Source organism: Triticum urartu, chromosome 7A (genome assembly GCF_056163025.1).
Source record: "Triticum urartu cultivar PI428250 chromosome 7A, HENAU_Tu73, whole genome shotgun sequence".
Lineage (NCBI taxonomy): Eukaryota > Viridiplantae > Streptophyta > Magnoliopsida > Poales > Poaceae > Triticum > Triticum urartu.
The window spans coordinates 32,520,798-32,642,693 of NC_141879.1; the positions used below are offsets into that span (position 1 = coordinate 32,520,798).

Here is a 121,896-nt window from a genome sequence, read left to right on the forward strand (position 1 = left end):
CTTCAGGAGGAACCTACAGTAGAACTGTTCAGGGATTTCTTTCACCTAAACCATCACACTGAATTCAAAGACGGACCCAACACATAATTGGGCGGAATGGCGATTCAGAAAAGGAAAGTAGTCAATTTTCCTCATCCCAGTCTCCATACTCACCCCAAAGAGTGGAACCAGACCTGGTTTTATTGCAAGGACACGTCTCCAGCGGATGAAAACCCCCTGCCGGGTTACCGTCCCGAACGTCTGAGCAACACACATCCTCTTCCTCAAAGGATTACCGCCAAAGAAAGGGCCAAATATGCTCATCAACTATCAAAGCTCAGGGCCTTTATAGCAAACGGTTTAACAGGAGTTGATCTTGCGCACTGTTGGATAAGCTGGAGCGTTTTGCCTTTAAGCCGGCGCCCCGGTTTGATGTGTGAATATACAGGGGACTTGAAGGATGCTCAGCGGCATATTGACATTCAGCTTACAGATGACGAAGTCACTGAAGCTGTAAAAAGATGTTGAATGAATCGGAGGATGTCTGTGCCCAAACCGGATTACTCCCTTTCTGCACTACCAACAAGCCGCCAGCTGTAAGAATCATATAAACTGTTTATCTGAAATTGCTTCTGTCCCAATATTCTCTAGAAGTGTGACTATTTTTCTTGACAGGGTGATGACACGTTTTGGAACAAGAAACCCCCGCAAGACAAACCGGTGAAGCCAACCCGTCAAAAGACCAAGGCTGTGAAAAAACCTACCAACAGGAAGAGGACCACTGCATCCTCCGATCCACCAGCTGACGATGATGTGGGTAACCCGGATTTAGAGGTAGAACTTGACTCACTTGGTTCATTTTTCATACGCCTTATTGATGATGATTATTGTCAGGACGACGCTGAAGCCATTCACGCTGATGCTGTAGAGGTAATCGTTCTTTCCTCCGATTCAAACCCTTTGTCGTCACTAAAAATCCGTCAAGCAACCCGAAAAGTTAAATTTTCTCATCCTCTTGCTTATTTGGATCCAAACTTTCTTGTGAAGACACAACAGCACGAGGCTCGCCGCACAACCCGGCATAGCGGCTAGGTAGTTACCTCCGCCGGTTTACTGAACAGTCCGGTTCGGAAACGCCGATCAGAGGTCTCTTATTCCCTTGATACTTCACGCCCGAAAGCGGGTTGTTTTCGTCAACCTCTTAATCCGTTTGACTCAAATTATCAGGGCACTTCTCATTCATCCTCTGGCGAGTCGTCGGCCACCAAACTTCCACCCCTCAAAACAGTTCTTGGGTGAGTTATATACTTGTTTTTACCCTTAACATGCATTTTATATATTATACTGACCTCCAGCCTTCTTACTTTTCTCAGTGCTAAGCCCAGACCAAGCAAGAAGGCTCGGTTGAACACCCCGGCTGATGAAAACATGACTGTTAATCTGGAGAAGACTTCAGATCCTGAAGAGGCCAACATTGTGATATTCTGAATGACCCACAACCTCAAGATCATGACTTCGTTGCTGAGCAGGCTGAAATTGACACCACCGGCCATGCCGACCAGCCAACAAGCCCTATCCGGACTGATAAACCGGACAATCCAAGAAAAGATACTAACAAACTGGCAACTCCAGTACGAACTGCTGAGGAGAAGGATGATGATGTTCTGATTACTGGCATTGGCCATACTGATCCAGGAAATCATGTCGCTTTGTCAAAGCACCGTCGAAGAGGAATTCTCTGCAATTGGCAAAGGCAAATGGAATGCTGATCTATCCACTTACGCCCATCTGAGTGCTCAAGACCTTCATTCCGGCTATCTGAATCGTCTATATACCAGTCGTGACTATGAAGTCGGCTTGGTGAATATGATGAAGGAAAAATATGAGGTAACTTCATACATGCTTCTCTTCTTGTACTGATTTGTAGCTTATCAACTCCAGTAGCCCCCAAGTGACAGTTTAAGATACCAATCTAAACCGGGACTTAGTAGAAAAACTTTATACTTTGGAACAATACATCTGAACTTCACTGAAGTAGCCCCCAAGTGCCGGTTTAACTTTTATAAAGATGAACTGGGACTTTGTAGAAGAAACTCATGTATCAGTAGTTTTTGAGCAAATATCCATTAGCCCCCAACTTGTAGAAAATTTATGATGAAGAGCAAATCTGCATTAGCCCCCAAGTACCGAGGGCATAACGTGTTATGTGCTTGGTACTTCAAGTATGTACTGTCACCTCATCATATAACTGTCTCTATGCATGCCGAGTTGAGCAAGAAAGAGATCCAAACTGCCGACCTGCAGGAGAACCTTAAATTGCAACAAGCTGAAACCTCCAAGGCGAAGGAAGAATTGACCAGCGCTTTGAGCGCTATGGAGAAACTTAAAGAGGGCTTCAACAAAGAGCGGGCGGATTGGGAGACTGAAAAATCCGCTTTGGTGCAAAGGGATGAAAAAGCAGAAGCCGCTCTTAAACCGGTGGTTGATGAACTGACCAACGTGAAACGGCAGGTGCATGCCATGACTGTCGCCGTGTTCGGTAGGTTTTTTAACTTAAGCTTTCCATATATCCATTCATGTATTTGTCAGTTTACTAATCCTTGTGATGATATAGGAACTCATATTAGCCACTTAGGGTCTGATGTTCAGAAGAAATTGAAGGCAGCCTATACTTTGATAGAGCAGCTGTATACCGGCGTGCAGCGGATCATCTACACTGCTTCACACAACAATCCGCCTCCCACCTTGATCAAGGATATCCTACAGAGGTTATCTATGCTTCCTGCCCGAGTAGATGAATTAAAAAAGTCTGCTGCTAGAATGGGCGCTTTGGCCGCACTGACCCGGGCAAAGGCATGGGTACCTGATTTTGATCCAGTTGAAGCGTCCCAAGGTTATCCCAGCTTAAAGGAAGACAGAACAGAATTTAGCGAAGATGACCTCCGGATCATAAACCGGGAAGTACGCCCATTGTCTTGTCAACTGGTTGAAGAAGCAGACCTGTCCTACTATCAAGCCAGCTATGATGACAAGAACAAGTGGATTGCTGCACCGATTCCAGAGGCTCCAAATCTTATCCCGCCAATCTGTAAGCACACTTATGCCCCTGACATTGAACCGTCCACGCTGATAAGTGATGAAGCTGTATTCCAAGACCTAACTGGGATCGACTAGGCAACTATTGATTTCTAGCCACTGGGTAGAGAATAAGGAGCTGAACCGGAGCAAGATGATCCACAACCGTCAGGCCAAGCTGGTGACCAACCATAAACCGGAAGCCGGTTTAATCTTCCACATGCTGCGACATGTATTTGAGAAAACAATGATTCTTTTGGGCACTGAAAAGCCTTGTAATAGGCTTAGCTAAAATACTTGTGTTGATATGCCTTCGCGCATATTTATCTGCAATTGATGCTTTGCTTGATTTGACATACGTAAGAAATGATATCTGTATTCATTTATCCAAGTTGTTCCTGCAGACATGAAGCTTAAAGCGCCCTGACGGTTTACCTCCGGGCGGGTCATGATACCCATATATATATAACCAAAGATGATAACTTAGGTTGTAACATATACTAAATATGGAAATATATAATACCTGCAACCTTTGGCATGACGTTGGCTGACCAACCTTGTAGCGGGAGTTATAACCCAGCTATTGGAGGAGAAACAACTCCTGTTGATATAAGGCCAGTTTATAATATAAACCGTTCCGGGTGATGATAAACGCAGGTTTACTCCATACCGAAATTTTGATTCAAAATCAGACCAGGCTGATAGTCTCCGGATTATGATTTGATCGTGTACTGCCAATTTATAATTGTCAGTCTGTCCTGGTTGACAACGCCGGTTTAAAAAACATCATAAATCTTATAAAAAAGAAAGCAAAACTCAACCAAAGGCAAATAAAACCGTTGTAGTCGAGGCTTTTCACGGGCTGCCAGGCCCCAAATTCGAGGCTTTTCATGGGCTGCCAGGCCACTGAGTTAAACCATTTTTGCAAAGCCTTTTAAGATGGTCCGCAATCCTTAACCAATAATCATTTTAACTTGACAAGTTCAGGGTCTGTATTTTAGAGTAACTTGTCAAAGTTCGAAGGGTCATACCAGGTTTACCTGGGTGGCGTGACTTACTTAAAGAGGCAAGCTAACCCAGGGTTTTAGGTGTATACACCAGGCTTCCAAGCCATGGCTTGATAGCCCAATTACAAGCATTGATTCTAAGTTCATTGCGATAGCAAAGAATCCCCAAGTAACATTTTGAGCAGTGCTCAGTGGGTGCCCATGTTTGAGTTGTTGTTTGACAACGCTCTCTTTGGCCCCAAATTGGCTTTGAGCCGATCAAGAGGTGTGACTATGGTTTGAATATGACCAAGCCCCCAAGTGATGATGTGGCATTGCGCCTATCAAGAGGTGTAGCTATGGTTCGGACACGACCAAGCCCCCAAGTGATGTAATGTAAAGCTTTGAAAAGATAAATCAAGGTATAAACCGGTCGCCGTTTTAGAAATAGAAGCTCCATGTAACCACACATGATGGAAAAAACAACAGATACCCCGCTTTAGCTGAGGTTCGGTTTATTGTATTGATCATAATATATACATTGTCATAATATGTACATAAGCAAAGCCTATAGCTTAAGTATAGTAAGGCCAAAGATGAGCAATCCACGGCCGGTTGGTCTCCTCCTCCGATTTGCGTGAGTCTTTGCGCTCTCGAACATCGATTAGGTAGTACGACCCGTTGTGCAGATTCTTGCTGACCACAAAAGGTCCTTCCCAAGAGGGGATAACTTTAAAGGAAATATGCCCTAGAGACAATAATAAAGTTATTATTTATTTCCTTATTTCATGATAAATGTTTATTATTCATGCTAGAATTGTATTAATCGGAAACATAATTCATGCTAGAGTTTTGGATGAGATCATGGATATGACGAGGAACTCTGGAATGGTTCGGAAGTAAAGATTGATATGTGGATAGTAGTGTTTGATCTCCGGAAAGGTTCCGGAATCCATCGGAAGGGGTTCCGGATGTTTCCCGAAATGTTTGGGCACGAGAACACTTTATCTGGCCAAGGGGGAAAGCCCACGAGGTTTTTGGAAATCGCAAAAGGAAGTTTTGCGGAGTCCAGGGGCCAGACGCCAGGGTCCCTGGCGTCTGGGTCCAGACGCCGGGAACCCTGGCGTCTGGCCCTGGAGTCCGAGAAGGACTCTTGACTTTCGGGTGAAACCGACTTTGTGGAGGCTTTTACTCCAAGTTTCGACCCCAAGGCTCAACATATAAATAGAGGGGTAGGGCTAGCACCCAAGACACATCAAGAAACACCAAGCCGTGTGCCGGCAACCCCGTCTCCTCTAGTTTATCCTCCGTCATAGTTTTCGTAGTGCTTAGGCGAAGCCCTGCGAAGATTGTTCTTCACCAACACCGTCACCACGCCGTCGTGCTGTCGGAACTCATCTACTACTTCGCCCCTCTTGCTGGATCGAGAAGGCGAGGACGTCACCGAGCCGAACGTGTGCAGAACTCGGAGGTGCCGTGCTTTCGGTACTTGGATCGGTCGAATCGTGAAGACGTTTGACTACATCAACCGCGTTGATATAACACTTCCGCTTACGGTCTACGAGGGTACGTAGACAACACTCTCCCCTCTCGTTGCTATGCATCACCATGATCTGGCGTGTGCGTGGGATTTTTTTTTTGAAATTACTACTTTCCCCAACAGTGGCATCCGAGCCTGGTTTTATGCGTAGATGTCATATGCACGAGTAGAACACAAGTGAGTTGTGGGCGATATAAGTCATACTGCTTACCAGCATGTCATACTTTGGTTCGGCGGTATTGTTGGATGAAGCGGCCCGGACCGACATTACGCGTATGCTTACGCGAGACTGGTTCTACCGACGTGCTTTGCACACAGGTGGCTGGCGGGTGTCAGTTTCTCCAACTTTAGTTGAACCGAGTGTGGCTACGCCCGGTCCTTGCGAAGGTTAAAACAGCACCAACTTGACAAACTATCGTTGTGGTTTTGATGCGTAGGTGAGAACGGTTCTTGCTCAGCCCATAGCAGCCACGTAAAACTTGCAACAACAAAGTAGAGGACGTCTAACTTGTTTTTGCAGGGCATGTTGTGATGTGATATGGTCAAGACGTGATGAGATATAAGTTGTTGTATGAGATGATCATGTTCTGTTGAAGTTATCGGCAACTGGCAGAAGCCTTATGGTTGTCTCTTTATTGCATTAGATGCAAGCGCCAAATAATTGCTTTACTTTATCGCTATGCGATAGCAATAGTTGCAAGAGCAATAGTTGGCGAGACGACCATGTGACAACACATTGATATAGATCAAGATGATGGAGATCATGGTGTCATGCCGGTGACGATGGAAATCATGACGATGCTTTGGAGATGGAGATCAAAGGCACAAGATGATGATGGCCATATCATGTCACATATTTTGATTGCATGTGATGTTTATCTTTTATACATCTTATTTTGCTTAGTTCGGCCGTAGCTTTATAAGATGATCTCTCACTAATTATCAAGGTACAAGTGTTCTCCCTGAGTATGCACCGTTGCGAAAGTTGTTCGTGCTGAGACACCACGTGATGATCGGGTGTGATAGGCTCTACGTTCAAATACAACGGGTGCAAAACAGTTGCACACGCAGAATACTCAGGTTAAACTTGACGAGCCTAGCATATAACAGATATGGCCTTGAAACACTGAGACCGAAAGGTCGAGCGTGAATCATATAGTATATATGATCAACATAGTGATGTTCACCATTGAAACTACTCCATCTCACGTGATGATCGGACATGGTTTAGTTGATATGGATCACGTGATCACTTAGAAGATTAGAGGGATGTCTATCTAAGTGGGAGTTTCTTAAGTAATATGATTAATTGAACTTTAATTTATCATGAACTTAGTCCTGGTAGTATTAGCATATCTATGTTGTAGATCAATAGCTCGCGTTGTTGCTTCCCTATGTTATATATATGTTCCTAGAGAAAATTGTGTTGAAAGATGTTAGTAGCAATGATGCGGATTGGATCCGTGATCTGAGGTTTATCCTCATTGCTGCACAGAAGAATTATGTCCTTGATGCACCGCTAGGTGACAGACCTATTGCAGGAGCAGATGCAGACGTTATGAACGTTTGGCTAGCTCAATATGATGACTACTTGATAGTTTAGTGCACCATGCTTAACAGCTTAGAATCGGGACTTCAAAGACATTTTGAATGTCATGGATCATATGAGATGTTCCAGGAGTTGAAGTTAATATTTCAAGCAAATACCCAAGTTGAGAGATATGAAGTCTCCAACAAAGTTCTATAGCTAAAAGATGGAGGAGAATAGCTCAAGCAGTGAGCATGTGCTCAGATTGTCTGGGTACTACAATCGCTTGAATCAAGTGGGAGTTAATCTTCCAGATAAAATAGTGATTGACGGAATTCTCTGGTCACCATCACCAAGTTAGTAGAACTTCGTGATGAACTTGTTGGGGAACGTAGCAGAAATTCAAAATTTTCCTACGTGTCACCAAGATCTATCTATGGAGAGACCAGCAACGAGGGGAAGGAGAGTGCATCTACATACCCTTGTAGATCGCTAAGCGGAAGCGTTCAAGTGAACGGGGTTGATGGAGTCGTACTCGTCGTGATTCAAATCGCCGATGATCCTAGTGTCGAACGGACGGCACCTCCGCGTTCAACACATGTACAGCCCGGTGACGTCTCCCATGTCTTGATCCAGCAAGGAGAGAGGGAGAGGTTGAGGAAGACTCCATCCAGCAGTAGCACAACGGCGTGGTGGTGGTGGAGGAGCGTGGCAATCCTGCAGAGCTTCGCCAAGCACCACGGGAGAGGAGAAGGACTAGGGAGAAGGGGAGGGCTGCACCAGAACATTGGTATGGCTGCCCTCCCACCCCCCACATATATATAGGAGCAAGGGAGAGGGGGGCGCAGCCTTGGCCCTTCCTCCAAGGAAGGGTGCGGCTAGGGAGGAGTCCCTCCTCCCCAAGGCACCTCGGAGGTGCCTTCCCCTTTTAGGACTCTTCCTTTCCTTATCCTTTGGCGCATGGGCCTCTTGGGGCTGGTGCCCTTGGCCCATATAGGCCAAGGTGCACACCCCTACAGCCCATGTGGCCCCCCGGGGCAGGTGGCCCCACCCGGTGGTCCCGGTACAATACCGGTGACCCCGAAACTTGTCCGGTGACCAAAATAGGACTTCCCATATATAAATCTTTACCTCCGGACCATTCCGGAACTCCTCGTGATGTCCGGGATCTCATCCGGGACTCCGAACAACATTCGGTAACCACATACAAACTTCCTTTATAACCCTAGCGTCATCGAACCTTAAGTGTGTAGACCCTACGGGTTCGGGAGACATGCAGACATGACCGAGACGTTCTCTGGTCAATAACCAATAGCGGGATCTGGATACCCATGTTGGCTCCCACATGTTCCACGATGATCTCATCGGATGAACCACGATGTCAAGGACTTAATCAATCCCGTATACAATTCCCTTTGTCTATCGGTACGATACTTGCCCGAGTTTCGATCGTCGGTATCCCGATACCTTGTTCAATCTCGTTACCGGCAAGTCTCTTTACTCGTTCCGTAACACATCATCCCGTGATCAACTCCTTGGTCACATTGTGCACATTATGATGATGCCCTACCGAGTGGGCCCAGAGACACCTCTCCGTCACACGGAGTGACAAATCCCAGTCTCGATTCGTGCCAACCCAACAGACACTTTCGGAGATACCCGTAGTGTACCTTTATAGCCACCCAGTTACGTTGTGACGTTTGGCACACCCAAAGTATTCCTACGGTATCCGGGAGTTGCACAATCTCATGGTCTAAGGAAATGATACTTGACATTAGAAAAGCTTTAGCATACGAACCACACGATCTAGTGCTATGCTTAGGATTGGGTCTTGTTCATCACATCATTCTCCTAATGATGTGATCCTGTTATCAACGACATCCAATGTCCATGGTCAGGAAACCGTAACCATCTATTGATCAACGAGCTAGTCAACTAGAGGCTTACTAGGGACATGGTGTTGTCTATGTATCCACACATGTATCTGAGTTTCCTATCAATACAATTCTAGCATGGATAATAAACGATTATCATGAACAAGGAAATATAATAATAATCAATTTATTATTGCCTCTAGGGCATATTTCCAACAGTCTCCCACTTGCACTAGAGTCAATAATCTAGTTCACATCGATATGTGATTAACACTCAAGGTCACATCCCCATGTGATTAACACCCAAAGAGTTTACTAGAGTCAATAATCTAGTTCACATTGACCATGTGGTTAACACTCGATGAGTTCTGGGTTTGATCATGTTATGCTTGTGGGAGAGGTTATAGTCAACGGGTCTGAACCTTCCAGATCCGTGTGCGCTTTACAAATCTCTATGTCATCTCCTAGATGCAGCTACCACGCTCTATTTGGAGCAATTCCAAATAACTGTCCTACTATACGAATCCAGTTTACTACTCAGAATAATCTGGATTAGTGTCAAAGTTTGCATCGGCGTAACCCTTTACGACGAACTCTTTTACCACCTCCATAATCGAGAAAATTTCTTAGTCCACTAGTTACTAAGGATAACTTTGACCGCTGTCCTGTGATCCATTCTTGGATCACTCTTGTACCCCTTGACTGACTCATGGCAAGGCAAACTTCAGGTGCGGTACACAGCATAGCATACTGTAGAGCCTACGTTTAAGCATAGGGGACGACCTTCGTCCTTTCTCTCTGTTCTGCCGTGGTCGAGCTTTAAGTCTTAACTTCGTACCTTACAAGTCAGGCAAGAACTCCTTCTTTGACTGGTCCATCTTGAACACCTTCAAGATCATGTCAAGGTATGTGCTCATTTGAAAGTACCATTAAGCGTTTTGATCTATCCTTATAGATCTTGATGCTTAATACTCAAGTAGCTTAATCCAGGTTTTCCATTGAAAAACACTTTTCAAATAACCCTATATGCTTTCCAGAAATTCTACGTCATTTCTGATCAACAATATGTCAACAACATATATTCATCAGAAATTCTATAGTGCTCCCACTCACTTCTTTGGAAACACAAGTTTCTCATAAACTTTGTATAAATCCAAAATCTTTGATCATCATCAAAGCATACATTCCAACTCCGAGATGCTTACTCCAGTCCTCAGAAGGATTGTTGGAGCTTTGCATACTTATTAGCATCTTTCAGGATTGACAAAACCTTCCGGTTGTATCACATACAACCTTTCCTCAAAAATCGTCGAGGAAACAATGTTTTGACATCCTATCTGCAAGATTTCATAAAGGATGCAGTAATTGCTAATATAATTCCAATAGACTCTTAGCATCGCTACGAGTGAGAAAGTCTCATCGTAGTCAACTCCTTGAACTTGTCGGAAAACATCTTAACGACAAGTCGAGCTTTCTTAATGGTGACATTTACCATCATTGTCCGTCTTCCTTTTAAAATCCATATGTACCTAATAGCCTTACGACCATCAAGTAGTTCTTCCAAAGTCTACACTTTGTTTTCATACATGGATCCTTCTCTCGGATTATATGGCCTCGAGCCATATATCGGAATCTGGGCCCACCATCGCTTCTCCATAGCTTGTAGGTTCATTGTTGTCTAGCAACATGACTTCCAAGACAGGATCACGTACCACTCTGAAGTAGTACGCATCCTTGTCATCCTACGGGGTTTGGTAGTGACTTGATCTGATGTTTCATGATCACTATCATAAGCTTCCACTTCAATTGGTGTAGGTGCCACAGGAACAACTTCCTGTGCCCTGCCACACACTAGTTGAAGAGACGGTTCAATAACCTCATCAAGTCTCCACCATCCTCCCACTCAATTCTTTCGAGAGAAACTTTTCCTCGAGAAAGGACCCGATTCTAGAAACAATCCCTTATTGCTTTCGAATCTGAGACAGGAGGTATACCCAACTGTTTTGGGTGTCCTATGAAGATGCATTTATCTGCTTTGGGTTTGAGCTTATCAGCCTGAAACTTTTTCACATAAGCATCGCATCCCCAAACTTTTAAGTAATGACAGCTTGGGTTTCTCTAAACCATAGTTCATACGGTGTCATCTCATCGGAATTATGTGGTGCCCTCTTTAAAGTGAATGTGGTTGTCTCTAATGCCTAACCCATAAATTATTGTGGTAATTCGATAAGAGACATCATGGTATGCATTATATCCAATAGGGTGCAGTTATGATGTTCGGACACACCATCACACTATGGTGTTCCAGGCTGTATCAGTTGTGAAACAATTTTCACAATGTCTTAATTCTGTGCCAAACTCGTAATTCAGATATTCATCTCTATGATCATATCATAGATACTTTATCCTCTTGTCACGACGATCTTTCAACTTCACCCTGAAATTACTTGAACCTTTCAATAATTCAGACTCGTGATTCATCAAGTAAATATACTTAACATCTACTCAAATCATCTGTGAAGTAAGAACATAACGATATCCACTACATGCCTCAGCACTCATTGGACTGCACACATCAAAATGCATTACTTCCAACAAGTTGCTTTCTAGTTCCATTTTACTGAAACCGAGGCTTTCAGTCATCTTGCCCATGTGGTATGATTTGCATGTCTCAAGTGATTCAAAATCAAGTGAGTTCAAACGGTCCATTTGCATGGAGTTTCTTCATGCATATACACCAATAGACATGGTTCGCATGTCTCAAACTTTTCAAAAACGAGTGAGCCCAAAGATCCATCAACATGGAGCTTCTTCATGCGTTTTATACCGATATGACTTAAGTGGCAGTGCCACAAGTAGGTGGTACTATCATTACTATCTTATATCTTTTGGCATGAACATGTGTATCACTACGATCGAGATTCAATAAACCATTCATTTTAGGTGTAAGACCATTGAAGGTATTATTCAAATAAACAGAGTAACCATTATTCTCCTTAAATGAATAACCGTATTGCGACAGACGTAATCCAATCATGTCTATGCTCAATGCAAACACCAATCTCGATGGTAGAGGGAGCGTACGATATTTGATCATATCAACATTGGAAACACATCCAACACATATCGTCAGCTCACCTTTAGCTAGTCTCCGTTTATTCCGTAGCTTTTATTTCGAGTTACTAACACTTAGCAACCGAACCGGTATCTAATACCCTGGTGCTACTAGGAGTACTAGTAAAGTACACATTGACACAATGTATATCCAATATACTTTGATCGACCTTACAAGCCTTCTCATCTACCAAGTATCTAGGGTAATTCTGCTCTAGTAGCTGTTCCCCTTATTACAGAAGCACTTAGTCTCGGGTTTGGGTTCAACCTTGGGTTTCTTCATTAGAGCAGCAGCTGATTTGCCGTTTCATGAAGTATCCCTTCTTGCCCTTCTTGAAACTAGTGGTTTCACCAACCATCAACAATTGATGCTCCTTCTTGATTTCTACTTTGGTGTCAAACATCGCGAATATCTCAAGGATCATCATATATGTCCCTGATATATTATAGTTCATCACGAAGCTCTAGCAGCTTGGTGGTAATGACTTCGGAGAAACATCACTATCTCATCGGGAAGATCAACTCCCACTTGATTCGAATGATTGTTGTACTCAGACAATCTGAGCACAAGCTCAACAATTGAGCTTTTCTCCCTTAGTTTGTAGGCTAAGAAAATCGTCGGAGGTCTTATACCTCTTGACGTGGGCACGAGCCTGAAATCCTAATTTCAGCCCTCAAAACATCTCATATGTTTCGCGACGTTTTCAAAACGTCTTCGGTGCCTCAACTCTAAACCGTTTAACTGAACTATCACGTAGTTATCAAAACGTGTATGTCAGATGTTCGCAACATCCACAGACGACGTTCGAGGTTCAGCACACTGAGCGGTGCATTAAGGACATAAGCCTTCTATGAAGCAATGAGGACAATCCTCAGTTTACGGACCTAGTCCGCATAATTGCACCTATCAACTTTCAACTAAATTTTCTCTAGGAACATATCTAAACAGTAGAACTATAGCGTGAGCTACGACATAATTTGCGAAGACCTTTTGACTATGTTCAAGATAATTAAGTTCATCTTATGAACTCCCACTCAGATAGACATCCCTCTAGTCATCTAAGTGATTACATGATGCGAGTCAACTAGGCCGTGTCCGATCATCACGTGAGACGGACTAGTCAACATCGGTGAACATCTTCATGTTGATCGTATCTACCATACGACTCATGCTCGACCTTTCGGTCTTCTGTGTTCCGAGGCCATGTCTGTACACATGCTAGGCTCGTCAAGTCAACCTAAGTGTTTCGCGTGTGTAAATCTGTCTTACACCCGTTGTATGTGAACGTTAGAATCTATCACACCCGATCATCACGTGGTGCTTCGAAACAACGAACTGTCGCAATGGTGCACAGTTAGGGGGAACACTTTCTTGAAATTTTAATGAGGGATCATCTTATTTACTACCGTCGTTCTAAGTAAACAAGATGCATAAACATGATAAACATCACATGCAATCAAATAATAGTGACATGATATGGCCAATATCATATAGCTCCTTTGATCTCCATCTTGGGGCTCCATGATCATCTTGTCACCGGCATGACACCATGATCTCCATCATCGTGTCTTCTTGAAGTTGTCTCGTCAACTATTACTTCTACTACTACAGCTAACGGTTAGCAATAAAGTAAAGTAATTACATGACGTTTATGTTGACACGCAGGTCATAAATAAATTAAAACAACTCCTATGGCTCCTGCCGGTTGTCATACTCATCGACATGCAAGTCGTGATTCCTATTACAAGAACATGATCAATCTCATACATCACATATATCATTCATCACATCCTTTTGGCCATATCACATCACATAGCATACCCTGCAAAAACAAGTTAGACATCCTCTAATTGTTGTTTGCATGTTTTACGTGGCTGCTATGGGTTTCTAGCAAGAACGTTTCTTACCTACGCAAAACCACAACGTGATATGCCAATTGCTATTTACCCTTCATAAGGACCCTTTTTATCGAATCCGATCCGATTAAAGTGGGAGAGACAGACACCCGCCAGCCACCTTATGCAACTAGTGCATGTTAGTCGGTGGAACCGGTCTCATGTAAGCGTACGTGTAAGGTTGGTCCAGGCCGCTTCATCCCACGATGCCGCCGAATCAAGATAAGACTAGTAACGGCAAGCATATTGAACAAAATCAACGCCCACAACTACTTTGTGTTCTACTCGTGCATAGAATCTACGCAATAGACCTAGCTCATGATGCCACTGTTGGGGAACGTAGCAGAAATTCAAAATTTTCCTACGTGTCACCAAGATCTATCTATGGAGAGACCAGCAACGAGGGGAAGGAGAGTGCATCTACATACCCTTGTAGATCGCTAAGCGGAAGCGTTCAAGTGAACGGGGTTGATGGAGTCGTACTCGTCGTGATTCAAATCACCGATGATCCTAGTGCCGAACGGACGGCACCTCCGCGTTCAACACACGTACAGCCCGGTGACGTCTCCCATGCCTTGATCCAGCAAGGAGAGAGGGAGAGGTTGAGGAAGACTCCATCCAGCAGCAGCACAACGGCGTGGTGGTGGTGGAGGAGCGTGGCAATCCTGCAGAGCTTTGCCAAGCACCACGGGATAGGAGAAGGACTAGGGAGAAGGGGAGGGCTGCACCAGAACATTGGTATGGCTGCCCTCCCACCCCCCACATATATATAGGAGCAAGGGAGAGGGGGGGCGCAGCCTTGGCCCTTCCTCCAAGGAAGGGTGCGGCTAGGGAGGAGTCCCTCCTCCCCAAGGCACCTCGGAGGTGCCTTCCCCTTTTAGGACTCTTCCTTTCCTTATCCTTTGGCGCATGGGCCTCTTGGGGCTGGTGCCCTTGGCCCATATAGGCCAAGGTGCACACCCCTACAGCCCATGTGGCCCCCCGGGGCAGGTGGCCCCACCCGGTGGTCCCGGTACAATACCGGTGACCCCGAAACTTGTCCGGTGACCAAAATAGGACTTCCCATATATAAATCTTTACCTCCGGACCATTCCGGAACTCCTCGTGATGTCCGGGATCTCATCCGGGACTCCTAACAACATTCGGTAACCACATACAAACTTCCTTTATAACCCTAGCGTCATCGAACCTTAAGTGTGTAGACCCTACGGGTTCGGGAGAAATGCAGACATGACCGAGACGTTCTCCGGTCAATAACCAACAGCGGGATCTGGATACCCATGTTGGCTCCCACATGTTCCACGATGATCTCATCGGATGAACCACGATGTCAAGGACTTAATCAATCCCGTATACAATTCCCTTTGTCTATCGGTACGATACTTGCCCGAGATTCGATCGTCGGTATCCCGATACCTTGTTCAATCTCGTTACCGGCAAGTCTCTTTACTCGTTCCGTAACACATCATCCCGTGATCAACTCCTTGATCACATTGTGCACATTATGATGATGCCCTACCGAGTGGGCCCAGAGACACCTCTCCGTCACACGAAGTGACAAATCCCAGTCTCGATTCGTGCCAACCCAACAGAAACTTTCGGAGATACCCGTAGTGCACCTTTATAACCACCCGGTTACGTTGTGACGTTTGGCACACCCAAAGTATTCCTACGGTATCCGGGAGTTGCACAATCTCATGGTCTAAGGAAATGATACTTGACATTAGAAAAGCTTTAGCATACGAACTACACGATCTAGTGCTATGCTTAGGATTGGGTCTTGTCCATCACATCATTCTCCTAATGATGTGATCCCGTTATCAACGACATTCAATGTCCATGGTCAGGAAACCGTAACCATCTATTGATCAACGAGCTAGTCAACTAGAGGCTTACTAGGGACATGGTGTTGTCTATGTATCCACACATGTATCTGAGTTTCCTATCAATACAATTCTAGCATGGATAATAAACGATTATCATGAACAAGGAAATATAATGATAATCAATTTATTATTGCCTCTAGGGCATATTTCCAACAGAACTATAATATGCAAGGGATAACGAAAACAATTCCCAAGCTCTTCGTGATGCTGAAATCGACGAAGATAGAAATCAAGAAAAACATCAAGTGTTGATGGTTGACGAGACCACTAGTTTCAAGAAAAGGGCAAAGGGAAGAAGAGGAACTTCAAGAAGAACGGCAAGCAAGTTGCTGCTCAAGTGAAGAAGCTCAAGTCTGGTCCTAAGCCTGAGACTAAGTGCTTCTACTGCAAAGGGACTAGTCACTGGAAGTGGAACACCCAAGTATTTGGCGGATAAGAAAGGATGGAAAAGTAAACAAAGGTATATTTCATATACATCTTATTGATGTGTACTTTACTAGTGTTCATAGCAACCCCTCAGTATTTGGTACTAGTTCAGTTGCTAAGATTAGTAACTTGAATCGGGAGTTGCAGAATGAACAGAGACTAGTTAAGGGTGAGGTGACGATGTGTGTTGGAAGTAGTTACAAGATTGATATGATCATCATCGCACACTCCCTATACTTTCGGGATTGGTGTTGAACCTAAATAAGTGTTATTTGGTGTTTGCGTTGAGCATAAATATGATTTGATCATGTTTATTGCAATATGGTTATTCATTTAAATAAGAGAATAAATTGTTGTTCTGTTTACATGAATAAAAACCTTATATGGTTACACACCCAATGAAAATGGTTCGTTGGATCTCGATCTTAGTGATACACATATTCATAATATTGAAACCAAAAGATGCAAAGTTAATAATGATAGTGCAACTTATTTGTGGCACTGCCGTTTAGGTCATATTGGTGTAAAGCGCATGAAGAAACTCCATGCTAATGGACTTTTGGAATCACTTGATTATGAATCACTTGATGCTTGCGAACCATGCCTCATGGGCAAGATGACTAAGACTCCGTTCTCCAGAACAATGGAGCGAACAACAGATTTGTTGGAAATCATACATACTGATGTATGTGGTCCGATGAATATTAAGGCTCGCGGCAAGTATCATTATTTTTTGACCTTCACAGATGATTTGAGCAGATATGAGTATATCTACTTGATGAAACATAAGTCTGAAACGTTTGAAAAGTTCAAAGAATTTCAGAGTGAAGTGGAGAATCATCGTAACAAGAAAATAAAAGTTTCTACGATATGATCGCAGAGGTAAAATATTTGAGTTACGAGTTTGGCCTTCAGTTAAAACAATGTGAAATAGTTTCACTACTCACGCCACCTGGAACACCACAGTGTAATGGTGTGTACGAACGTCATAACCGTACTTTATTAGATATGGTGCGATCTATGATGTTTCTTACCGATCTACGACTATCGTTTTGGGGTTATGCATTAGAGACAGCTGAATTCACGTTAAAAAAGGGCACCATCTAAATCCGTTGAGACGACACCGTTTGAATTATGGTTTAGCAAGAAACCAAAGTTGTCGTTTCTTAAAAGTTTGGGTTGCGATGCTTATGTGAAAAAAGTTTCAACATGATAAGCTTGAACCCAAATCGGAGAAGTGCGTCTTCATAGGATACCCAAAATGTTGGGTACACCTTCTATCACAGATCCGAAGGCAAGACATTCGTTGCCAAGAATGGATCCTTTCAAGAGAAGGAGTTTCTCTCGAAAGAAGTGAGTGGGAGGAAATTAGAACTTGATAAGATAATTATACCTTCTCCCTTATTGGAAAGTAGTTCATCACAGAAATCTGTTCTTGTGACTACTACACCAATTAGTGAGGAAGCTAATGATGATGATCATGTAACTTCAGATCAAGTTACTACCGAATCTCGTAGGTAAACCAGAGTGAGATCCGCACGAGAGTGGTACGGTAATCCTGTTCTGGAAGTCATGTTACTAGACCATGACGAACTTGCAAACTATGAGGAAGTGATGATGAGCCCGGATTCCACGAAATGGTTTGAGGCCATGAAATCTGAGGTAGGATCCATGTATGAGAACAAAGTATGGACTTTGGTTGACTTGCCCGATGACCGGCAAGCCATAGAAAATAAATGGATCTTCAAGAGGAAGACGGACGCTGATAGTAGTGTTACTATCTACAAAGCTAGACTTGTCGAAAAAGGTTTTTGACAAAGTTCAAGGTGTTGACTACGATGAGATTTTCTCACTCGTATCGATACTTAAAGTCTATCCGAATCATGTTAGCAATTGTTGCATTTTATGAAATCTGGCAAATGGATAACAAAACTGCAATCCTTAATGGATTTCTTAAAGAAGAGTTGTATATGATGCAACCAGAAGGTTTTTTCATTCCTAAAGGTGCTAACAAAATATGTAAGCTCTAGCGATCCATCTATGGACTGGTGCAAGCATCTCGGAGTTGGAATACACGCTTTGATAAGTTGATCAAAGCATATAGTTTTATACAGACTTGCGGTGAAGCCTGTATTTACAAGAAAGTGAGTGGGAGCACTACAACATTTCTGATAAGTATATGTGAATGACATATTGTTGATCGAAAACAATGTAGAATTATTCTGCAAAGCATAAAGGAGTGTTTGAAAGGAGTTTTTCGAAGAAGGACCTCGGTGAAGCTGCTTACATATTGAGCATCAAGATCTATAGAGATAGATCAAAACGCTTGATAAGTTTTTTCAATGAGTACATACCTTGACAAGATTTTGAAGTAGTTCAAAAATGGAACAGTCAAAGAGAGAGTTCTTGCCTATGTTACAAGGTGTGAAATTGAGTAAGACTCAAAACCCGACCACGGCAGAAGATAGAAAGAGAATGAAAGTCATTCCCTATGCCTCAGCCATAGGTTCTATAAAGTATGCCATGCTGTGTACCAGATCTATTGTATACCCTACACTGATTTTGGCAAGGGAGTACAATAGTGATCTATGAGTAGATCACTGGACAGCGGTCAAAATTATCCTTAGTGAAATAAGGATATGTTTCTCGATTATGGAGGTGACAAAAAGGTTCGTCGTAAAGGGTTACCTCGATGCAAGTTTTGATGCTGATCCAGATGACTCTAAGTCTAAATCTGGATACATATTGAAAGTGGGAGCAATTAGCTAGAGTAGCTCCGTGCAGAGCATTGTTGACATAGAAATTTGCAAAATACATACGGATCTGAATGTGGCAGACCCGTTGACTAAACTTCTCTCACAAGAAAAACATGATCACACCTTAGTACTCTTTGGGTGTTAACCACAGAGCGATGTGAACTAGATTATTGACTCTAGTAAACCCTTTGGGTGTTGGTCACATGACGATGTGAACAATGGGTGTTAATCACATGGTGATGTGAACTATTGATGTTAAATCACATGGCGATGTGATCTAGATTATTGACTCTGGTGCAAGTGGGAGACTAAAGGAAATATGCCCTAGAGGCAATAATAAAGTTATTATTTATTTCCTTATTTCATGATAAATGTTTATTATTCATGCTAGAATTGTATTAACTGGAAACATAATACATGTGTGAATACATAGACAAACAGAGTGTCACTAGTATGCCTCTACTTGACTAGCTCGTTAATCAAAGATGGTTATGTTTCCTAACCATGGACAAAGAGTTGTTATTTGATTAACGAGGTCACATCATTAGGAGAATGATGTGATTGACATGACCTATTCCATTAGCTTAGCACCCGATCATTTAGTATGTTGCTATTGCTTTCTTCATGACTTATACATGTTCCTATGACTATGAGATTATGCAACTCCCGTTTGCCGGAGGAACACTTTGTGTGCTACCAAACGTCACAACGTAACTGGGTGATTATAAAGGAGCTCTACAGGTGTCTCCAAAGGTACATGTTGGGTTGGCGTATTTCGAGATTAGGATTTGTCACTCCGATTGTCAGGGAGGTATCTCTGGGCCCTCTCGGTAATGCACATCACATAAGCCTTGCAAGCATTGCAACTAATGAGTTAGTTGTGAGATGATGTATTACGGAACGAGTAAAGAGACTTGCCGGTAACGAGATTGAACTAGGTATTGAGATACCGACGATCGAATCTCGGGCAAGTAACATACCGATGACAAAAGGAACAACGTATGTTGTTATGCGGTCTGACCGATAAAGATCTTCGTAGAATATGTAGGAGCCAATATGGGCATCCAGGTCCCGCTATTGGTTATTGACCAGAGAGGTGTCTCAGTCATGTCTACATAGTTCTCGAACCCGTAGGGTCCGCACGCTTAACATTCGTTGACGATATAGTACTATGAGTTATGTATGTTGGTGACCGAATGTTGTTCGGAGTTTTGGATGAGATCGCGGATATGACGAGGAACTCCGGAATGGTTCGGAAGTAAAGATTGATATGTGGATAGTAGTGTTTGATCTCCGGAAAGGTTCCGGAATCCATCAGGAGGGGTTCCGGATGTTTCCCGAAATGTTTGGGCACGTGAACACTTTATCTGGGCCAAAGGGGAAAGCCCACGAGGTTTTTGGAAAGCACAAAAGGAAGTTTTGCAGGGTCCAGGGGCCAGACGACAAGGTCCCTGGCGTCTGGGTCCAGACGCCGGGAACCCTGGCATCTGGCCCTGGAGTCCGAGAAGGACTCTTGCCTTTCGGGTGAAACCGACTTTGTGGAGGCTTTTACTCCAAGTTTCGACCCCAAGGCTCAACATATAAATAGAGGGGTAGGGCTAGCACCCAAGACACATCAAGAAACACCAAGCTGTGTGCCAGCAACCCCGTCTCCTCTAGTTTATCCTCCGTCATAGTTTTCGTAGTGCTTAGGCGAAGCCCTGAGAAGATTGTTCTTCACCAACACCGTCACCACGCCGTCGTGCTGCCGGAACTCATCTACTACTTCGCCCCTCTTGCTGGATCGAGAAGGCGAGGACGTCACCGAGCCGAACGTGTGTAGAACTCGGAGGTGCCGTGCTTTCGGTACTTGGATCGGTCGGATCGTGAAGACGTTTGACTACATCAACCGCGTTGATATAATGCTTCCGCTTACGGTCTACGAGGGTAAGTAGACAACACTCTCCTCTCTCGTTGCTATGCATCACCATGATCTTGCGTGTGCGTAGGATTTTTTTTTTGAAATTACTACGTTCCCCAACAAACTTGTGCATGTCCGTCTGATCCTGGATGAGCCGAAGCACCAAATCTCCTTCTTGAAAGGTTCTGGTTCTAACCCGGAGGCTATGATAGCGACGCAGATCTTGCTGATAAATCGCCGAATGGGCCGCCGCTATGTCACGCTCCTCATCTAATAGGTCAAGAGCCTCTTGCCGTGCCTTTGTTGTCAGCTTCAGCATATGCCGCTACACGAGGTGAGTCATGATGTATGTCACTAGGAAGAACTGCCTCCGCTCCATAAACCGTGAAGAACGGCGTGTATCCTGTCGATCTATTGGGTGTGGTGTTGATGCTCCATAACACAGAAGGTAGCTCCTCAACCCAACAACCCGGCGTCCGTTGCAAAGGAACCATAAGCCGGGGTTTTATGCCTCTCAAAATCTCTTGATTGGCCCTCTCCGCTTGACCATTGGACTGTGGGTGAGCCACTGATGATACATCAAGCCGGATGTGTTCACGCTGACAGAACTCCTTCATGGCACCCTTTGACAGATTGGTACCATTGTCTGTTATAATGCTGTGTGGAAAACCAAACCGGAAGATCACCATTTTGATGAACTGAACCGCCGTGGCCGCATCACACTTGCTAACTGGCTCTGCCTCCACCCACTTTGTGAACTTGTCAACTGCCACCAAAAGGTGGGTCTTCTTGTCCTTGGACCTTTTGAAAGGCCCAACCATATCCAGCCCCCAAGTCGCAAACGGCCAAGTGATTGGAATCATCCTCAATTCTTGAGCCGGTACATGAGCGCGCCTTGAGAATTTCTGACAGCTATCACATCGTCTGACCAAGTCCTCGGCGTCAGCATGAGCTGTCAACCAATAGAAACCGTGACGAAACGCCTTGGCCACCAAAGATTTTGAACCGGCATGGTGACCACAGTCTCCTTCGTGGATCTCACGCAAGATTTCACAGCCTTCTTCAAGAGACACACAATGTTGAAATGCCCCGGTCACACTGCAATGATGCAACTCTCCATTGATAATGGTCATGGACTTGGACCGCCGGATTATCTGCCTGGCCAGATTCTCATCCTCTGGTAACTCGCCCTGGTTCATATACGTCAGATAAGGAACCGTCCAATCCGGGATAACATGAAGAGCCGCCACCAACTGAGCTTCCGGATCAAGAATAGCCAAATCCTCTTCACCAGGGAGCTTGACGGACGGATTATGCAAAACATCCAGGAAGACATTAGGTGGAACCGGTTTACATTGAGAACCAAGGTGGCTTAAAGTGTCCGCCACTTCGTTCTTCCACCGGTCCACATGATCCACCTGATAACCCTTAAAGTGACCTGCAACAATATCCACCTCACGACGATACGCTGCCATGAGTGGGTCCTTGGAATCCCAAGTGCCAGACACCTGTTGGGCCACCAGGTCCGAGTCACCGAAGCACTTAACTCGACTCAGGTTCATCTCCTTAGTCATCCGAAGACCATGGAGTAAGGCCTCATACTCAGCTGCATTGTTAGTACAAGGGAACATTACACGGAGAACATAACAAAACGTATCACCTCGCGGGGAAGTTAATACGACTCCAGCCCTTGAGCCCTCCAATTGCCTGGACCCATCAAAATGAATAGTCCAATAAGTGTGATCTGGCTTCTCTTCTGGTGCTTGTAGTTCCGTCCAATCATTGATGAAATCCACAAGTGCCTGAGATTTGATGGCCGTTCGGGGTATGTACTTCAACCCGTGAGGCCCGAGCTCGATAGCCCACTTGGCAATCCGGTCGGTTGCCTCCCTGTTCTGAATTATATCTCCCAAAGGAGCAGAGCTGACCACCGTGATGGGATGTCCTTGGAAATATTGCTTGAGCTTCCGGCTTGCCATGAAAACCCCATATACCAGCTTCTGCCAGTGCGGGTACCTCTGCTTGGACTCAATAAGTACCTCGCTGAAATAATAAACCGGACGCTGAACCGGATATTCCTTTCCTGCCTCCTTACGCTCCACCACAATAGCCACACTGACTGCTCGAGCATTAGGCGCCACATATAGCAACAATGGCTCTTTGTCAACTGGGGCAGCAAGAACCGGCGGGTTAGCCAGGTGCCGCTTTAAGTCCTCAAACGCCGCATCTGCGACAGAGCTCCAGATGAAGTTATCTGTTTTCTTCAGCATCTGATACAAAGGAATTGCCTTCTCACCGAGGCGGCTGATAAACCGGCTCAACGCGGCAATCCGGCCTGCCGAGCGTTGAACGTCATTGATACACTTTGGTTCAGCCAAGGAGGTGATGGCCTGGATCTTTTCCGGATTAGCTTCAATGCCCCTGTTATACACCAAAAGCCCAAGAGCTTGCCTGCCGGCACACCAAAAACGCACTTGGCCGGATTAAGCATCATCTTGTAAACCCGCAGGTTATCAAAGTTTTCCTTCAAGTCATCAATCAATGTTTCCTTCTTCCTTGATTTGACCACAATATCGTCCACATAGGCATGAACATTATGGCCGATTTGTTTATGAAGACAATTCTGCACACATCGTCGATAAGTCACCTGGGCACTCTTGAGCCCAAAGGGCATGGACACATAGCAGAAGGCTCCAAAGGGAGTTATGAAGGCCGTCTTCTCCGGGTCCTTAACTGCCATTTTGATCTGATGATAACCAGAATATGCATCCAAAAAACTCAAATGCTCACAACCCGCCGTAGCATCAATAATTTGATCAATACGGGGGAGGACAAAAGGATCTGCTGGACAAGCTTTGTTGAGATCTGTGTAATCCACACACATACGCCAAGTGCCGTTCTTTTTAAGGACCAGCACCGGATTAGCCAACCACTCAGGATGGAATACTCCAACGATGAATCCGGCCGCCAAGAGCCTGGCCACTTCTTCTCCAATAGCCTTGCGTCTTTCTTCATTGAACCGGCGGAGAAACTGCTTGACCGGTTTATACTTAAGATCAACATTAAGAGTGTGCTCAGCGAGTTCTCTCGGTACACCTGGCATGTCAGAAGGCTTCCATGCAAAGATGTCCTGATTCTCACGGATGAACTCGATGAGCGCGCTTTCCTATTTCGGATCCAAGTTAGCGCTGATGCTGAACTGCTTGGACGAATCGCCGGGTACGAAGTCAACAAGCTTAGTCTCATCAGCCGATTTAAACTTCAGGGCCAGATCATGCTCTGTAGTTGGCTTCTTTAATGAAGTCATATCTGCGAGATCACCATTATCTTTGTAAAACTTTAACTCTTCTGTGGCACAAACCGACTCAGAATAAGCCGCATCACCTTCCTCACACTCCAGAGCAATCTTGCGGCTCCCATGGATGGTTATAGTTCACTTGTGACCCGGCATCTTGAGCTGTAGTTAAACATAGCAAGGTCGTGCCATAAATTTAGCATAAGCCGGTCGTCCGAACAGGGCATGATACAGACTTCTGATTTTCACCACTTCAAAGGTCAAAGTTTCTGATCTCGAGTCATGCTCATCTCCGAAAGCCATCTCCAGAGCTATCTTACCAACAGGATACGCCGATTTACCAGGCACCACACCATGGAACACCGTACTGGACGGTTTAAGATTTTTATCTGTTAACCCCATGCAACGGAAGGTTTCATAATAAAGGATACTGATACTGCTTCCTCCATCCATGAGTACCTTGATGAACTTATAACCTCCCACCTAAGGTGCCACCACCAATGCCAGATGACCCGGATTGTCAACCCGGGGTGGATGATCCTCTCTACTCCACACAATCGGCTGCTCAGAGCAGCGCAAATAACGGGGCACTGCCGGTTCAACGGAGTTTACTGCCCTTTTATGAAGCTTCTGGTCATGCTTGTCTAAGCTAGTGGTGAAGACATGATATTGCCCACTGTTTAACTGCTTCGGGTTGCTCTGGTAACCCGATTGCTGCTGCTGCTGCTGATTGCCCTGGTGACTGTAGCCACCCTGGTTGCCCTGATTACCTTGATTATTATTTCCACCCTAATTACCATGGAAGCCTGAACCGGAGCTGCCTCCACCATAACCCGGCCCATGAGATCCGTGGCCTGAACCACCACCCGGCCCGTTATCATACCGGAAAGAATTAGAATTCTTAAACTCTTGCATGATGTAGCAGTCCTTCCAGAGGTGTGTGGACGGCATCTCCTTCGTCCCATGTTTTGGGCAAGGCTGGTTCAACAGGTAAGATAGGCGGTCTGGGTTAGGACTAGGTGCTCCGCCGCGCTGGGGCGGTTTACCCTTACGTCGCTGGCCCTTGTCCTACGTGCTGGTATTAGCCACAAAGTCCAAGCTGTGATCCGCTTTACGTTTGCCGCCGTTCCCATGACCCGCCGGGTTGTGGTGTTGTCCCTTGGCGTTGCCGCTCTTTTTTCCCTTCCATGTCTTATCATCGTCAAACTCGGGATCCTTGGTACTATCAGAGTCGGCATACTTCACTAAAGCAGCCATGAGGGTTCCCATGTCATTGCAATGGCGTTTCAGCCGTCCCAGCTTCAACTTCAGTGGTTCAAACCGACAATTGCCTTCCAAGGTCAGAACTGCGGCATCGGCATTGATGCGGTCTGATGAATGCAAAATCTCCGAAACCCAGCGCACCCACCGGGTTGTTGACTCCCCTTCCTCCTGGACACAGGCAGCTAAGTCCACAATCGACATAGGCTGCTTGCATGTATCCTTAAAATTCTGGATAAACCGGGCTCTCAACTCAGCCCATGATCTGATAGAGTTAGCCGGTAGACTCTTTAACCAAGTGCGAGCCATCCCTTCTAGCATCATGGTGAAGTACTTTGCACACGCCGCATCATCCACATCTAGCATCTCCATGGCCATCTCATAGCTTTCAACCCATATCTTTGGAGATAAATCGGCGGTGTAATTCGGTACCTTGCGCGGGCCCTTGAAATCCTTAGGCAGGTGCACGTTGCGCAATGCTGAGACGAGACACGGCACCCCCAAAGAACTAGAGGTAACTCCTGGCTCTACCGACGTGGTTGGACGAACCGGAGTAAGCTGACGGGCTTCATGTTGCGCTGCTAACTCGGCCTCCCTGCGTGCTCGAGCCCGGTCCACCACCTCCTGAGCATCACCAGCGCCACCTGCCGGGTTGTTGCCACGGGGTGGTTCGCGGTTCCGCGCATTGCTTGACACGGCCATTTCATCCATGCACATGTTGTAACTCCGTCTTGGGCGGGGGGTGGAATGAATTCGATCACGACTGTATGAATAAGCCTCATGTTGAACCAAGGCTGTCTGAAGAAGCTCCTTAACCCGGTGCGTCTCCACCGCTGCCGGTGAATCACCTTCAATCGGGATAGCCTCCAGCTGTGAAGCAGCAGCAACAAGATTGTCCATCGGAGTAGAGTAATGACCCGGTGGTGTTGGGACAGGCTGTGTCACAATGTTGTTCTGACGAGGCGGATCCGTCAAACGGGGCTGAACCACCCCCCTGCTCCAGGCGCCTCCGCCCGGTTTGCTACCGGCGGGTGACTGGTCCCTGCTCCTGGGGTGTTAAAGAGGTTTCTAGCATCATAAACCGGAGGCAGGCGAGATCGGTGTCTCCTCTTCAGGACTTCGTGCGATGCATTCTGATCTAGCATAAGCCGGTAAGCCTGTGCATCCAAAGCGGCCCACTCTGCGGCCATCCTGGTATCCTCAGCAGCTAAATCGGCTTTGGCCTGTGTAATCTGATCCTTTACCTTCACGATCTCTGCATTGTGTGCATCCTGTTCTTCCGGGTTAGCCTCTGCCATCAGCGTGGCCAATGCATCAAACAAATCAGATAAAACCTGAGCTGGCGGTCGCACAGGGCCTTCTGCCCCAGCTGCCGTCGTCGCTGCTGATCCGGAAATCATTGTTGCCGCGGTCGAAGAGTGGAGCGCCGGCTGCGTACCGGCCATGAAGATTGCAACCCGGTTTGGCAGATCAGAGGGGTCCGGAATACTGTCGCCATCGAAACCAATCCGGCCATCTTGTAGCTGATATAACGACTCGGTCTCTCCGGTCGAAGACTCACCGCCGGAATAAACGACGGTTTCACCACCAGATTCCGATTTGTCATCGTATTCCCCTCCATGGATGACTCCCACGAAGGCACGCTTCATGACAGGCTTGACCCGGGTAGATCTGGCACACTGAGTCGTTTCGACGAGGTCGGTGCAGATGTCCGGCTCAGGGCCTGGCTCGCAGATCTTGCCAATGAAAATGTGTATGCCACCAAAGGGGACCCGGTACCCGTACTCGATTGAGCCGGCCTCTGGGCCCCAGCCTGTGTCGTCGATGTAGAGCTTGCCGCGACGACTCTTGGTCATCCGGCCCACAGCGTAACCCTTGAGTCCTTCGAAGTTGCCCTCCAAGAACTTGAAACCATCGTGTGATAGCCCCAGGTGGGCGCCAACTGTCGTGGGTTTGTCACAGCAGATGTCCTCATAAAAGGACTTAGTCGTGGAGCCATCGCTACGGGTTAGCTTAAAGGGGTTAAAGCGGACAAGGGATGCAAGAGAGTTTTATACTAGTTCGGCCCCTTACGGTGAAGGTAAAAGCCTACGTCTAGTTGTGATGGAATTGATGAGGTTTCGATGACCAGGGAGCGAATATGCTTGGCCTGAGTCTCGAGTTGTTGTCTGTCATCCTGAACCGCCGGCGGGTCGTCCCCTTATATACATGGGTTGACGCCCGTTGGTTTACAGAGTCCCGAGGCCGGCTCATAAACGTTTCTGGCTCAGTCTCCGCTCTTTCTACCGTACAATGCAAGTTACATATCAATGCCGGTTTATAGCTACAGGCCTTAAACCGGTTCTGGGCCTTGGGCCTTTACATAGTATCACCATCTGTCTTCATGGGCTTCAAGTATAATGTACTACCGATGAAGTTAACCCGACCTCTCCTGGCCGGTTTACGCCCAGTATAATATCCCCAACACAATCTACTACAAGTTTTACTTATGTTTTTCCCGGGAGGGATTGACAGCCCCTCTTTTACGTCGGGTTGCAAGTATTTGTTCTTTGTGTGCAGGTATCGTTTATGTACTGTTGCGTGATTCTCCTACTGGTTCAATAACCTTGGTCTTATCACTGAGAGAAATACCTACCGTCGCTGTGCTGCATCATCATTTCCTCTTTGGAAAAATACCGACATAGTTCAAGCCGCAATCACCACCGCACCGCTTTCTCCAGGTCCGTCTGCTACTTGAGAACGCCAATTGCATGGGTTGGAGGATGAGCAATGGCTGAGTGGCACCGAAGCGCTCGTCGACACCACAACCGGCATCCAAACGGTCAACTATGTGCGACGAATTTGACAAAATTCATCCAAAATAGCTCCAAACATGAACACGAAATTAAGCATTTACGGTCGACGAAACTACAAACCAATCGCCTGAATGAAACCATAAGATCGATGTGCATCTTTTTTGTGTAGAGCTTATCTCAAATCAAAGTATCGTTGTGTAGATCGGAAGGGAGGAGGAAGAAGAGGATTAGAGAGAAGATTACTAGAGGTAGGAGATGATAACCGTACAGGGTGTATACCAGGCCGCATCCTCTTGTGCAAGAGGACCCACCAAATGTGCTCGAGATGACTCGACTCAGCCTGGCTCATTGTAAACGGCCGATTCGGCCGTTCCTAGCGGATCTGGCTGGGGAGTGCTTTAAGTTTCGTGCGGACCAACATTTGTATGTGACCTATAACCCACCAACAGCCCCAAAACACCCCGCGCGGGCCTGGCTAGACATAATGCATCTGTGGTGAACATCGGCCGAGGCCAGAATATGGCGCAATCATCGACGGAATCAAATCCAGAGCAGCGAGTTTTATGTAAGTTTTCTTTTAAAGGTTGACTAGTTTATGAGGAAGCTCATAAGTTAGCTAGATTTCCTGTTTTGTTTTGTTAGGTGAGGGTCGCCATGTGTGGCTTATGCAACCCCATGACCTATGTTATCCCACAAACTTTTTCTTTCGATGAATAAAGCGTTGATTTAACCTAAAAAAACAAGGCACTCAATTCGTCGACGACACCGATATTCCACTCGTTCGTAGTCAAATTTCTACGCGCCGCGTTGCTAGAACCTACGGTGCAAATAGATACTAGAGCCGTGTGTGTGTGTGGTCTGTACTTGGCCGACATTCAAGTTTCATTGCTGTCCTCAGGAAGTCAGGATGCGCAGGACCTGACCGGCCGCTGTCATTTCGGCCCCAAACGCACAGCTGACTGTGGAGAAGCTGACTTGGCGACGACTTGCTATGCATGCATCCATGGCGGCTTCTCTGTGAACCACGAGCCCGTTGCCAGATACTCTCAGCCGTTCGCCATATATCCGCGTCGCGCAGACCCCGTGGTCTGACCGGGATAGTCAGTCGATGGACCTCGGGCATCACTCCATCCAGCTCAGTGCGGGCCCTGCCTCGCCGGCTGCCGCGACGCAGCCGAGCGACGGTGGCACGATGAGCCCCGAGCTGTACCTTGCCCTGTGCCAGGGGAGGAAGAAGGAAGCCATGGCACTGCTTCGGCAACAGCACGGTGGTGGTGCTGCTGCTGCTAATCAGGTTGCCGGTAATGTCTGCCTAACTGCTAGTTGCTATTATTTTTTCTTTTGCGCATGTAGTTTGCTACTAGCTCGATCTCCGATCATCCTTGTGTACACATAATTGTCACTTATATGTTTTCGTACCTAACTGAGATTTACGAATCTCATGTGAAATTTCATTCAAACTGGGAACAAGCGTTTTCTAGGAAGGGAGCCCAGATGTTTGAATGGTAGCCGAACATGCATACCAGCATTTTATTCAACGGGATTGCTAAGTCTCGGTCTAAGTATATTCATATTTATGGGATCTTATGTCGAGATCCGTGTAATTTTTTTCGTTTTTGTTATCTCTTTCTTACATGTTATGGCACGTCACATAGACTTGAGTAAGTCCTGGTCGACTGAGATCTAACCACACTAATTAGGAAAATATGGTAGAGCCGGAACCCATATTGTGTTTGAATTGTTTCAGCCATACAGCAAGTCAGCGCGGAGGGGAACAACGTTCTTCATTTGGCCGCGGAGCACGGGCACGACAAGCTCATCCACGGTCTCATGAGCTTCGGGGACAGGAGCTTGCTCTCTTCCCGGAACTCGACTCTGGACACACCTCTACATTGCGCGGCGAGGGCAGGGCATGGCAAGGCCGTGTCCCTCCTCGTCCAGCTCTCGTGCGAGGGCGGAGATGACAGCATCTTGTGGTGCAAGAACGAGGCAGGGAACACGGCCCTTCATCTGGCGGCGAGGCTCGGCCATGGCGCATCAGTTGAGGCTATCGTTTCTGTGGCGCCGGGGCTAGCCTCTGAGGTTAACAACACCGGCGTGTCGGTGCTGTACTTGGCGGTGATGAGCAGATCTTTGCCAACCGTCAGATCGATAACGACCAGGTGTGGCAATGCTTCGGCTGCCGGCCTGAGCTCACAGAATGCTCTGCACGCTGCCGTCTTTCAGGGCTCAGGTGAGCTAGCTAGCTAGGGAGCTCCTTCTCGATCCGTGGGCTCTGAAAGTGCATGCATACTTGTTAGAGCATGGTTAATAATATAGCCAGCTGATGGCTACATGATGTTGACAGTTATTTATAGTCAAGATTATAGCCGGTATGTACAATAGTTAGATGTCAAGATGTGTTACTTTATTAATGAATAACCCATGTTTTACTCTCACATAGTGCGAGCACTTGTTGTAGCTGGCTCTTATTCTGTAGCCGGCTGCTCTTCTCTTTCATCCATGTCAGCAGAAATATAATATTTTAAATCTTATAGCCCGCTTACATAAGCTTAGTGTATTGTACTTGCTCTTATACCATCGATCTGAACATTGTCAGAAATGGTGAGGCTACTACTGGAGTGGACGCCATGTGGCCCATCCCTGGCTAGCCAAGCCGACGACACCGGCAGCACTCCGCTTCATTTCGCTTCATCCACCGGCGACCACCTCTCCGTCATAGGCGCCATCCTACGTGCCGTGCCGCCGTGTGTGGTGCGCATGCGGGACTCCGGCGGCCTCTCCGCTCTCCATGTCGCGGCGGGGATGGGCCACGACCGCGTCGCCGAGGCGCTGATCAAGGCCTGCCCCGACGCCGCCGAGCTCCGGGACGACCACGGCGGGACCTTCCTGCACGCCGCGGCCAGGGGAGGCCACCTCAAGGTGGTGCGACTGGCCATCAAGAAACGGACGCTGCGCGGCCTCCTGAACGCGCAGGACGGGGACGGCAACACGTCCCTCCACCTGGCGGTGGCCGCGGGCGCGCCGGCCGTGGCGGAGGCCCTGATGGGGAAGGGCAAAGTGCAGGACGACATCATGAACAACGACGGCCAGACGCCGCTGGACCTCGCCGTGAAATCGACCAACTTCTTTTCCATGGTCAGCCTGGTGGCGACGTTGGCCGCGTTCGGAGCGCGGTCCCGTCCCGAGAGGTGGGACCGCGTGCAGCAGTGGGATGGCCACGATATAACCAAGGCGATAGAGAAGACGTCCGACAGCCTCGCGGTGATCGCCGTCCTTGTCGCCAGCGTCGCCTTCACCGCCGCCAACAACCTGCCCGGGTCGTACGAGCAGAGCGGCGGCGCCGATCCCGAGGGGAAGGAGGTGATCAAAGGCATGGCGGTCCTCCAGCACGAGCCCATCTTCAAGTGCTTCCTCATCCTGGACAGCTTCGCCCTGGTGACCTCCGTGCTCGCGGTGGTCCTGCTCCTCTACGGCAAGGCGTCGCGCTCCGCCGGGTCGTGGAAGAACTTCGCGGCGGCGTTGCACTGCCTGTGGCTGTCCCTGGTGAGCATGGTCCTGGCGTTCTACGCGGCCCTGGCCGCCGTCACGAGCACAGTGGCGGTCCGCAGCATCGCCTACTGGATCACAGAAAATGCGCTTTTCGTGCTGCTAGCCGTGGTCTCGCACTTGGTCAGCCCTCAGGTGCCTCTCCGCACGCTGTCCAAGTACCTGTGGCGATGTGGCGATGGAGGACGGCGCAGCGTCGTCATGCAGCAGTATCCACTCGTCGGTGCGTTCGTGGGGAACCTCATTCTCTTCATGGTCGCAAATTATGTTGTAGTGGTTGTGGGCCTTAGCACGGTCTCAGGGCTTGTGTGACCGTGCGGCAAGGGAGACGATGAAAGCATTTTATGTAACAAGAATATTTTGAATATTCATATGACATATGTACTTTATATAACAGAGATTTCCTTGTTTGGCCCTATTTGAAAAAAAATCTACTCTCGTATTTCCTCCTAAAAATCATTTTCTTCTCTATTTGGTCATCTATCTAAATTTTGTTCTTTATATGACATTTCCATCCATTTTTTCATTTGACGGCATTAACCGGCATGGGAAAAGACCATTGTGCCCTCATGTTCAGAAAAGCCAAAACTGCTTGACCTGCGACCATCCCTTCTACTTCCTCCAAGATGAATCTAAGATTTTAATTGAGCTGATTTAGGATTTTATCTCTGTCTATCTATCTGTCTGCAAGTGTGGCAAAATTTTACTACGCATCTGTCAAAAGATTCAGTTTGACGGAATTTGCATAAATACAGTAAAACCGAAGGCATGTAAACATGAAGACCAACCTGTGGTTCGATGGTTAGAAGGACAGTGGTATCCCCTACCCACCAGAGTTCAAGTCTCAGATTTGACATTGGAGCTCGCATTTTACTGGATTTATTTCAGGCCTTCCGGTGATGTCCACTCAGTGGGAGAAGACGTTCTCGTCAACTACGAAGGCATCTGCGGCGACTTCATCAATTTCAAGATGATGTGTCGGCTTAGTCTCTCGGAGGTGCTTGTCGGGACCATGGAACCCAAGGTATCCAGGTCAAGGGCACAGCGCATGGCAGAGGCCCACTGGAGGGCGCCATGAGCCAAGCCCCTCGTCAGGCCCTCGCCTCCCGAGGCCCCCTCTCCAGAGAGCTGGCGAATGGCCAAGACACAGCGGCCTCCCGAGGCACCTCCCTGCAGCGGGCAAGTCAAGGGTAGTTCAGACTTGGTCGCGCGACCTTGTGCCCACCATGTGGGTGACACGTGCGGCTACGAAGGACGGCACGCACCCTGCCAGCCAGTGTGGATGAAGAGGATTTTCCATTTTGGTGCTAAGGGAGCAAAGCAGCGGTCCAGTTCCCAAAACAACCCCCAAAGGTTGCCCAATCAATGAAAGAAGACCAAGACGATGGGCACGCAGGGCAGAGGTCATTCCCGAACCCACCATCACGTCATGGATGGTAGCTTTGCAGGCGAAGACATGTGGCTGTCCCTGGTGAGCATGGTCCTGTCATTCTACGCGGCCCTGGCCGCCGTCACGAGCACGGCGGCTGTCCGCAACATTGCCTACAACATCATACACAATGCCCTTTTCGTGCTGTTGGCCGTGGTCTCGCACTTTGTCAGCCCTCGGGTGTCGTCCCGCATGCTATCCAAGTACCTGTGGCAATGTGGCTCTAGAGGACGTCGCAGTGTCGTCGTGCAGCAATATCCACTCGTCGGCGCTTTCGTGCGCAACCTGATTCTGTTCAGGGTTGCAAATTATGTTGTAGTGATTGTGCTTGTGGGCATTACCACGGTCTTAGCACTTCGGTGACCCGTGTGGCAAGAAGGGAGATGAAGCATTTTATATAACAAGAACTAGCACGGTAACCTGCGCATTTGCGCGGCTAGATGTTCTATGTGTTTTTGTATCTATATTGTCCTTGAGTTGTTGGAAGCTGTTAGGACGTACAATCACATAAAAAGTTATCGTCAACAAAGTGTGGAACCTCATTTGTGATTGTTCTAATTATGTTATCTTAGCATGAGGGTAAATTAGTGTACTCATTGGACTTTTTTGCTGTATAAATTAAGTTGGTGGTATCTTACTTGGTATGTGACAACAGAAAAGCAAACATTGTGCTGCACGCATGGCATGCCAATCTATATAGTGCTTGGTACCTTTTTTTTAGCTATTCCTTATCATCTTCTTCTAATCCATTGTTTTCAGTATTCTATCTGCACTTTTGAAAACATCTCAACAAACATTAACATGTAACATTAATGTCTAAGTACAACTGCAAGATCATCATTGTTGTTGTTTTGTGCATTATCATGTCTGGACATGCATCCAGAAATGCTAATATAATAGTTACGGTCGCGTATTTCCATTGCTTGTCCTTCCATTTGTTTGGACCCACAACTAACCGATATTGGATATGAATATACAAATTGTTAGTTTTTCCTCTTCCAGTACACATCTTTTGGTGTTCGTCTTCCGTCGACATTCTTTTTTTGGGTAATTACATATGAACAATAGATGATTCATACATAAAATTTTCTTGTCTTTGTCCACCGACCTATATTAATTGTCCAATTGCACATTTGTTTTTGGGTTAACGCAGTGGCATACCTATGTATGCTTCTACTATGCACACCTTGCTTTGACTAATTGACTTTATTGCTTGTCTATCTAAGGCCTATATATAATTGTTGACGTATATTATCAAATAGCGTTAGGCACATTTGCTTACCTATTTAAGACAACATGTATTCGTTTGTATTACTGCCCTGTTTCATAAAAACTGACCGTTTCTTTTCTATTTTTATGTTGGCACATATGTAGTCTCCTTGCAAACGGTTATTTTGTTTTCTTCAAAAAATTCTGTAATTGGTTTTCTTCATCAGTTAAATTAGTTCCTCTATAGGAAAAAAGTGTAGCGTGTGTAGAAATGTTTGTCTTCAGATCCGTTACTCGCTTCTTAAAATACGTTCCACAGAAGTATCACTTTAGGGCATGTACAATGGTGCTATCTTAGAAGTGCCACATAGGATAAATGATGAGGTGGAGGAGAGAGAACTCATAAGAGAAGGCTTGTCTTCTCTTATTTAAGATAAGACAAGAGATGATCTCTTAGCACAATATGTCTCACCACATTTTTAGAAATTGTTAGTTATTGAAGATAAGGCTAAGAGATGATCCATTGTAGACATTTTTCTTTATCATCTCTAAATTACATACAAAACTTAAGATAAGACTATCTTATCAACCATTGTACATGCCCAGTTTCCGCGGAGCGCAGAGGAACAACCACAGCCCACGGAACTGTCGTTTTTTCCTCTTTCTTCTTTGCGTGCACAGTGGACACTGATTTCTTGTCAGATTTTGGCCATCACGATCCTTCTTTAGCTGCTGGGTGAGATGTTTTTTTTCCGAATGTTGGCAGGAGAGCTGCCAAATTCATTGATCGGAAGGAGGTATTACAAGAACACCCCAACGGAGGAATGCACCGCATAAGACGAGTGCCAAAAAAGAAGAGAAAAATGGTTGCTCGGTTTATCAAGGAAAACCGGATGAAAACCTTAAACAGCACCTAGCTAGACTACCCCCGCAAAAAAAAGCACCTAGCTAGACTAGGCCTAAAGCATCACAACATATACAACACGCCAAAAGGCCAACACCCCACAACACGCCCGGCCGGGCACTCGAGCGTCTCGCCGCTACCAGAGTACACACCGAAACCGCCGTATCAATCTGGGCTGGCACAAGCATCTCCACAAATCTCGACGGCACCGAGGAGGAACGCTATGTCCGATAGAGCAAACATATGCCGCCTTGATCCCGCGAGGTTGGTTGACATAACTCGCCTGGCGAAGCTTGCATATGGAGGATGCTTCTGCTGCTCCCACGGAAAAGTCATGCTAGCCGCCGTCGACCACCTCCGCAATCCCTGAGTCTTTCTGACCGAGTCCACCACCAAGACGATGTCCCCAAGAGGAAATACGACACTGAGCAAAGCCGGTAGTGCCGCCATCGTCCGATCTGGAAGGCCGGATCTAGGGTTTCCCCATGGCATGTGGGAAAAGGGTGGGAGGACTACAACATCGATGCCTTCGACAAGGGAACGGTGCCCGTAGGCGCCGTCATCGATGACTTCGGTTGCAACCGAAGTTCGACTCTCGCCGGCAGCCAAGCCCACCCCAACCCATGACTCGACCAGCCAATCCGGCCAACCCCCTCCACAACGGTGAGCACAGCACCACATCTCGGCCCTGCGCAGCACGCAGCAAGGACCCCTCCGCCGCAGGCCCGCAGAAACCCAGATTGGGCCCTGCCGCCTGCGGATCTCACGTCTCCGACAGATCCGGAGCCACCTCACGCACCTCTGCACCAAGCTACCTCGCGCAGATCTACTCCAGGCTCACCTTGTACACGGCGAGAACCGGCCGCTCGACCGCTGGGCCATCGAGGGGCGCACGTAAACCACTGGAGCCGACGGAGCCTGCAAGGCCACCACCAGCAAATCTGCGCTGGGGGTGCCGTCCGCGCGCATCCCTCGCCCTGCACGCAGCCGCACCGCGCTGGGAGCGCAGCCTGCGCACCTCGCGCACGCACTGTCCTGGATCCGCCGGCCGCGACCGCACTGCGCCCTCCTGCGTCCTGTCACGCCCAGCCACGCACCTCAGGCCGCGCCCGTCGTGTCCAACCACGCGCCTCAGGCCGCGCCCGCCGCGCCCGCTGGCCGCTCCGCCCGCGTCCCCTCACCTCGGCTGAGCACCCCGCGCTGCTCAGGCCTCGCAAGAGGGGGAAAAAAGAAGGGCCCCGCCGCCGCCGACGCCGCGCGGGCTTTGCCCGGCAGTGCTTGCCGGCGGCGGCGAGTGGAGGGAAGGCTGGAGAGGAGGGGTTTCCCCGGCAGCTAGGTTTTCGCCCGGGTCGCCCGCGGGAGGACGACACGGGCAGCTGCTATGCTGTATTGCTGGGTGAGATGTTGTCATGACATTTTGAATCTCTCGCTTGCCCAGCCCACAGAAGTACTGCTTTGTCCTTTTCCTCCTTTGCAGCCACAGTGGACTCTGAAATTTTTGTGGGATTTGTGGCATCACGATCTTTCTTTAGGTCCTCTATCAGATGTTGTCATGGCATGCTAAAGGTTCATGGTGGATGAGATGCTGTCATGACATGTTGAATCTCTCGTTTGCCCAGCCGATCGATGTATCGCTTTGTCCTTTTCCTCCTTTGCACCCACAGTGGAGTCTGAATATTTTGTGGGATTTGTGGCATCACGATCCATCTTTAGGTGATCTATCAGATGTTGACATGGCATGCTGAAGGTTCATGGTGGATTTGGATCGTTCCAAAGTAGTACAGGCTAACGACCACAACTCACAGAGGTATTGGTTTCTCCTCTTCCTCCTTTGCACGCACAACGGACACTGAATTTCTTTCGTACTCGATGAGATGCTGTCATGACATGCTGAATCTCTTGCCTATCGGAGGTTCATGGTGGGTGTGGATCCTGCCAGTACGAAGTGCCTGCTACCAAGACATGGAGCGCCACAGATCCACGCTGGGTTGCCGGACGGCTGCCGTATTCGCGGCGTCATCATGCTACCAAGACGCGGAGCGCGGCAGATGCGTGCAGGGTTGTTGGCCGGCCTACTCCAATACGATCAAGACTCTTTAACCTGATTTGCCCACAGAAATCCAACTAACTATTAAATTGCCAATTTTTTTATTAATGGTAAATGATAATTCTGTAATTCTGAAACTAGTAACAGGCCAGTGAAAATTATAAAAATAGAAAGGACGCCAAGAACAACAGCGTCCAGGTTGGACTCTATTGCTAACTGCGTCCAGGTCTGGACGCTAATATAGACGGCGTCCAGTCATGCCATTTGATTAGTATCTAATTAGGCTTGATCGTGTTGTTTTCCTCTGATAGATAGATATTTCATGACCTATAAACCTTAGTACGCCGGCGGTCGTCGCTTCCTACCTTGCTGGGTGGTAAGCAAACTCTAGCAGGGACATCACCAAACATTATTAGATGCAGGAGCAACATCATCTGGCTGGCGGCTTGTCATTAGAATCATTTCCTCGTCATTAGGATAACCCACTGAACCTATGGTTGGCGCATGTGAGTTGTTCCACGGCCTGGTTGAATTTTCTTGATTTGGTCTTCTTTACAATTTATTTTATGGTTGCAAGTGTATATTGTATAGACGACTTGGTTGTTACTCTTTGATAATACAATTGGTAATTGGCTAGTTTATGAGAACAAATAAGTCGGTCTTGAGTCGGCGGGGTCACGCTTTCGCCTCTAAGTGTTGGTGCACCGTTGCCGGTACTTTTGGAAACATGACGTGCCGGTGCCATATCCCGAAGTGAACCTGCCGCACGGATCATACCGCAACCTCGATAGGGTTCCGGTGCCAGCCGTACCAGACTCAAGCCGCGCGCAACTGACGGAGATCCACCACCATCGTGCTCTACTCCCGGCCGACCTCCGTCGCGACCCAGCTTACACGATGCATTCACCGAACTGGGACGCGGTCGACAAGAAGGCCTAGCGGCAGGCGGCGAAGCGCGATCGACGAGAAGGCCTAGCGGTAGGCGGCGGAGCGCGCGATGTTGGCCGAGCGATAAGCGAAGCAGCAGCTGGGAGCCTTCCAGCAGACGTTCCCATGGATGGAGATGCCGATCTATGTCGACCTGACCAAGGTGGAGGAGGACAACGATGACGCCTAGATCTACCGCCCGCCCCTAACTAATGTTCTAATGTTTTCATTTAATAATTTTTAGTTTCAATTAAAATAAACTGGACCTTTGTAGGCTGTTTTATATTAAAAAAAATCAAAATCCAACGCAAATGTGAAATGCGTGTGTCCGTGTTGCTCGCATCTTTGGACTGACGGACAAAAACATGTTCGCCTGACCCATCAAACAAATAAAGAACGAATAAAATCTACGCCAGTTTGGGTTGTTTGGAGTTTCCCTTAGGTTGAACGTTGAACCAAACATTGGACGCTGCTAACAACAGCGTACAAGTATGGACGTGGTTCGTAACAGCGACCAGCCCTGGACGCTACTGATAATGGCGTCCTTCCTATTTTCCAAATTTCCAACTTATCATTACTAGTTTCAGAATTACATCATTATTATTTATTATTAATAAAAAAATCAGATTAAATTGTACGCTTTCAAAAGGGGAGAAAAGTATGAAGTTGTACACGGGCATGTGACCTCCTTTTCTTTAGCTGGAACGCGTAACCAACTGAAAAAAGAAAAATAAGACCAACCCAAGGGATAATCCTGGTTGGCATTATTTTATAGGGGAAACTCCGCAAGCACCGCATGTCAAAGACAGAGGTTGAACTCGGTTGGGCTGGCAGCTACCCCAGCTGCCCAACCAACGGGTCGATGCTCATGCTTGAACGTAACCAACTTGTATAGGTGTATTTAGCCTCTTTTTTTTTGCATGGCACGTATATTTAGACTGGTTGACTGTTTCTAGCAACCCTGAAAAACAAACCCTGCTTTCAGCACATGGCCACGTAAGTGTGTTTGTGATGATAAATCTGGACTGTTCAAACTTCTTAATTCTAGTGCATTAAATCTCCACCTTCCTTTTTTTACTCTCTTAATAATAATATAATAGATATAAATTTAACTATTTATGGAACTTTAACATACGTGTATATGAGAATTCTTTAATTTTGTAATCTAAAAACACGCGTATCTGGTACGAATTTAGCGTATATGCGAACTTTTTTACTTTGATAATCTAAAAACATGCGTATGTGATACAAATTTATTGTACATAGTATGCTTACCAAATTGCTAATACATATTCCCACAAAGAAAAAATTGCTAAGAGATAATAAACTTGTCAATATTAATTGATAAATGACATGAGCGATGATGTCATGTTTTTAACTTTTGGACGGCAATACAAATTGCACCTCGCTCAGGCTGGTGCCTATTACGTGTGCCAATCGGACTACTTTTTTTTTCCTTGTTAATCGAGTTTGGCTCCCGTCGGACTACCACCTTTTTCCCTATTATTCTAATTGTGTTTGGCTCCAGCGTAAACATACATCTGTTTGTACGTGACAGATTGTACCCAATAGTTGTTCTACGTAACTTTCTTCATCTTTTTATCTCAACCGTTATAATTAAAATCAATGGATTTTTTTTAGCATATGTGGATTAACGTGATGGCTTGTTTGTCTTCTATTTTAATTATATAATAGATAGATATTTTGAATATTCATATGACCCATGTACTATTTTATATGAGAGATTTCCTTATTTGGCCCTATTTGAAAAATGTACTCTCGTATTTTGTTGAGTATTATGATATCCCGTCTAACATATTTGATCCTACAAAATAATTTCGTCTCTATTTGGTCCTCTATCTAAATTTTATTTTTATATGATGTTTCCATCCATTTTTCCATTCGACGGCGTTAACTGGCACGGGAAAAGACCATTGTGCCTTCATGTTCAGAAAAGCCAAAAATTGCTTGACCTGCGACCGTCCCTTTCTTCTTCCTACAAGATGAATGTAAGATTTCAGTTGAACTGGTTTAGGATCTGAACTCTGTCTATATGTCTGTCTATCCACGAGTGTTGCAAAAATTTACTCTGCATCTTTCAAAAGATTTTGTTTCACTGACGAAACTTGCACACATACAGTAAACCCAAATGCATGTAAACCTGAAGACAATTCAAAATCAGACACCGACAGCCAGTTCAGATATAAGTGCACCATTGAAGGGTCAAAGATACCAATTGGGGGAGGGGTGGTGAACATAGGCGGCTACCAAAATTAAATCTTTTCCTAGTTGAATTTAGAGAGAAGTGCGGAAATATAAGTTCTCTAGAAATCAACTGCGTGATACAACCCTATATGATACGTCACAATTAACTTTTGAGCTACACAAGACAACACAGAAGCAAGTAGAAACAACAAGTAAAACTAGGGCAAAGAGACAATCGAAGCGGTGGAGACGATGATGTGATCCAAAGTTCACACACTTGGGGATGTGCTAATCTCCGTTGGAGAGGGGGGAACAACGAATGCTCCCACGACATCAAATGTTCCACCTTCTTCTCCGAGAACCACAAGCAACGAATGCTTTGGCTCCCTTCCACTAGGGGTATCTTTGAGAAAGCTCCAAACCCTCACAAACAAGCCCGGGGCACAAGCACACGACTTGGAAGCTCCCTGGAAACCACAACCATCTAGGATTTCCCACAAACCCAAGAGTAAAAAGACTTGCAAGGATCTCATAAGGAATCGATGAACTTGAGTTTTGATTGGATGCAAGTGTAGATCGGGTGCTCCTCTTACTCTCTCTCTCTCTCTCTAAAAATATGGAGTGGATTCAGTGGGTAGAGGGGGAGGAATCGAAGTTGTGTAAGCTTTTGGATCAATGGTGTGAGCAGTGTAGAGTTCATCCCCTTCCAAAGGAGGAACAAGGGGGCTTTTAGAGTCAAACTAGATATCTTCCCGTTATTGTCCTCCTAGTAAAGTGCGTAGATTTCGAGGCAACCTCCGAGGCTGAGCAGTGGCTACTACACAAAGGTCGGATACTACCTCCGTATATCTGATAGATCCTCCGACAAGTCGGATACTGGGTCGGACATTCCGACCCATTGCCCGACCCTGGATCAGGAGCAAAAACAAATAGACCTTGGGTAATCTTTCTCACATGAGTGGTGGATGGTATTTGACTTCATGTTCAACTCTACACAAGATCCATCGTGGATCCTCCCTTAATAGCATGGCATACATACGACTTGAAAACAAGAAATCGTGAAAAAGGACATGATGTCTTCTTTATCCTCTTTGCTTAGGGGTTTGCCGACCAACCAAATGTTTCACTCCAGAGATGTATACACTAAAAGATGCTTGAAACAAGGTTAGTCAACTAATCACTATGGCCATTAACACCAAAACATTCATTAGGGGTGGCTGTCCTTTCAAGCATAGATGCAAGTTCGAACAATAGTTCTTACAAAGAAATAGCTAAGTGTGATGCACCCTACTCGACATCAAGAATGATAAACACCGCATGGTGCACACCTGTACATTGGCGTGTCATGCCGAGCTCAAGTGGCATCATGGGCGGTGGTGGCAAGACAGGCGTTCATTCCCGAGGGGCATGATACGTTGTCACTTCATCAAGCATTCAATGCACATACCTACCTAGTCAGGACAGGTGCTTTCCTTGGTAGCGAAGCCATTTTCATACCCCTTGAACTATAAAAGGAGGACATGGCTACTAAGAAAAGGGGGGGAGGGGGTGACTTTCCCACATAGATTAAACTAGGGGAACTTTTCCATATAGATTAAACGGGAGGAGAACTTCCCCACATAGATTAGACATGATTTACTCCAGGATAGGGTTGGACACTTGGTAGAACGCCCCAAGGAGCAAGACTACTTTCTTCATTCTCGGAGAAGACTTGTAGCTCTATGTCCACCAGATAAACCACATACAAAGCTGGAGTAGGGTATTACGCAACCATGCGGCTTGAACCTTGGTAAATTGGTGTGTCATCTCGTGCATTCTTTTGGAATAGCGCCCCATCTACGAATCGGCAAGGGAAGTTTCCAGTCCTAGGTGTCTCGCGTGTGTTCTGCACACATGCGACAACATTCGGCGCGCCGGGTAGGGGCACTCGCGCGGATCTACACCAGCAAAGTCGTCGGCATCCTCTGCGATGCCATCATTGTCTTCACCAACCTCTTCACCTCCCAACAAGCACTACAAGAAATATGTCAACTTATGACGTTCTGTCAGTGACCCTCGAAGAATTGGTCATAAATTTATGACCATTTTAGACCAATTGGTCAAAAGCTGTTCAGGAGGCTCCAAACCCTAAACCATTGCGACCATTTTGGTCAGAAAGGTCGTAATTTCCTTAGACGAAATGGTCACAAAGCAAACAGTGCTAGTCCGCTGCCTTATTTCTAGTTGTTAATGACCAATATAGATGGTCATAGCCTTGTAGATTGTGGTGGGTTGTGATGACTAGGCGCCATCTCATCAGTTTTGCCTATGTGTCATGTCCATGTGACAGTTTTTGCCCTAGGTTGTGAAGCAACCTATATTTTTATCATTCCCAAAATTCCCAAAAAAATCTCATAAATTCTTTGGGGCATATCTTCATCAAATATGTAAAAATCCTTCCTTGCCTAGTTCAAAACTAATTCAACAATATTCATTTTCCTATTCTGTTCACAACAACACTTTATGAAGGAAGTGATATTTATATATTCTTGATTGCCCTCGGAATTTTTGGGCACTCTTTCCTATCCAAATCATTACCGCATGACAAAATTCATCTCCATTTTCCTGGCAAATCTTGCTCGGCAAATTTTCAAAGTTTTTGTCCACCTAGAAGCATTGTGAAGGAAGTGCCTTTTTTATATCTCTAAATGACATGAAATGTATACAGTTCCTTCATATGACCAAATTATCACCCTCCTCCAAATTGCAGCTCAGTCAAATCATCTATGTGAGCCCAAGTTCAATTTATATTTTATGGCCAAATTGGCACGTTGCAAAGCAAGTGTTATATAGACCCCTCCTATTACCCTCAAACTTTTCGGGCACTCTTCCATACCCAAATCATTGCCACATGGTAATATTCAGCTCAATATTCCTAGTAAATCTTTCTCGGGAAATTTCCAAAGTTTCTACCTCGAGAGAAGCTTTGTGAAGTAAGTACTAGCTAGGCTTACCCAAATGATCTGAAAATTTACCAGCGCACGACCATACCTAAGTAACTTACCTACACCAATTTTGAGCTCATTTCATTCATCCAATCTCTCTTACTAGTTTTCCCAAGTTTCTGTCCATAGAAGAGCATTGTGAAGGAAGTACTACTTTGGCATGTCCAAATGGTATCAATTTTCTACAATGTTTTCCTATGCCCAAATAACCATCCTCCACAAAATTTCAGCTCACTCCATTCATTATTTTGAGCCCAGCTTCAACATTCATATTTTTGTCCAGCGTGGTACTTTGCAAAGTAAGTACCACCTATGATCCTCCTTTTGAGATAAAAATTTGTGAAGACATTCTACTTAGTAGATGATCATCCTCAGCCAAAACTCACTCCCATTGGCCATGTGCATTTCCCGTACCGCTAATCAAACACTTGGCTGCTAATTCATGTTTGAGCATCGATCGGTCTCCTCGTGAGAATCTTATGTTGTAATTTTCTTCCTAGCACCAACCTGGGGAGTGCCCAATCCACTAGACATGCCTAGGCCGCCCAGAACACATGGCAACATTACGGTCACGCGGTGACCACACGACGGGCATGCGAGTTTACGCGCTCTAGAGTTGGGGCCCTCGGCCACCGCCCAAACCTCGATGTATCGCCAACAAACCATGTATTTATAATTAAATAGGTCCTTATGTAACTAGAAATGATTTTTGGAAAAAATAAATAGCAAACTATGAGGCAGCTGCAGTTCAAATTTGACCCGCTTCCAGCTGAATCGGCGGAAATTTGTCTTTTTCACGAGAGGTGGATCAAAATTTTTTACACCCAACCATTTTATCAATTGTGCATTAAATATGGCCTAGTATTTTATAAAAATGATTTGGTCCAATTTTGCAACAATTATTTGGTAGTTCCTTCACAAAGAAACCTCCTTTCGGGCACTCGAAAAATGGAAAATGATTTTTTCGTCCAACAAAAATGAAAACTTCCTTAGACAACATTGTTTGCCATTCCAATATGCACTCTTGTGCACAATATTAGATCATTTGAACAAACTATGTCATGAATGTGGCCATAAGATTGATCATTTGGCTTGAAAGCCATTGATCTCCACACATGATAGCTCGTTTCTGAGAACACTTTTTTTATAATAATTGCCGTATTACAAGTTTGTTATTTTTCCTAGGAACTTGGCCACATATGATGACACAATGCGAAGGTTTTCCAATTTTTTGATTTTTTATGAATTTTTTATGCCCGTTTCAAAATGCGGTCAAAACGGCGGGAATGACCGTTCCTAGCTAGTGGTTGAATCTTGGATTTTTTTTGGTGTTTCTCTGATTAAATAGATACTTATGTACCTAGAAATGATTTTTGAAAAAAATAAATAGCAAACTATGAGGCAGCTGCAGTTCAAATTTGACCTGCTTCCAATTGAATCGGCGGAAATTTGTCTTTTTCACGAGAGGTGGATCAAATCTTTTTACACCCAACCATTTGATCAATTGTGCATTAAATATGGCCTAGTATTTTATAAAAATGATTTGGTCCAATTTTGCAATAATTATTTGGGAGGTCCTTCACAAAAAAACCTCCTTTTGGGCACTCGAAAAATGGAAAATGATTTTTTCGTCCAACGAAAATGAAAACTTCCTTAGACAACATTGCTTGCCATTCCAATATGCACTCTTGTGCACAATATAAGATCATTTGAACAAACTATGCCATGAATGTGGCCATAAAATTGATCATTTGGCTTGAAAGCCATTGATCTCCACACATGATAGCTCGTTTCTGAGAACATTTTTTTATAATAATTGCCATATTACAAGTTTGTTATTTTTCCTAGGAACTTGGCCACATATGATGACACAATGCGAAGGTTTCCCAATTTTTTGATTTTCTTTGAATTTTTTATGCCCGTTTCAAAATGCGGTCAAAACGACGGGAATGACCGTTCCTAGCTAGTGGTTGAATCTTGGAATTTTTTTGGTGTTTCTTTGATTAAATAGATACTTATGTACCTAGAAATGATTTTTGGAAAAAATAAAAAGCAAATTACGATGTAGCTACAGTTCAAATTTGACATGCTTCCTCCTGAATCGGCGGGAATTTGCCTTTTTCACCAGAGGTGGATCAAAATTTTTGACACCCAACCATTTTGTCAATTGTGCATTAAATATGACCTAGTATTTTATAAAATTGATTAGGTCCAATTTTGCAACAAATATATGGTCGGTCCTTCACAAAAAAACTCATTTCAGGCAATCGAAAAATGGAAAATGAATTTTCCGTGCAAAGAAAATTAAAACTCTCTTAGACAACATTGTTTGTCATTTCAAGATGCACCTCGTGTAAATATTTGATAGCTTCTTCACAAAAAAAATTCATTTTGGACACTCAAAACATAAAAAATAAAATGCTGACATGATTTTACACTTCATTTTTATTTGACCACGACCAATTTTATATGGTCATAACATCCAATACTAGATGGTCATAACGTCATACACGCGTGCTGCGTTCTGATTGGGCCATAGCCATCTCACGCGGATCATGCATCAAGCACCGTTGGATGCTCCTGGATCCAACGGTAGTCCTCACCCCCTCACCCTCTCACCCACCTAGCCCTAACACAACCACCCCCACGCCCCCCACGCCCCCACTTCTCCACCTTCTCTCCCGCACCCTTAGCCGCCGCCGTCCCCTTTGGCCAAAACCCTAGCCGCCCCTGCCCCCGCACCATGGCCGGCCTCCACCCCTGCGTCGACGGTGAGGAGCCCGAGTCTCCACGCCTCCCCCCTCAAGTGGCTAGAAACCCACCAGAGGCGAGGAGAGCGCCGCTCCTCCTCTGTCTCTCTCGATTCCCAGCCCACCCACACAACCCGCCGCCGCTGACCTCCATCCTTTCCGCCAACCCCGGCCACCGGCGACCACTCCCCTCCCCTCCTCTCCCACGGCCATGGTCGGACCCTCCTCGCTCGCGCCCTAAACATAGCCGCACCGCACAGCCATGGCGAGATCCAGCAGCGGCCAGATCCAGCACCAGCGGCCAGATCCAGCACTAGGTGGGCGCGCGGAGGAGGAGGAGGAGGAGGATCTTTTGGTGGAGCTCGATGGTGGGAAGGCGCCGGGGGACACCATGGAGCTGACGGTGCGCGCGCTGCTGGTGGGGATCGGCGATGACGACCGTCGAGAGGGGCTGCGCAGGATGCCCAAGAGCGTCGCCAAGGCCTTCCGCGACGGCACCCGAGGTATAACCCGTGGATTGCGCATGCTCGCGTTCGTTCCCTGTTTTGACCATTTGATGGAAGCGTCCAAGTCGAGCACTCCTCGTTCATTAGCGCACTCTGAATGTTTTTCATGACGTGTTTTCTTTGTCAGCGTACGTGTAAAGAACTTAGACTTAGACATGAACGATTGCATTGTCTTTCTTAAGTACTCCTAGTTCGTTAGCGCACTCTGAATGTTGTTCATGCGTATGTGCTTTTGTAAGCGTCCGTGTAAAGAACGAAGCCTCATGTGTTCCATTTACCTACAGTTTTTCCCCATGCTGGTTTTCCGCTTCGGTGTTTGTTTGTGCTCGATCCTGATTTGGGCACGCTTGTTTTTCCTGTCGGGCATCGCGAGTGCGCTGGACGGCGGGAAGGGCCACATCAAGGAGGCGGTGGAGGCCACCAAGGACGGATGACCCGGGGCGTTGCACGCCGCTGCCGGCCACAGGAGGATGCCGGTGTGCGTCTACCTGGTCGAGAAGCTTCGCATGAATGTCAATGCCGGAGACAACAAAGGTGCTCTGTTCGGCCTCCTCCTCTGGTTTCGCAAACTGCAGAACACCAGCATGCCTACAAATTGAAATTGGTGCCTCACAAGCGGCACAATCAGTAGGATGAAACTGACTGCACCGATGCTTTATTTTTGCTGCATCAATCATAGCGCCACATGTGTGTTCTCTTCATTTTAGGAGTAGGAAGCGATGCCCCTTGCTTACTTAGAAGCATCTGATGTCTGTCACCAACTTGATCTAGTTTTATTAGTATGTAGTTTGAACTAGCCTCTGTCAAGTTTTATTAGTATGTACTGGAGTAGTAGTTCGAACCATCTTCAGTGGAGATGGCACCTACATACGTATAAACTAGAAACCAGGAATGACCTATTCCAGAAAATACCGGAAAATGGGCCATTGATCATTTGGCTGATACTATGAGTGTACCGTCTGAGTTGCTGCTATCCATTCCCCATGCATGAATATCTGGCGAGCGAGAGTGACGAGAGAATTACTGATATCTATTTGCCCCATGTATTTTCCATCTGAACAAGTTACTGTTATTCAAATGATTTTGCCTGCAATAACCTAATCCACGTGAACATCAACAATGTCGTAGATGTTGGCTTGGTTATTCCAGACATTTATTTCAGTTGGAATTAGAAACATCTAGTACAGACTGTTCCTGGTGCAGCTGCAGGACTGCACCTTGTTGCATGTTGATTGATTCTTCTTTCGTTTTTGCGAATTTGATGCTTGCTAGTATTTTTTGTGTGTTCCTGCTCGGTTGATGTACAGTTTGTGATAGAGTAGGAAGGATTGTGTACTTGTTAACTGCTTGCCTCATTCAGTTAGTATCATCTTGCACTGTGTCTCTTATTTTGCATTGAGATTGAAATCACACGAGGTAGCTTTTTGCACCATACTCAGGTATACAAATGGTCTTGGTGCGAGGTCTTGAACCATGCTCCCGTATTTGTTTGGTGATTATTTTGGATACATGTTCTTTTTCTACAGAAATATGTTGTGGTTCCTTGCTGAATAAATAAGTAACCAGTATAGATAATCATTTTAAAGTACAACTCTTGGAATTACTGTTTTCCTTGCTGTAAAATTACCTATTTGTTGTTTACTTGTTGCTATCAGTTAATCATACTTTATTCCTTTTATTGAGCTGCTCCGCCACCTCCCCTGGCGTCTTCGCGGGGCGCTCGACGGTAGGCAGGTCATGGGTGTGACGGACCTGCTGCTGCTGATTGTCTTCCTCGACCACTTCCCTGAGCTGCTCCTGCCACCGACCCTCCTCAACTTCGCCCTGCTGTTGCTGCTGGTGAGACAATTTCCTCGATCTATCGCTTCTTCCTCCTGCCAACTACATATGTGATGATTCTGTAACTGCTCTAGTTTGGCTGTAGCTGTAACTACTGTATTTTGGGTGTGATTCGATAAAAGCTATGTGGTTTGGGGTTAAGGAGATCGTGTAGCATTTGAAGCTGTAAAAGCTATGTGGTTTTACTAGTCATCAGTATTATGCTTATCAGCTTTAAAATTCTGAGACATCATGTATTGTTTTCCTTTGCTTATTTATAATTGTGTAGCATTTGAAGCTGTAAAAGCTATGTGGTTTTACTATTCATTGGTATTATGCTTATATTCAGCTTTAAAATTCCGAGACATCATGTATTGTTTTCCTTTGCTTATTTATAATATATATGATTGTCTTTCTTATTTTCATGTGTTCTGCTTGCTGCTTGATCCATTCGCTCGTACCCTTACTGGTTTGGCTTGAGTTATGTTTGTCTTTCTTATTTTCATGTGTTCTACTTGCTGCTTGATCCATTCGCTCGTACCCTTGCTAGTTTGGCTTGAGTTATGATTGCACTGTTTTCTTCCATAGGTTGAGACCAACGAGGCATGGCGGATCAGGCCTCTACCCCCCACCCTGCGGACCACACCATCCTCCCTAAGGGGAAATACCAGGCCAAGTAAGTGCTCTCTTCGTCTCCACGCCCATTTCTAAAAGTTTCTGTATGCTCGTGCTGGGTTTGTGTGAAGCCCTTCTGTTTGAGTGAGATCTGAACTGCTATTGTGATAATGCAGAGTTGGTGTCTATTTCTCCATGGATATTTGAGTTTCTTCTTTTTGTTTATTCTGTGTGGTGTTAGTCCGACGGTTTATTGCAAGATGGCTGTATGGATAACTCAGCTTTGTGTGTTTATGGAATTTCCTAGAGGGTTGATAAAACTGTGAGTCTGTCAGCTTGCTTGGAACCAATTGTTATGTGTTGCTTTGTGTAGTGCTGATGTTGCGCTGATATGAACTTACAACAGTATTTACATTGTAGTGTTTTCTGCATGTTGTCGTATCACTAGTTCCATGCTGCCTACACATTTGAGTCTATTACTTATTTTTGTTTTTATCCTTGATTAGTATTAATTGTTGTATTGTAGACTTAAAATTGTGGTGGTTCCTCTTTTACAGAAGCTCAAGTGTGAAGTGTGAAGCCGTGTAGTGTGAAGCCAAGTGTGGAGGCGTGAAGTCCAACTCAGTAAAGAGTAGCATATTGTAGAATATCTGTGTTGTAAAGATTGTAATAAATTTATTTAGTGATATATTTGATGAAATTTATGTGTTCTTTTTGATTATGTATGTGTGATCTGAAAACTTGTGAAATGGAAACTTGACCAATGGGTCCACATATGAAAGTAATCTGTCAAATTTGTACATTTCTGATATGTGGGACCAATTTGAGAGATGATCATGACAAGTGGGACCCATTTGACTAGTGGGACTAGCTTGAATATATAATGGCTGAAAATAGAAAAGCAATAAATAATAAAAGGCCACGGGCCAACAATAAAAAAGGCTAAAACGTTGGGCTTGGCCCATGAAGCAGACCAGAATTAACAAGGAAAAAAAATCCTAAAAGGCTGAATTAATGGGCTTGGCCCATGTAAAACGCCGAATTGGACCGGGCTGAATCTTGTGCCACGTCAGATTGCCACGCTGGATGCCTACGTGGCCTGGGGAGGTTGCTAGTGACCAAAACGCCACAATAGGCTTATTTTGGTCGTAAACGTCTACGACCTTCTTCAGAGAAGGTCGCTATAGTCAGTTTACGATCGCCAGCTTTTGACCTTCTGTTTTTTGTCACAAAAAGGTCGTAAATAGAAATTTTTGTGACCTTTCAGTGACCAATAGTCAAGGTTACAAGTTGACATATTTCTTGTAGTGAAGGATGGCCAGATTCCGGCTCCCGAAGCCTGCTGCCAACCGCCTGACGCACCGGTTGAGGCATCGCCACGCCCAGCGGCAGAAGGGCACCCTGCCGCCACTCTGGGAGAACCACACACCCGGACAGACCAAGGGTGGGCGATTCAGGCCGCGGGGTGGTAAGATGGGGCACCACCCATGGTGCCCCCAACAACCGTCACGGAGGGCCTTCGTCTGGAAGAAGATTTTATGGTGGTTCACCCCACTTACATTTGGCTCTGCTACCTCAAGCGGAAACCATGCGAACCACTTTGGGAGTCGCCAGATGCAGGACAGGGTTCGCGGCTTGCCCATTCGCCTCCATCATCATGAGATTTTACCTGAACGTCCGCATCGCCCGGGTGCGCGTAGCACTGCCAGCTCACCGGGTGCATACTGTGGCAGAGCTTTAAAAGGAGGCCGGAGGAACTAAAGAACTCCATCATCAAGGTTGACCTTGCCGGAGATGGTTCACATAGTCAGTGTCGACCTTGACTTGGCCATCGCTTGACCAGCAATCACGGGTGTCCACCTGCAGGATCGGGCAGATCCCTCGTCTGACGAATAAGCTAAGTACCATTGTTAAAAAGTTATGTAGCCGTTAAGCCACTCCCTTGTGCAAGTATGTGTCGAGGACACTCACTCCCGGATATGAAGTGTGACCGTCTAGTTAAACTATAAGTTTAAGAATTAGTGTGGTGTTTGTACTTCTGGTTTTCCAAAATACCACCTGATCCATGACTTAGGAAGTCGAACATGCGCCCGGTTTATCCTGCGCGCTGTGAACGATCCAAGTTCAGCCGGATACTCTTTCTGCTCGTAATTTAACATGAAACACCACCTTTTATATTTCGGAGAGTGTTCACGGATCGTAACCCGTTTCACTTAGTAGATTTATGATGTCGAGGCATCACATCTAAGCTCTACACTTTTCTTTTATGCCGAAGGCACCAAGCGCAGGGTGAGGCGAGGTAGAACACCGAGTGATTCCTCGTTGCATCCACCGCCGAAACACACTTCCCGGCTTGGGTGATAAGGACATAACTAACCATTGTAAAGTTCCTCCCTGGAGTGTTCGGGGAGAAAAATCGTTCGAACCTCACGCTTCCACCGCAACCTGAGGATCCGGCGCCAACAGCCCATCTGAGTGATCGATACCCTAGATTCATTCCTAGAGTGTTTGCCTTGGTGCGATTTCAGGAATGAAATGTCATTCGGCTGCATTGTAACTGTTGTCGTACCTCGGGTTTCGGTCTTGGATGGTCGAGGTTGTTCGATATTTACAAGAAGTTAAATCCCCTGGAAGCCCGGGATAATAATTTGACAGAACAATGACGCCACTATGTGAGTAGGAGCATTTGTTCAAGAGTGGTACGGCGACGATGCATGTCGATAAGAGAAAGTGAGTTTCCTTGGTTATGTTTCACCAAAAAAAATCACAAGGGGCCTTCGAAGGGTCGTGGGTAACCGTCAAGGGAATTCTTCGCAAGAATTCCGACAAAACCATGACCAGGAGGAAAGCCGTATGCTGACGCAACGGTTCACGGGGGTTTGATTAATTAGTATATACATCTTGACTCGGCACCCCAGTTTCAATCACACAATTTATCAGGCGGAAGGAACAACAAAACGCATGCTCCAACATGGAAAGAAAGAAACATGGCACGACTATTATGAGCCATGCGAGGTTGATGAAGGGCAATACTTACATCTTCTCCATTGTTAACCAGCTAAGCATAAATTTGAGTCAAAACTAGAGGCTCTTCTGGCGCATCAATTTTTCCCAGTTCATGGAATTCTTATTTCAGAGGATCTGGTTTAATAAAGATTGGGATGAATATGTGAGCTCCATTTCATTAAGAATTGGGATGAGTATCCGAGCTCCATTTCATTCCCGCATACAACAAAGCATACCTTTATAATATGTAATCAGAGAAGTTTTGACTGCTTGAGGCTATACATAATGTAGTAAAAGTACTGTATACTTGGCCATATGTTATAGTTCAAATGCATGGAAGGCTCATGATCTCATCTTGTGAATGCAGAATTCAATTGAAAGGAAGGTTCATGATTTGAACATTGTGTCCTCTTCTTTATAAAGAGTATAAAGAGTTCATCATTGATGCTTGGTAGCTTTACTATGCATGGTCTGAGGGACCAGATAATATTCTAGTAATTGTTACCGTGTTATCTGATCGCCATATCAAGTGAATGCTAAAAATATGAGGGGAGCGGAAGGCTTTGAATGTACAGAAAATTAATGCAAAAACAATTCACTAACCTCAAGTAAAGCTTGCCAAGTACTTGCTTCGTCCTAAAATAAGTGTCTTTTTATTTTGCGGGGTAAAAAATAAGTGTCTTAACCTTAGTATAACTTTGTACTAGAGTTAGTACAAAATTGAGACAATTATTTCGGGACGGAGGGAGTATTTCCCTTTTTTTTTGAGTCAAAAATAATATGAGAAATACATGTCAGCTTTAGTGAAATAAATCAAATGTGTCTATAGTATACTAATTAAGTCTAATGAAATTCACATGTTCATTGTGTTGTTGAAGGTGCCTTATGAAAGGGGAATGAATGATAGATAACACAGTTTATTGGCATCTACGATATTTTTCGGCGTTCAACATCATGAGCGAAGTGGATAAGTGAAAGGGAACAATCACATGAAGATAATATGCGCTGACAAACATCAAGCTAGAAAATCTGGTTATTTTTACTTTATGAAGTGTATAAACTTTTAGTCCAATGTTCGCTTCATTGCACCCTTGTGTCCATTTTTGTATGTATGCCAGAGATTATGTAGTCGACCCAACAACTTGTACTCTTTTTAATAGTTCGTAATTTTCTCACGCTACTTAGTAAAACTGAACAATAGGAAATAAACACGAGCAACTAAAAAATTAAGCTGCAATTTAGCCAACAACAGGCTCATTCGCCGCGCCTTCCGTCTTCTTGTATAGTATCTAATTCCAGATAAGACCGCCTCTAGCGCTGCGGCGATAATTCCGACCCCCCGGAAAAGACCACGATAATTCCACTTGCTCAATCGGCCACTGTTATTCTAGTGCTAAACAGTACGGAGCAGTACTACTCCAGCCGATGCATGTGGCGGTGGTTGGCGCGCGGTTTGAGTTCGCGCCCACCTTCATCATCAGCTCATCGCTCCACGATAAAATAGCAGCAGGGCTGGCTTCCAAACCTCCGAGAAGGACTCCCCAGCGCGCACGTCGGCGAAGGGAAGTGGATCCCGGCGGCAGAGGCGGAGGCGTCCCCTGGTCCCGTCGGCGGCCGCGCCGCCTGGTTGAGCTTGAGCCTGAGCCTGAGCCTGAGCATGGCCGAGACACACCCAGGTCTGTAAACACTCCGCTTTTGAGTATATCCTAGGCAAACACTCTGTTTCCCTCAGTTTATTCTGATGCTATGCTCCTCCTGATGCTAGTCTCCCCAGATCTTTCTCTTGGCCCGTCTTGGATTCGGCTCGTTCAACGCTCCGCCTCTATCGGTGTGGAGACTGGAGACGCACCTTCATCCGGCGCCTCATATCATTTCTCTACTTTTTGCAGCGTATTATTGCAGGGGATCAGATCGAGCAGGAGCTCAGAATAACCGATGTCGATACCACCAGACGCGCCATCTAGAGGTGGTGCTGCGTGCCTGCGTCAAAATATGACTGAGGATGGTGAAGATTACGCCCAGTGAATGGTGGATTCTGTCCATGAGACCAATATCAGGTGCTCGATCAATCATCCATAAAAGACTGCATTCTCATTGTTGAATTCTTGGTGTGTGCTTTTGCTACTCATTTCAGGCCCTCGGACTCGAACAACACGATTTTGCGTGACATTGAGTACAGAAGTAGCGATGGATGTATGGATATCTCGAACCCTGTGTACCGGTTTGATCTAACCTCATACGAATCGGTCTTCCGTAAAGGATTTAAAGGGAGGTTCGAAATGAACACTCCGAACAGCATATACTGCAACTTGGAACTTTACCTGCACCATGGGGTAATGCCTACTATCACCCGAAGACCGGACAATTACATCTTTTTTAGCACTACCCTGAGCAGGTCCTGGTTTCCCAACGTGAGACAAGCCCGTATATATCGCTATGAGATATATGCCCCTGGCGGTATCTGGCTTGCTCAAACATTTCGTGAAGGTGAGACAAGCCCGTGCATATCGCTGTATGAAGATGAGGTAGCCTTCCTTGTCGGCATTGCTCCTCAGTATATTCGATCTGCACAGGCTTTCCGGCTCATACTCCTTATCTAAAAAAGAAGTTCTCGTATAACTTGATTCTATTTCATTGACATTCAATTTGATGCAGTTTCTTCTAATAATAAAAAATATTTACGTGTGTGCCCTGTTGTACTGTAGGAATGGAGGATGTGGAGAACGATTGGAAGATGTTCTATACATAAACAGAAACTTCAATCCTCAGTCACATCCACCAAGGGATATTCCTATCATACATCCGATTATGGAGTACATTGATCATAACAACCAGACAAGGCCTCTAAGAATTCAATATGTGCCTGAAGAGATAGAGAGTATCTGGCCATATAGGCGATCACTAGGAACCACAAATGATGTTCCAATCGAGTATTATGCAGAGGGTGTGGCTCACATCGCCAACTATATCGACTCTGCATTTCGATCTACATATTGGAATGAAGTCTATATCTTCATCAAGGAAAAGTATGTTCTCGTGAACTACGCGCCTGGTTCAACTAATGACAGGATACTCAATGGCCCACACTACATAGGCGTTAGCTTCCCCTTTCTTGCGGGGACTGCTTTTGCCGAGTACGGGATAGACGCTTCTTTCGGTTCTCATAGCAGTGCTGAAGGCTGAAGCAATCATCTTTTCTGGGAACCTCTGCGCACGGATAAACTTCGCACCAAAGACCACTGGTGGTTACATTGTAGAGGGGATCACAGCCATCAGACAGATGTTCCCTTTCTTCAGAGGGACCGTCTTCGAGAAGGGGATAGATGCCGCGTTTGAATCCATCGTGACCGGTGAAGCATATCTATTCAAAGGCTCAAATTATGCTCTTATCAACTACTATAGGAAAGAACTCATAGCTATAACTCCCATAGCAGTTGGGTTTCAGTGTCTGCGTGACTCTGAGTTTGAAGGAGATATCGGTGCTGCCTTTGCCTCGCATGTATGCAAGGAGGCTTACCTGTTCAAAGGTAACAGCTATCCTCCTCCACTTTACCCCTGGAGAGAACAAGGACTACATTATTGACGGCCCGAAGGACATCGTCCGTGGAAACTGGCCCTCGCTCGATGGCGTCCTGCCCTGCAGAAACATAGGGCTCGATGTTATCGGGTTTCCCCATGGTAACCCTTTGCCTGACGCATCTCCCCATGGTAATCCTGTGCCGGATGCATCTCCCCATGGTCACCTTGTGCCGGCCGAGCACGTCCCGGATGAGTCTGTAATAAGATCTATACATGGATGTATGTCTTTTCTTTTCCCCTACTTGTTTAAGTAACTTTGGACATTGTGCAAAATCAGGGTATTTTTTTGCTTCTATTAATGTGTGTGAGAGCGTTATGTTTCCTGTTTGCTGGTATCCACAACTTATTGTAATAAAAGTCTGGTGGCGGGTTTTCTGCTTCCGTTTCAGACATTTATTTCCCGATTTTGCTTTAAACTGCGTAATCTAGAGTAGTCTCCCGCAATTTAGTGTTCCATATATCTATTCCATAAAGGGTAAAACATCCGAGTTATAACGCCTCGGATTTCCGTTAAAGGGCCCTCCTATCTAGCTAACGTTCACTGGGAGAGGGTGGCATTTGTCAATGCTTTGATGGCAATTTTAGTTGGTCTGGGGTGATAGTTTTTCAGAACAACATGACATTTTCTGGAAAGAAGGCTCAAAACTGTCATTCTCCTAGAAAATGTCATGTTTTTCCGAAGAAGCTATCACCCTCGATACGACTAAATTGCCAGGAAAAATGTTGTCATGCTCTCCCCCTGGACACCAACCAGATAGGGTTTATGTTGTAAAGAAATACTCAATTTTACTACTTTTCCATTATAAACAAATCGATCGCATTATCTGCCCCTTGACATTCCTTGTGTCCAAAACCCTCGCAATTTTCAGCCTCGCCGATGCGCTTTGGTCAGTCGCCGTAGTTCAAGACATGTATCACAGCAGCACAATGGGTCCAAACTTCAAATCATCCAACTAGCGTACGTGCAGCATGTTGTATCCATGCGGTGCTCGGTTCAGGCGTTTATCCCTGTGCTTCTAGACTAGTGGGTGTATGGTTACATTGCTTTCGCAACTCCGAGTTTGAAAGAGACATCAGAGCTACCTTTGCATCACATGCTCCCAAGCAGGCCTACCTATTCAAAGACAATAGGTATATTCTCTTTCACTTCACCCTTGGGGAAAACGGCGACTACATCATTAACGGCCCGGAGGAGGTCATCCCTGGAAACTGGCCCTCCCGCAACGGCGTCCTACCCTGCATGAACAGAGGGATCGATGTTACCAAGTTTCCCCACGGTAACCCCGTGCCGGCAGAGATTGTCCGGGATGAGTTGTAAAATGAGATCTATCACCTCAGCAGTGTATCTGTCTCCTCACGGGTAACGTGTAAGCAAGTCTGGACTCTGGATATTGTGCCAAATCACAGAGTTTTCTTGTTCTTTGTAATGTCACTAGTAGAAAACAGGGCTTTAGTCACGGAGCAATATTCACATTAGTCTCGGTTCAGTCACGAATCGGGACTAATGTGAGCATTGGTCCCAATTTGTGCGGCTAAGGCATTAGTCTCGATTCACCTGAGCCCTTTAGTCCCGGTTTAAGACACGAACCGAGACTAAAGGGTGCGATGCCCTTTAGTCCCGGTTTGTGTCTCAAACCGGGACTAAAGGTTCCATTTTCAAACTCTACCCCCCCCCCCCCCGGATCGTCTTTTTTGTTTTGAGAAAATCAAAAGAAAATGATAAAAACTTCAAAAAATAAAATCTGCATGTTTAAAAACTTAAATTTGGACATGTTTTGCAAAAAATATAGGGAAAATGTAAAACGGCTATAACTTTTGCATACGATGCCGGAAAAAAACGTATAATATATCAAAATATTCGGAATGAAAATCCGCATCCGATGAAGACGGCCTACGGCCTGTTTGCAAATTTTTAGAATCCTCAAATTCTAAAAGGAAAAAAAGTTATGCTCAAATTTCAGGGTTTTTTTTGAATTTTTGTTAAATCTGGTCAAACTATGGTCAAACTACTTATTCAAGAAGTATTAGTGTTACTAAATAATTATTCAAGAATATTAGTGTTACTAAATAATTATTTCAGTTTTTTTGAATTTTGGTCAACTATGGTCAAACTACTTATTCAAGAAATATTAGTGTTACTAATTATTGATTTTTAGAACAATAGTTTCAAACTCAAACAGTGAAATGTGTGACTTCATGCTCAAGCTAAATTCCTGAGGGTTAATAGGATTGACATCTTACTATTGTCAGGAAAACAACAAGTGCAGACTTGAAAACGAGGGAGAATAGAACCCGGAAGTTAAGCGTGCTCAGGCTGGAATAGTGAGAGGATGGGTGACCGTTTGGAAAGTTAGATGATTTGGAATGATGAGGGGTGATTAGAGATTAAAGGTTAAATTGAGCAGTGATGAGGGGTGATTAGAGATTAGAGGTTAAAATAATTCAGAAATTTGAAATTCAAAAAAAAAATCAAAAAAAATCATAAAATTTCCTTTAGTACAACCGGGACTAAAGGTGGACCTCCGTGCAGCGGCCATGTGGAGGGCCTTTAGTCCCGGTTCCAGTTAGAACCGGGACTAAAGGGGGAGGCTTTAGTACCGACTTGTTGACACACGAACACGTCACGTGTACCCTCGACGCCGGGGGTGATGCACCGCAGCTCACGTCGAAGGACACCCGACCGACAGCGCGATACGCAAGACAGTCGACGGACGCTTTTGCAGACCCGAAAACCCCACACCCCTGGGAGGGACCCCATTAGGGAGTGCGGCGGCTATGGGCTGCCCTAGGTCGATTCGCTTGCCCCTAGAGCCTCGGGATTCGCAGCTCTCAAACACGAAGAACAGCGAAGAACGAGAGAGAAAAATGGTGGAGAGATAAAACGTAGATGAAAAAGTAGTATATTGATTTGTTCGATTGTGTGTTGTTCAATCGGCCATCACCCCCAACATATATAAGAGGCGGCTGGACTTCCCGTACAAGCAAAGGATTCATCTAGGCTTTCCTTACAAGAAAAATTACATCAATTCACGTCCTAGAGTCCTAATTCTATTCCAACTCGGATTCAGTCTGAATCTGGCCCAAACTCTGTCTTCCTTCTTGCGCGGGCCGCCGGGCTTGCATATGATCTCCGATCGAGACGGCCCAAATATCAAACTTGTGGGCCTCGACGATACGAACAACTCTCATGTTGATCACTTTTTCAAATAAGGCCATCTTGAATACTTTTCGAGGTCATCTTTATCTTCCAGTCGGACTCGGTCTTGCAGTAGACTGGATTATCCGAGTCTCGTAGTGAATTCGTAAGCTATATATTATCTCTGATGATGATGACTCCAAAATCAAAGTTTACCGTCTTGATGATACGCACAACTTCTGTATTGAACACTTCTTCATCCAAGGTCATTTCGATAAACTTTCGAGCACATGTTCAATTTCACTCGGACTTGAGCTCATCCACTCGGATATTAGATACTTTCACTCGGATCGTCCGACTGGACTTTTTCACTCGGAAGACAATCTTTCACTCGGATGACTATATTTCCACTCGGAAGGCACTATCTTATTCAATCGGCAAGTTTTCGTCCCGATGGTAATCTTTTCACTCGGAATATTTTCACCTGGACGACAATTTCACTCGGATGATCATATTTCCACTCGGATGACTATATTTTCACTTGGATAATAATAAGTTCATCCGGTCAGCAAACTTTCACTCGACCGTAAACTTTCACTCGACCGTAAACTTTTCACTCGGATTTCGGACTGAAAACATAGCCCGATCTTGATTTGTCTTTCTAGGCCTCATACGACCTCGGATTGAGACGAATTATATATGAAAATCGATCGGCTCGACGAGACGAAACTTTTCCGTGTTGAAGGTTTTTCGATTCAAGGCCGTCTTGATGACCGAATTACTCACGCAACCTATCAGACAAGTGTCTGGCACCTCGCGCCATATTTCCGTTGAGGTTCGGTCTGCAGTGTATTGCCTCTAACTTTTGCATATGAACTCGGATTGAAATGATTTATATATCAAAATCGATTGCCTCGACGAGACGAAGACAATTCCTTAAGAGTGATTATTCATCCGAGGTCATCTTGAAGACGTGATTGGCCAAAAACCACTCGGAACATTGAATTATGCCACTCGGAGTATAGTTTCGGTCCATAAGATAAAGTCGAATGAATATAACCGAAACATCAAAGTGGTTCCACTCGGAGACGTGAATCTTTTCATGCTGAAAACCCGTTCACTCGAGACCATCTTCATTGCAATCTGTATCTTGCCAAAATCAGGTGTCAACACATGCCCCCCTGTTTTTCGACAAAGCTTGCACGCCGAAAAATAGTCTAAACCTTTGAGGAAGATGGATGAATTTGCCCAATAAAGTCTAAACCCCATCCTCTGAAAGGCCACGGCTTGATAACAGGATGCAACATAGCAGCAGGAGCCAATTGAATATCATCAAATTTTTGACAAGCTTCGCACCCTTTATAATATCCGAAGCAATCATTAATCATAGTCGGCCAATAAAACCCAGCACGTCGCAATAACCATTTCATCTTGGGAGCCGACTGGTGAGTGCCACAAATGCCTTCATGTACCTCTCCCATAGCAACTCTTGCTTGGTCCTCATCCAAACACTTTAGAAGAACATCATCGACTGTTCGGCGATAAAGACCATCATCTCTCATTGTATACTTGAAAGCCATACGCCGAACAGCCCTGTCCACCCTTTCACTCGGATTGCACAAGTAATCAACAATGGGCTTCCTCCAGTCGGGATTGTCACCTGCACTAGATTTTTTGTTAATGACCGAATCAGTGGGTTCTAGTTCGGCCTCTTCTATACTGGTAAGACAAGACATCGGACTTTGAGAAATATGAAACATGCCATGATCAATATGATATCCAGATGTTTGCTGTGCCAACTCATTTGCTCTCCAGTTGTCATGTCTAGATATATGTGCAATGCTAAAACAATCCAAAGTAGAGATTATATCTAGACATTTATCAAGATAAACATTAAGTGATTCGTCCAAACACTGAAGACTTTGGATATTTGCTGCACCACTAGTAACGAATCACCATAAGCCTCAATATGTGTAACACCTATAGCAAGTAACATCTCTAGGCCGAATAACAATGCTTCATATTCGGCTTGATTGTTTGTGCAAAAATATTCTAAGCGGCATGAGGCTTCAAAAACAGCACCATGAGAAGATATATAAACAAGACCAACACCTTGGCCATTGCTACAAACTGAACCATCAAAGTATAATCTCCATGGTACTAATGAAACAAGGTTCATATCAACATCATGCTTGTTATTAATCCGATGTTCAACAATGAAATTAGCAACAATTTGGCCTTTCATGGATTTTAGAGATTCATAAGCCAAATCATATTCAATCAAAGCATAAGCCCACTTGCCAATTCTACCACTAAGAATTGGCCTATGCAACATGTATTTAATGACATCGGTTTGACAAGCTACTACACAAACACTCGGCACTAAATAATGTCTCAGTTTTGTGCAAGCATAATATAAGCATAGGCATAATTTCTCAATAAATGTATACCTTGTCTCTGCGTCCAATAAGCGGCGGCTCAAATAAGTAATGGCATGCTCTTTTTCTTTGGTCTATTGAGTTAGAACAGCACTAATAACTCCTTCCTCTGCTGCAATGTAAAGTCTGAAGGGTTCCCTATGCTTGGGTGCTCTCATCACCAGAGGAGTGCACAAATAATTCTTGATCATATCAAATGCTTCTTGCTGTTTTGCCCCCCAAGTAAAATTAGAATCATTCTTTAACCGAAGGATAGGAGTAAATGCATCAACTTTCCCTGATAGATTAGCTATGAACCTTCTCAAATAATTGACCTTGCCAAGGAACTTTTGCATATATCTCTTGCATGTTGGAGCCTCCACTTTCTGTATAGCCTCTACCTTTTTGGGATCAATCTCTATACCATCTTCATGAATAATGAAACCCAAAAACTTGCCAGCTGACACGCCGAAAGCACACTTCAAAGGATTCATTTTCAGTCCATACTTTTTCATTCTTTCAAAAGCTAAACGCAAATCGGCCAAGTGAGACTCAAAAGTATCCGATTTGACAACAATATAAACTTCAAGTATGACACCGAGTAAATCATGAAAAATCAAATTTATAGCCCTTTGATATGTGGCGCCAGCATTTTTTAATCTAAATGTCATCACTGTCCACTCGAATAAACCAAGGGAAACCAGGACATTGGAAAGCCGTTTTGTACATGTCCTCTTCGGCCATAAAAATTTGATTGTATCCGGCATTACCATCTAGAAAGCTAATAACCTTATGTCCAGAAGCATCATTAATAAGCATATCGGCTATTGGCATAGGATACTCATCTTTGGGTGTAGCCCTATTCAAATCTCTGAAATCAATGCACACCCTCAACTTGCCAGATCCTTTCTTCTCTACTGGGACAATGTTAGAAATCCACTCGGCATACCTGCAAGGTCGAATGAAATTAGCTTCAAGCAGTCGACCGATCTCTTCCTTGATCCGATCATATGTTTTCGGATTAAATTTTCTGGCCGACTGTTTATAAGGTCTAAAACCGGCCTTTATAGGCAACCGATGTTCCACTAGCTCTCGACTTAACCCTGGCATCTCATGATATTCCCATGCAAAGCAACAAACATATTCTTTCAATAGCTCGATTAACTTAGCCTTACAATCGGCTTTCATATTTTTGTTTATAAATGTCGGTCGAGTGACTGAACCATCTCCAATATCTACCTCTTCTAACGGATCGGCTGATGTAAAACCTTGTCCAAGTTTATCCATGTCATCCAACTCCTCTATAGACTCATACATATCGTTCTCATTGGACCGATACTTTACAAGGCGTTTTTGTAACCACTCGGAATTAGGATCCATTTAAACATATCATACCTTGGAGCCGATTGCATTCACTCGGCTTTAAAGAGACGGGCACAAAACCATTCTTGGTCGCGCTGAGAAAATCAAATTCTGATAAGTCACGTCCCGTCAAGCAAGTAGCATTGGGATGTTGCCAATCCACCGATGCATCGGCCAAAACAACACATGCCGAGTTATCCGCATGAATAACTTCCACTTCATCATCAACCCACTGAATCAAAAACTGGTGCATAGTGGATGGCACGCACTGGTTTGCATGAACCCAATCGCGGCCTAGTATGACGTTGTAGTTACCTTGCACCTCAGCGACAAAGAATGCAGTAGCCAAAGTTTTGCTTCCGACTGTAAGCTCCACATACATCACACCTTTGGCTTCAGTTTTCTCTTTGCCTTCAAATCCGTTGAGCACCATATTGGTCTTGATCAATTCTTCGTCAGGCAAACCCAATTTCTTGAAGACCGAATAGGGCATAAGATTTACCACAGCACCACCATCATCAAGCATCCGAGTGAGCGGCGACCCATTGATATGACCTCTGAGATATAATGGTTTAAGATGCGTTACTGGTTCTTTTGGCTTCTCGAATATTGCGTTTTTAGGGCCAAAATCCAGCTGAGCCACCTCCCCTTCTTCATCTACAACACGAAACTCAACAGGTAAGTAATACACCATATTGATATCCATACCTTCATGAACCGGCATAGACTCATAGTCCAACATATCAGCCTCCTCCTCAAGTGCATCCACCGATTCAAAAATTTGTCCGGGTGAAGAGGAAGCAATAGGAAACGTAGACGATGCAATGATTGCATCGTCCGCTTTTGGTAGTGTAGGTGCTGCTGTGATAGGTGTAGAAGCCACAACATCTTGTATTTGTTTGGGCCTCCACACTTGTTTTGTAGGTACCATAGGCCGAGTGTCATCGAACAACTTATCCCTTTGCTTCTCGGCCTCTTGTTCTGCCATCTCTTGACTCCTTAACCTCTGTAGTTTCCTCTTTTGTGTCTTTGTTAGCCCTGGAGGACACCACTTTGGCTGAGTGTATTTAGGATCTCTCGTTTTTACTCGGCTGGTGCTTGCTTCATGGTCATTAGCCGAGTGCTTTGGCGCGATAGAAAGTATCGGCTCAGTCGGATTGCTATGCACAATCAGCTGCTGTATGGCGAATGTTTCGGTGCCCAAGATAAGTGAGTCGGCATCCATTTTCTCCTTGCCTTTTCCCGACTCAACTGCTGCAACACTTGGTGATTTAACACGCCATTCTTTTCGACTTTCCAGATGCATGAAATTTCCACTCGGGCGCACCTTTTTACTCTGATGGAATCCACTCGGATGGAATTCAGTCGGATGGAATGTACTCGGCCACATTTTTTCACTCAGATAGCTTCCTCCTGGGTGCATTCTTACACTCGGATAATTTCCATCCGGTCGCATGTTTTGACCAGCCAACCGATAGTTACCGATGTTCAGTCGACCATTATATGAGTATTCAAGTCGGTCCCAAACAGTTTGCCTTTGCTCTTCTGGAAACAACGCCTTTGGTCCACTCAGTTTCATATACTGACTGAACATATTATCTGATGGTGACCTTGGTCGCTTCAAGTATGATGGCCGGTTAGAGCTGGGACCAGCCGACTGATTAGCATATTTGGATAGCAACATATCAAAAGTTGGCTTGATCCGCTTGCGTTGCACTTTAGCTTCATTCCTCTTCCACTTGCCAACTTCTGGACTCTTGGGTTTGACAAATTTAACTCAAGTATTTTCTTGCACTTGCGGTTGCCCCCCGAGTGTAGGATTCTTGATGGTGATTTTGATTACTTCCTTGCCATCGGGCTGCTTATCAAGCACAACATGTCTCCCCAAGACCGTGCTACCTTCCTTGTCTTTCCTGGGCTCACCAATAATGATATTAGCTTTATTAGCAGATTCGGCTACCTCAGGCCGAATGAGTAGCTTCTTCCCCTCCAAATCCATGGTATTCATTGGAAAAGGTTGTTTATCAACTTGCATCTCAGAAAAGTTCAATCGTCCGTCATTAATGGCCGATTGTATCTGTCGTCAAAAAACATTGCAATCGTTAGTAGCATGAGAAAAAGAATTATGATACTTGCAATAAGCACGCCGTTTTAGCTCTTCAAACGGCGGTAAAGTATGAGATATTCTAATAATCTTAGCCTGCAGCAAAGCATCAAATATTCTATCACACTTAGCAATGTTAAAAGTAAACTTCATCTCTTCATCACGATTCTTATGAATCGGTTTCAGATCATTGCAAGTAAAGGGTTTGGCCTTAGATGGCCAAACAAATTCAGTAGCAAAAACATCACCCTCATCGTCCGAGTGATCACTATCATATTCCACCATATTCATCTTTGGACGATCGGCTTTGTATCTATGTACTTCTTTGAGATATTTGCTTTGGCTTTCCTGAGCCAAAGCCATTTGTAAGACTTGGTTGATATTTAAGAACTCATAACCTTCTAGCTTTTCTCTAATGGGAGTTCTCAAACCACTCAGCACTAGGTCTGCCAAGTCTCTCTCGGTTATCACCAAACTAAAACACCGGTTTTTTGTTTCTCTGAATCTCTTGACGTAATCGGAGACCGATTCATCATGCTTCTGTTTAACCGATGTTAGATGTGATAACTTGAGTTCATTGTCGCCGCTATAAAAGTGATCATGAAATTTATGCTCTAGCTGCGACCAAACCCGAATGGAACCATGTGGTAAAGAAGAAAACCATGAAAATGCAGTATCAGTTAAAGATAAAGGAAACAAACGCACTTTCAACTCATTTAGTGAGCCTGCTTCACCTAGTTGTGCTAAGTATTGACTAACATGCTCCCATGTGGTTTTTGTGCCCTCTCCATTGAACTTAACAAAATCTGGAATCTTATATCCCGGAGGGCACTGGATGGCATCAAAGTACTCGGGGTACGGCTTTTGGTAAATCTGATTCCGAGGTAACTCAACTCCAAAATTCTCTCTAAGCATCTTAGCCATCTCCTCTCTAAGATTAGCTAGACCATCATCCGTAGTGGACGATGATGCTTGTGGCAGTGACATAGGAAGAGTATGGTTACTAGCTGTAGGTAGGAATTGTGGCATGTATGTCGACCCATAATTTGGTAGTGGTCGAGTGGTTGTAGCTGTAGGTAGAGTTTGGTTCGGCGTTGCCACCGAACCTGTCATGCTCATAATAGGATTAATGGGTGTAGCCACAATCTGATTTGTTTGGGTAGGATAATAAGTCATCGGCACGGGAGGCGTCGATGTAATAGGTAAAGCCAGATTAGGGTTTTACACACTAGAAGCTACACCATTATTACCACTAGCCGATTGAGATATATTCTTCTGAGCATTAGTATTTTCTATGAAAGTTTGATAGACTAGATTGTTACCATCAGCAATACGACTCTCAATCTCAGCCCACTGCTCAGGAGAAAAAGTAATACTCACAGAGGGTTTAACCTGCTCGGCTTGAAGAGGAGGGAACTTGATTTCTTCAATTGGAGTGATGTTGCCTTGGCGATCTTTCTTGAATTTTGCAAGGAACTCCTGCAGGTCCTTCTCCTCGCGCGCCTTCCTGTATTCCTCATAGACTTGGCGATGATCGGCCGATATCTCATCAAGACTAGGCTTAATGATGTTATCGGCGTCTACCTCAGATGGCTTGGGAAGATCGGACATGGTGGATGTTGACGATTGATCTTCGATCTCTAGCGGAGTCGCCAAAAAGTGTATTGACACACGAACACGTCACGTGTACCCTCGACGTCGGGGGTGATGCACCGCAGCTCACGTCTAAGGAGACCCGACCGACAGCGCGATACGCATGCAAGACAGTCGACGGGCGCTTTTGCAGCCCCGAAAACCCCACACCCCCGGGAGGGACCCCGTCAGGGAGTGCGGCGGCTATGGGCTGCCCTAGGTTGATTCGCTCGCCCCTAGAGCCTCAGGATTCACAGCTCTCAAATACGAAGAACAGCGAAGAACGAGAGAGAAAAACGGTGGAGAGATAAAACGTAGATGAAAAAGTAGTATATTGATTTGTTCGATTGTGTGTTGTTCAATCGGCCATCACCCCCAACATATATAAGAGGCGGCTGGACTTCCCATACAAGCAAAGGATTCATCTAGGCTTTCCTTACAAGAAAAATTACATCAATTCACGTCCTAGAGTCCTAATTCTATTCCAACTCGGATTCAGTCTGAATCTGGCCCAAACTCTGTCTTCCTTCTTGCGCGGGCCGCCGGGCTTGCATATGATCTCCGATCGAGACGGCCCAAATATCAAACTTGTGGGCCTCGACGATACGAACAACTCTCATGTTGATCACTTTTTCAAATAAGGCCATCTTGAATACTTTTCGAGGTCATCTTTATCTTCCAGTCGGACTCGGTCTTGCAGTAGACTGGATTATCCGAGTCTCGTAGTGAATTCGTAAGCTATATATTATCTCTGATGATGATGACTCCAAAATCAAAGTTTACCGTCTTGATGATACGCACAACTTCTGTATTGAACACTTCTTCATCCAAGGTCATTTCGATAAACTTTCGAGCACATGTTCAATTTCACTCGGACTTGAGCTCATCCACTCGGATATTAGATACTTTCACTCGGATCGTCCGACTGGACTTTTTCACTCGGAAGACAATCTTTCACTCGGATGACTATATTTCCACTCGGAAGGCACTATCTTATTCAATCGGCAAGTTTTCGTCCCGATGGTAATCTTTTCACTCGGAATATTTTCACCTGGACGACAATTTCACTCGGATGATCATATTTCCACTCGGATTACTATATTTCCACTTGGATAATAATAAGTTCATCCAGTCAGCAAACTTTCTAAACTTTCACTCGGATGGTAAACTTTTCACTCGGATTTCCGACTGAAAACATAGCCCGATCTTGATTTGTCTCTCCAGGCCTCATACGACCTCAGATTGAGACGAATTATATATGAAAATCGATCGGCTCGACGAGACGAAACTTTTCCGTGTTGAAGGTTTTTCGATTCAAGGCCGTCTTGATGGCCGAATTACTCGCGCAACCTATCAGACAAGTGTCTGGCACCTCGCGCCATATTTCCGTTGAGGTTCGGTCTGCAGTGTATTGCCTCTAACTTTTGCATATGAACTCGGATTGAGATGATTTATATATCAAAATCGATTGCCTCGACGAGACGAAGACAATTCCTTAAGAGTGCTTATTCATCCAAGGTCATCTTGAAGACGTGATTGGCCAAAAACCACTTGGAACATTGAATTATGCCACTCGGAGTATAGTTTCGGTCCGTAAGATAAAGTCGAATGAATATAACCGAAACATCAAAGTGGTTCCACTCGGCGACGTGAATCTTTTCATGCTGAAAACCCGTTCACTCGAGACCATCTTCATTGCAATCTGTATCTTGCTAAAATCAGGTGTCAACACGACCCTTTAGTCCCGGTTCCAGAACCGGGACTAAAGGCCCTTTTTATACTAGTGTGTGTGGGCCTGTATGCTTTATGTTCTTTGTAATGTGTGGGCTAGTATATTGTAATTAAAGTATGGGTCAATTTGTTCCGAATGGCCTGATGACTGGATTTCTGCTTCTCACTCTGGCACTATGTTCCCAGTCTTGCTTTCTTAATACGGGGTAGTGAATTAGGCAACATTTGATATCTTAGTTTTTTTAATTATATACATTGATTCTTTTAGAAACCGTGGTTTCAAGTGCTGGAAAGGGAAGGTGGTGGGTAGTCCTATGGTCTAGTCTGGCTTTGGTCTGGATGTGAAACTATTCCCAAGTTTAGAAACACATGGGTCGGGTGGGGAACTAAACCAGGCTTCGGCTGCAGGTACGGTCCTTCTCCGGACGAGCCTATTCACGACGCGCGTACGTGCGTCTCGTGGGTTTGTCTACAAAAACCTGAGTCTCATGGGTAAATGCAAAGCTCTTTTTTTTGGCTCAAATACATAAATGCAAAGTTATTTTTTTCACCTTCTTAGGACAGACTACCTCAGTAGCAAAATATAAGACGTTAGTCAAGTCCAAGTGGGGCCGTTATGACAGATGGGGCCTACATGTTAGTCTATGCCCAACCCCGTAAAAGAAAACCTCCTGTTACTGTCCATTGCATCTCTCATTTGGTTTGACAGTAGCCGGAGTTTTGAACAAAAAAATGAGCAAGATGAAATTTATTGACAATACCCGGAGTTCTCAATAATTCGTTGTTGAGATGTTAGGGCATATATCTCTAACGCCGGCCTCTAAAACGGACATTGTGTTTGTCCACGGACTAGTCCGCGGACAGTGAGACGAGAGTCGGCCATCCAACCTTACCCCCTAAATGTCTGCCTCTGTTTTTATCAAATACGCGAGCCCAAAAATCGCATATGAAATCTTCGATGAGTGGAATATTTAAATGCGACTGTACTTCTAATTTAAATATTACAACCCAACTAAAATTTCAAATTATATAATTCAATCTTGAATTCAACCACACATGTTATAGTTGTCCCTGGACCGAGGGTAACGGTGGATGAAAAACGAACAGATGCAGAATGACTTCAAATGGTAAAACTGCATCCAGACAGCACGGTCCAGATGTTTGCGGCTAATTCGAGAGTCTGCTTTGAAGATGCCCTCCCCTCCCCCCCTCTCCCCTCGTGTTAACGGCCATAGTGCAGTACAGTAATAGTAGTAGTAGTATAATAACAATGGGAATCACTTGCAGATACGAGAAGCTATAAACAAGAGGAAACGCGCAGCAGTGACGCGGCCCTGACTGTAAAGCGTGATCCAATTCGAAACTAATCATGCGGGCCAACCCCAACCAACGCAGACCATTCAAAAAACGGCAGCTAGCACACTCGTTGCCGCGGTGGCATGCAACCTATCACCTAACCAAACCAAACCAAACCAACTATGCGTCCATGTATACTATGATGGCTAATACCTTCATCACAACCTAATTAAACCGGTCAGGATAACACTAATTTTCCCCGCCTCTATCTATAAACAATCGCCGCACGACGGCACTATCTACATATTTTACCAGGGAGTCGAATTTGATTATTCGTCAAATCATCCATACTTTTGAATAATTGATCTACATTTTCAAGGCACGAGCACGGCGCACGCAAGCATGAATGAACGAATGGTGCACTTTTTATTGGCACAAAAATATCCTCTGCGCAAGTGGGCGCATGCATATATGCGTGTTGTTGTCCTGGAATTAAGATCGGATCAAAGCTGTGATCTTATTTCTAATCCCGCGGTCAAACGGCTTAAACAAGGCAGGATTCAATAATCACCATTATTGAATCTCTCGAACGGGTGCTGTGCGTGGTGGGATAATGACATGTTCTTCTTCTTCTTGTGAATGGACAATGACATGTTTTCTTCTACTGTGCTATATATTTGTGTGCATTTTTTTCTCCTTTTCTGAGTTTGAACACAGAGATATTTATGGGCCTCGTGTATCTCAAGCTATTCACAGAAGAGAGAGAGAGAGAGAGGAAAAACTGACCGCGTGGAGATGAAAAATCCACCAGTCTCTGCAGCTCCTGTACAATTTTGATTTTGGTATAATTATTTTTTTACTCTTGCATGGTTTGAAAAACAAAAGTGCGGCCTTTCTTTATGCATTTCTTTACTCGGTTATGGTTAAATTTCTACGGAAAATGATAATTCATTTATACACAATACAAACTCAAAATTTTCATCCACTCAAACTCATTGCATGAGCAAACACGATCCAAAAACGGTGAAGTGGGAATGCAATTGCAGGTGTGGAGGGAGGCTAAGGCAAAGGCATCTTGTGTCTCTCCCCCAGAGGTTTATACGCCGCTCTTAAGTGAGAGGCGTCATTCTAATTAATAATGCGTTGATAACAGGACAAACAACTACACGACCTTTCTTCATATTCAAACCAGGGAGTATATTCTTCTTAGAAATTTCCCGCCATAAAAGGAATTCTTAGAAAACCGGAGGTCGGAAATCCTGCTTTATAGACGGGGTTGTTTGGTTCGTAGGTTTTACATACAATAAAGTCGCCGTGATTCTCCACGACAACTCATTTCCACTATATGAAGTCAAAATTTCCGTCCACTCGAATTCCTTGGACGGTGCAAACACAACCCTAGAACAATGATGAAGCGGGAATGCCGTTGCAAACTTGGCTTCTTTTCTTTCCTTTGTTATTATTATGTTTTTGGAATCCTACGAATGATTACCGTTTCTCCAAGGCAAGGATATATGCCAAATCTAGGTAAATCTAATCCGATCTTATTGCTAACCTAGCTAGAAAGTTACTGGCCACTTGAGAATAAATAAATAAACAAACAACGGAGCTTTCCTTCCTTGAAAGCCCGAGAGTAGAAAATATCGCTGGCGGGCCATTCATTCACGCGTAGGCGTCGTCGTGGGCCGAAAGGAACCGCGGGGAGCCCCGTTATGCGAAACCAGAGCTCCTCAGGGGCCAGGGTGTAAAAGGGCGGCCGCCACGTCGGACCCACCGACGGGATAAATAACGGGAGGAAGAGGGGCACGCCGGGACGGAACAGGCAGAGAGAGAGAGAGAGAGAGAGAGGGGCAGAGGAGAAAAATCAATCCACCTCCCACCACCGAGCAGAGAGGAGAGCCGCGCTGCCGCGGTGTTGACCCCTCCCCCCACGCTGGATCCCCCCACGGCGGCGGGCGCGTCCTTCGGCGGCGGCGGCGCGTTGTTATGCCGAGAGGCGCCCAGGTCCGTGCCGTGCCCCGTTCTGTGATTCGCTCCTCTGTTCTCGTCCCCTCGCGCGATTCCGGCCGATTCAGGCGCGGGGGCACGGTAGCGGCGGCGCGTGAGGGGTTTGGGCGATTGCCGGGGTGCGGAATTCGGGTTTAGCCGGTGGGATTCGCGCGGGTCGCGGTCTGAGATCCGGGGGGAGGGTTTGGTCGGATCGGCGCGAGATTCGCCGGCCTGGGATTTTGGCACTGCTGGTAGAATCCCGGGGAGGTTGGCGGGGGCAATCGGTGCGTGTTTGGCCGGTGAATTACGCGGGAGAAGAATCGTGGGGTCTGGTGGTGATCCTGGGCGTTCACCACTACCGTCCGGCCCGTCTACTTTGATGAGTTCTGCGGCGGTTCGGCTGGTTTAAGGTTCCGTCACAGTAGTTCCCCATGTACCGCACGGTAATACTTGCGTGAGTTTGGGGGTAGGAAGTCGGAACGGATGATGGAAACACACGGTTCTGGGGTCGCTTTGTTATATAGCCTAAATTCCTGACTAGTCGCATCATGGTTTGATCCATGTACGCCGTTGGCAAGATGAATCAGGGGAAGGATCGATTAGACCAAACTGTTGAGGCAGCCCAGCATACCATTGTTTCTCTGAATACATGTTGTTTATCATGGAAGTATCCCATTGGGATGACTTCTTTTCTTACACTTGATGATATGCATGCGCCTCATGTTGTGTCAGTCTGCTAAGTTTGGCTCTCATGTATTTAGTTACCCCTTTGTCACATGTTTTCAGCTATTGGTCTCTTGCTTACGAACAACTCATGTATTCTTGCAGGTTTCAACACCATTCGCCTCTGGGTTTCTAGCATTCTCAGAAAGGATATGGAGCGCACCCTCTATGCAAGTTCCCCTGTATCCCACGTCTCGCTGCTTGAGCAAGTTCTTGGCTGGAGATTTTGTCTTTACGGAGACTTCCTTGTCATCTCCTTCGTCAATTGCACCTGAAGAACACACCTGGCTTAGCGACTACCGTGCCTGGTCCCATGCTACTGGACATTAGGGCCGACTAGTGATTGCGGTGCACATCTATTCGAGCATGGTGCGTCTCTTCTCTGGCAACATTTTCGTAATTTTTGCCGTGGCACTGGTCAGCCAGCAAAAGTTACCATCAGAACTTCTTTGGACACTTGGGATCTAACCCGTAGATCCTCCTTGTCGGTTACAAGCTCTAGGTATGCTCTTATCTGAGAAGCCAGTAGCACAATAATTTTCATGGCACTTCTGTTTTTATTGTCACTGTCTCATGCATCTAGCGCTCTCAGCAGGTTCTGGTTTTCTTTGCTTCTGTCAGCTCTCTTCTCCCCTATCACTGCGAGTTTTCAGTTTGTCCGGCTTGATCTTTGGTGTGTATAGTGTGCACTGTTCTTCATCAGGCTTCACTTCTGATGGCGTAACGTGAGGTATGCTTGAAAGTTTCGAATTTAAGCGGGACAATGCATGACTCAGCCATGAAGCATAATTAGGAATGTGAACATGAGCATTTCTTCCAACGGTCTAATCCACTTTGTTTAATTTCAGGGCAAAGGTGTTCAAGTTTATTTGTCACAAAGTATGGGTATTGCTTACAGACGTTTGAAAAAAGCCTGCAGTGACTTTGGTGATCTACTCTCCAAAGACATTCCGGCAATACGCGTATGAGTCTTGTTTGTGTTTATAGGACTGTTCAAAAATAAGGACAGCTTTGCATTCTAGCTAATAAAATGGAGAGGTGAATTGACTCTTTACCTCTTTTGTAAGATGATAATGAGCTTCCAACACTGTACATATTTGTTTAACTTTTCTTATATTTGCAATACAGGTATAACATTATTACGGAAGTGGGTGACGGTACGTTTGGTAGTGTTTGGCGTGCAATCAATAAGGAAAGTGGTGAAGTGGTATGTCACTCTGCTTGCCCAATATTTGCATCTTATGCATTACTCTTTGCAGTGGCAACCTTTGTTTATGTTGTTATGCCGGACGTTAGCAAGCTTGGGGCTGTTTATTGTATTTCTACTAAATAATGTGAAACACCTCCTTTCCAGTTTGTATTGTTACACTCTGATACATCTTCACGACTAGCCGATATTCTTATGTTGCCACTGCCATACCTGGATTTTCTTTCACCTTATTGACATATATGCACATGCCTGTTCTTCGCAGGTTGCAATCAAGAAAATGAAGAAAAAATATTTTTCTTGGGAGGAGTGCATCAATCTCCGTGAAGTGAAGGTATTTTATGTTATGTTACATAACATATCATGGAGCCATATTGCATCATGGCTTCCTTCACTTCATTTGATTAAATGTATGTTTCAACTTCAACAGTCCCTCCGAAGGATGAACCATCCAAACATTGTGAAGCTCAAGGAGGTCATAAGAGAGAATGACATGCTGTTCTTTGTTTTTGAATACATGGTACAGACTATTGATATTTTGTTTTGTTTTGTTTTTATAGTCAGTATAAGTTGACTAATGTTTTATGTGCTCTATGTGGGGTTGTTAGGAATGCAATCTATATCAGCTGATGAAGAGCAAGGGAAAGCCTTTTTCTGAGACTGAAATCCGGAACTGGTGCTTTCAAGTATTTCAAGCTCTTAGTCACATGCATCAACGTGGATACTTTCATCGGGACCTTAAGCCTGGTATGGCATATTCCCTGGACTCTGGAATTGTTAATAATGTTTATTGTAATTGGGGAACTATGTTTATTTATATGGTCTAGTGTTTTAGAGCCTATACCGATACTTGAAGAAGTATATGAAAGAGCGTTACCAGTATCAAAACATCCCTCGTGTTGTGTGTGGTTGAAAAAGAACAGTTTGAGAACATCTTTTGTTTTTCATCTTGTCATAAGCTGTGGTTTCATGCAATTTTTAGTTTGAACAACTCAAGAATCAAGTCTAGTAGCCGTGGATGGATAACCATCCAGTCGGCCATTGACCGACAAGGCTAACACTGCTAAAAAACAATTTGAGTGGTTTTATTGATCTTCTTTTTATTGATTATGCCTTCCCATGCTCTTGACAGAAAGTGTGCAGTAATGACAGATAAAATTAGGCATAATAGGGACACTTGAAAGACTAGTTGTATATGACTCTAACATGTCAGTAAAAAAGGAGTCAACAATCCTTGTTAGCCTTATTAAATGCTACTGTGTTCCGTTTGGAGATTTCAGATTGACCTTATTTATTGGCATTAGTAAATTGACCTTATTTATTGGCATTAGTAAACAAGAACCATCATCTTTTGCTCTTTTGACCTGTTGTTATTTCAGAAAATCTGCTAGTTACTAAGGAACTCATCAAGGTAGCTGATTTTGGGCTTGCTCGTGAGATTATTTCTGAACCACCATACACAGAATATGTGTCAACTCGCTGGTAGGCTACTTCAGTCTTAAACAGCTTAAATCATACTCCCTCCATCCCAAAATAAGTGTCTCAACCTTAGTACAATTTTGTACTGAAGTTAGTACAAAGTTGAGAGTTGAGACACTTATTTTGGGACGGAGGGAATAGTACATACACAGCACTAAAGCAAGGATACTAATGTTTACTGCCAAATTAGGTATCGTGCCCCAGAGGTTCTACTTCAAGCTTCTGTTTACAGCTCAGCAGTTGGTGAGTAGAGAATATTTGTTCCTTTACAAGAAAGCAAATTGCTACAATTTGCAATGTGCTGATTCCCTGTTGCTTTTCTAGACATGTGGGCTATGGGCGCCATTATTGCCGAGCTTTTTTCACACCGACCTCTTTTCCCTGGCTCAAGGTACACATGATCCTTTTTCTGCTGAACCTCATTTGGTTCCCCTATTCTCTTGGTTGCTGTGCCCAATTTAATTGAATTTTTTTAGTTTGGTCCTAATGGTTGCTGGGAGCTAAATATTAGCCAAAGATGCTGTTGATTATATATGAAATAACCATCATCGGCCATTTTAACAAGTAAAACCATTTTTTTAGTCTAGAAAGCACCCCATAATGTGAAAAAAATGATGTGGTGATTCTGTTGTGGTATGTTCTTCCAAGTAATTGCTCAAGTGGGGGCATTTTTGTAACTTTATTCTTTGTCCCTCAGTGAAGCGGACGAGATATACAAAATCTGTAGCATTCTTGGCACACCAAATCAGCATACTTGGGCTGGAGGACTGCAGCTGGCAGCATCTATCCATTTTCAGTTTCCTCAGGTAGGATCTTTTGATACCCTTACTCTCCAGTTCTGAGATTATTAGGAGCCATTGATGGCTAAATGCTGTTTCATATTCTCAACAGTCTGGAAGCATAAGTCTTTCAGAAGTGGTTCCCACAGCAAGTGAAGATGCGCTGAACCTTATTTCGGTAAGTATCCTATCAGCAGTTCCAGTCTTCCCTAAAAGTAGTGGTGAAGTGATCATGTTCGGATAAATGATTAGCCTCAACTTTTACATTTGCTGCAGTGGCTTTGCTCATGGGACCCCCGTAAAAGGCCAACCGCAGTGGAGGTTTTGCAGCATCCCTTCTTTCAGGTCATAATATTTCCAATGTCTTTGCATGCCACATTAGATTATGCATTGATTTGGTTCGTGAACCTGACCAGAATTGTTTATGTCACAGCCATGCTTCTATATCCCCCCTTCACTTCGTTTCAGATCGACCGGATATGCAACAACACCACCATCAGGTTTGTCGATTTTCTCACATGCACATCTGTATCATTTTCATTAGAATACCATTGTTGAAGCAATTCAAATAATGGATTCTGCAGTTGGGGCTAAAGGGGCTATGGACCAGAAGAATGCTAGGAGATACCCTGTGGGGACTTTAACCAACGGGAGACCGGCAGTCAATAACTCGTACCTGGGCACTAATAACGTCCCAGCAAGAGCAGCTGGCGTGCAAAGGAAGCTAGAGCTTGATCATCAGGTGAAACCAGAGGGCAACCATAAGCTGACGAAGGAGAACGCGATGAACCAGCCTTGGTCCCGACTACCACCAGCACCAGTGAGGAACAACGGTGAGTATTATTGTTAGTTCCTAAATCATGTAGTGCCGTACTTGGAATGGCGCCTCCGTTTTGTTTGAAGTCCCGGATTTTGCGCGTCTCTAATGCACATGAATTCCGTTGTGCAGGGAACTACCTCGCTGCAAAGGAGCAGATCCCTCGCGGCGGCGCGCCTGACATAGTCGAGAAGCTGTCCCAGCTGTCGATGGCCTCCACCACCAACCGGGCGCCGATCATGTCTTCGGACAGGTTTGCTGACCTGAAGGGCACTACCAGAGCCCACCAACCGGAGCCCGTGAGGCGGCCCGTGCCTCTGGGACCCAGGGACACGTGGCACGCCCGGAACGACCCCTTCCGGCGCACCTACGAGATGCCCGGCGAGAGGGCTCTCCTCCAGAGGAAGCTCGTCAGCTGAGGACCATCCCACCAATGCCCGCCTGCCTGCCTGCCGTCCATCTGCCCCCTTCGCATCATCGACGCCACCACCACCACCGACCACAATAATCCAGCGGCCTCCTTCCCTGGCGGCCGCTGCCAAGTTTGTGTCTCCCTTTATCGTTCCGTGTTGTGATGAAAATAAAAGCCAGTCTCCCCCGGTCCTCGCGTCGCTTGGAGGCGGCGGGGAGAGTGAAGAGTAGTGCTGCGTTTCCTTTGGGCTTTCGAGTGTCGGAAACGTGGATGATGATACATGCTTTGTGATTTGTGTCCCAAACCAACGATTGCTCGCGTTTGTGACGTTGTGCAGCCACCGATGTGTCGTGGTTAAACTTATTGATGATTTCTTTGCTTGCTCGCAACCTCGCATGGTTAGACATGTCCAGCATCTGCCTGAGTGGTGATGTTTCTTCTGTTACGCGGTTGCTGCTTCGTGTCCGTATTTTATTTGCTCATCATGTGGGTATTACTCTATCTGCCAGACAGACGCTGCTTCCAGTTGCGAGTACCGACGAGGGCGACGGCGACGCGAGGGGTGATGGATTGATTTCTGTGGGCGTTATGTCATGTGTGTAATGTTTGACTACGTAGCAGCAGCAGCAGTACGTAGGCCTTTTGGGACCGAGGCGACGTCCGCCGCTGCCAAACCTACATCTATCCTTTCGCCGCTCGCTCGCTCGCTCGCCTGCATTCACCAGATGGCCTCAGCCCCAAAAGCTGCCCGCTGCGTTGCTTCAGCGCCATGCTCCCCCCTCGTCACGTGCATCTTCTTCTTCTTGACCAGGAGAAACGTCGTCGTCCCGTGTGCATTGTTTACGGCACCAGTACCACGTCCATGCTCCACGCTACGTGATGGCCCATTTTTCTTTCTTTTCCAGCTTTCAACTCATAGAGATTTGGCATTTTCATGGTTTGCCGCTTTACCACATGGTCGCAACTAGAACAAAAATCTTCATGCATCAAACCAAGCAGCCTCATGGTACATACAAACTCTTTAGACCAAAGACGAGTCTTGTCCAGTCCAGTACACTTTTACAGATCTAGATTTTAACCCCTAAGATGGGAGTCGGTAGATAAACACTGGAGTTTGTAATGCCAAGCCACGCTGGATGCTTTGTTATCCAAACAACCTTTTTACCTCGTAAGATCGAGGTTGTTTATGCAACGAAAACCAAAGAATCTCTCCAGGTGAAACATGATGCAAATGGAGCTTCAAAAGAGAAAAGAAAAAAGGGAACCCTGTTCCGCGCAATTCTACTTGCTCCTCTAGCTTCCTTTCTCTAAGCATTCCAGCTGTATATATAGAGAATTTTCTTTCCCCTGATAAGCTACTTTGAATCAAAAAAATACACCTTTATGCAAATAGAAATGATGAATCAGGGCTACTGCAAGCTTCACAACACAAGACATAGACCGCGTCCCAGGAGATCTTGTCCAAGTAAGCAACATCGGATTCATTCAACACCGACAAATAGGCAGTTATACATTCCACAAGATGATCTACCACAACAACAACACACACAAACTTGTCCGAGAGTGAGCGTACAACGCAACGTGGAATCTTGAAAACAGCTACAGGTTCCTCTTATCTCCGCCAACAACAACTACGCGCAAGTGTTTTGCTCTTAAACCGAGTTCATAGCACGAATACAATGGACACGAAGAACCAGGAGAGGCCACAGCGCAGGTACGTGCACGCCCTGCACCTGCCGCTCGCACCCGTCAATCACCTGCAGCAGGAGAGGAAACACAATGAGCAAGTTCAAAAGATATGAAGAGGAAAGGCGATGAGCAAATTCAAAATATTTGAGCCGCTCAAGGTAGACGACCCACATCGAGGCATTGGGATGGAGATCGAGAGCTGGGTCGTCGAGAAGGAGGTGCCGTTGGAGCGCTCGTCGTCCATCTCCGACCACGAGTCCCGCCTCCCCGGCCACTCGTCGAAGAAGGGCCTCAGCGGCTGGTTCTCCTGCTTAACATTTCCCATGAGCCCTGCCCCTCCACCTCCACCACCACCACCGCCACCGCCACCGAAGGAGCGGCGGTCCTGCTCCTGGGAGTGGGACAGCGAGGCGATGGTTACCTGCCCAAGCTCCTGCGACGGCTCAAAGTGGGAATACGAGAAGCCGCCTTGCATGAGGCCGGAATCTCTAGGTTTCGACAGTTGGTACGGGGGCAGGCTGGATCCCATTGAGTGCCACGAGCTGTCCGTTGGGGAATCGATGGTGAAGCCCCTATTGTTGTTTCCTGATGCTCCAGAGAAGAAGCTCAGTTCACCCACGTCAGATTTAGCTCCAAGGGAGTATCTGCATCATCATGAAATATACATTAAAACTGTTAGTTTCTACAAGAAAAGAAAAAGGTGAACCAACCAAAAAATTTAGATAGGTCCAGCTCTAGCATTAGGATCCTTGTGGCATGAAATGAGATACAATAAACATGTGCTGGTGATAAGATCACAAGACAGTTCCAAGTCCGCAGTGGTTTATGGGGTGGACCACAACTTGAATGCAGAGCATCTTAGTCCGCAGCAAGGCAAGGTACTGATAACAAGCTGGTACACACTACACACAGTGATTTATCTAATTTGAAAAGGAGAGCCAGTGAAAGTTTTTAGATGCATAAGCAAAATGCTCTCAAACTCTGAAACAAGGGCAAATCATTCAAAAAGATTTCTCATACAGCATATACAAAGGCAGAAGAGCATTGCTTGCCTATTATAGGGAAAAACTACATTTGAAAGTAGACATTCAGTTGAGCTACGAAATGGTGTGCAAAAGACCACAAAGCAAATTACTCAAAAAGGAAGGAGCTAGACTTTAGAGATTATGTACCAAAAAAGTATAGTACATGGTACAGGCAACAGGCTGCTCCAGATTTATAATTAATTACATCATAAATGCATCAGTTAGGGTACAAGAGGCCAGGGAAAGTTGCTCTTACAATAATAACACTACAAAAAACAACAATATAGCACGGGCTACAAGTACAAGCATCACACAGATAATATGATTGCAGCCTCAAGAACAAGCCATAAAGTGTAACCGTGAGTACAAAAGGTCTCAGCTGTGGTAATGCTGATATCTGCACTAGCAGCGTAGAAAGAAACAAGGAAGATCATGGCGCTATTAATTATGAGACTTGGCTCTTAACGTACAACAAAAACAAGCATGGCAATCAATATCATGAGCAGCTGTAATACAATGAAAATAAGCATCGTTGAATCATGAGCCCAAATACTACAGGATGCAACCAAATATATCATGAGCAGGTCTATTGCAGCAAACATAGGATCAACTGATCAATGCTGGCAAGCCTATTTCAAATAAGCATCCACCATCAAGAATGAGGGTCAAAATGGGAGCATAACCATACTTGTTGCCGTATGACGAGGCGTCGACGTGCATCTGCGACGAGCCAGCCCCGCCGAGGGACAGGCCATGGGTCTTAGCCCCCGCCGGGAGGGAGGGGAGAGGCTCGGCGTCGCGGGTGGCGGACGTGACGGCGGACAACGGGGGCTGCTGCGACTGGTGCGCAGGGGAAGCAGACTTGGATTCCACAGGCTTTCTTGAACGGTTGCGGCCACGGTGCATGTGGCGCTCGCAGTACTTGGAGTCGGGGTGCGCCTCCTTGGAGCACCTCCACTTCTTGCCGTCGGTGCGGCGGCACCGCCACGGCTCCGGGTCGAGCTTCTTGCCATAGTAGGCGTAGTAACTCACTGCAACAGCAACAACACCCATTCATGAATCAGCACATTCAATCCACACAACCATCACCATGCACTCATCTATCAACAACCAGTTGATTCCAATCAATAGGTAGAGTAGATCAGCACCACATTAACATCTCACCAACCATACAGAGATGCTTTCCCTTGGTCACAGGTGTGAGCAAAGAATCAAACAGCTGGCTTGCTTGACCAAACATACACATATATAAGCAAAGATCCATGTAAGTTGCAGCCACAGACATGTTTACTATCCATAAACATAATCAGCAGAGACAGAGCAAATCGATCCCATTATTAAGCATAAAGAACGCTCATTTCATTTCGCCCGAGAAAGAGGAACGCTTTTTTAAGTGCCCAACAGGGGGGAGGGGAGGTCAGGCATCCAATCCGCTTCCGCGAGATTCTCGACAGCGGGCGATTAATAACTAAAGCGGAAGGGAAAGCGGGGGGAAGGAGGGGTCGCTTACTGGAGGGGTGGTGGTGGTGGTAGAAGGGCGAGGCGGCGGGGTTGGCGAAGGAGAAGGTGGCTCCGGCGCCGGCGGGGTGGGGGCGGATGGGGAGCAGGAGATCGGGCGGCACGGGCACGCCCGCCATGAGGTACTTGTAAATCAGCGCCTGCTGCTCCAGCTCGGCCCACTGCGCCGGCGTGAACACCGGCCCCGCCCCCCGCTGCATCTGCATCTGCATCTGCTGCTGCTGCTGCTGCTGGCCGTACCCGCCCAGCCCCATCCCCATCGCCGCCGACGAGCTCAGCATCTCGCGGCAAGAAACCAGCTTAAAGCCTCCGCCTTGGAGCAAGATAACAACAACAGGCCCGGCTCCTCCTCTCGGCGCAAGGCGGGCGAGAACGCGCGGCGGTCAGGTGGGGGTTGGGGGGTTCTTGGTGGCGGCCATCAATGGAGGGGGGAGGGAGGGAGGGGGGAGTCGGTGGGAGGGGAAGCAGAGGCAGAGCGGAGCAGAGGGGGGGAGGGTAGGGGGGATCTATTTGGTGGCTCCGACTCCCTCATCGCCTGCCTGTCTGTCTTTACTTGTACTGCCTGCACTGCACCACCCCAGGGGCAAAACTGCCAATTTTTTTTACTTTTGTATGTTTCACCTTTTCTTTTCTTTTCTTTTTTTTCCCTTCTTCCCCTGCCATCCATCCTGCATCATGAAATCCAGCCCAGCCACCACCACCCCTGCTCCTCTGGGTGATATGTGTCACCCCATTTGCTTCTTTTTTCTCAAGGTTAGGTGACATGTCACCCTTGCTTGTCATTGTGAAGATGTTATGTGTGCCTTTTGGGGTAAGAGCATGTGAGGTGCTTTTGATGATGAGATATTTTTTTTCGAGAATACGACAAAAGTGTACCACAACTTTATAGTAGGAAGAGTCCGATGCCGAACACATCCACCACTCCAGAACAACACACAGGGCTACTACTCGGCAGTCGGTCTAACTCCTCTCCTACTAGCTATCGCCCATACGTTCATCTCCTGGCAGATATAGGCTCTACAAGGTCACATTCACTCGCATTGCCCGATCTCCCAAAGACTTTGTCATTCTGTTGTTTCCACATGCTCCAACATATTAGCATGATGAAGGAGTCGAAACCCGTGTGGTTCTCCTTCGGAATCTGTTTACGCAAAGTGGACCACCATGCCTCTAGTTGATCATGGTCTATCGGCAAGATATTGAGCCCAATCCCCGCTCTATGGAAACAAAAGAACCACATTTGACGGGCATGCACACATTGCAATAGAATGTGATCCACCGTATCCTCCTCCTGGTCAAAAAGGTAACACGGCAAGCTTTGATCTTGCAGACCATGCCTAAACCTCCTGTCTGATGAATGGTGAGATACTGAAGTGTGTGGTTTTAGAGAGCGGTCGTGGCACAGTTAAACGGAAAAGGCTAGGGTTCGTTTCGTTGTCACTTGAAGCAAAGCTCTTTCTTGATTGGTTGTCACATTGGACATACACAAATCTTCTCGAGCCATGGTAAACAACATTTAAAAAAAATAGTTTGGATTACTTATCACATGTGTAACGCGGCATGGTCCCATTTTCGTGTAAAAGAAATCCTTTACATGCAAGACAACCTATTTGTTCCGTGCGTACTACTCCCTCCGTTCCTAAATATAAGTCTTTTTAGACATTTCAAATGGAATACAACAAACGGATGTACTTCCTCTGTCCGGAAATACTTGTCGTAAAAATGGATACAAATGGATGTATCTAGAACTAAAATACATATAGGTACATCCATTCTTCGGACAAATATTTCCGGACGGAGGGAGTATGTAGACATATTTTAGAGTGTAGATTCATTCATTTTGCTCCGTATGCAGTCACTTGTTGAAATTTCTAGAAAGACTTATATTTGGGAACGGAGGTAGTACTTTTTATTTGGATACTAATGGTGGCTAAGTACGGTTGAGATTTACTTGGATTGATTTTAACTTTTATGAATTCAATAAATATACTATGAAAAAAAACCATCACATACAGGAAGTTCAACATATAATATGCAAGGTCTCCTGAGAACCATTTCAAGCATCATTTTGGCAGCTTAAACTATTTTTTCTCTAATGTGCATGTCACCTTAGACTATTCAGCTTGTGTAGCAGACACACTTAATTAAGAACAAAGAACAAACATGATTAGATCGTCATAACTTGTTGAGTCCACGGAGCACGATATGATCCAGCCGCAGGCAGCCTTGAAAGCATCCATCAGGGCCAATAATAATAATAATAATCTGTGTGTACAATACACAAGTACAGAGGCCACTTATTTTATCACGTACTGCTGTGCTACTGAGGAAGGGATGCTTGTAGAGCACAGATTTGGTCGATGCCACATATAGAAAACACCAGAGATCTAATCGGGTCGATTTTTATCTTCTATCAAACACACAAGGAAAATATACCGTTGGATATTTATCATAGGTGACCCAATGTGTGATGATGGGATGAATGACCAGGCATGAGCACATAGCACGTCCAGCATAGCATATAGTGCAACGTCTACGGAAAACCGTTTCAATTAACATTTCGGTCTCGCAAACGAGTCAGATGGTATAACAGACACGCTTGATCAAGAACATCCTCAAAAGCTCGAGCGCACGCACAATGAAGGCCTCTCTGATTCGCGTGATTTTGAAAGAAGGTCAAACAAACAAGATGAGAATACCCAGCTTGTCAAATCCCGTAGGATCTGATCGTACGAGCAAAAGCGAGACCCCCCCGCCCCCACCCCGGGCAGCTTCTTAAAATGCCGCGATTCAAACGACCAACACACAAGTCGATCTTCCTCTGAGCATTGCGGATCTCCCAAACATTCATACGGGGCACAATATATGATTGATGATCCAGGCAGGCAGCCAAGTCCCACGCCTTTGAAATCATCGAGCAGGGCCAAATATAATCTGTGTGTACAATACACAAGTGCAGAGGCTACATTATTGTTGTATCACGTACTGTACTAGTAGACAGGAAGGGATACTTGTAGTTGTACAGCAGAGGCCAATCTGCACAAGAGACCCAGACCCCTCCCTCGCTTTGACCTCACCTGGCCCGTACCCCGCCTTCGCATTTGCTTCTTGCCTGCGGCACTACCACACACACACACACGCGCAGGTCTAGTAGAGGCCTAGAGCAGCTACAAAGATCTCTCATGTAGACTTGAAGCATAAAAAATTGCTGCTGTGCTATGCCAATCCACCCCATCCCCTGGCTGGCTGGGGAGGGGAGGAGAAAGATGAACATGAGAGCTGGAGAGGGCAAGGGACAGGAGATGCAGAGGCATTCAAGGTTCTGAGGCATTTGTACGGTTGCTATTACTGCTGGCTACCATGACCATCCTAACCTATCACATTTGAATATTTGAGTGGTAGAACTAACTGCATACCCTTGCTGGAGCAAACCAAACCCTAGGTATTACTTCTCCTAAATGGCCCTTTCCCGGACTTAATTGCTTCACCGGTCCCTCCAAAAACTTATTTCGAAATCTGGCGCCGTATAGACGCCGATACGTTTGGCGTTTCTAATGCACACGGTGACGCCAGACGATTTGGCGCCGACACATGTATTAGACACGCCAGACGGTTTGGTGTCTATATCAGGGGCCAGATTTTGAAGCAAGTTCTTGGTTCTTGGAGGGGCCAATGAAGCAATTAAGTTTAGGAAAGGGCCATTTAGGAAAAATAATAGCACTAGAAAGCATAGCTCACCCTCCTCCAGGTCTGGTCTATCCTATCACATTCTATGGGGGGGGTAGGGCATGCCCCTACCAGCAGCATAGTACCACCATGCAAGCGAGGCAGGAGAAAGAAAGAAAATTTAGCCTAGGCGCCTAGCAGGAGAAACATGCATGCACACATAGCTGATGGCCCCCTGTCCGGCTTGCAACAGCAGCTGAGGAGACCACAGCGCCATTAATGGGGACAAAAGGACACACACACACACACAAGGCTGGATTGAATTTTACATGTGGGGGGCACAGCACAGCACATATGATATGATACACACCCTACATCACCACTAGCAGTACGAATGCTGCCGCGGTTTTGGGACCAGCCGGTCAAAACGAGGCAGCAATGAGGTGAGGGCAAGAAGAAGACACCAAAGCCTGCAAACCTGATTTATGGAAGGGGCTGGGGGAGTAGTTAATGGTGGTCCGCTCAGATCCATCATCCATGGCTTTGGGCTTCTTGGCTCCCACCTCCCGGCTCCGGCCCAAGCCGGGCAGACAAACCCCCGGCGACAATCGCCGAGATCGTCGGAGGAGCTTGAGTGGTGACCTGACAGCATCGGCGTGCCGACACCTGAAAAAGAAGAAGGAAAATCCCCATTGCATTTCGAGTGAACCACTCTACAGGAGCTTGAGTGGTGACCTGACAGCATCGGCGTGCCGACACCTGAAAATGAAGAAGGAAAAATCCACATTGCATTTCCAGTGAACCACTCTACAGGAGAATCGGCCGAGGACTCGCAACCCTTCCCATATTGAAGGGGACACAGTTAGACAGACAAGACCTTAGAAAGCAATAAGATGGAAAAAATAAAGTTGATACAGGAATGGGAGCTATTTTCTGGTACACTGAAATGTGGCTTCAATACCTAGACAGAATAGTGACAGCACAGAGAGTGAAGCTATTTTTCAATTTCTAATAACTGGATGATGGTACAACTTTATACAGATCATACAAAACCAGACCTGGTTGCTCCACGACAGGCAGGCAGGTGTGAACTGTATCAACAGAACCCTTCACTTGAAAAAAAATGGTACCCGTATGAATACGACATCTCTACACTCAGCAGTGCTGCAAAAAATGTGGAAGACTGGAGGGAGCTACTGGCCCAGCCACTATTAACACAGGCAGATGAACCATCTTTTGAGATCGCTAAATCGTATTGCATATGGTGCAAATGAGCAGCAGCTTATCCGAATTCCAACACGACGGCACTGCACAGTCCACTACCCACACAAGAGTATATGTGAATGGTGTTCACTTGGAAGGCGTCCATAAAGAGAGGGCCAAGTCAGAAAAGGATCTTCTTCAAAACCAGGAGGATTATCAGGATGAAGATAAGAATGACGAGGACAGTGGCACACATCACCATGCCCCCTTTCTTCTGCGTCCTCTCAGCCTGCATAACAGAGATCAGACCAACATATTAGACTGCCAGCTTCAGGGACTGACGCTAGCTCATATTTTTCTTCCTTTGCAGAAGCTCTTTGATAATATAAGGTGTTGCAGGTGAAACACCAGGGACTGATGTGGGTTTCTTTAAATTATGTCGGCTGGCAGTTAAATATGAATGCGCGCGCGCGCCCACACACACACACACACACAGAGTAAAAGCAAGTACTTGAGGTAAATTTGGGGATTATTTTTAAATCTACAGTCTCTGGCCGAAAAACTTGATTGTTTTTACTTTTTACTGGATGCCTTTACATACTAATGGTCTGGGGGATGCAACTTTAAACACGTGGCTAAATTTTCATATATTTTAAAATGACTAAAGTACCAGCCCTTTTTATAGACTGATTAGATTTACTGGTCAAAGGTCTAACCTCTTCTCCTCAGTGATAAAAAATTGTTGTTCAGAGTGTGGCAAAATTATGGTTTGTCCAGCCCAATGAAACGAAATAACTATTATCAAAGCGGCAAATGGGGGTGACGACGAAACCTTTTGCAACTGTTTATAGCCCTCTTCGACTGAGGCCGCAACATTCTGTACATTGTAGTCTATCCGATCAACAATTGTTCCCTGTTCAAATGAAGAAATGAATAGTCAGAAGTCTGAACTAGTTAACGTAACTTACCATCAATGACCCAATTAAGTTAGAATTTTCATACCTGATCAATCACAAGAACTGAAAGATCCTTCATGATCTGTGCAAGCTCATTGACTGATTGGGCAACCTTCAAACAAAAAGCAGATAATGGAAGTGAATTTCAGGGCATCAGTAACCTATTTTTCCTTTACACAAATCATATGCATACTGAACAAATAAAACTCACCTGTTCGATTTCTCTCTCCCTTTCTCTAGTGAATGCTTCGCTTTTCTTAAGTTTTGACATCTGAACCTCAGTGAAACCCTGAAAATAAAATCCAAGAATTACATCATTGATATCTTATTTTAATGAGTTTCCCGGACTTCTCATCAGCTACTTCTCATAATCAGTTTAGCTACTCCCTAAGTAAATAGACTCAGAAGATTTTAGGGGAAACCATGGTCATTAGCCTCTTCTATAAAGTATACTCGTTACATCCAAAGTTCAAACCTGTATGACTAATGACCTAAATCAATGCAACTAATTGTGTGGTTGTTGTTTCGCCTTCTGTGTTCTCAATTTTCTGTTTACTTTATTACTTATGGATCTGAAGTGAAGCATTCCAGTGAAAACCATGAGTTTGTTCCAATAAAACTTACAGTTACACAACAGAGAGCGAGTGAGCAGCACACAGAAAACAATGTCAAATTCATACAGCTGACATACTCCTATAAATAAGCCTATAATAAAGCTGCCAGTGCTCAGATGCAAACAACTTCACGAAAAAGAGTCTATGGTAAGTAAAGACAACGAGAAAGCGTACCACATCCTCAAATTCATCATCTTCAAGTTCAAATGTCGACTTAGACCCATTCATATTCATTTCTAAATCAACACCATCTTGCCCCTGAAATCGCATTTAATTAACCAAGATTCTTTATTAGAGTGAGATAAGTAGCACAAGCGTCTGAATTTCTGAAAACATCTTAAGGCAGAGTGGCAAACCTCTTTCTGTTGGCGAAGCTGCTTCAAATAAGTTGACTGCTTTTTCCTGAACTCCATCGAAAGAGTTTGCAGGTCTGTAGCAAGGGAACGCTGCAGATAACAGTGAAGGGCATTTGGTCCATCAGCACAAACATTCATAGCAGTTACAGCTCTTGTGTCTGTTAATACATAAAGCAGCAGGGGCGAGCCATCACCTGGACATTCTTTCTGACATTCGAATCTTCTGAGGAGTCTTTCATGGACAGCTTCTGCAGCTTCTTTTCTGACCTCTTCAGCAGGTCTGTTATCTCGTGCGTGAGAATCTCAATTGCTCGCTGATCATCTCTGCCATCGCCGAAGGACGGCATCAAGGCCTTGGCGTGCGCCTTAGCCAGCTCGGCCATCTTCGTCTTTGCCCGCTGCATGTTCGCAGATATCTCTTCGGAGACGTCCACCCAGGCCGGTGGCAGCCCAACCATCGCCGCGCCTCTACTGCACAACAAGATTTGCATGTCAGTACCATACCGTTGATCTGATCACTTGTCAGAAGTCCAAGAAAGTGCTTTTCATATGACAAGCTCTACGGCATAGCTACTAAGGAACGAGGAAGCATTGAACCTAGTAGATCTCAACTTCTCCTCTCAAGCGATCAAGAAAATGAGCCCGAAAGATCCCGCCCGGACTTTCTTAGCAGGAGCTTAAGCTTTTCAAGACAATGCTATTCCACCCTGCTGTCTGTGTCAGGTAGCTTCCTACCGTAGTGCTCCAATCAAGATACCAATTAACATTTCCCAGTACTGGTGCCCGCGGTCATGCACCTTGGCTCGAATTAGCTAACGCACAAGGGTAGCTTGGATCAGACTAACTGATGGGCAGGTCAATTAGCTGATGCACATGTTCGAAATAACTAGCTAATGTACTACAAGGGTAAAACATGGGCCAGGAGACTAGGTGATGGACAAGTCTGGTGGTGTGCAATCCAGCATTTCCAGCGATCTCCCGCTGCCCCGTAGTGCAATTTGGCAACCCCGCGGCGTGATTAGCTAGCTACGCTCTCTACTAAACTGATCTGGTCTCTAGGGGGGTGAGGCGGGCCGAGATGCGAGGGGGAGGGGAGGGGGGGCGGGTGACCTGGAGGAGGCGGAGGGGTCGTCGGTGCTGAGGGGCGCGTAGTTGCGGTCGGGACGCAGCAGCGAGGCCATCTCGACCACCGCCGGCCCGCCGCCGGGGGAGGAGGAGGCGGAGGGCGCCCCGGCCGGCGCGCGGACGTGGCGCAGCGCGTCGCGGTACTTGCGGAAGAGCGGCGTCCGGTTCCGCGTGGCCATGGCCGGCGGGGAGCGGCGGGCGAGATCTCGTCGGACGGCGAGGCGCCGCGGAGGAGGGAGAGAGAGGGATCGGGTGGGGGGCAGTTGGTGCGAGCCGACCGTGCGGAGTTGGGAGACACTTCGCCACCAAGGAAGGTGGGGAGGGGGAGGCCAGCTGCCGCTGACCGGGCCGGGCCGGGCCGGAAGGTGGGATGAAGGTGTTTGTTTGTACTCCCTCATGGCCGCCCTCTTCATTTTATTCTTCCAAAAAAAAAGGCTGACACATTTCCTAAAAAAACTAAGGTTGCTACAAACACTCGAATGTCATATATCTCCGGTGCAAACTAAGCATATCTTATATGATTATTATGTTCCGTGTCGCCATGGACAACGGGCCAGGAGAGGTGGGCAAGGGATCGGATAAGGCGCGTGCCGAGGTCTCGACGACAATGAGGAACATATGGAGATGTAATTGGGATGGGCAGTTGGTGCGAGCCGGGAGGAGCCAGAGACACTTCTCCACCAAGGAAGGAGGTGAGCTACAGCCGTTTACCGGGCCGAGACGGGCTGGGATCGGGAAAGGTGAGACAAGGAGTCTCCTCCCTTGGGCTAGGCTGACGTAAGAATGACCGGCCCGTACTCTTTACTATTCTTTAATTTTCCAAGAAAAAAATGCCAGACACGCACCATGTACAATACAATGCAAGTGCTCGTAGAAGTAAACATGTTTTTTCTTAAATATCGTTGCTGTTTTTTATGGAAAGAAGTGTCTAAGTAAGCATTTGTATTATCTTTTTTTCAATGGAGCATTTGTAAAAAAAGGCATTGATTCTTAAGAAAAAATCGGTTAGCTCTCACAAACATCTCCCTAAGCATTAAAAGTTCTATTGGCGCAATACACTTGTCATAGGCTATAGCCATATCTTCTCCAATTTCTCACGCACATACATAAACAAAGCAGAACTTTATTCATTGTTACATTCATAAAACTACTGAAAAAATAGACTATAAATAAACTAATCACAATGAGAACGGCTGTGGCGCGGACCAAGATAACATAAAAGTAGCTCATTATAATTAAGGGATTTTCTATTTCTGTGCCCCTCATTGTGTATCCTCCTCGGTTTTACCCAAGCACACTTCTTTTGCTCACTTTTTCCCTCCACCCCGCCACCTGATACGTCCATTTTGCATCATGTTTTCTACTGTTATTTATTGTGTTTTGGATCATTATTTTACTTTATGATACTATTCTTATGCCTTTTCTTTCTTATTTTGCAAGTTTCACATAAAGCGGGTGATTGCCGGCAGCTGGAATTCTGGACCGAAAAAGGCTACAACAGAGATAGCTATTCTGCAACACTCCAAATGACCTGAAAATTTACGGAGAATTTCCCAACTCTTTTTCCTCCAAATTTCTGTGAAATCGATCCATTCCTTCCCGCGCGTGCGCTAGGATTACATCAGATCGGGTCTCACCTCCACCCCTTTGTGCTATCAAGATTGTAGATGCCACATTTTTCGTAAGAACCAGTGAGGGGACAACCCTTTCCATTTTCTTTCGGATCTCGTGGAGGCCTAGCGGATCCTCCTCTCTGATATCTCGGGGTTGCGGGTACACACTCGCTCTCTCTCTCTCTCTCTAGTTTGGGACATTGGCTCGGGACTCTTGTGGTGACGATGACACATCGGCGACTGATCGCCTGACGGTCGCCGCAGAGGAGAGTGGAGCGTAACTTTCGGTGGTCATTGATTGATTAATCACATAAGCAATAGCGTTGAAAAGTTGTCGCTCGTTTTCATGTCAACTAAGAATCTGTCCAGGCTAATGCTAACAAACTTCAGACCCGGGAAAAATTAGAATAAATATAATTTATTTTAAATTTTATATTTATGTATAACTTATTTTTCTCACACGATAGTGTTGACAAGTATAGCTTACTTAGTTCGTGTACTTTACCATGTAAGTCTGTTGCTAAATTAGTAATATAGTATTTTGGTTATATAATTGTAATTTATATCATTGCATACTTTTGTGTTGTGCTTAATTCAAATGGTATATTGTAACATTTTTTTTAAAATGTTTTTGACACTTGCATATAGCATAATTTGTTTTTGTTGTTGCGCTTTCTCTCCCGCGCGCGCGTGTGTTATTTTAATACCTTCAATATCATAGTAGAAATCTGTGAAGTGTACAAAAATATCATAATATTAGTTTCTAGTGAATGACAAGATAAACACATTTGTAGAAACTTCTAGAGTTTACTTTAAACAATTAGCATTGATCAAATGTACACTAATCACCTTTTCTGTCTTTAGGATCAAGGTCTAGAGGGGGCGGGACGGGGGGTGAATAGATATATGAAATTCTACCTCAAATTTTATGTTGATGGGTTTTAGGGTAAATCTAGTTGAGTCATTGTCAACACTTACACAAGCAAGAAGAAACAAATTGCACAATTGTGGAAGCATAACTTATGAAAGTAAGAGTTGAGTAAGAATATGAAAACATAGTTGTCAGACGATGTTTTATTGAGGTTCAGATAGTCGGTGTTATCCTTCTCTTTGTTGATGTAGGTTCAGACCACAAAAGTCTTGACGGTGTCACTCACAAAAAGAGCCCACTTAGAGCATGCCCACATATTTTTTTTGTGTGGAATGCATGCCCACCTATTCCACCATGTCTTGGTGAAAGGATCGGTATGGTCGACTAGGGGGGAAGGGGGTGAATAGGCGACTAACAATTTTTAACTCCTTTTAACAAATTAGTCTTAATAAGAAAGTAGGTTGTCTAGATAGGCAACTAGGTGGACAACCTATATGACAAACACAACAACAACAACATATGCAAACAAAAGATATAAACACAATATAAGCTTGCACAAAGTAAAGGTAAGATGTAACCTCAAGTGGAGTCGATGGAGCCGAGAATGTGTTACCAAAGTTCCCTCCTTTTGGCTAAGGTACGTTTCCATTAAAACGCTGTGGAGGCACAATGCTCCTCAAGAAGCCACTAGGACCGCCATATTCTCCTCACGCCTTCACACAATGCAAGATGTCGCGATTCCAGTAGCGGTGCACTTGAAGGTGGCGACCGAACCTTTTACAAATAAGGTTGAAGCTCTCTCCACAACTTAATTGGATACTCCCAACACCACCACAAATTTTCACTATAATGAAATGTGGCGCCGAGTTGACCAGGGCCGAGGCGTTGAAGGTCTCGTTTGTGATCATCTTCCCAATAGCTAACCACCCGGGCAATTTGAGAAAATTCCTGCACTTCCTCCACTCCAACCACATAATCTAGTTCTTCATCCTCTAGATCAAGGTGTTGTAGCATATCCTCGAGATCTAGTTCCTCCTTTCCCCTGCCTGACGTGGATCCTTCCGATGCTATCTCTCTGTCGATCTCCGGGCAATCCGGCAATCAGATCGATCGGCAAAACTCACGATGGCGAAGATCGCCGGCTAGAGAACAAAACCCTAAAACTTTAGGGTACAAATAGCTATGTGCAACAAATATCTTCTCCGACCTCCGTTTCTAAATATAAGTCTTTTTAGAGTACTTTCTAAATATAAGTCTTTTTAAAGATGTCACTACGGACTACATATAGACATATTTTAAAGTATAGATTCACTCACTTTGCTTTGTATGTAGTTTATCTTGGAATCTCTAAAAAGACTTATATTTAGGAATGGAGTTGGAATGTCTAAAAAACCTTATATTAAGGATAGGAGGGAGTACATCAATTTTTGTTTCCAGCAGCTTGAACATATTATATATAAAAAAAACAGAAAGGCCCGGGAACCTCAAGACTGCCACGAGCCAAACACACAACAACCCTCCGCGGGCCATGAAACTCCCTGCAGCAGGCCAAAAGGCCTATCCATAAGTGAACAAGAATTACAGAAGAAAACAACGCGGATCTCAAAGCCATGATCCAGCGGTTGTGCAAGTCAACTGAGAAATACCAAATTCCAAGTCCACTCAGAATTAGCAATTCCATAAACAAATGTGTATTCCTGTAGCATATAGATTGCAAAACAAGAAAACCGAATACAGACTTGTGTATGTACTGTCTATATCAAATGTACTACAACTGCAAGGTAGAAAATGAACCGCGGTCTATACACAATAAACCCTGATAACTGCCCAGTCACCTCCTAGTGAACCATCCTGATCAGAGTCGTATGCACAAAATGATCTGAATTACCAACCCACGAAAGCAAACTGCAGAAAATAAGGAGCGCTGTAGGAATCCTCCGGTGACAACAGTATCTGCTTTTTGCCTATCTCCCAAGCAGACGACGTGTTCGAGTGTTTGCCCCCTTGACCCTGTAGTTAAGTTCGTCAAAGTCCTTCTCTGCATGACCCAGATCCTTTGTTTGCCTGAAACCGAAGAGCATGTCACACTCAGTCTGTTTGTAAAGGTTGCACCTTGAAGAATGAAGCAACGGTGCTAAAATAAAACTACGGAAATGTTCCATCAGATATTCAGATATCAACAATGTCGGATGGTAAATTGTTTCTGGATTTTGGAGCTACTACAGTATTTCCATGGGCGGGCATGGACAAAAATGTGTAATGGATATTTATTAGTATAAAGTGCTATGGATTAGTGATTAACAGCACGTATTCTGTGTAAGTTGAGCAATCTGGGTTGAAGTGTTTATTAGGCTATGAGCAGCAAGTAAGAACTAAGAGTGAAGTGTCACATGAATTTACCCCTCAATCTCAGTTCCCATGTCAATGGCCATTCCTTTCAACTCGGTCAGTATGTCGCTAAGATCAGATAGGCCATCATCCTGCTTTGCCTTCTCCACCTGACGAAAAAAACCACATGATCAGAAACTACACAATATTGAAATAAAATCTGGTATTTTCCAGATGTGATCCTGAGATGAAAATTTCGAGGTATTCATTCATAGCAATTCTATGTACCTCGACTTTCTCAAGCTCTGATGTGGGTTCGGATAGGAATTGTCGCGCATTGGATCGACGCGGACGATCTGACAGCCCCAGTTTGTGCCTCTGCTCCATATGGCTGCCCTTGCGTATGAAGGAATCATCTGCATCCATGTTGTTGCATCCATTGAGTTACAAAACAGAACGCATATCATCATATATACAGTCCATATTTTATCATTACAGTCAGACACATGTGTTTCTTTAAGAATACATACATTTCTGAAAGAATGTTTAAGATTGCACTGGAAATTACCTCTGGTCAGCATAGGGCCCCTGATCGCTCCATTCTTCTTTGGCTTCCACTTCTTGGAGAACAAACCCCCAAGATCCCCTAGTAGCTTTTCTCCCTGGAAAAAGTTTGCAGAACAAAAAGGCACTGTCACAAACTTGTCCATGTAAGCAAGGAGCAATTCGCCACTGTAAATTTGGCTTAACATCGCAATCTAGATGTTCCTCAGCATATAGTTCCAGATTGAACGTTTCCCTAATATATGATGGCTTTTAAGGGTGAGTTTGTGGGGAACTAATATTTGCAGCCATGCCATAAACTGTACTACCAAAGCTTGAAACATTTGATCTGAGTTCAGAAGAACAAAATTAGGCTACTAGTAAGCAGTAAGGAACAACAACAGGAACTAACTTAATTGGCAAGTTTGTCAAGGAAAAACAACTAGCAAGTAGTATCCTCCTGAATTCACTGTTCTTCTTGTTCCTTACCCTGGATAGATCCTGGTCGATGTCGAGGGCCATGGCGTGGGTGCGCCGGATCTGCTGGCCCTGCTGGTGCACCTGGAGGAGGGTCTTTGAGGCGGTGTCCCGCATCTCCTCGGCGACCCGGAGGCAGCCGTCGACCCGGCGCGTGGTCTCCTCGGCCTTGTAGGCCGCGTACCCCTCCAGCTCCTGCACCGACTGCGCCTCCACGCCCCCGGAGTCCCGGAAGTCGCTCCCGTACCGCCTCCTGGCCGCCGCCGCGGACGAGGAGGAGGAGGAGGACGCGAACCCGGACGGCGCCGGGTCGGTGGCGAAGAGGGAGTTCCGCTCGTCGGCGGGGGTCGGGACGGAGGAGGCCCGCCGCTGGACCATGCCGCCGTCGTCGTCGGAGTCGGAGTCGAAGGGGTTCCGGGCGGCGGCGGGCTTCTTCTTGGCGTTGTTGGAGGCGAAGAAGGACGACCTGGCGGCGCTCATGGCGGAAGGAGCCCCTGGCGCGGAGCAGCGGGGCGAGATCTCCGGTGTGCTGCTAGGAATTCAGTAAAATTGTGCGGCGGCAGCAAAATTCAGAAGAAATGCTCGCTGGATGGAACGGATCGCAGCTGGGTGGATTAGATGGAGCGAGCGCCGGCTGGAATGGCGGGGAAGGCTAGCCTGGGGATTGGGCAAGGAGAAGGCAAACTGAGAGCGGCGGCTATAAAACAGGAGTAGTAGCATGAAGCAGGCAGGAGCAGACCGAGACCGGGGAGCGGGGAGGGGAAGGGGAAGGGGACCCGGTCGTGTCGTCGATTGCCCCCGTCCGGCTCAACTTGCTCGCGCACGCGGTTGTGCTACGGCTGGCTGGGTCAAGCGCGGACCTGGGGTGGTGATGGTAATGGTATGAAGGAGACGTGACAATGTTTTTTTTTTGTGAACTTTTCGAGCTATTTATCTTGAATCATGGTAGAGTACAACGAATGCTAAAAATAATAAAATATACATTCAGATTCGTAGACCACCTAACGACGACTACAAACACTGAACCGATGACGATGAGCTTAGATCGGGAGGGTCCAACCCGAAGACACAAAAAACAAAGACAAACAATGACCAGATTCCGGGTAGATCCACCAAAGACAACCGCCGGCTGAACCCTGCAAGATCCGCCAGAGACAACGCATACATATAAAATGCTTGCGTGCGCTCCTTACCACTGTGTGCGCCTTCGAGAGACCGAGCCGGCGCATCTTATCGAGATTGATGAAGTCGCCACAGACATCTTTATAGTCGACGGAGACGTCTCCTCTCACTTAACGCACATCGCCGAAAGGTCTGAAATAAATCAGAAAAATGCAGGCAGACTTGAACACTGCTGGACTGGGATATATCCGTCCATCTAGCCATTCAACCAGATATTGATTTGCAGGAAGGAGACGTGACATGAGCGTGTTATAAAATCAAATCAGTTAATTTGGTTGCGGTGCGGGCGTGACTTGTTGGAATTGCTTGTGGGTGGGCACACGGCACGCCTGTGCGTGCGTGTGTGTCACGGCCTCCCTCACGGGGCGGAAGCAGCCGCGAAGCCGGACGTGCCCACGCTCCGAAGGCATCCACCGTACGCGCAGCGCTCGTCGCCTTCTAGTAGAAAACCAAACAAAAGGTGACGACGGCCAGCGAAACGCTCACGCGCTTCCAAACTGGTAAGATCGGTTTACTTTTTAGCCCGTCAACGGCAGCCCAGCTGGCTTGACCCTGCAGACAATGACACTTTTTTTTTGAAGGGGCAGACAATGACACTTGGAACAGCCGATCCGGATCCACTTTTTTTCTTACCAATTTTTCAAAGCTGCTATCGAAGCACAGTGTGTACTCCCTCCTTTCACGAACAAGTGCACATCTAGCTTTTCTTCTAATTCAAACTTTTAAAACTTTGATCAACTTTTCAGGGAAAAATAGTAACATTTATGACACTGAATTAGTATGAGTAGATCCGTTTTGAACTGTACTTTCATAATATATCAATTTTGTGTCATATATGTTATAATTTTTTCTATATAGTTGGTCAATATTTTATAACTTTGACCTAGGACAAAAGCTAGATGTACACTTATTCATGGATGAAGGGAGTACGCTACTGATCATGGGCAGCCCGGCCTGACTATCCTGCCTGAAAAAACCCGGTCCGGGCCAGCCTTGAGGCGAGCGTACCTATGTCTCGCTTATAGCGAGAGACATAGGCCAGACTCGCCTGATGGACCGGCCCAGGCGCGCGGGAGGCCACAGACCGCAGCCTCTTTTGCCCACATTTTTGTTTTCTTTTTCTTTTTTAGTTTTGCTTATACTTTCAAATGTTCTAAAAGAATAAATTACAAAAATCTTGCATAAAATATTTAAAAGATGTTAATCAAATTTTTGAAAAATGTTAAATGTATATAAAAATGATTGTCATGTATAGGGAAAATATTTACAAAAAATATACACCTGCGATGAAATAATGTTGATCATGTATTAAAAAAATAGTAAATATGTATAAAAATATTCCCGGTGTATAAGAGAAATGCACAACGTATGTTAACTAATAGTTGACATCACAAAACATATATTTTGAAAAGTCAATTATGTATTTAGAAAATGTTAAACATTGCACATAAAAATATCCTCATGTATGCAAAAAAATGAACTTTTTGTGTGAAAAAAAAGTTTACTGCCATTAAAAAATGTTCACCATGTATTAAAAAAGTTGAAAATGTATTTAAAATATATTGACCTTGTATTTATAAAATATTAAAATTTTATTAAAAAAATAAATAGATAGTATATACCAAAAAATAGCAATGTGTATGAAAAAAACAGACATGGATTTTTTTTCAGAATATGTTTTTGATGTATACAAAATTGTTGAAGGCGTATTGAACAAAGTTGACATGTGTTGAACAGGAAAACCAATGAAAATCGACAAAGAAACGAAGAAACCCAATAAAAATAAGAAAACAAGAATATTAATGAAAAATTATGGAAACTATGAAAACCAAGAAGGAAACAAGGAAAGGCGATGAAAACAAGAATGAAACAAAGAAAAACGAAGAAAGAAAAGCAAAAAAAGTGAAAACTAAGAAAGAAACAAAGAAATGAAGAAAAAAAGACAGGAAAGAAAACTAGCAAAACCATGAAAGAACAAAGAAAAGCGGTCAATAAAGAAAAAACAGGAAAAAAACATGAAGAAAGAAACAGAAAAAGGCAAAAGAAAACTAAAAGACGGAAAAGAAGAAACCCAGAAAAAGTAATGAGCAAGCGAATCCATCAAAAACAGTGGAAAAAAGAGACAAATATGAGTTGTCTGAGTAGATAGACATGAAGGAAACCCTTTAGGCAAGTGTACCATATATCTCGCTATATGCAAGATATGATTGTTGTGTTACACATGTGCGTTTGGAAAAACAAAATTCGTCCCGGGCTTGTGGACTCTAGGCTTCTTTTTGGGTCGGGCTCAAGCTTGAGAAAAGGGGTCATTTTTGGGCTCCGAGGCACGATTGAGCTTGTAGTATGGGTTTGAGCTTTTGTCAAACCCGTCTCGACATATGATCTGGTTTGTCTACAACCGCACCTGGCTAATGTGACCATTTGTATTACCACAGACATGAACCGACAATCCCAATTGTCCATGCAGACAACCACACGTTTCATGTCCAACACCTAAAATCCATACAAGGGCATGCACATAGAACATGCGACCAATAAGCAGACAAGAAATTCAACACAAGCCAAAAACATCCATGACAAATGAAATTCAATAATTCATACATAGGCAATCATCGTTGTTATGCTCACTGACCTCCTTCTATTTGTTGATGAACCACTTCTTGTGTTCGTTGTCCAGGAGTTTAGTGTCGGCCAATATGATCCTCGACTTCTCCATGATTCTCGCTAGCATCACTTTCTCCTTTCCGAGGTTCAATTCTCTCACATGTCTTTGCTTCATCAAGCTTCTTTTTTTGCCATTTCTCCATCTTCTCCATGTCTACCATTTTCCTCTCAATGATCCTCGTCTCCCGGTTGAACTCAATCCTCGTCTCCCGGTTGAACTCAATCCTCGTCCTGCACATTTAAGAAGAGCTTCTCCTCTCTTCCTCCTCCTATGTTTTGATACCCCCCCCCCTCGTTGCAAAAGATGTTCATCCATGTGGCAGACATTTTTCTTGTCGTGCCATCATGCATGGCCCTATCCTTCTCCCACCTCTTCCCCCTCTAGTATCTATTTTTCATTGGCTTGAGCCCATGTCCGCCCGCCCCTCCACCTGTCTCATCATCCTCATTCGATCCAACATAATTTGTCAGAGCTTGTGACACTATTCTTCTTCTTCTTGGCGGGGTTACTGAGATCTTCAAAGTGTATTGACCACTTCGTTTTCCCATAGTGAATGGCTTCTTCTCAATTTGACGGTATGAAGTGGTGGCCAGTCCCATCTAGCAAGCAAAACTCACATGTCAACATAATGCAAGTAGCTAAGCAAGAAAGAAGGATCATGAGCAATGTAAAGCAAACACAACTTACATGGCTAGTAACTCCAATACCACTTTGTTGCATATTCACCACCTGTGCATAGAAACCGCAGAACTTGTTCATAGTCTATTGGATGGCGGGCCACCTATATTGAAAAGAACCCTCATCACGGATGGAACGGATTGCATGTGGATCCACGTAGTGCTTGTGTTCATGGTACCATCCATGAATTATCTCCCCCCCCCCCACAATATTTCAAGCCCTTTTGTTTGGTTCCACATATAGGATTCATGCTTGTGGCCAACCAAGCTTTATACAATAAAACATCTTCATGGGTTGAGTATGCATTTCCTCCTGCCTTCACCTTCTTTTTTTAGTGCCCAATGATTGCCTAACATCCAACAAAGACGAATTTTGAACACTCACCTCATAATTTGGAGGATCTTGACTGTCATTTATCATATCCATCGTCAATGAGTCCTAAACATGCATCACAATGAAATTACCATCCTAAAATTGTTCCGTTAATGCATATAGGGCAAAAAAAAAAAACTACGGATTTGGTTGAGTAATATCCTCGAACAGTTGGTGGTCATGTCTGGCGCCGGAGCTTCTCGATGTTATTGTGGCCGTTGGAGTTGTGGTGACTCATACGTCATGTGCGGGAGGCATCCTGGTCCTTTGTGAAGCCATGCAGGATATCGAGTCGTTGCGAAGCTGGAACGCCATAGGGCGGGGGCATGGTGGAAGACGTCAGAGTGGACGTAGCGAACTCCAAGTCAAGGATGTCTTTCGCCAACATCTTTCTTGGCCTTCTTGCAAGAGCACTGCTGGGTACGCTGCTCGTTTCCAGAAATCTTCCCTAATCCGGAGGTCTCTCATAAAGGAGCATGTCAAGGTTGCCTTGGGAGGCAAGCCCCAAAGCGGGTTGCACAACGGCTAAACGTCAATAGCCATCATCGCCGAATTGGCGAAATCACTAGCCACTCGGAAACTCTAGTCTATCTATCATCCAACGCTTGATTGTTTTGTTATCAGATACTCACACATAGGACATGCCGCATATACATATTTTGGGAGGACATCCATACACGTTGTAGCACTTTTATTGCTACGTCAATATGGTTTTATCCATATGTGTTTGTAAAATTTGCACATGATACAATTTTGTGTAACGTATAGATCTCTCCATCTCAACAGTTGTAATCTTTTAATCCGGGAGAAAACCCAAGATCTAACCTCCATGGGTGGATCTAGCGATGACAACGCTTGTGTGTCGTTCCTTTATTGGAGGCATCATTTTCTAAATGCTTATCCCACATTCCGGGTGCTGTGATCGGTGATGGTTGTTGTTGTATGCTTGAGTTCGATTCGACTTGACTTGACTTTTAGAGGTTTCAATTTTGTATCTTTGTGTGTGCGTGCGATGATAGGCTGTGTGCATTTCAGTCGTGCAAAGGCCGAGCGCGTGCTTATAGTGCTTGTATGCTCTTGAAGCGACATTATGAGTCAATAAAATCCACCCACCATAAAAAAAAGATGAACGGGTGGCTTGTTTGCATGAAGATAGATAGATATTAGGGTTTTTATCATTTATGCCACCGGTTATGTCGCACTACTCAATTTTGCCACTAGGAATTTCAACTCCTCAAAAATGTCATTGCTTCATTAGACACATACTCAAAAATGCCACCGGACATCATTATTGTGATCTCAAATCTCTTTTGCCATGTTATAATGACATAAATACCTATGAACCAACATGCCAGCTCTCCCTCTATCTCGCTACAATAAAGTGTGGGGCCCATTTGTTCCCAACAACGTTCTTATTTTCCTGTAAAATTATCCGCTTGGTTACTCTTGATAAGTGGGGCCACACTTATCATTGTGAGATGGATAGAATAGACATGTGGGTCTAGGCTTATTTTTGTCATATAACATGGTCAGCGGATTTGACGTGAAAATAACAATGTCTAATGGCATTTTTGAGTAAACATCTAAAGGAACGGTGACATTTTTGAGATATCTAATGGCATTTTTGAGCAAGCATCTCATGAATCGATGGCATTTTTGAGTAGTTATAATTTCTAATGGCAAAACTGAGTAGTGGGACGCAACTAGTGGCATAAATGATAAAAACCCTAGATATTATTTTCCATGATTAATAAAGCTTTGTGGCTCACTCAACATTCAACAACAACAAAACTAAATAGTGAACGCTATCGGGGGAACACGAAAGAGAGAATACAGTTTCAACGAGAAAAGCATAGCGGCAATCTTTTGAAACAAAATAGCTTGCTGTGGCAGGCGGCCTCGTCCCCAGCATATGAGCCTACGTTGTCAAGGACAAGGAGAACTCCACCAGCCTGTTCACGTCCGGCATGGCCGCCTCCACCGCCTCCAGCGCGCCGAAGCGGTCCGCCCACGCGGCCAGGAGCGGCATCTCCACGGGGTCGATGGTCTTGACGCCATTGATCACGTCCACGGAGCGCGCCCACGCGAGGAGGCCGCCGAGCACCGTGTCCACGTACCCGGGGGCGTCGCCTCCAAAGAAGGGCTTCCCTCCGGCGACTTCCCACAGGGCTCCGTCCAGGGTCTTCAGGGCGGCGGCCACCTTTTTCTTCCCCTCCGCTTTCTCCTCCTCCGTCTTGCTCCATGACGCCTGGTACATGGCCTTCAGCAGCTGCGCTTGCACAGAAGGGAAGTGAGACAATTGTCTACAAGAGCTCAATGCCACAAGGTAAACACGACGGACCAAATGAAATGGAGGATGAACATGATACCGTGTCGTCGACGAAGGCTGCCCAGAAGCGGGCGACGGCGCGCTCGTAGGGGCCGGCCGGGAGGAGGGCGGGGCGGCCGTCGCCGGCGAAAGCCTCGTCGAGGTACTGCATGATGACCGTCGACTCGCAGACGGGCTTGCCGGCGTGGATCAGCACCGGCACCATCTTGTGGACGGGGTTAGAGCGGAGGAGCAGCTCGCTCTTGTTGTCGAAGTCCTCCTCTTGGTACTCGTAGCTGCTGATGCCCTTGATGCTGAGAGCGAGGCGCACTCGCAGCACGGCCGGGCTCGCCCACATGCCCAACAGCTTCAGGTCGTCTCCTCCTGCTCCGGCCGCCATTGCTGCTGCTGCTGCTGGTGTGGTGTCTATGAGCTGCTCAAGGTGGTCTCAGCTTTGCACGTAGTAGATGGCTTGTGTTTTGGTTCCTCAGTTGTAGGAGGCATATATACACGAGCGTACATAGCAGAGACTCTTCCGTTGGAACTTACTCTGCAAGGCAAAATGTTTGGTGGGTTAATTCTACTTTCTACTCCTCTGTCTCATAATATAAAAGCATTTTTTACACTTGTGTAATGTCAAAAACGCTCTTATATTATGGGACGGAAAGAGAATTGTCTGCTTTACCGACTTGGACTAGTAATCAGGAGCGCACAGATGTCCATCGCACTAGCTATATTTAACATTCAGAAAAATATTTCTGTTGACCCAAACAGATCTTGGCCTCTACTATGATTCAAAGCTAGCAACGCCATATACAGCATGCCAAAGTTGACTCAGTATTGATTACTACTAGTCAGTACAACATTCCCGGTCAGGCTTGATCGTACGAACCGCGTCGACGCTGACGTTACCGACCAGGATTTAATGCGCGCGGAGGCTTGGTTCCAATTTGCGTGAATACACAGCAACATAGATGAGGCTTGGTTCCAATTTGCGGAGTAGGCAATTTTGATAAAGTGATATAGAATTAAATGAAGAAAAAAGAGTTGAGTATTATATCATGCACTTTATCCATATATAAGTTGCATGAAGTTCAATTTTGGGTTAGTCGATTTTCTGGCCATTGAAGTCTACTTTACGATCCATATAACTTTCTTTTTCTGGGCTGCTGGTCTGTATGTTGTTTTGGGCTATTTTTCTACAGTTTTGCTAGAACTCATATACTCCTTTTATAGCCACTGAATGTGATGCTATAAGATGCGTGTGTGCTGACGTGGGTTGTATCCGATCTTGTTTTCCAGGTGAATGAGACCAAATTACGTCTCATCTAGATGAGTTGTAAGTACTCCCATTTTTCTACCGACCACATACTTCGGTCAATCAATTCTTTAACAGGCCGAAGCGCATTCCGACACAACCTTCTTCTTTCTTTTTTCTTTTTTTCTGTCTATACATGTTTTTCTTTTTTTCTTTTCTTTATTACTTGCTTTTTATTATCTCTGTTGTAGGTGTATTTGGGACGTTGGTTGTGTAAATATATACATACAAATACTATATAATAATATGTGCCAAAATTTCATTATTATATGACTATTCTTTGCATATTACAAAAGGTGCAATTTCAGTGCAAAGTTGTGTGCAACTTTTTTATTTTTAAAATTTTCTTTTTTCCTTAAAGGGAAATACCAACACCTTGTATGTTGGTCTAACACATCTCCACACACACACACACACACACACACACACACACACACACACACACAAACTCGGCCGACTTAACTTGTGCAGAAAATGTGTGGCATAATACTGTTAATGCTAGCTTTGGCATAAGAGGGAAGTTCTAGTATTGTCAATCGTCCGGTGCTACCCTGCTAGCAATATTGAGAACTAACTAAATTTCAGCCCATTTACATAAATTTGTTTATACAAATCTCCGAAAACATTCATTGTGCTATGAATTCATATGGTAAAGAAAACTGCAGTGTTTGTTTCTCGAGCTCAACAAATTAAACTCGCACGGATCTCAACGTCAAGATTGATGGTTCCCCGTGGCACATCATGTCTACAAAAAATGATGGATGGACCATACAACTCGCGCGGATGTCAGTCGGCTGAGAATTAGCAAATCCATAAATCTATACCTACTAATAAAGCAAAGTGCGTTTCTCCAATTTTTTCATCCGTTCACCATCGAATAGTTTTTTTCTATTCGAGGTGGTACTAAATTTTTGTCCGCTCTCTATTAGAAAAGGAAAAACGCCCGAATTTCGTACATGGGCCGCCAGCAGTGTGGCCCAGCAAAGCCAACCCGTTTATTTTCGTGCCCACGTAGGTAGCAAAACTCTATTTATTGCAGTGAGCGTCAAATAGCCGCAAATTCGCACATGGCCACCAAGCTGGGCTGACCCGTTTTCTTTTTCTTTGTTCTGAGTTATGTTTCTATTTTTCTTTTTTCTTTTATCCCTTTTTCTTTCCTGTTTCTTTTGCCTTTTTTCCTTTGAATTTTATTTTTCTTTCTCCCTTTTTCGTATATTATTTTTCAGAAAAAGTTCATAATATCAGAAAAATTCAATTTTTAAAAAATGTTCAGAATTTTGAAATATATTCCATTTTGAAAAATGTTCAAGACATTAAATCTTTGTTCTCATTCCAAAATAGTCGCAAATTCGCATAGCACGCCCAAGTTGGCTTGAACCATTTTCTTCTTTCTGTTCTGTCTTATGTTTCTATTTTTCTTTTTTTGTTTCTTTCTCCTTTTCTTTCCTGTTTCTTTTGTCTTTTTTCCTTTCGAGTTTATTTTTATTTCTCCCTTTTTTAGTAAATTCAATTTTTTTAAAGTTCATAATATCAGAAAAATCATATTTTTTAGAAAATGCACAAAATTCTAAAATATATTATGTTTTGCAAAACGTTCAGAACATTAGATCTTTGTTCTCCTTCCAATATTGGTTCAGATTTTAAAAAAATCCATTTTTTTCTTTGTGTTTTCCAAAGTTATTTGAGATTTTCCAAACAGTAGCATTTTAAAAATGTTCCAAATATGAAAAATATTCATGTTTTAGAGAAATATTCGCAAATTCAGAATAATGTCTGAGTTTAAAGAAACTTATTTTTTAAAATTGTTCTGAGTGTTCAGTGTTTCCTTTTTAAAAAAACAATCACAAATTCAAAAAATATTCATGTTATTATAAAAGGTTCATGTTTTCAAATAAAATTGTGAATTTCAAACGTTTCAAATTTTGTTGTGTATTTCTGAAAAAATGTAAAGAATGAAAAGAAATGGTTTGGGATTTTCAAAATTATTCATGTTTTCAAGAATATTCATCAATTTGTGTATTTTTTAAAGTAAATTTTTTTACCAATCTGACATTGGAGTATGATCTTAAATCTTTGAGTTGGCCATTGGTTGGTAGGACTCGTGTCTTCAAGTGGCTAGCAGCACGTAATCGGGTCTTTGAGGTCAAGATTTCAATCCTTCAACTCATTATTTTTGGGATTTTTTCGCGCCTTATAAACACAGGTCGTCTTGGAGCCTACCAATGTGTTGGCCCATACACGAACGGTTCCATGCGCTATTTTACGCAACTAGCTTCATATAGTAGCCCCCGTGCAGTTGGCCTAAGAAAAAAATTGCTTCATTGCAAAAGCAATATTGGGCCTTAGACGCACTCCCCTACTGGGTCGTCCGAGGGAGAATTTTTTTCTTGGGCCAATAAAAAAGAATATGTTGGTTTGGCTCGAATAAAAAAATTGTGGGCACATTAGTGCTAAAATAATCAAAAAAAAATAAACCCTAGTAAAGAAGGGACAATGATGTCTGGTTATGCGCTAAATATGCTAATAAAACGGGATTTATGCGCTACAATTAGTAATCCATCCGGGCAATCGTAAGAGAGAGTGGTCAAAACAACCGCGCCTTGAAGGTCACCGCATAGCTACCACATGAGGAGGCAGACACAACCCCGAAACAGAGGCGGACCCAGAGGAAAAAAAGGCACGAGTTGCATGGTTGCCGCCACGCCAACTAACCCCACCAATATCAAGATCTCATGGGACAAACATGACCCGCGAGAAGACCACAACTCCTCTCTATCACACCACTATGGAGATCGTTTTTGGTGGACAAATCAATTATCTCTCCCATTGCTTCTCGCAAAGAAATAGCTCTCCCGTTGCAACGCACGGGCATATGTGATGGACGGAGTATACATCATGTCATCTATACGGATTTTAACTCTCATTTTTTTTGTTCCACCAAGCCTTTCTCCCTTTCCGTATCAGAGACAAGAAAAATGAGTAAGTACAAATTTTAAGCCAGCACAAACCTTCGAAATTTGAAGCTAAGTCTACGTTCAGAATCAGTGTGCTAAGGTTGGTCCATGATAAACCTCATCACGGTACAAAAACACCAATCAACCAGCAATCATCACAATAGGAAACGGGTCATTTCCTGAATTTCTTCCGGCCAATCGCTCAAGTAAAGTTGGTAGTGCATCCAGAATTCCAGATCATCATAACAACAATGGCGGCAAATTGCCACTCGTCTCAACAGCAGCTAAGCAAATTCTAATATAAGATTTCCTTTCTTGAATCGTAAACTACATCCTAGTTGCTGCTGCTCGATCTCAAGAGGAAGGACGTGACGTAGCAAAATTTCCATGGCGGGTTCATTCGTTCGATTCGAAGCAAGGCAATATCGTCGTCGTTGTTGTTGTTGCAGGCGCAGGGGATGATGATGATGATGATCAGTAGTAGTTCAGTACAAGCTCACCCCGAAGGACTCGCTGACGATGATGGCGACCCCCATGGAGATGGCGACGAGGGAGGCCGCCCAGGTGAGCTTCTCCGTGATCCGGGGCACCCTCTCCTTGAGCGCCTCGGTGCAGGTGCCGATGAGCACGGTGTAGCTGGCCATGGACAGCACGGTGCCCACGAGGAACATGCCGAGGAAGGCGCCCCCCGCGGCGCGCGACGGCATGGCCAGCGCCGGCAGGATGATCATGAGCGCGTCCGGCTGCAGCCCGTGCACGATCCCCGTCGCGAACGTCGCGAAGCTGATCTCCTTCTTCTTGCCGCCGGCGCCCAGCAGCGCCTTCTCCAGCGCGTTGCTGTTGTTGCCGCCGTGCTGGTGCGCGCTGGTGCCGCCCTCCAGCGCGGCGGCCACGCAGGGCGCCGCCTGCGTCGCCTCCCGGATGCCGATGGCGCCGATGACGAGCAGGGTGAGGCCGACGACGCGGGTGCCCCAGGTGCGGAGCACCTCGATGTGGAGCCGGTCCTTGAGGCCGAGGAAGAGCAGGCCGAACATGACCTGGCCGGCGTCGTGGCCGCAGCCCCAGAGCGCGCCCACCGCCGCGCTCTCCACCGGCGACCGCCCGATGGAGAGCGGCGCCAGCGCGGCCAGGTGGTCCGGGCCCGAGAGCGTGTGCAGGCAGCCGGCCAGGAACCCCGTCCACGCGCTGCCCAGCAGCTCCGACTTGAAGATGCTCCGGCCCGCCGTGACGGCCGCCGAGTGGGAGTGGTTGTGCAGCGCCGAGGCCAGCGCCGGCGGCACCATGGACGACGGCCCGACTGCCGCCACCACCAGCGCCGCCACCAAGGCGACTGCCGCGGCCGAGGCGACCTGTGGATTATTCCCGGCAAGAACGTAAATTTCGCCGCCTTATCATCCGTTCCACCTCTGGCTCATCGTTCGTTTGTGGCCGAGAATTCAGGTTCAGGCAATGAAGGAAACAGAGCAGAGCACTGGCGCACTGACCTTCTGGAAGAAGCGGGTGACTCCGGTGGCCGGAGCCTGCGCAGAGGCGTCGGCGGCCTCGTCATCTGGTTCCGGTGGCGCGGGATTGACGGCGTCGGCGCGGGAGAAGGCGGAGGCCGCGGCGAGGAGGGACGGGGGCGGCCTGGGGAGGAGCGGCGCCAGAGGATGCAGCCTGAGTCCGTGGAGGGGCGCGAAGGACCTTGGCGCGGCGGTGGCGGGGAGGAGGTGGTGGTGGCCGCCGGCGCGGGGCCTGGAGGCGGAGGAGGAGGCGGGCGCGCGGGTGAGGTGGAGCGGCGAAGAGATAAGCCTGTCCATTGCGGGTGCTCGTGCTGGGGTTTCGGTGTGGCTCAACGGAAGACAGATAATAATAAGTTTCAAAATCAAAAATGAAATAGGAATTGAACACATATTTGGGAGGCTTCGGACGGGCCGGGTTGAGCGGCTATGTCGGCTGAGATGGGCCTTTTTGGCAGTGAGAAACTAATTTTCAGTTTCTTCTTTGTGGACCAAGAAATTAGTTCTAACAAAAAGTCCATATACCCCCAAAAAAGGTTCATAAAATTCTAAAAAAATTCCACATATACCCCTAAAAAATTCCATATTACCCTAAAAGAGTCAGTATGAGTTTGTGCAATGTAACCTTTCAAAAACTTTTAAAGTGCATGCTAACCAGTTGAAAAATACTTTATCGGAGATTATTTCACATGAGCAATCTGCATTTGTATCTGATAGGCTCTGTTATTGCTGCTTATGAGTTCCCGCATTTCATGAAGATGTCAAGAAGTAAAGACCTACGAACTCTCTTATCTAGAAAAGATCGGTTGTCCTTTCTGTTGTCCCAGCTAGCGGGCTCCGACGGGAAATATTCTCCCTCCCCCTAACGGTTTTGCCCACTAGATGTTGTAGGGTGCAATCAATCTAGTTGTTGCATCAAAACACATAGGGGCCATTCGGTTATCACCCAAAGGAGAAAAAGTGAACTAGTTGTGAATTGAAATACTAAAATATCGGAATCAAAAGAAAAAGGTTGCGACAATCCAAATGTGTGTCTACTTTGGCGGTCAATGCCAAATGTTTGGCATGCAAACTCTCGTCTGCCATCCAAACAAACCCATACACTATCTGATATCCCCAGCACAAGCAAAAAGAGCTTCATAATTGCAAAAGCTTTATATGTCAGTGGTGACCACCATGAAGCACCCAGGTGAAGTACAAATATATCAGATGCCACTTCCATACATAGATGGAGAATCATACCGATAATATTGATGTGATTGACATACTTCCAAAGAAGTACACAAGTGCAGAAGTCATAAAATAACTGAATGTTCCAACAACATAACTAGAGATGTGGGTTTAGATATAAAATTTGACAAACAACATCCGCTAAGGGTGGTCCGCAAGCACGGCTCCAATAAAAATGATCTAGAGAACACAAAAACAATAAGATATGGTCCATTTGGTTGTTGCAGTGGAATGGGATATTGTCCTTCGCTCATCATCAATGCAACAAGTCTCATGGGGATGTTGATCCATGAAGCGATCACATTGTGGATATTCTGCAACGCGGACATATCGAAAGGTACGTTCTAAAAAGAACATGGGAACCAAAGGGGAAAAGGCATCAAACATTTAAATGGCAACACATATAGTAATTTACCATGAAAAAAAGTATTGATGAAAGTGATAAATGAGGGGTTAATTAACGAGAAATACATGTAAAGAAAGACAAGTAAAAAAGGAATATGGGACATGTACATTGTCCGTTGAGTATTCATACTCCTGCACCGCAACACCAAACGAAACATTTTGTATTGATAAACGAGCCAAAGAAAATGAGAAACAACCATGAAAAGAAAAATGAATAGGGGCTAACCAACATGAGGTCGAGGATTGCGTGTGATACGTCTATTTTGCATCATGCTTTTATATCGATATTTATTGCAATATGGGCTGTTATTACACATTATGTCACAATACTTATGTCTATTCTCTCTTATTTTACAAGGTTTACATAAAGAGGGAGAATGCCGGCGATTGGGATTCTGGGCTAGAAAATGAGCAAATATTAGAGACCTATTCTGCACAGCTCCAAAAGTCCTGAAACTTCACGGAAGACGTTTTCCGAATATAAAAAAACATTGAGAGCAAGAACTTCACCAGGGAGGCCACACCCTACCCACGAGGGTGGGGGGCGTGCCCTACCCCCCTGGGCGCCCCTACCTCGTGGCCCCCCTGGTGGCCCTCCGGTCACCATCTTCTGCTATATGAAGTCTTTCGATGGGAAAAAATCATAAGCCATCTTCTCGGACGAAACTCCGCCGCCACGAGGCGGAACCTTGGCGAAACCAATCTAGGGCTCTGGCGGAGCTGTTCTGCCGGGGAAACTTCCCTCCCGGAGGGGGAAATCATCGCCATCGTCATCACCAACGCTCCTCTCATCGGGAGAGGGCAATCTCCATCAACATCTTCATCAGCACCATCTCCTCTCAAAACCCTAGTTCATCTCTTGAATCCAATTCTTGTCTCCAAGTCCGGGATTGGTGCTAGTAGGTTACTAGTAGTGTTAATTACTCATTGTAGTTGATGCTAGTTGGTTTAATTGGTGGAAGATCATATGTTTAGATCCTATATGCATATTAATACCCCTCTGATTATGAACATGTTTATGCTTTGTGAGTAGTTACTTTTGTTCCTGAGGATATGGGAGAAGTCTTGCTATTAGTAGTCATGTGAATTTGGTATTCGTTCGATATTTTGATGAGATGTATGTTGTCTCTCCTCTAGTGGTGTTATGTGAACGTCGACTACATGACACTTCACCAATGTTTGGGCCTAGAGGAAGGCATTGGGGAGTAATAAGTAGATGATGGGTTGCTAGAGTGACAGAAGCTTAAACCCTAGTTTATGCGTTGCTTCGTAAGGGGCTGATTTGGATCCATATGTTTCATGCTATGGTTAGGTTTACCTTAATACTTTTGTTGTAGTTGCGGATGCTTGCAATAGAGGTTAATTATAAGTGGGATGCTTGTCCAAGTAAGGGCAGTACCCAAGCACCGGTCCACCCACATACCAAATTATCAAAGTACCGAACGCAAATCATATGAGCGTGATGAAAACTAGCTTGACGATATTCCCATGTGTCCTCGGGAGTGCTTTTCTCTATATAAGAGTTTGTCCAGGCTTGTCCTTTGCTACAAAAAGGATTGGGTCACCTTGCTGCACTTTATTTACTTTTGTTACTTGTTGCTCATTATAAATTATCCTATCACAAAACTATCTGTTACCACTTATTTCAGTACTTGTAGAGAATACCTTGCTGGAAACCGCTTATCATTTCCTTCTGCTCCTCGTTACGTTCGACACTCTTGCTTATCGAAAGGACTACGATAGATCCCCTATACTTGTGGGTCATCAGCGTGCTACCTCAGGCAAACTCTATTTTTTCCATGCATGAAAATTGTTCTGCTGTCAAAATCCTGATCTGCCATATGTATGTTGAACACATAGACAATAGAACCTCAAAAAGGGTAAACTAAAAACATGGTGGCCGGCATAAAAGTATAAGAAAATCATAGAAGGAGGCATTTAAAAAAATGTTTATATAAAAGAGCATGAAAAAAAGGAGAGATGGTATTGTTTCGACCATGACACAATTCTAGTACCATTACGAATAAATGACTATTGTTAAGTACTGAAAATAAGTTACTGCTAGATGATAAGTACTGGCATACTAACTAAGGAACAACTAGGACCCTTTGACAACATACAACAAAATAACAATGAACAAGGGAAACAAAAGGTGAAAAATAGTGACAGATGAATGAAGGATGAATCCCAAGAAACTAAAAAGTAATTGCACAAGTGGGAATGAGGAAAGAAAATGAAGACTAAAGTAATAAAGTATGACATGTGGAGAAACTGAAAACTATATGAAGAAAAAACTGAGCAACTGAATATCCAACGAAGAAAGGGGCATTCTAAAAACAAAGGAAGGGAAACTAAAGGCAAACACATGAAAAAAAATCAAAGAATAAAAAATTAACTCAAAACCAATTAAGCAAATAAACAATCGTATACAAAATCAAAATGATGGACAAATGGAATAACGGGGAAAAACTGAACAAACATTGACTGAGAACTTACATTCTAAATGTCATTCATACCAATGAGTGAACATTCAGCCCTTGTAGAAAAAACACGATAAAAAAACTATACCTTAGAGCAACTCCAACGGCCGCGCCAAAAAACGCGCGTGCGCGGTAAACCCAGCTTTTAGCGCGTGCAGGACGTTTTGCCGCGCTCCAGCGGTGGCGGGAAACTGGCGCGCGCGGGAACCGTTTGCGCGCGCGCGAAAAGGCCCCAGCTCGCGCGCTATTTTTGGCGCACCGCTTCCGGCGCGCCTATAAAATACGGTGCTCGCCACGCGCCTATTCCACGACTCCTCTTCCTCTTCCTCTCTGCCACGCGTGCCTCCACCGCTCCAGCGCCCCGCCACCGACGCGCCACCATGCTGCCGCGCCGCCGAGGAGCGTCGGGCTACCGCGGCGTCCGCCTGCGCCCCAACAGCGGGTACTACTCCGAAATACGCTCCGGCGATCTCCGGCTCGGCCTCGGCACCTACGGGACGGTGCACGAGGCCGCTCGCGCGCACGACGCGGCGGCGTGGCGCCTAGGCCGGCCACACGGGCAGATGAATTTCCAAGACGTGTACACGCTTCAGCAGGCGCTGGACGTCGCCCTGCCGCCTCGTTTGAACACGACACAAGACCGTGCGAAGCACGCTGAGCGGCAGCGCCGCCTCCTCGTCGCCCAGGAGGACGAGCGGGTCATGGCGGAGTGGCGCCGGCGCCACCCGGAGGACGTCGCCTACGAGCAAGTCTACTGGGCAAGGCGCCGCGAGGACACGCGAAGGCGCTGCGAGGAGCGGTTGGACAGGCGTCGGCGGAAGGCATTGGCGAATGCGCAGTCCGATCTCGTTGCAGCAGGTGGGAGGTCGTTCTTCACGGCAGACGATGATCGTTGGTTGGACATATGGCTCAATACCTCGGACGACACCGCCGAGGATGATAATGGTGATGATGATAACGACTTAGAGTAGTTTATCTATGCAATCTATCTAGTTTTTATCATTTGACGTTTTTATCTATGCAATCTATGCTTCCGATGTAAAATACCTTTGTATCGTTTTAAAAAATCTATGCAATCTATCTAGTTTATCTATGCTTCCGATGTATACATCTAGTTTTGTAGAATGAGAGCGCGCGCTGCATTTTAGCGTGGCTGCTGGAGCCAGCGCTGCGCGCCGCGCAAAACCAGGCGATGGGCGCGCGCTAAAGCTGTTTTTTGCGCGCGGCGCATTCGGCGCCTGTTGAAGATGCTCTTATAAACGATCATTATAGAATCGAAATAAAAAGGAAAACAATGTTTTTTTTTGAAAAATTAAACATTGAATGACTAACCTTGTTTAAACATTGATGCATTAGTATGCCACTTCGTTTTACAGCACATGTGTACCACATCCATCCATGAACTGAAAAAATGGTAGACTGAACAATCACTGGACTGTAATGTACACATTGAATCCTAATAACTTTTACCTTATTTTGTTTATCTAGCCTGCAAAATGGAGATAAAAATACCGAAGATGGTGGAGAAACAAAGTACTGTAGACAAACAAAAAATGAAAACCAAAAATCACACTTCCGGGCCCCATTTACACATTCCACCACACGAATCTCGCTTGAATCGTTTAAGCACATCTAGTTTCCCAACACAGAGCAAAGATCATGTGTGTACAAACAAATTCGTATGCATGCACACACATAGCTCGAGCTGGCACGCGATTCGGCTCACTGGGTCGAAGTGCAAAGGGCATCAACAAGGTGGTGAATCACCCATGGAGCATATCCGAGCAAAAGAAATAAAAAATAATGGAAGGGCCTGTTTGCAGGTCAACGTGAACATGAGGAGTGAGGGCCTTGTAAATGTAGTTCTAAACCTCGTGGAGGATCTATTCACCCCTTTCTTCTATGATACACTCATGCGTATTTTAGAAAAAAAAAACATGACGGGAGTAGATGCCGTCGGTGCTCCGGTACGATGATCCGTGTATGAGACAATGAATTGAGTGCAGGGTGGATGGGACGGATGGGAGGAAAAGAATGAAGCTCGCCGTACATGTATCGCTGGCGCTGCCCGATGGTTTCACCGCTGTGGACCACTCACTCTTGGCGCGCCGGTGGGGGAGCCCCCTGGCGGACAAAATTTCTGTTCTAACCTATACGGTAAACTTAAGCACGAATTGACCCTGTTTCTGAAATATTTCGAATCTGGCCTTTTTTTGTCACACCAACATTCATGGCATCTGGGTTGCATAGGAGACGCCACGGTGCCTGACGTTTGGCCCTGACCCACACTCGTCCGGTTGGCGCTGACATGGCAAAGACGAAACGCCACTGATCTTGGCGTTTGGTCACCATCTATACGCATGCATGTACACGAATGCTTCCTCGCTTGGTTGTTCATCTGTTCCTGGTGTGCATGTGATACGTCTCCAACGTATCTATAATTTTTGATTACTCCATGCTACTTTATCTACTGTTTTAGACAATATTGGGCTTTATTAATCACTTTTATATTACTTTTGGGACTAACCTATTAATCGGAGGCCCAGCCCAGATTTGCTGTTTTATGCCTATTTCAGTGTTTCGAGGAAAAGGAATATCAGACGGAGACAAAACGGAACGAAATCAACTGGAGAAGTTATTTTTGGAAGGAAACCCACCTGATGGACTTGGACCCCACGTCAGAAGATAAGATACGGGAGGTGCTCACGAGGGTGGGGGGCGCGCCTTCCCCCTGGGCGCGCCCCCCTGCCTCATGGGGCCCCCGTAGCTCCACCGACGTTCTCCCTCCACCCATATATACCTACGTACCCTAAAACTTCCAGAACAGAAGATAGATCGGGAGTTCCGCCGCCGCAAGCCTCCAGAACCACCAAAAACCAATCGGGACCCCTTTCCGGTACCCTGCCGGAGGGGGGATCCATCACCGGTGGCCATCTTCATCATCCCGGCGCTCTCCATGACGAAGAGGGAGTAGTTTTCCCTCGGGGCTGAGGGTATGTACCAGTAGCTATGTGTTTGATCTCTCTCTCTCGTGTTCCTCTATGGCACGATCTTGATGTATCCCGAGCTTTGCTATTGTAGTTGGATCTTATATTTCTTCTCCCCCTCTACTCTCTTGTGATGAATTGAGTTTCCCCTTTGAAGTTATCTTATCGGATTGAGTCTTTTATGAACACTTGATGTATGTCTTGCCGTGCTTATCTGTGGTGACAATGAGATATCACGTGCCACTTGATGTATATTTTGGTGACCAACTTGCGGGTTCCGCCCATGAACCTATGCATAGGGGTTGGCACACGTTCTTGATTCTCCGGTAGAAACTTTGGGGCACTATTTGAAGTACTTTTATGTTGGTTGGATAAATCCGAGATTATGTGATGCATATTGTATAATCATGCCCACGGATACTTGAGGTGACAATGGAGTATCTAGGTGACATTAGGGTTTTGGTTGATTTGTATCTTAAGGTGTTATTCTAGTAAAAACTCCAGGGTTGTTTGTGACACTTATAGGAATAGCCCAATGGATTGATTTGAAAGAATAACTTTGAGGTGGTTTCGTACCCTACCATAATCTCTACGTTTGTTCTCCGCTATTGGTGGCTTCGGAGTGACTCTTTGTTGCATGTTGAGGGCTCGTTATATGATCTATCTATGTTATTATTGTTGAGAGAACTTGCACTAGTGAAAGTATGAACCCTAGGCCTTGTTTCCTATCATTGCAATACCGTTTGCGCTCACTTTTACCACTCGCTACCTTGCTGTTTTTATTTTTAGTTTACAAAAACCTATATCTACTATCTATTTTGCACTTGTATCACCATCTCTTCGCCGAACTAGTGCACCTATACAATTTACCATTGTATTGGGTGTGTTGGGACACAAGAGACTCTTTGTTATTTGGTTGCAGGGTTGCTTGAGAGAGACCATCTTCATCCTACGCCTCCTACGGATTGATAAACCTTAGGTCATCCACTTGAGGGAAATTTGATACTATCCTACAAACCTGTGCACTTGCAGGCCCAACAACGTCTACAAGAAGAAGGTTGCGTAGTAGACATCAGCATGCAATGCATGCATGCCTTGGCCCTGTATGTGCAACACGGGTGCTTTCTTTCCCTTCTCTCTTGTACTCCCTCCGTTTTTAAATATTTGTCTTTCTAGAGATTTCAACAAGTGACTACATACAAAGCAAAATGAATGAACCCACACTCTAAAATATGTCTATATACTGTGGTAGTCCATTTGAAATATCTAGAAAGACAAATATTTATGAACGGATGGAGTAAGACCTAAGAACATGTTTAACAGTAATCAGCAATTTTTTTCCGCTTTCGTCCATGAAAAGGCGCGAGGATCAGTCCGCAGACACGGATACTATTGGGGAACGTAGCAATAATTCAAAATTTTCCTACGTGTCACCAAGATCAATCTATGGAGTCATCTAGCAACGAGGGAGGAGTGGATCTACATACCCTTGTAGATCGCGCGCGGAAGCGTTCAAGAGAACGGGGTTGATGGAGTCGTACTCGTCGTGATCCAAATCACCGATGATCCTAGCGCCGAACGGACGGCACCTCCGCGTTCAACACACGTACGGAGCAGCTACGTCTCCTCCTTCTTGATCCAGCAAGGGGGGAGGAGAGGTTAATGGAGATCCAGCAGCACGACGGAGTGGTGGTGGAAGTAGCGGGATTCCAACAGGGTTTCGCCAAGCGCTACGGGAGGAGGGAGATGTGTCACGGGAGGGAGAGGGAGGCGCCAGGGCTTAGATGGGGCTGCCCTCCCTTCCCCCCCACTATATATAGGGCCAAGGGAGAGGGGGGCGCAGCCTTGGCCCTTTCTCCAAGGAAGGGTGCGGCTAGGGAGGAGTCCCTCCTCCCCAAGGCACCTAGGAGGTGCCTTCCCCCTTTAGGACTCTTCCTTTCCTTATCTCTTGGCGCATGGGCCTCTTGGGGCTGGTGCCCTTGGCCCACATAGGCCAAGGCGCACACCCCTACAGCCCATGTGGCCCCCCGGGGCAGGTGGCCCCACCCGGTGGACCCCCGGGACCCTTCCGGTGGTCCCGGTACAATATCGGTGACCCCGAAACTTGTCCCGATGGCCGAAATAGCACTTCCTATATATAATTCTTTACCTCCGGACCATTCCGGAATTCCTTGTGACGTCCGGGATCTCATCCGGGACTCCGAACAACTTTTGGGTTACCGCATACTAATATCTCTATAACCCTAGCGTCACCGAACCTTAAGTGTGTAGACCCTACGGGTTCGGGAACCATGCAGACATGACCGAGACGTTCTCCGGTCAATAACCAACAACGGGATCTGGATACCCATGTTGGTTCCCACATGTTCCACGATGATCTCATCGGATGAACCACGATGTTGAGGATTCGATCAATCCCGTATACAATTCCCTTTGTCTAGCGGTACGATACTTGCCCGAGATTCGATCGTCGGTATCCGATACCTTGTTTAATCTCGTTACCGGCAAGTCTCTTTACTCGTTCCGTAACACATCATCCCGTGATCAACTCCTTGATCACATTGTGCACATTATGATGATGTCCTACCGAGTGGGCCCAGAGATACCTCTCCGTCACACGGAGTGACAAATCCCAGTCTCGATTCGTGCCAACCCAACACTTTCGGAGATACCTGTAGTGTACCTTTATAGCCACCCAGTTACGTTGTGACGTTTGGTACACCCAAAGTATTCCTACGGTATCCGGGAGTTGCACAATCTCATGGTCTAAGGAAATGATACTTGACATTAGAAAAGCTTTAGCATACGAACTACACGATCTTGTGCTATGCTTAGGATTGTGTCTTGTCCATCACATCATTCTCGTAATGATGTGATCCTGTTATCAACGACATCCAATGTCCATGGTCATGAAACCGTAACCATCTATTGATCAACGAGCTAGTCAACTAGAGGCTTACTAGGGACATGGTGTTGTCTATGTATCCACACATGTATCTGAGTTTCCTATCAATACAATTCTAGCATGGATAATAAACGATTATCATGAACAAGGAAATATAATAATAACCAATTTATTATTGCCTCTAGGGCATATTTCCAACAGTCTCCCACTTGCACTAGAGTCAATAATCTAGTTCACATCGCCATGTGATTAACACTCATAGGTCACATCGCCATGTGACCAACATCCAAAGAGTTTACTAGAGTCAATAATCTAGTTCACATCACTATGTGATTAACACTCAATGAGTTCTGGGTTTGATCATGTTGCTTGTGAGAGAGGTTTTAGTCAACGGGTCTGCAACATTCAGATCCGTATGTACTTCGCAAATCTCTACGCTATATTTGGAGCCATTTCAAATAACTGTTCTGCTTGGAGCTATACTAAATTGTTGCTCCATTATACATATCCGGTATCTCTACTCAGAGCTATCCGGATAGGTGTTAAGCTTGCATCGACGTAACCCTTTACGACGAACTCTTTTACCACCTCCATAATCGAGAAAATTCCTTAGTCCACTAGTTACTAAGGATAACTTTGACCGCTGTCCTGTGATCCATTCTTGGATCACTCTTGTACCCCTTGACTGACTCATGGCAAGGCACACTTCAGGTGCGGTACACAGCATAGCATACTGTAGAGCCTACGTCTTAAGCATAGGGGACGACCTTCGTCCTTTCTCTCTATTCTGCCGTGGTCGAGCTTTAAGTCTTAACTTCATACCTTATAACTCAGGCAAGAACTCCTTCTTTGACTGATCCAACTTGAACACCTTCAAGATCATGTCAAGGTATGTGCTCATTTGAAAGTACCATTAAGCGTTTTGATCTATCCTTATAGATCTTGACGCTCAATTTTTCAAGTAGCTTAATCCAGGCTTTCCATTGAAAAACACTTTCCAAATAACCCTATATGCTTTCCAGAAATTCTACGTCATTTCTGATCAACAATATGTCAACAACATATATTCATCAGAAATTCTATAGTGCTCCCACTCACTTCTTTGGAAATACAAGTTTCTCATAAACTTTGTATAAACCCAAAATCTTTGATCATCATCAAAGCATACATTCCAACTCCAAGATGCTTACTCCAGTCCTTAGAAGGATTGCTGAAGCTTTGCATACTTATTAGCATCTTTCAGGATTGGCAAAACCTTCCGGTTGTATCACATACAACCTTTCCTCAAGAAAATCGTCAAGGAAGCAATGTTTTGACATCCTATCTGCAAGATTTCATAAATAATGCAGTAATCGCTAATATAATTCCAACAGACTCTTAGCATCGCTACGAGTGAGAAAGTCTCATCATAGTCAACTCCTTGAACTTGTCGGAAAACATCTTAACGACAAGTCGAGCTTTCTTAATGGTGATACTTACCATCATTGTCCGTCTTCCTTTTAAAATCCATCTGTACTCAACAGCCTCACGACCATCGAGCTGTTCTACCAAAGTCTACACTTTGTTTTCATACATGGATCCTCTCTCGGATTTTATGGCCTCGAGCCATTCATCGGAATCCAGGCCCACCACCGCTTCTCCATAGCTCGTAGGTTCATTGTTGTCTGGCAACATGACTTCCAAGACATGATTACGTACCACTCTGAAGTAGCACGCATCCTTGTCATCCCACGAGGTTTGGTAGTGACTTGATCTGAAGTTTCATGATCACTATCATAAGCTTCCACTTCAATTGGTGTAGGTGCCACAGGAACAACTTCCTGTGCCCTGCCACACACTAGTTGAAGAGACGGTTTAATAACCTCATCAAGTCTCCACCATCCTCCCACTCAATTCTTTCGAGAGAAACTTTTCCTCGAGAAAGGACCCGATTCTAGAAACAATCCCTTATTGCTTTCGGATCTGAGATAGGAGGTATACCCAACTGTTTTGGGTGTCCTATGAAGATGCATTTATCCGCTTTGGGTTCAAGCTTATCAGCCTGAAACTTTTTCACATAAGCGTCGCAGCCCCAAACTTTTAAGAAATGACAGCTTAGGTTTCTCTAAACCATAGTTCATACGGTGTCATCTCATCGGAATTACGTGGTGCCCTATTTAAAGTGAATGTGGTCGTCTCTAATGCCTAACCCATAAACTATCGTGGTAATTCGATAAGAGACATCATGGTATGCATCATATCCAATAGGATGCAGTTATGATGTTTGGACACACCATCACACTATGGTGTTCCAGGCTGTATTAGTTGTGAAACAATTTCTACAATGTCTTAATTCCGTGCCAAACTCGTAATTCAGATATTCATCTCTATGATCATACCATAGATATTTTATCCTCTTGTCACGACGATCTTTCAACTTCACCCTGAAATTACTTGAACCTTTCAATAATTCAGACTCGTGATTCATCAAGTAAATATACTCAACATCTACTCAAATCATCTGTGAAGTAAGAACATAAGGATATCCACTACATGCCTCAGCACTCATTGGACTGCACACATCAAAATGTATTACTTCCAACAAGTTGCTTTCTAGTTCCATTTTACTGAAAACGAGGCTTTCAGTCATCTTGCCCATGTGGTATGATTTGCATGTCTCAAGTGATTCAAAATCAAGTGAGTCCAAACGGTCCATTTGCATGGAATTTCTTCATGCATATATACCAATAGGCATGGTTCGCATGTCTCAAGTGATTCAAAATCAAGTGAGTCCAAAGATCCATCAACATGGAGCTTCTTCATGCGTTTTATACCAATATGACTCAAATTGCAGTGCCACAAGTATGTGGTACTATCATTACTATCTTATATCTTTTGGCATGAACATGTGTATCACTACGATCGAGATTTCAATAAATCATTTATTTTAGGTGCAAGACCATTGAAGGTATTATTCAAACAAACAGAGTAACTATTATTCTCTTTAAATGAATAACCGTATTGCGATAGACATAATCCAATCATGTATATGCTCAACGCAAACACCAAATAACAATTATTTAGGTTTAACACCAATCTCGATGGTAGAGGGAGCGTGCGATGCTTGATCACATCAACATTGGAAACACTTCCAACACATATCGTCAGCTCACCTTTAGCTAGTCTCCGTTTATGCCGTAGCTTTTATTTCGAGTTACTAACACTTAGCAACTGAACCGGTATCTAATACCCTGGTGCTACTAGGAGTACTAGTAAAGTACACATCAACACAATGTATATCCAATATACTTCTATCGACCTTGCCAGCCTTCTCATCTACCAAGTATCTAGGGTAATTCTGCTCCAGTGGCTGTTCCCCTTATTACAGAAGCACTTAGTTTCGGGTTTGGGTTCAACTTTGGATTTCTTCACTAGAGCAGCAGCTGATTTGCCGTTTCATGAAGTATCCCTTCTTGCCCTTGCCCTTCTTGAAACTAGTGGTTTCACCAACCATCAACAATTGATGCTCCTTCTTGATTTCTACTTTTGTGGTGTCAAACATCACGAATATCTCAAGGATCATCATATATGTCCCTGATATATTATAGTTCATCACGAAGCTCTAGCAGCTTGGTGGTAATGACTTCGGAAAACTATCACTATTTCATCTGGACGATCAACTCCCACTTGATTCAAGCGATTGTTGTACTCAGACAATCTGAGCACAAGTTCAACAATTGAGCTTTTCTCCCTTAGTTTGTAGGCTAAGAAAATCGTCGGAGGTCTTATACCCCTTGACGTGGGCACGAGCCTGAAATCCCAATTTCAGCCCTCGAAACATCTCATATGTTTCGCGACGTTTCAAAACGTCTTCGGTGCCTCAACTCTAAACCGTTTAACTGAACTATCACGTAGTTATCAAAATGTGTATGTCAGATGTTCGCAACATCCACAGACGACGTTCGAGGTTCAGCACACTGAGCGGTGCATTAAGGACATAAGCCTTCTATGAAGCAATGAGGACAATC

General features: G+C 45.2%; 8 protein-coding genes and 1 long non-coding RNA gene across 9 annotated transcripts; 4 read left to right on the top strand and 5 right to left on the bottom strand.

Annotated features, from left to right (window-relative positions):
• The first annotated feature begins 29,260 nt into the window (after positions 1 to 29,260).
• LOC125523243 (protein ACCELERATED CELL DEATH 6) lies at positions 29,261 to 32,255 on the top strand. The gene is made up of 3 exons (XM_048688295.2): positions 29,261 to 29,611; positions 30,058 to 30,543; positions 30,910 to 32,255. The coding sequence occupies exons 1-3, from the start codon at positions 29,419 to 29,421 to the stop codon at positions 32,169 to 32,171; spliced, it is 1,941 nt and encodes a 646-aa protein (XP_048544252.2). The 5' UTR covers positions 29,261 to 29,418; the 3' UTR covers positions 32,172 to 32,255.
• Positions 32,256 to 53,677: 21,422 nt separating this feature from the next.
• Positions 53,678 to 56,200, top strand: LOC125531800 (uncharacterized). The gene is made up of 3 exons (XR_015610751.1): positions 53,678 to 53,935; positions 54,025 to 54,784; positions 54,965 to 56,200. It is a non-coding gene; the product is annotated as an uncharacterized LOC125531800 (long non-coding RNA).
• Positions 56,201 to 72,562: 16,362 nt separating this feature from the next.
• On the top strand, positions 72,563 to 77,311 carry LOC125528728 (cyclin-dependent kinase F-4). The gene is made up of 16 exons (XM_087535364.1): positions 72,563 to 72,730; positions 72,824 to 72,958; positions 73,077 to 73,266; positions 73,357 to 73,435; positions 73,701 to 73,769; positions 73,866 to 73,955; positions 74,044 to 74,182; positions 74,815 to 74,917; positions 75,105 to 75,157; positions 75,239 to 75,305; positions 75,612 to 75,720; positions 75,806 to 75,871; positions 75,970 to 76,038; positions 76,127 to 76,193; positions 76,278 to 76,526; positions 76,643 to 77,311. The coding sequence occupies exons 3-16, from the start codon at positions 73,259 to 73,261 to the stop codon at positions 76,927 to 76,929; spliced, it is 1,455 nt and encodes a 484-aa protein (XP_087391490.1). The 5' UTR covers positions 72,563 to 72,730; positions 72,824 to 72,958; positions 73,077 to 73,258; the 3' UTR covers positions 76,930 to 77,311.
• Positions 77,312 to 78,388: 1,077 nt separating this feature from the next.
• On the bottom strand, positions 78,389 to 81,601 carry LOC125528729 (growth-regulating factor 5). Its single transcript, XM_048693163.2, has 4 exons — positions 81,147 to 81,601; positions 80,325 to 80,667; positions 78,783 to 79,255; positions 78,389 to 78,679 (listed from the first exon to the last, which is right to left on the bottom strand). The coding sequence occupies exons 1-4, from the start codon at positions 81,433 to 81,435 to the stop codon at positions 78,672 to 78,674; spliced, it is 1,113 nt and encodes a 370-aa protein (XP_048549120.1). The 5' UTR covers positions 81,436 to 81,601; the 3' UTR covers positions 78,389 to 78,671.
• Positions 81,602 to 85,693: 4,092 nt separating this feature from the next.
• LOC147957332 (syntaxin-43-like) lies at positions 85,694 to 89,432 on the bottom strand. Its single transcript, XM_087535090.1, has 8 exons — positions 89,060 to 89,432; positions 88,144 to 88,420; positions 87,950 to 88,039; positions 87,768 to 87,851; positions 87,191 to 87,268; positions 87,026 to 87,091; positions 86,856 to 86,936; positions 85,694 to 86,312 (listed from the first exon to the last, which is right to left on the bottom strand). The coding sequence occupies exons 1-8, from the start codon at positions 89,251 to 89,253 to the stop codon at positions 86,205 to 86,207; spliced, it is 978 nt and encodes a 325-aa protein (XP_087391216.1). The 5' UTR covers positions 89,254 to 89,432; the 3' UTR covers positions 85,694 to 86,204.
• Positions 89,433 to 93,194: 3,762 nt separating this feature from the next.
• Positions 93,195 to 95,732, bottom strand: LOC147957333 (SNAP25 homologous protein SNAP32-like). The gene is made up of 5 exons (XM_087534833.1): positions 94,919 to 95,732; positions 94,455 to 94,548; positions 94,175 to 94,302; positions 93,959 to 94,056; positions 93,195 to 93,622 (listed from the first exon to the last, which is right to left on the bottom strand). The coding sequence occupies exons 1-5, from the start codon at positions 95,384 to 95,386 to the stop codon at positions 93,523 to 93,525; spliced, it is 888 nt and encodes a 295-aa protein (XP_087390959.1). The 5' UTR covers positions 95,387 to 95,732; the 3' UTR covers positions 93,195 to 93,522.
• A 5,778-nt stretch (positions 95,733 to 101,510) lies between these two features.
• On the bottom strand, positions 101,511 to 102,669 carry LOC147957334 (putative glutathione S-transferase GSTU6). Its single transcript, XM_087535240.1, has 2 exons — positions 102,173 to 102,669; positions 101,511 to 102,072 (listed from the first exon to the last, which is right to left on the bottom strand). Exons 1-2 carry the CDS (start codon positions 102,509 to 102,511, stop codon positions 101,722 to 101,724), a joined length of 690 nt encoding a protein of 229 aa, XP_087391366.1. The 5' UTR covers positions 102,512 to 102,669; the 3' UTR covers positions 101,511 to 101,721.
• A 3,869-nt stretch (positions 102,670 to 106,538) lies between these two features.
• LOC147957335 (chloroplast protein FOR GROWTH AND FERTILITY 2-like) lies at positions 106,539 to 108,275 on the bottom strand. The gene is made up of 2 exons (XM_087536303.1): positions 107,868 to 108,275; positions 106,539 to 107,732 (listed from the first exon to the last, which is right to left on the bottom strand). The coding sequence occupies exons 1-2, from the start codon at positions 108,273 to 108,275 to the stop codon at positions 106,869 to 106,871; spliced, it is 1,272 nt and encodes a 423-aa protein (XP_087392429.1). The 3' UTR covers positions 106,539 to 106,868.
• A 4,102-nt stretch (positions 108,276 to 112,377) lies between these two features.
• On the top strand, positions 112,378 to 112,968 carry LOC147957336 (ethylene-responsive transcription factor 1-like). Its single transcript, XM_087531650.1, has one exon. The coding sequence runs from the start codon at positions 112,378 to 112,380 to the stop codon at positions 112,966 to 112,968; it is 591 nt and encodes a 196-aa protein (XP_087387776.1).
• The last annotated feature ends 8,928 nt before the right edge of the window (positions 112,969 to 121,896 follow it).

Bases quoted from the DNA above. Each gene is read 5' to 3' on its own strand.
- LOC125523243 (XM_048688295.2), top strand. From the start codon at position 29,419: ATGGACCTCGGGCATCACTCCATCCAGCTCAGTGCGGGCCCTGCCTCG. The intron at 29,612-30,057 runs GTAATGTCTGCC...GAATTGTTTCAG, and splicing joins TGCTGCTAATCAGGTTGCCG to CCATACAGCAAGTCAGCGCG. The intron at 30,544-30,909 runs GTGAGCTAGCTA...GAACATTGTCAG, and splicing joins TGCCGTCTTTCAGGGCTCAG to AAATGGTGAGGCTACTACTG.
- LOC125528728 (XM_087535364.1), top strand. The intron at 73,956-74,043 runs GTACAGACTATT...TGGGGTTGTTAG, and splicing joins TCTTTGTTTTTGAATACATG to GAATGCAATCTATATCAGCT. The intron at 75,158-75,238 runs GTGAGTAGAGAA...TTGCTTTTCTAG, and splicing joins TGTTTACAGCTCAGCAGTTG to ACATGTGGGCTATGGGCGCC.
- LOC125528729 (XM_048693163.2), bottom strand. From the start codon at position 81,435: ATGCTGAGCTCGTCGGCGGCGATGGGGATGGGGCTGGGCGGGTACGGC. The intron at 80,668-81,146 runs GTAAGCGACCCC...TTGCTGTTGCAG, and splicing joins CCACCACCACCACCCCTCCA to TGAGTTACTACGCCTACTAT. The intron at 79,256-80,324 runs GTATGGTTATGC...ATGATGATGCAG, and splicing joins GCCTCGTCATACGGCAACAA to ATACTCCCTTGGAGCTAAAT.
- LOC147957332 (XM_087535090.1), bottom strand. From the start codon at position 89,253: ATGGCCACGCGGAACCGGACGCCGCTCTTCCGCAAGTACCGCGACGCG. The intron at 87,852-87,949 runs GTTTGCCACTCT...ATGCGATTTCAG, and splicing joins AGCTTCGCCAACAGAAAGAG to GGGCAAGATGGTGTTGATTT. The intron at 86,313-86,855 runs GTTTCGTCGTCA...TCTGTTATGCAG, and splicing joins GCTATAAACAGTTGCAAAAG to GCTGAGAGGACGCAGAAGAA.
- LOC147957333 (XM_087534833.1), bottom strand. From the start codon at position 95,386: ATGAGCGCCGCCAGGTCGTCCTTCTTCGCCTCCAACAACGCCAAGAAG. The intron at 94,303-94,454 runs GTAATTTCCAGT...ACATGGATGCAG, and splicing joins GGGCCCTATGCTGACCAGAG to ATGATTCCTTCATACGCAAG. The intron at 94,057-94,174 runs GTACATAGAATT...TTTTTTCGTCAG, and splicing joins CAGAGCTTGAGAAAGTCGAG to GTGGAGAAGGCAAAGCAGGA.
- LOC147957334 (XM_087535240.1), bottom strand. From the start codon at position 102,511: ATGGCGGCCGGAGCAGGAGGAGACGACCTGAAGCTGTTGGGCATGTGG. The intron at 102,073-102,172 runs GTATCATGTTCA...GTGCAAGCGCAG, and splicing joins CAGCCTTCGTCGACGACACG to CTGCTGAAGGCCATGTACCA.
- LOC147957335 (XM_087536303.1), bottom strand. From the start codon at position 108,275: ATGTGTTCAATTCCTATTTCATTTTTGATTTTGAAACTTATTATTATC. The intron at 107,733-107,867 runs GTCAGTGCGCCA...AATAATCCACAG, and splicing joins TCACCCGCTTCTTCCAGAAG to GTCGCCTCGGCCGCGGCAGT.
- LOC147957336 (XM_087531650.1), top strand. From the start codon at position 112,378: ATGCTGCCGCGCCGCCGAGGAGCGTCGGGCTACCGCGGCGTCCGCCTG.